At 40.4% G+C, this 121,896-nt stretch overlaps 1 pseudogene; it reads left to right on the forward strand.

The window, feature by feature from the left end:
• Window positions 1-50,245: 50,245 nt before the first annotated feature.
• On the forward strand, window positions 50,246-112,048 carry LOC126093266 (aldehyde dehydrogenase 1A1-like; annotated as a pseudogene).
• The last annotated feature ends 9,848 nt before the right edge of the window (window positions 112,049-121,896 follow it).

The raw sequence follows: 121,896 nt of genomic DNA on the forward strand, positions 1-121,896 counted from the left end.
GTCTTGTGATCACTTAAAATAGATGAAAATATAAAAATCGATGAAAGATACATAAATTCAAAAAAATGTATAAACTGTCAAGAAACTGAAGATTTAAATTATTTTTATAAAAATCCTTAAGCTAAATACAACTATTCACCTAAATGTAAAAATGTATTCTAGACTGTATCAAAAATAAAAACATCATTCTATATAAATTCGTGTTTTTAAGGAAGAGTTAGAAAATTTTAACATACAAAATATTTTAAAAGGTATTTCAAGAGTTATCTGATGCACAAAAATGCTAATTATCATTTACACATTATATATTTAAAAATTTGATAACAATGTTTTTCAATTTTATGAGTTTAAAACAAGATTACGATGTAAGGCAATAAAGCTTTGCAATCAAAGAACATATGATATTCTTTTAAAGGAAAACATAAATATATTAAATGTGTATTTTTTAAAGTGCAAAACATATAGAAAATATATTAATTTTTAAAAATGATAAAATTTATTAGATTTTTAATAATGAAAAAATTTACAATTTGTTAAGAAATGAAAAATCAAAATTTCTTAGATTTAAGAAAATGAAAAAATTAAAAAATAATTATTTCATTTAAGGGATTTTTAATTCGTCAATCATTTTCATGTTCGGTTGGAATTTATAAGTTTCCTGATTATTTATTTCATGACATTTAGTTAGATTTTAAATAATTATTTGAGTTGAATGGCCCAATTTTTTGACCCAAAAGGTTTTCATAGTAATATATGGAAACTGCTGACTGCCCTAAAATTTGGGGCTGTGTTGGCAATTTCTGTCTACTGTAGGAATTAAAGTTCTGGGAGAAGACGTAAAAACTTTGAGATTTTGTGATGATATTGTAATTCTGTCAGAAACAGCAAAGGACTTGAAAGAGCAGTTGAAGAGAATGGACAGCACCTTGAGAGGAGGATATAACATTTATATCAACAATAGCAAAATGAAGATAATGGAATGTGGTCGATTTAAATCTGGTGACGCTACTACTAAAAGTAGTATAATAGGTCTGCTATTTGGGGAGCAAGACAACTGATGGTGGCCAAAGTAGAGCAGATACAAAATGTAGACTGACAATGGCAAAAAAAGTGTTTCTGGAGAAGAGAAATTTGTTAACATCGAATATAGACTTAAGTGTTGGGAAGTCTTGTCTGTTGGTATTTGTCTGTAGTTTAGCCGTGTTTGGAAGTGAAATATGGATGATACACACTTCAGACAAGAAGAGAATAAATGTTATTGAAATGTGGTGTTGCAGAAGAATTCTGAAGGTTAGGTGAATAAATCGTGTAACTGAAAATGAAATGAAATGATCATATGGCATTGTTGGCTGGAAGGCCCCACGCGAGGAAGTTCGGCCGCCATATTGCAAGTCCTTTTTAGTTGACGCCACTTCGGCGACTTGCGAGTCAATGATGATGGAATGATGATGAAAATCACACAACACCCAGTCATCACGAGACAGAGAAAATTCCTGACCCCGCCAGGAATCGAACCCGAGACCCCATGCGCTGGAAGCGAGAATGCTACTGCAAGACCACGAACTGGAGTGACAAGAAATATGTGGCACAATTCGACCAAAAGAAAGGATCGGTTGATAGAACAGATTCTGAGACATCAAATTATCTCCAGTTTAGTAATGGAGGTTAGTGAGGGGTAGAGGGAGGGGGGGGGGAGAAATCGTAGAGGGAATGGTTCGAGAACGCTGTATGTGGAAGTAGTTATTCAGGGATGAAGAGGATTTCATAGGATAGGTCAGCATGTAGAGCTGCATGAAACCAGTCTCCGGGCTGAAGACCATAATAACAACAACAACAATTGTGAAACAGTACTCATTTCCTTATGCATGTGTATTAGCACAGTTACAAGGCACTCATTATCACATATGTGTAATAATCAGAAATGATAACATGTAATATGAAGTTCTTTGGTAATGAGCAGCGACAGTGCAGTGATACAGTCACAATCAACACGACGAAATGGATACCGCAGTTCATGGTTCTCGACCCCAACAGCAGGCTTCCTGTACGTTGGCTTCCAGGGGCGAAAAAATTTTATTTTGCATATTTGATACAATTACTGACCTAATTTAAGGATTTAAAATGCTGTCATTACCTAATCTTTAAGAGATATAATCTAGTTTTAACACTGTAAGGTAGGTATTGAAGTCAGAATCTATGTACATGTCCTGAGGCAGTGTAGCTCATAGCACGCAAGTTACCCAGACTATATTCATCCAGCATTGAGAATGAAACCACTTATGTGACATCCAACAGGCACACCACACAATTTAGACCTTCACGAAATTTTTTTCCCGCTGACTTTCCCTACAAATAAATGAAAGGGAAAAAAGTTTGTGTCTTATTACACTTCACCAATTACAAGATTAACAAAAACGTTAATTTATGTGTGTGGTTGTTACGTTACAACTTAACAGATTACGTGGGGTCCTTCATAACAGAACAATGACCGCTCACCCATCAGCTGCAGGCGAATTTTACCCACACGTGCCATGGTTTCCTTTAGATAATTTTACTTCTGCCCTAAGTAGCACAACCACTATTCATATATCTTTCTGGCCCTCTTTTTCTTGATATAATAGCTCCATATACAACCACTCGCTCGAAGAAAGATCCCTACCTAAGGAATGGAAAGTTGCAGAGGTCACACCAATACACAAGAAAGGAAATAGGAGTAATCCTCTGAATTACAGATACATATCAGAGACGCAGTTTGCGGTAGGACTTACTGACGCATTTACGATTTATTGGCGCATTGCACGGATTCAGAAAATGTCTTTGTTATGAAATACAACTGGCTGTTTATTCAGACGAAGTAATGATTGCTATCGTCAAAGGGTTTACAAGTGATTTGAAATTTCTACATTCCCAGAAGGCTTTTGACAATGTTTCACACAAGAAGCTTTTAATCAAATTGCTTGCCTATGGAGTATCGTCTCACTTGTGCGACTGAATTTCTGATTTCCTTTCAGAAAGATCACAGTTTATAGTAGCTGAAGGAAAGTCATTGAGTAAACCAAAAGTGATATCTGGCATTCCCCAAGGAAGCGTGATGGGTTCCTTGCTGTTTCTAAGCTACAAAACCGATTTAAGAGACAATATGTTCAAATGTGTGTGAAATCTTATGGGACTTAACTGCTAAGGTCATCAGTCCCTAAGCTTACAAAGTGACAATTATCTCCAAACAATAAAAAGTGTGAGGTCAACCACATGAGTGCTACAAGAAATCTGTTATATTTTGGTTACACGAGAAATCATAAAGATATAAATGCTATCAATTCAACTAAAAAGCTAGGGAGTATGTTACAAAAACTTAACCTGGAACGGTCACTTCGGAAATGTTGTGGGGAAAGTGAATGAAAGACAGCGCTTTTTTGATAAAACAGTTAGCAAATGCAACATATCTACTAAAGAGGCTGCCTACATTACGCTTGTCCGTTCTCATCTGGATTATTACACCGCGCTGTGGGATCGTTACCAGATGGGATTGAAGGAGTACATCGAAAAATTTGAAAGGAGACCGGTTCGTTCTGTATTATCGCAAGAAAGGGAAGAGAGCGTCACAAACATGATACAAGAAATGCAGTGAGAATAGTTGAAACAAGGACATTTCTAGTTACAGTGAGATCTTTTCATGAAATTTTGTCATCAACTTTCTCCTCCGAATGTGAATATATTTTGCTGACTCCCAGCGCATGTGAAGAAATTACCATCGTAATAAGATAAAAGATATCAGACAACGCACTGAAACATTTATTGTTCGCTTTTCCGACGTGGTATTCGAGAATGGAATGCTAGAGAAATGGTCTGAAGGAGGTTCAATGAATTCTCCACCAAGCATTTAAGTGTGAATTGCAGAGTTATCACGTAGATGTGTGTTAATTATTGAACCTCAACTGGTATAGGATGAAACTGATTCTGCGTGTTGGCAACATTATTAAAAATATTCGTGTGTTAACAACTATCTAGAAACGAAATATGTGACTTTGCTGCTCTCGATTGGCGAGCAACTAGTAGTTACGGGCATTTAGGTTAATCTATATTATAGTTTGGTCACTGTCAGATCTTGAAAGTACCAGTAATCACAGTAGTAGTAGTTTCCTCACTTCACGTGCCATGAGCCTGAAGAAACGTATTATGCAGTTGGGATATCAATGTTATTATTGTTTCTCCATGCGCTAAAACAATATTACGTTCTTTATGACGGCAATATATATATATATATATATATATATATATATATATATATATATATATATATATATATATATATATATATATAGTACGAGTATTGTACAAATCTTGAAGGTGTATGTGGCACGTCTTGTACGAAAATATGTACATTTTCTGCGGAAGACGTGATTTTGGCCAACATTTTAGAACCAAGAGGTGAAAGATGGAATTTTAATTCACTGAGAGAGTTAAAATAGTACAAAAATGTATGTAGCGGAAATGTAGACGTGTTTGTATCATTACCCACACCTCCTTTTTTATTTATATTCCAATGAATTATTTATTTTCCAATGAATACTCTTGGCGAATCCTAGTAGTATATTACTAAAAGCTGTTAAACAAAAATCTCAAATGTCAAACAGACTCTACAGTGTGACAACATAAAACTAAACCACAGTTATGAAAAGATAAGACTAACAGCATGCGTTTGGAAATTATGTGCTTTTGTACTTTCAGTGACGGTTTGACGAGGAGGAACAACAGAGTTAGACAAGTGAGAAACATAATACAAATATTTCTGCTCGGGAAATAAAGCAGTAAAGAGTTGGACTTACGTATGAAATAAATCCGCGACAGAGGAGCCGAACTCATTTCACTGACTTTTATCAGGTGTTCATTATGTGTTGTCGTGAAATTACGCGCTGAAGTTTATTGACCCTCACAATCGAATTGATAATATGTAATAATGAACCATGCAATCCTGACACTGATTCAAAAACTGACACTCGATTATTTTAAGGAAAGATTCTATTCTGAGCAGGTGGTAACAGAGATGATACCGCATTGAGGAGAGATTTCGTCTGTAGATTTTACGATTGCTTACTCTTTGACGTTGGTAATAATTAAAACTACTCGTATTGGACTTAAACTGAAGCTTCACTCTTGCATTACAAAGGAATATATCGGAGCTAAATCACTTATACGGTGGTGTGGAACTATTAGCTGAATAGTTTCAATATTATCCGATGATAGCATTGTCTAAAAATAAATACATTCACGACACTGTTTGATGCAAAAGCTGTTATAATTTGTCAGTTAGAACGACAGTAGCGCTCCAAGCGATGAGAAAGCGGATAGTCATATAATTCGTGAGAATAATGTTTTTTTTTTTTTTAAATTATTTTCTACTTCACTAACGGGATAGTTTTTATATTTTTGCGTTCCATGTGTTAGTAAGTTACCAAGAGACGTGAATGTTCGTGAAATAGACGCAAAAACAGCTGAATCACACTGATTCGATGACATAAGTTACAATTCATTCATGAAAAAATGCTTTCGAATATATCTATATTTACAGTTTATTCCGTTGAAAGCTTCACACATGTGAAGCATATTTTTCTGTTTTCTGTTGTCATACGCCCTTTGCTTGATGGTTAAAAAATTTATTATGGAGTCCAGTGATTCGCCCTTTATTACATTTCACTCGACTTTCTAACACACGATTATGTTTGTAAATGTAATTACTTTTGCTTCAAAAGCGAATATGTTGAAGATTCTTGCAGTTTGTGGCACAGACTTATCAACAGTTGTGGGAGTGGTTCCTCAAGTGTTCAGAAAACGTTTTATTGCTTTTGACGAATTACGATCACGTCTGTGTGGTTTCCCCTTAAGCTACAGTCGCGGTGGCTTATTTGATATGTTAAATTGTGTAGGTATTACGTTCCATATAGGTTTCCTAAGTTCCACATTCACTGATTTGGCTGAAAGTGTAATGAATAAAACTCTGCTTTGCTGAATAGTTGCAAGACGTCTTTCCATAAAGGTCAGATCTTCTGTTGTTTACTAGCAATTTTTTGTTATTAAGGGAAAACGACGTTACTCTGTAAACATCTGTACGTTACTAGAGAATGGTAAATAAATTGTCCTGTAACGCACCGTTTCGCATCTCTCAGTGTTCTTAGAACACTACATAATCACTAATGTTGTGTAATTCTTTAGTTATTGTCGATCTTTATGCGCTACATATAATACCTAATACAATAATTATGTTACAAATGAATACAAACGTTAATATTCGCACTCATCCGATATCGTATCCAGAAGTGTCGCTTGCTGGCCGCTTGGGGCGCTGCTATCACTGTTAGACTATGATGGTAGTTAAGAACGATCCGTATTGCTTCGAGGTGCCAATTTGAGACACATCAACTCTGCCATATAAAAATCAGGAAAGAGAGAGACTTATTTGAGTATCTTAGGAAACAGTGTCGCACTACCCACTTCAGATTCAGTTCCATACCGTAGAAACAGTTATACCATTAACCAGATTTTCCTCAGGCAAACATTATTTTATAAATTAATGACTGATCTGACTCTATTAAAGTGTCAATCCATGTGAAAGTGAATGTAAAGAAACTCCACTGATTACCATAGCTAATATAACACATTTCGATACATCTCTTTGTTCTTGTGCTTAATAAGCGCATTGCATTCAACCATTGTTATAATTTATGTTTAGTGTACAAAACTTGGGTGTAAAGTCTGATTCAGAGAGGGCAATAAATACACACATCAAAAAAAGTTTTGCATCACCTCGGTTCCGCGAGTTCCGGAACGTGTACAGAAAATTGGAATAGAGATCAACATAAACATCATTTCCGCCCTTTTTATTGCTCATGAAAACCATACACTGCACGTTGTGCAAACATACAGAGAGACATCAGAGGTGGTGGTCCAGATTGCTGTACACACCAGTACCTCAAATGCCCAGTAGCACGTCCTCTTGCGTTGATGCGTGCCTGTATTCGTCATGGCATACTATCTACAAGTTCAACAAGGCACTGTTGGTCCAGATTGTCCCACTCGTCAACGACGATTCGACGTGTATCCCTCAGAGTGTTTGGTGGGTCACGTCGTCCATAAACAGCCCTTTGCAATCTGTGCAAGGCATGTTCGAGAGGGTTCATGTCTGGAGAATATGCTGGCCACTCTAGTCGAGCGATGTCGTTATCCTGCAGGAAGTCACTCACAAGATGCGCACGATGGTGGTGCGAACTGTCGTCAATGAAGACGAATGCCTCGCCAATATGCTGTCGATATGGTTGCACTAACGGTCGGAGGTTGGAATTCACTTATCGTACAGCCGTTACGGCGCCTTCCATGACCACCAGTGGCGTATATCGGCCCCACATTATGCCACCCCAAAACAGCAGGGAACCTCCACCTTGCTGCACTCGCTGGACAGTGTGTCTATGGCATTCGGTCTGACCGGGTTGCCTCCAAACACATCTCCGACGATTGTCTGGTTGTAGGCATAGCCACACTCATCGGTGAAGAAAACGTGATTCCAATCCTGAGCGGTCCATTCGGCATGTTGTTGGGCACATCTGTATCGCGCTGCATGGTGTCGTGGTTTCAAAGATGGACCTCGCCATGGATGTTGGGAGTGAAGTTGCGCATCATGGAGCCTATTGCGCACAGTTTGAGTCGTAAGACGACGTCCTGCGGCTGCACGAAAAGCATTATTCAACATGGTGGCGTTGCTTTCAGGGTTCCTCCGAGCCGTAATCTGTAGGTAGCGGTCATCCACTGCAGTAGTGACCTTTGGGCAGCCTGAGCGAGGCATGTCATCGACAGTTCCTTTCTCTCTGTCTCTCCTCCATGTCCGAACAACATCGATTTGGTTCACTCCGAGACGCCTGGACACTACCCTTGTTGAGAGCCCTTCCTGGCACAAAGTTATAATGCGGACGCGATCGAACCACAGTATTGACCGTCTAGGCACGGTTGAACTACAGACAACACGAGCCGTGTATCCACAGTCAACCTCTATCTTCAGGAGTTCTGGGAACCAGGGTGATGCAAAACTTTTTTTGGTGTGTGTAGTTAAATATAAATTATCTATGATCTATGTGTGCACTAGGCCTAACAGGCAGTAACTGTAACACGTTATGTGGACTGCTACCGATGGAATATTCTAGCCGACCATTGATGTGTCCCTGATACTCCTCCTATATGACAACACAATTCAAAGTAGTGGCATGTACACTGAAGAGCAAAATAAATTGGTACATCTGCCCAATATCGTGTAGGGCCCCCACGAGCACGCAGAAGTGCCTCAACACAATGTGGCATGGACTCGACTAATGTCAGAAGTAGTACAGGAAGGAACTGACACCATGAATTCTGCAGAGCTGTCCATGAATCTGTAAGATTACGAGGGTGTGGATATCTCTTCTGAAGAGCACGTTGCAAGGCATCCCAGATATGTTCAATAATGTTCATGTCTGGAGAGTTTGGTGGCCAGCGAAGTGTTTAAACTCAGAAGACTGTACCTGGAGTCACTCTGTAGCAATTCTGGACGTATGCAGTGTTGCATTGTCCTGTTGGAATTGCCCGAGTCCGTCGGAATGCACAATGGACATGAATGTCTGCAGGTGATCAGACAGGATGCTTACATATGTGTCACCTGTCAGAATCGTATCAGACATGCAGGGCCAATGGTTTCATGAAGTTGTCTTCATACCCGTACACGTCCATCCGCTCAATACAATTTGAAACGAAACTCGTCCAACCAGACAACATGTTTCCAGTCATCAAGAGTCCAATGTCGATGTTGACGGGCCCAGGCGAGACGTGAAGCTTTGTGTCAGGCAGTCATCAAGGGTACACGAGTGGTCCTTCAGCTCCGAAAGCCCATATCGGTGATGTTTCGTTGTATGGATCGCACGCTGACACTTGTTGATGACCCAGCACTGAAATCTGCAGCAATTTCCGGAAGGGTTGCACTTCTGTCACGTTGAACGATTCTTTCCAGTTGTCGTTGGTCCCGTTCTTGCAGGATCTTTTTCCAGCCGCTGCGGTGTCGGAGATTCGATGTTTTACGGGATACCTGATATTCACGGTACACTCGAGAAATAGTCGTACGGGAAAATCCCCACTTCACCGCTACCTCGCAGATGCTGTGTCCCATCGCTCGTACGCCGACTATAACACCATGTTGAAACTCACTTGAATCTTGATAACGTGCCATTGTAGCAGCAGTAACAGATCCAACAACTGCGCCATATACTTGTTGTCTTATTATATACCGGCGTTGCCGACCGCAGCGCCGTATTCTGTCTGTATTTGAAATCACATGCCTATACCAGTTCCTTTGGCGCTTCAGTGTATAACGCAAATAGGGGCTAAATATTCGTCGTAACGGTGAAACTAATTATACGCTGTCTAACATAAGCGTGTAAAATTATAGTTTTATCTGAGCATTCATATATTGTACAACATCTGAGCACACAGCGGAGAAAGAGAAATCAGAAAGAGGTGTTAGGCAAGTCATGGAATGTCGCCAATGCTAACTATTATTTATACTAATCAGTTTTTTCGGAAGTTGCAAACAACACACGACAGGAAATAAAAGAGACGACGAGCGGCGCGGGCGCAAGTATTTTGTGGCAGAGGCGCTAGCAGTGTTCTGAAAGAGGGATGCAGGCATTTCCACCGTCCGCTTCTAAGTCTGCGTAATGTGCTCAGCACGCCTCCGTACAGCACTTGGCGGCGAAGGATAAATTATACAAATACTAAGCACTGTCTATTCTATTATGTAAGGTATGGAAAAAAGGAAACATGAATGTCTATACGAATCCTAATCTGCCTCAAGCGGGCCATACATTAGCAAGAAATATTGATAAGGAAATGTGAGGAGGATTGCGCGAGCTGCTGGAAACTTGAAAGGTCTTCAAAAGGCGGCTTAAGACTTGTCACGACTCGTCATTACAGATACCCTCTCTAGTCAGTTTTCCTCGAATCGCCCATTCAATTGCAGTGTGCAGCTACAGCGCCCGACAACCATTGTTTCCACATCAGCTGACCACTCATTTGTTTCCACATCTACATTTATGCGTGGGCTGTCTACCTCTTCTTGGTTTGGGCCCCACATCACAAATATTTAACATAAAAAATTGTTTTTGTTTTAATATTGTGGTGTGGGGCGAACTGTAAAAGACGTAGATGTAATCATTTTGAACGGAATTATTCGGCTCAATTTTTCGGCAATTAGCTGTGACAACGAGGGATCATAGAAAAGTATGATGACCTTTTAAGCAATCAAGGCGATTGGTTGTCATATCTGTGGGCTGCCGTTGGACAGAGAAGTGGAAACTCCTCGCAGAGATGACTTTCATCTAACGGCGGAAGATCCGTGACACAGCTCACAGAGACAGAGCACGCAACTTGAAACAAACTGCCACGACAAATACCCATCTTCTTTCACCATTTGAGCGGTTATGATGCTCATTTCCTTTGTGAGCATGTAGGCGTTTTCGAGTTGAAAGATGGTAAGGCTAGTGTCATTCCTGATACTAGTGAAAAGTACATTTCATTTTCTAAGTTAATCACGCCAAAAATAACGCTCTTTTCCTGGATTTGCTACTCTTCATGCATATGTCTCTTTAGAAACTTGCTGAGATGGAGCACCAGTAGAATTTGCAATGCCAACAGAGTTGCATATCCTGATGATGCGAAGTTTCAGCTTGTGGTGAAGAAGGGGGGGGGGGGGGGACTTTCCATATGAATACCTGGATTCGATGGAGGGACTCCACGAAGGCAGTTAGACATAAGCACATCATCCACTAAATTAACATGCACTGCTGAAACGGGTGTGGAGTATGAACACGCGGTCAGTGTTTGACAGGACTTTGGCGTCTCCGATTTAGGCGAATGCACTAAATTATACATTAACGCTGATGTATACATGCTTTTCTTGGGAAATCCTGGAGTGTTTGATTGTGCACATACTCTCCAAATCCTGCGTTCTATTACACCATTCCAGGACTTTCGTGGAATGCAGTGTTTAAAAGGAGCACGTGCCAGCATCGAACTGTTGACCAATGTTGACACGCCGGTTGGTTGGTTGGTTGGTTGGTTGGTTTGGGGGAAGAGACCAAACAGCGAGGTCATCGGTCTCATCGGGTTAGGGAAGGACGGAGAAGGAAGTCGGCCGTGCCCTTTCAAAGGAACCATCCCGGCATTTGCCTGGAGTGATTTAGGGAAATCACGGAAAACCTAAATCAGGATGGCCGGACGCGGGATTGAACCGTCGTCCTCCCGAATGCGAGTCCAGTGTGCTAGCCACTGCGCCACCTCGCTCGGGGTGACATGTCGGTCTTCTTCGAATGCAGGATTCGCAGTGGACTTTGTCAGTGAGTGACAGATATGCCAAAGCGAATAAACCACGAACGAGAGAGGAGGAATACAGGCCAACTGACGACTTAAGTTACTATAAATTATTTTTAATAATACACTGACGGAAAAAAGTCGCAACAAAAGGTAATTAATACAGAGTAATGAAATGTCGGGAATACATTTGTCTAGGTAACATATTTAAGTGATTAACATAGCAAGATCACAGTTTAATGTAAGTGCAACCCAAGCATTTGCAAATGTGAAATGCTAGTACATCAATAACCGGCGAAACCGCCAGAATGTTGAATGCAAGCCTTGCAAACGCGCCTGAATTGTGTTGCACAAGCGCCGGATGTCTGTTTGTGGGATGGAGTTCAATGCCAGTTGCACTTCCGTCATTTAATACAGGGACAGGTATTGCTGGCTATGGATGACGCTGGAGCTGTCATCCGATGATGTCCGATATGCGCTCGGTTGGAGACAGATCTGTTGATCCAGCAGGCCATGGCAACATTGCTCTGTAAAGTATGTTGGGTTACAACAGCTGTATGTAAGCGAGCATTATCCTGATGGAGAACACCTACTTGAATGATCGCGAATGGCAGCACAGTAAGTCGAATCACCAGACTGACGTACAAATTTCCAGTCAGGGTTCGTGGGGTAACCACGAGAATGCCCCTGCTGTGAGATGAAATCGCACCCCGGACTTTAACTCCATCTGCTGAACACGACTGTGTTCCCTCCCTGTAGTGACAAGTGGCCGTCTGGAGTCCAGTCTTTCTCTTGACTACCGCTGGCAGCAGTCGTGTACAGTGACTACAGTCCTGCCAATTCTTTCTGCAGTATCGCAGAAGGAACATCGGGCCTCTCGTAGCCCTGTTACACGCCTTGTTCAAACTCAGTGAAATATTGATAATGACATCTTTGTCGCCTTAAGGGCATTCTCGACTAACATCAACTCATCACGTCCATCCTAAAAGGTAAATACAGCATGTATTTAAATGGTTCAAATGGCTCTAAGCACTATGGGACTTAGCATCTGAGGTCATCAGTCCCCTAGACTTAGAACTACTTAAACCTAACTAATCTAAGGACATCACATACATCCATGCCCGAGGCAGAGTTCGAACCTGCGACAGTAGCAGCAGCTCGGTTCCGGACTGAAGCGCCTAGAACCACTCGGCCACAACGGCCGGCATATATTTAAAGCAGAGCTAATTTGCATCCCCATAGTGGCACTACTGGCGCCATTTTTATCCGACTGGCGTGAAATTTGAATAGACATCGTCTTTCAGATATAAAAACGCGCCTGCCAACTATCGTTTATGTCGGACAACTCCTTCTTGATGGTGCCATTTTTTTCCGTCAGTGTGATTTGTTTATAAGAAACCTCGAATGATGATACTGTAACGCCGGAAATGCATATCCTCCTATTACCATCTATTGTACTATAATTTTTTTTCCTTGCTTTGTTACCTCAAGATATGACATTTCTGTCTCTTTATATATTGTAATTGTTTTACTGTTTGTATATATATATTTATGCATTTATGTTTGTTTGTTTTGTGAATATTATTTGTATTTATACGCAGGGTCTGGCCTAGGGAAAACTATGCTATCGAACGGATACATCGATAGGTCGTGTGGAGAACCAAAGTGTTGAGGATCTTTGGCAGTGTTAACTCTGTCACGTGGAGCGCGGGCAGAGGGAGAGTCTGGCTGGGGTGGTGCAGTGGAGCAGGGGTGTTGTGTGAAGCTCCCGCGAGTTGCCGCGCTTTCGGGGTTTGGCAGCATGTAATTGCGCTCGACTTGCGATGATGGTGTCGCGGACGGGAAGCATTAGCTGGCGCACATCAAGAGCCCGTTTCGTCTGGTGACCGTGTCGAGAAGAAGGCGCGCCAACATCCAGCTTCTACAACAGCGACGGCGGACAATGAGTGACTGTCGCCACCTCCTCGATCGACGGCTTCAAACCTTCAATCAACCAACAAGGAAGACTGGAAGCACGTAAAGTTTTAGAACTGTATGGCAGACCTCAGCTTTTCAAACTTTTAAAATTGTTGCATCACAAAATTACAGCAACTTAGCATGAACGTTTGTTGCTCATTGTCCCAATTGCATTACCAAGCAGGGTCCCTTCCTTTTCCGGAATGAACCCGAGTGTCGTTGAAATTAAAACGCCAGCATCATTCTATTTCACTGCCTTAATTTCAAAGTTCAGTTAAGGTATTCATAGCTGGCTACAATATTTAGATTACACAAGCACAAACTAAGAGTGCGTGTTTGGTTACCGTATTTTAGCTTACCTGTGACTGCAGCTCAGCTTGGTACGTACTAAATTTTACTATTGTTAATTGTTCAGAATCATTTAATTCAAGTTCAAAGTTAAATCTCTTATTTTTAAATTGCGTAGATTCAAGTAGCTTTTGAAATGATTGTTGAGGTAGTCCAAGACTAACCTATTTTACTGAATTTCGATGTGCTTCAGAAAGAAAGCTCACTATTAACTTCAACCACTAAATTAACTTTCGATTATCCGGTTCTATTTATTCTTTTGCTAAATTAAGTCAAGAGTGAAGCGAAATTTATTACTTCTGACAAACTTTCAGTTTTCACACTACACGTGTCAACCTTCAGTTGCCACGCTTCCAGTGCTAATTATATGTGTAATAACCTTTCTTTTTCAGTTACTATAGTAATTGTCCTTAGGACTGGCGACCGTAATTTTCCCCAAATCTCAAATATCTAACTACCGCTAGTTAATTGTTAACGTAACGGCCGCACATTTACTTTCTTTATTAACTTTACCCCTTTTTAAAATTAATTTCCACCAGTTTCATTTGCATTTTTCCTTTCATTTAGATGTAACCCTTTCCTCCCTCTTTACCGACAGATTAACTTCGGTGACGATTGCTTTTCCCAAATTTCCATTAGGTACACGTGGTTTAATTTTTTCACTGTCATTAAGGTCGATAAGTGAGGGGGAGGTTACAATACCTATGTAGCTGAACTGGTTATAAATCGTCATAATGGACAAGGGAAGCTCGAGTCATTGACCCACACAGAAGGGAAGAGGTTTCCCCATTTTAATATGCTCCCATTAGTCGAGGGTTTCCGCTGCCAATTTTGAGACCATGTGATCGGTATTTAGTTGTTCAAGATCAAGGATATACCTCTTCCCACTGCTTAAGGTTCGTGGGGAGGACACGTGAACCTCTGCGTGACCCTGAACAGTTGCCTTGGGGAGAGGGTAGTGGGGATGACTTCGAATATAACTAGTACAAATGAGTCATTTGACACTGGAAGTCTTTATCATTTACCTTGATTTAACGTCCATTCTGTCTAGAATAGGCACGTTGATAACTACTTACGATGAATTATAATGATTTTAGCAAAGCATACCACAATTCTGTGATGTCCAATAGACTGAAGCGTGCTGTAGAGATACGAAAACTCCCTTCACAGGCCCTGGCGGGCCCATCGGTACCGACCGACCGACATGTCGTCCTCTACCAACACCGTCATCGGATGCTGTATGGAGGTGTGTGGGGTCACCACACTACCCTCCCGGTCAGTGTCCGTTTTCTTGACCTTGGCACCATTCATAATCATCCAAGTAACTCCTCAGTTGGTCTCGTGGGGCTGAGTGCACCCTGTTCAGAGAAAACCCATAGCAGTAACTGGAAATGAAAACTAGACATCCACATAGCTGTGAAACATGCTGACCACTGAGCTACAGAAGTGAACGTGAAATTAAACGTTATTTCAAAGTAAGACAGCCTGCACTGGACAATAACTTCCCTCCAGAAATTCATAATTTTGGTTAGTGTCAGTTGTGTACATCAGAAGCAAGCATACATTCAGGGGCAAACATGGTGTTATGCTAATTGATTTATGACCCCCTGGAGTTGATTTTTGACCCCCTGTAGTTGATTTAGGGCCACCTGAGGATAATCCATCCTTCTGAGAAAATGCCCCAACCCTCCCTCCTTCCTCCTTCTCCCCAACCTTCTGGGAAATTGCCAACCCCTCTCCCCTTCCCCAATACAATCATGCTCTTCATATCAAACTAATTGACTAATTCAATGGTTCAACTAATTATGCCCCACTGAGAAATCCCCCAGGCCTCACCTCCCCTCCCCCACATCCCCCCTCCCCACCTGGAAACTGGCGGGAAAATCGCTAAGTCTGTGCTGAGCTATTGGTGTGAAAGGACGTAATCTTTCTTTTTGGCAATTATTGGTGTTATCCTGTTGGAAAATTTTCCCGAAATTGGCGGGAAGAAACTCTGTGTGTGCTTGCCCTGATATGCAGAGACCAACTGTACTAGTGCACAATGCACCACCAGAGGTCGTCTCTCCCCCCACCCTTCGTCCCCTCACCTTCTCCCTCTCAACCCTTCCTAGAAAAAAATTGGCAGGAAAAGACGCTGAGCAGATGGAGTGGAAGGATCCCACAACTGGAAATTAAGTTACATTGAAGAGGGCATAATAAGAAATGATAACGATATATTGTTTATTTATAATATGCAATTTTCAGGGTTGGATCTCTCTTTTATTTGGTAGGAAAAGTTCATCATTATCTTCTGTTTATTTAATTTTGGGAGATGCTGGTCTTGTAAAATACACTCCTGGAAATGGAAAAAAGAACACATTGACACCGGTGTGTCAGACCCACCATACTTGCTCCGGACACTGCGAGAGGGCTGTACAAGCAATGATCACACGCACGCACAGCGGACACACCAGGAACCGCGGTGTTGGCCGTCGAATGGCGCTAGCTGCGCAGCATTTGTGCACCGCCGCCGTCAGTGTCAGCCAGTTTGCCGTGGCATACGGAGCTCCATCGCAGTCTTTAACACTGGTAGCATGCCGCGACAGCGTGGACGTGAACCGTATGTGCAGTTGACGGACTTTGAGCGAGGGCGTATAGTGGGCATGCGGGAGGCCGGGTGGACGTACCGCCGAATTGCTCAACACGTGGGGCGTGAGGTCTCCACAGTACATCGATGTTGTCGCCAGTGGTCGGCGGAAGGTGCACGTGCCCGTCGACCTGGGACCGGACCGCAGCGACGCACGGATGCACGCCAAGACCGTAGGATCCTACGCAGTGCCGTAGGGGACCGCACCGCCACTTCCCAGCAAATTAGGGACACTGTTGCTCCTGGGGTATCGGCGAGGACCATTTGCAACCGTCTCCATGAAGCTGGGCTACGGTCCCGCACACCGTTAGGCCGTCTTCCGCTCACGCCCCAGCATCGTGCAGCCCGCCTCCAGTGGTGTCGCGACAGGCGTGAATGGAGGGACGAATGGAGACGTGTCGTCTTCAGCGATGAGAGTCGCTTCTGCCTTGGTGCCAATGATGGTCGTATGCGTGTTTGGCGCCGTGCAGGTGAGCGCCACAATCAGGACTGCATACGACCGAGGCACACAGGGCCAACACCCGGCATCATGGTGTGGGGAGCGATCTCCTACACTGGCCGTACACCACTAGTGATCGTCGAGGGGACACTGAATAGTGCACGGTACATCCAAACCGTCATCGAACCCATCGTTCTACCATTCCTAGACCGGCAAGGGAACTTGCTGTTCCAACAGGACAATGCACGTCCGCATGTATCCCGTGCCACCCAACGTGCTCTAGAAGGTGTAAGTCAACTACCCTGGCCAGCAAGATCTCCGGATCTGTCCCCCATTGAGCATGTTTGGGACTGGACGAAGCGTCGTCTCACGCGGTCTGCACGTCCAGCACGAACGCTGGTCCAACTGAGGCGCCAGGTGGAAATGGCATGGCAAACCGTTCCACAGGACTACATCCAGCATCTCTACGATCGTCTCCATGGGAGAATAGCAGCCTGCATTGCTGCGAAAGGTGGATATACACTGTACTAGTGCCGACATTGTGCATGCTCTGTTGCCTGTGTCTATGTGCCTGTGGTTCTGTCAGTGTGATCATGTGATGTATCTGACCCCAGGAATGTGTCAATAAAGTTTCCCCTTCCTGGGACAATGAATTCACGGTGTTCTTATTTCAATTTCCAGGAGTGTACATACATAAAGCACTCGCCGCCCATATTTACACTGATACAGATCGTGTTAAACATATCTGCCGAAAAAACAACTTCTAAATTGCATACACTTGCTTCTTCATGCATGTCATCCAGAGACTCACTTCTTGTTTTACTCGCAAACACTCACCTTCCATACCAGTGGAAACTGCAACTCTTATGTGCTCGCCCTACTGTGCAGATACTGACTGAGGTAGTTCACATACGACCGGCAGGAGACGTGGGTACAAGCAAACTCCACACCCTTCCTCCCTTCCGTATTCTCGCTTCCTCCCCATAAGCCCTCCATTTACTTCCTGATCGACACAGCATCAGGTGTCAGCAACTCTTTGATATTGATACCTAAGAAATTCTTGTCAAAACACATGCTCTCTCTAACTCTCTCTCTCTCTCTCAAGTGGCAACTTGCTGCCCAGAGAGTGTCTGCTGTGTACCGAATAAACGCCTCTTTTGTCCTGAACAAAGTAGTGGATACCTGGTAAATCCCCAGCTGTGGATGTCTTGCAAATAGCCCATCGCGGGTGGGATAGTTTCTCCTTGCTTCCTATGGTTAATACTAGAGCTGGTATATATCGCAGCAAATTCCGGGATTCGATCCCACAAGAGCTCAGTTTCCGAAAGCCTAATGGATTTTCCTTGCGTACTGTTGATGTAGACTGGTACAGGTAGCTCTTTTATCAGGAAATCTATTACACCGGAGGCAGCTGAAAATTTCAAATTTAAGCTCAATTGGATGCCTTGTCCTTAAAGAATTTGCAGAAGACAGGACATGGGGATGGACTAGCGTGTGTGGTCACAATACCACTATTAGAAACATTAAATTTATAAGTCGCGAAGTTGAAGTTAGGATTGGTTTTTTAAAGCCCTATATAATCCCTAAGTTGGTTCTGTCAGCTACACCAGGACTAAGAACGAGGAGAAGGAGGAGGAAGGGTTAGCCACGTGATAGGATAGTAACAACAACCACTCCCACCTTTCTGCTGCAATACAGTGTTTACTGGGCTGTACTGAGAAGCAGTAAAAATCGCACACTTGAACCATGTTCCATTCCATTATAGTAGTAGTCACAGTTAGATGTCACAGATTGGTGCATCCCGTGCACTCATGCCTCATCGTCCACGCGTGCAGTGTTAGTGGCCATCGTGATCGCGAGTTTCACCAATCGCGCCAGGTTGGCAGCCACACTCAGCGCACCGGAGAGGACCTCACCCCCCCCCCCCCCCCCAGTTGTGGAGGGTGTCCAGCATGGCCAAAGTGGTACGAATTCGGATGTTATCAATGGGTGCAGTGCCAACACTTGTCAGTGATCTACAGGGTTATTACAAGTGATTGAAGCGATTTCGCAGCTCTACAATAACTTTATTATTTGAGATATTTTCACAATGCTTTGCACACACATACAAAAACTCAAAAAGTTTTTTTAGGCATTCACAAATGTTCGATATGTGCCCCTTTAGTGATTCGGCAGACATCAAGCCGATAATCAAGTTCCTCCCACACTCGGCGCAGCATGTCCCCATCAATGAGTTCGAAAGCATCGTTGATGCGAGCTCGCAGTTCTGGCACGTTTCTTGGTAGAGGAGGTTTAAACACTGAATCTTTCACATAACCCCACAGAAAGAAATCGCATGGGGTTAAGTCGGGAGAGCGTGGAGGCCATGACATGAATTGCTGATCGTGATCTCCACCACGACCGATCCATCGGTTTTCCAATCTCCTGTTTAAGAAATGCCGAACATCATGATGGAAGTGCGGTGGAGCACCATCCTGTTGAAAGATGAAGTCGGCGCTGTCGGTCTCCAGTTGTGGCATGAGCCAATTTTCCAGCATGTCCAGATAAACGTGTCCTGTAACGTTTTTTTCGCAGAAGAAAAAGGGGGCGTAAACTTTAAACCGTGAGATTGCACAAAACACGTCAACTTTTGGTGAATTGCGAATTTACTGCACGAATGCGTGAGGATTCTCTACCGCCCAGATTCGCATATTGTGTCTCTTCACTTCACCATTAAGAAAAAATGTTGCTTCATCACTGAAAACAAGTTTCGCACTGAACGCATCCTCTTCCATGAGCTGTTGCAACCGCGCCGAAAATTCAAAGCGTTTGACTTTGTCATCGGGTGTCAGGGCTTGTAGCAATTGTAAACGGTAAGGCGTCTGCTTTAGCCTTTTCCGTAAGATTTTCCAAACCGTCGGCTGTGGTACGTTTAGCTCCCTGCTTGCTTTATTCGTCGACTTCCGCGGGCTACGCGTGAAACTTGCCCGCACGCGTTCAACTGTTTCTTCGCTCACTGCAGGCCGACCCGTTGATTTCCCCTTATAGAGGCATGCAGAAGCTTTAAACTGCGCATACCATCGCCGAATGGAGTTAGCAGTTGGTGGATCTTTGTTGAACTTCGTCCTGAAGTGTCGTTGCACTGTTATGACTGACTGATGTGAGTGCATTTCAAGTACGACATACACTTTGTCGGCTCCTGTCGCCAATTTGTCTCACTGCGCTCTCGAGCGCTCTGGCGGCAGAAACCTGAAGTGCGGCTTCAGCCGAACAAAACCTTATGAGTTTTTCTACGTATCTGTAGTGTGTCGTGACCATATGTCAATGAATGGAGCTACAGTGAATTTATGAAATCGCTTCAATCATTTGTAATAGCCCTGTATATTGAGTCTTCTCAAATATCCAAATATCGATGTAAAAATCGGAGAATACTCACAGTACACACAATCATGGACGCTGCCCAGCACATATTGAGTCTTAGTTTGGTATTCGCGTGCCCAGAGGACTACACGGTGAGGTTAACTACATTCCTACAATCTGCATAACCAGTGCAGGAGACTCAGCATTGGCTCGCACCTCGAACCGGAAATGTCCATTCGTTAAGGCTACCGGCTATCTCCACCATGCACACGCACATCGTGTAGAGCCATCCTGGCAAGCCAGCCACATACTTATCAGTAAAATTATAATTAAATATTACGATAATGGGACCAATTTGCCGGCATTCGATAATGAGTGAAGCGTCGGAAATACCTCCTCCAGAAGAATGTGGCTCTGAAAATATCAATTTCAACGTAAATCTACAACCTTCTTATTTTCCACGTAAAATCTTTCACCCCCCCCCCTTCCCCCCGCCCCCTCTTATGGCTATCGATGCTTCGAAATCGCACTTTTCCTTGCCAAATCTATACCTCCCTTTTTCTTTGCACATGCCAGAACACTGATCACAGTAACGTTACGTTCCAACAGCATAACATTCCTGACAAATAGCGTGATTATCATTTATAGGTGAACAGCGTCCAAAAAATTATGATATGTCCACACTCACACCAGATGGGTGCAGTTTCACCTGCCAACCATAGCTTCCCAGTAGCAAAACATTCGTGACACATCGTCCTTATCATATATTTGTCGAAGAATAAAAGGTGTAATTACAATTAAAAAGCTGTCGTGTATTTTATTTGTGTTATGTATGTTCCTGCGTGATCGCCGAAATTTGCTATAGCAGGAAGAAATGATACCCCCAGCCAGGTCACAGCTCCTTGCTAATTCTCTCAAAACCCCATCACGTTCTGACAACACTGTTCTATAGTTACAAGGCTGTCTAGTCCTCCCTCTGTCACTGCCTGGGTAGAGAGCTATCACAACGACAAAAATAACACACTAGCGTACAGGAGGAAATTCACAACCATGCAGAGTATAAGTGGACTGCACAAAGAAATTCAGCAGATAACACCTGCAATTCATTGATATCAAATTACGGTCTATAAATATTACCCTCTACATGTCCTCATTTCTTTTATCATATTCATATGATTACTATGCTATAAATACAACAGTGTAATAGCGAGTCTTCGTTGACAGCACAGTCTCTCTCTCCCTCCCTTGTTCTCTCTCTCCTCATTTTTATAACGTATAAGAGAGTAAAACTACGCTAACGTCACCTGGAACAGAACTCAATAAGATATTGCAGCGTCTCTCTCTTCTGATATATCGAAAACAAATACCGTTCGCATATTGACATCGAGCATATGTGGTGATTCTACTAAATATACACGTGTGGTCCATTGAAGTAGGTGATCGAAGTTGCATCCAAAAACCTATGTAAAGTTTTGTCGCCTGTACTTTAGGGGGACCATACCCCACAAACTATCATTCACAAAGAGGGTTCCTTTGTTGTTCTTTCATAACCAGTTTGATACATTGTGTCTTGCTGTAAAACACCGAAGCAGTTTATGATTAGATTAGATTAGATTAATACTTGTTCCATAGATCATGAATACGACACTTCGTAATGATGTGGAACGTGTCAGGTTAATAAAAGATGTCTGTACAAGATTTACATTACACAAAATATTGCATGACACTAATGTTTAAGTTGGTTTTTCCCCCCTCCCTTAATTTATATCTAAAAATCCAGCCAATGAGTAGAAGGAGTTGTCATCTAGAAATTCTTTTAATTTATTTTTAAATGTTGGTTGGCTATCTGTCAGGCTTTTGATGCTGTTTGGTAGGTGACCAAAGACTTTTGTGGCAGCATAATTTACCCCTCTCTGTGCCAAAGTCAGATTTAACCCTGCATAGTGAAGATCATCCTTTCTCCTGGTGTTATAGCTATGCACACTGCTATTACTTTTGAACTGGGTTGGTTTATTAACAACAAATATCATAAGTGAATATATATACTGTGAGGTTACTGTGAGGATCCCTAGATCCTTAAATAGATGACTACAGCTGTGTACACATCTATTCAGTTTGTTTTTCTACAATGACTTTGGCATCTGTGTCAGCTATTAAAACAACATTAACACGTTTCTGTCCATTGACGCTCAGAAAATCTGCACATTGCATAGTGGAAGTTATGCTGCTCCTACAAGACATAGGATGGTTCAAATAAAAAGGAGAGCCGATGTTTCTTATTGACAAAAATGTGGAAGACATCTCTATATATGGAAACTCGAAGAGTGTGTGGCATTATGGAGCATTTCCAAAAGGCTATGCCAAGGTGATGACCTCTGAATTTATCTTGTCTTTGCCAGTCATGGAGTAGCAGATGCCTAGGTGTTCTGTTTCCAAAGAGACCCAGAGCACTGATTTCTCATATTGGTGGTGCATATTGCACCCAGATAAATGATTGCTGTTTCGCTGTCCTACGTGGTAGTCATCCTGAACCCAAATCTTTGAACCATGCATCTTTCATTTTTATGCCTTACAACGCATAACCACGTGTGGAATATGGGGGCATTCTGCAGAACTTAAACCCATAGAGAATGGACAGTATGCACCATCAGTTGTCAATACCACTGGTAGAGCAAAAGAATGATTTTCATGAACCTAGGTGAGAATGTAAGTACTCCTACCCCTCTACATTTTTTGTCATTTTTCATAAATTTTACGTATTTTCCATCAGTTTTCGTAATTTGACCATATTTTCCGTAATTTCAACTCATTTTGCTCAATTACTCGAGATCAAAGCCACAACTCTCAACGAATTGTCACGTCAACAAAATCTCTCATGCATTGATCTCATGATGCTATCAGCCAATGACATTGCAGCATGGTTCTCAATTTCTGTATCATTGCTAAAGCACTGCCCACATTACTTTGTGGGGATCATATACATGGGGACATATTGCAAACTTTGTTACACTGCGCTACATCACATGACACAAATACTGTTTCTTAGTGTAGCAAATAGCCATCAGCAGAGAGGAGATGCAAAAATTATGTTCCATAGCCAGAACTTTTTATAAATTGGGTAACATTTTGTTACAACTTACAACCTTCTCCTATGTGAATAGGAGCAACAAAGTATTGTCACATTCATAGCATAAAATCGGAGATTCATAGATCTAGCGCTCTGGCATCTATTTCGAAACGAGCTACCCTTTCATTGAACCTATCGGGTAAGGACCCAGAGCAAACCTCTAGATCACCTCTTTCTATGCATCTCGTAACTCTTCCTCTGTCTTTAGGCAACCCTCCCTGCAGCATCGTCTCCGATTTAATTTGGTGCTGACCAGAAGTAGGAGCGTACTATCCCCGCTACATTCAACGTCTTGTGAAGGAGCAGAACGAACTGAGTTCCACATAATCAATACACTTCCATATTTTGCTTTAGCAAAGAGTATAACATGTTTTCCAAACTTGTACTGAGCGACGCTAGTGATATAGACTGGTATTATCGTCCCAGTATTGTAACTGAATTCTGTGAAGACTGTTCTGCACCAGTTTCACTCACGTCACATGTCTAGTTACACGTGATCTCTTCATATGCTTGATTAGATTTACTTTCATTCCAATTGATCCGTAGTGAGGAGGTCCTCCAGGATGTGGAACATGTCAGAAAAACAACAATACATGACAAATATTTACAACTAAAACAAATAAGCTAATGTACCATTCCACAGGTCCCAAGTGGAATGATCGTCATTTTTTAATGAACACTAAGAGTCATTTTACAAATACTAATGCACTGAATTTAAAATAAAAAAGTTTTTATTTATTTATAAGGTAATAAACATGTAATACAACTACTGTAATACTTATTTACAATGAACACATTACTGCACTGAAATGGTGCAGAAGTTAGATTATACTTACACACTTACACACACACACACACACACACACACACACACACACACATTTTCAGTGAACACATTACTGCACTGAAATTGTGCAGAAGTTATGTTGTACTTATATACAAATCAGTTGGTTTTACTAAGAAATTCATCAATGGAGTAGAAGGAGTTGGCCACCAATAAATCCTTTAGGCTTCTCTTAAACTGAATTTCATTGGTTGTTAAGCTTTTTATGGCTGCTGGCAAATTATTGAAAATGTGTGTTCCTGAATAATGCACACCTTTTTGTACAAGACTAAGTGACTTTAAATCCTTGTGAAGATTATTCTTATTTCTAGTATTTATTCCATGAATTGAGCTGTTGGTTTGAAAAAGTGATATATTTTTAATGACAAATTTCATTAAGGAATAAATATATTGGGAAGCAGTAGTTAGTATCCCTAATTCCCTAAACAGGCTTCTGCAGGATGTTCTTGAGTTCACACCACATATAATTCTTACTGCACGTTTTTGTGCCCGGAAAACTTTAGCTTGGCTTGATGAATTACCCCAAAAAATAATCCCATATGACATTATGGAATGAAAGTAAGCATAGTATGCCAGCTTTTTCATTTTTATATCCCCTATGTCTGACAAAATTCGCATTGCAAACAGAGATTTGTTAAGACGCTTCAGCAGTTCTGTGGTGTGCTCCTCCCAGTTGAATTTATTGTCAAGCTGTAATCCCAAGAATCTCTCAAACCCATGTTGCTAACTTAGCATCACGGTAGTTATGAAAGTGAAGACTCAATTTGTGTCCAAGATGTGGCAGGGGAGTGGGTTACTTTGCATACATCTTCGTTCTTCTAGAGGAGGGTGCCGAAATAGGTCTTCCATCAGCTTGGGAGACATGATGCATCACACATGTGTTGGAAGTCCTCTGCTGACTGCGTTACGGAGAGGATTGCTGTTAATGATCGCAGATAGATAGCGCTCTGTCACACACAGAAAATGCAGTTGTGTACGAGTCGAACACAGGTTATTCCATACAAATTATACGCTTTGAGAGAACAACGAAAAAAAATGCGAGATAAATGGCCTGCCACAACATCTCCCTCTGTCTAGAATGCATCATCAGTCTACTATTAAATAATACCTCGTTAGAATCTCTCTCAACCAATTACTCTGTCTACTTTCTGCTAGCCTTTAATGCAGATTCATGTCAATTTAGAGGCAGATGGTCCTCTTTTCCAGGAAAGCATCAATGACAGCAGTCAGCTTGTATGTATCCCTGTTACCTCAACAGACATACAGCAAAATGTTGTTAAAAACCAAGCAGCAACTGTTTTGTAAAGTATTTGTTAGCTGACACTTCACGGTTTTGATTGGTAGACAGTACAGGGAAGCACATTGTAAATAATGATTCTTAGAGTTTAAAACACATAAACAGTTTTGCACAAGGTTAAACATGCGATCCATTCTGTAGTTGAATATTGCAGCTGCCAAGCTCTTTAGCTAAGGACCCTTTGTAAGAAACTATAAGGTGTTTACCAATAACCTTGGGGTCACACCTGGGTTTGTGATCCAACATTTATAAATTTATTAATCAACATTTCATGGTCATCAACGTTAAACTATCTATTCCAGCCATGTTATTACTGCCCACAGTTCCCGCTGTTTCCATATCAGCTTTTTCTCATATTCCTTTGCTGTCACATACTCGTCCGCATGTGCAAGAATTTTCCTGCACCAAGCAGACATGTAAGTACTCGCTCGTTCTCGCTCAGTTTCTCCCTCAATTTATACATATTTTCTGTAATTTTCGTGATTTTACCGATTTTATGTCACTTCTTCTCATGTGATCATGACATCACATCAGGGATAAGAGTAGAGAGTGGATCCACCAAGCGTTACGTTTGGGATGGGGTTCGAAGGTGGATCTACCATGCATTATGACCAGGGACAGGGTTTAGAGGTGGATCCACCACGCATTAGGGCAGGATCAGTGTTCGAAAGTGAATCGTCTCCCTATATGTCTGGGACAGTCTCTGAAGATGAATTCACCAGTGGTAGGTTCAAAGTATACTATGTGGGCCGCTCAGCAAGGGTCTGTGACTTGGCTGGGGGTATCAGTTCTTCCTACAATGCTGACTGTTGTGTAAGAAAGTACATAACATAAACAGAAGACGGGAAGGACTTTTAATTGTAATTATGCCCTTTATTCCTCAACAAATATGTGATGACAACGATGTGGTGGGAAGTTTCTGCTACTGGGAAGCTATGGTAGGCTGTGTGAAACGACACCCAGCTGGTGTGAGTGTGGACATACCATAATTTGTTGGACACCTATAAATGATAACCACGCTACCTCCAGCACAATGGATTTCCTGCTGACGACCTAGCTGTGCCAGTGTCCTCCAAAAGGATGCAAGAAAAGTCCAGAAGGGGGAAAGAATAAGATTTGGAAACCATACAGTTGCAGGATCGAATCCCAGAATATCCTGCCACATATACCAGTCCTAGTATCCACCAATGGGAAGCAAGGAAAAACTATCCCATACAGAGAGTATTTATTTAATTAATTAGTCAGTCAATTTGATAGAGTGAGTGGGGGTAGCGCGAATGGACTATTTTCAAGACATCCACAGCTGGAGATTTGCCAGGTACCCAGTACTTTGTTCAGGACAAAAGAGGGGTTAATGTGATACACAACAGATACTTGCAGGACACGAAGCAGCCACATGAAAGAGAGAGAGAGAGAGAGAGAGAGAGAGAGAGAGAGAGAGAGAGAGAGATGGAGGGTGAAGGAGAGAGTATATATGTTTCAACAGGAATTTCTCAGGTATCAATATCAAAGAGTTGCTGCCAGCTGAAGCTTTGTTTGACAAGAAGTAACCAGAGGACGAGGGGGATGGGGGGAAAGGATTCGAGGGAGGAGGTGACGTTGCTTCTCTCAGTGTCCTCTGCTGGTGGTATTGTGGACTAGTGCAGTCAGTATCCACACAGTAGGGCGAGCATATAGAGCTGCTGCTTCCACTGACCTGATACGGAAGGTGTGTGTTTGGGAACAAAACAAGACATGAGTCTGGTATCAAAGGGGCACTGGCACCTGATACTTTGCTCAGTTTTTAAGTAGCAAAGCAACCAGGGACTGCTACCGGTGGTGGTCTGGCACTCCTGCAGTCACTGCCTGCTGTTAACATGCATGCAGTCGCGACCCCATCATTGCCCGGCAGTCTGCGGACAGCAAGCATGAAGAAGCAAGTGTATGCAATTTGAATGTTGTTTTTTCGACAGATATGTTTAGTGAGATCTGTAATAGTGTAATTACATGTGGTGAGTATTGTGTGTTGATAGTATTCCTTGTGCAATTGGAAAAAAGCGATCTATTTACCTATTTAATTCTTTTTTCTCGATATATTTTACGAGACCTACATCTTCTAAAATTAAATAAATGGCAGAGAATGACGATGTTTTCCCGCCAAATAAAAGAGAGACCCAAACCCAGCAAACTGAATTTTATGAATAAACCATGTAACAATGTATTTTTATTATTTGTTAGTATTCCTCTTCAATACATTTTAATTTCCTGTTGTGGGATCCTCCCATTCCACCAGCTCAGCGATTTTTCCCCCTTTTTTCTGGAAAGGATTGGGAGGGAGGGGGAGGGGACAAGATGGGGGAGTGACATTCTCTGGTGGTGACATTGTGCACTAGCTCAGTCAGTCCCTGCATATCAAGGCGAACACACAAAGAGCTTTCCCCATCAATTTCCACAAAGTGTTTCAACAGGATAGCATCCATAATTTCCAAAAGTAAATGTTATGTCCCTCTACACCAACAGCTCAGCACAGATCGAGGGATTTTATCGCCAGTTTCCAGATGGGGAGGGGGGAGTGGAGGAAGGGAGGTGAGGGCTGGGGGATTTCTCAGAGGGGGTTATTAACTGATAGATTTAATAAGTCAGTTAATTGGATATGAAGAGTATGTTTATATCAGCAAAGGATAAAGGGGTTGGGGATTTGCCAGAGGGGTGGGGAGGAGGAAGTAGAGAGGAGGGACGGAAGGTTTTCTCAGAAGGACCGATTGTCTCCAGGGGATCACAAATAAATCCCACGGGCTAATAAGTCAATTAGCATAACAATAGGTTGCCCATGAATTTATGCTTGCCTATAATGTATGCAACCCGCACTAACAAAATGTGGCAGAATGACTTTACCCTACTACTCCCATACATGTAAAAGACTATGGACCACTAATTTGCTGCTGCTGATGATGATGAATGTCAGCAAATAACAAACAAAAAAATAATTATATTCACAAATGATGAAAGGATCAGTTTCATGAGGCAGGTTACAAACTACATCTGCATCCACACTCCATAGGCTACCTTTTAATGTTTGGTGGAGGGTGCTTGGGCATTAACTAACATCACTGATTATTTGAGCTCTAATTTCTCTATCTTTCTCGTTATGCTCATGTCGGTAGTTACATGCAGGAGGAAGAAGTAAGACGTGTGTGAGAGAAGTAAGGAGACTGGCCACGCTGCGAGTGATCTGGCAACACTGTGTTGTTCTACTTATTTAGACCGGTGTGTTCATCCCTTCCAGTTGTTCAGTCCGAGTTTTAGCTCTGTACAGCCATCACTTGATTTTTGAGAGCGCTATCAGTGAAGAGGTGTTTTTATTGTGTGTTACGAATGTGAAACAGTGGAATTTAGAGCTATGTTACACCATCAAGTTTTGTGTTAGACCTGGGGAATGCATGACTGTGACCTCTTAAAAGCTGAAACTGGCCTATGGGAACATTCCATACCCAGAGCAAAAGTTTTTTCTGGCACATGTCATTTTTGGAAGCTCGAGAACACGTTGAAGATGAACCTCACTCAGGGAGATCTTTAACTTTAAAAACCGACGAAAACGTCGAACGTGTGCATGCTCTTGTGAGATCAACGCAACGTTTAGCAATAAAGATGATGGATCACTTCTGAAACACTTTCACCTGACATCAAAGTTTGACTGATGTTCTGCACATGTGAAAGGTTTGTGCTGACATGGTGCTGAAAAACCTCATAACTTAGCCGCAGAACAATCAATGAAACATCTATCGAGGATTGCCAATGATGACGAATGGTTCCATTTGTTTGATCACAGGTGATGAATCCTGAGTTTTTGAGTACAATGCTGAGACGAAATGGCGAAGTGGCACACTAAGTCATCTCCTCGGCAGAAAAAATCTCTAATGAACAAATTGAAGATGAAAACAATGTTCATTCATTTTTTTTACAGCAGCGGTGTCGTGCATAAAGAATTTGTTCCTCCAGGACAAAATTTCAACCAAGTGTTTTTTTACGAAGATGTCCTTGAAAAGCTAAGGAAAAGGGTGAATTGAATGAGACGGGACATTGCAGACAAGTGGATGCTCCATCATGTCAACACGCCACGTCACGTGGCCACTTGCATCACGGAATTTTTTAGCTCAAACAGCATTCTGTTGTTCCACAGCCCCACTATTGACGTGATCTGAGTCCTTCTGACCTTATTCTTTTCCCGAATTGAAAAAAGCCCCAAAGGACCCCATTTTGGGATTCTGGAGAACATTCAAAAGAACGTGACTGACATGTTAAAGGTCCTACCAGTACAAGCCTTTCAGCGCTGCCACTCAGACTGGGAACGACTACAGCAATGTATTTCTGCTGAAGGGAACTACCCTGAAGGGGACGATATTGTTGTTTGAAAAAAAAAAAAAAAAAACTTTGGTAGATAAAAAATCGGTCTCATTACTTTTCTCACACACCTCGTACGTTGCTTGTTTCTTCTTGGAACATACGGTCTTGGAATTCAAGTGTTAATGCCCTCGGTGACTCTCGAGGCCCCTGTCTTGCTGCGTCTGACAGAGAAGATTAATGAGTATCGCTGCAGCGCGATAGCTCTCACTAAACAAAGCATTGACGAAGACTGCCGCTATCGCAACAGTGACACACCAAATACTCGAATGCTTCACAGGAAATATTTTAACCGTATATCATTCAAGAACAAATCTGATGCATTTTCAGGCAACACAGAACAAACTGAAAGTCCTTTAAGTGGACGTTAATGGGCAGAAAATCAGTGAAACATTCCTATGCATCTGAATGGAATATCATTTAAGATGGAATGGGCATATTGATCATCCAATCAAGAAACGTAGCGCAGCATATTTTGCACTATGAAGTGTTTCCCAGCAGGTTGTTGGGTCATGGTACAGCTGTCACTCATAGCACATCTCTACTCTCTTCTCTCCAACAGTATAATATTCTGAGGGAATTCTGGAATAGTCGAAAATGTTCTTAAGTTACACTGGTCAACAATGAAAAATTTTCAAAAATGGAAAAGGAGGCTTCATTTGTATTTTGACCACCCCCCCCCCCCCCCCCAAGCACGAATATGTTATTTGTTATTTCGTAGCACCCGCAGTCTTAAAATACTTCATTACATACGAATAGTTACAAAAAGCAAATAGGTAGATTTCTTTAAACATGCAATCTATTTAAGACCGCTCTCATCACTAAACTCCGATTAATCCTGTACAATATGGCAACAATGAGCGCGACTCGTTGTCTGTAGCTCCTGAACACCAGTCGTGATGAAATGGCTACCTTTGTTTGCCAATGCATTCACGAGTGTGAGTAGTGCGATCTAAATGTAGCTTGTGCTGAGTGCTTCGTTTTGTTTTAGTGGACCATTTGTGTTAGTGTTTGTACTATGTCATGGAGTGTACGTTTGCACCTCCCAAATAACTTATGCAAACCTGTGGGGAGTACACTAATAAATCAGGCAGACGATATGCGACACACGTAGTGAAGAAATTGTATGTTCTTTATTTCGGGTGCAAGTTAGGTGATCAGGATCGAAAATGGGCACCATTTGTTGTTTGTGTGAACTGCTCGTCTCATCTTAATGGTCGGGTGAAGAGAAACGGTAAAGTTGCAATGCCTTTTGCTATTCCAGTGACATGGAGGGAACCGACTAATCACGTAGATGATTGCTATTTCTGCATGGTTAAAATAGCAGGGATGAAGGGCAACGACAGAAAGACGATCAAGTATCCCTCCATCAAATCAGCTATTCGACCCGTACTGCACAGTTATTCCGTATCTGTCCCCATTCCTCCAGACATTTGGTCATTGGAGGTTGAAACCTAAGTCGAATCTAGAACAGTCGCGGAGAATGCAAGCTCTGATTTCGATTGCGAACTTAAATGAAACGAAGAAATGTCACTAAGTCTCCTGACACAAAGTGATTTGAATGACCTTGTTAGGGTCCTGAATCTTTCTACGGCACAAGCTGAACTTTTGGGTCCGCGTCTCAAAAAGTGCAATTTACTAGACAACAATTCTATGGTTTCATCCTCCGTATATCGTCAGGCTGCCCCCGTACCAGTTTTTGACATGGAAGACTCACTCCGTTGCAGCAGTGACGTGAATCTTCTGTTTAATGCTATGGGTATGAAACATCATCATCATCAGTTATCTGCTATATTAGCAGGTCCTTTGCCTCTCCATTTTCTGCGATCCATTGCTTCCTTCTTAAGGCTGCTGTATGTTGTACCGTCCATCATGTCATCCAGTATCTGGAATCTCTTCCTTCCTCGCTTCCTTTTCCCTTCTACATAACCTTCTAAAACTGCTACATAACCTTCTAAAACTGTTTTTATCAGTCCGTCATTCTTTCTTAATATATGCCCAATCCAATTTCTTTTTCTTCTCTTTATTACATCTAGTAACTGTCTTTTCTCTCCCACTCTTCTCAGTACCTCTTCATTTTTTACTCTGTCCATCCAGCTTATTCTTTCCATCTTCTGCCATGTCCAGATCTCACAAGCCTCCAGCCTTTCTCTGTCTTTTTTCCTCATATTCCATGTTTCAGCGCCATATAGAAGAACACTCCATACAAGACATTTTATGAGTCTCTTTCTGAGTTCTCTGTCCAGACCGCTGCAGAAGATTCTCCTTTTCTTATAAAACGCCTCTTTTGCCATTGCTATCCTTGTTTTAATTTCTGTGGTGCACTTCCAGTCGGTGTCTATCCTGCTTCCAAGATACTTAAAATTTTGCACCTGATCTAGTGTTTCTCCATTCAGCACAATTTTTATTTCCTTATTTCCTCCTACTGCCAATACTTTTGTTTTATTTGTGTTAATTTTCATTCCATATTTTTTCCGTTAGTTGCAATGGTGTCCACCAAATCCTGTAATTCTTTTTCCCCTGTGGCTAGAACGACCATGTCATCAGCACATCTCAAGCACCCTACTCTTCTTCCTCCAATTTCTACTCCTTTGTCATCTAATGAGCATTGGTCAATCATATTTTCCAAGTACAGGTTGAAAAGAGTAGGTGATAAACAGCATCCTTGTCTTACTCCTTTCCCTAGTCTGATCCAGTTTGTACTTGCTCCTCTCACTTTAACTGAAACTTTTTGATTAAGGTATAATGAGTTCATAAGTCTTTTGGTTTTCCAGTCCGCTCTCTTTTCCCTCATAATAGTCGCCAGCTTGTCCCAAACCACATTGTCAAATGCCTTTTCTAAATCGATGAAGCACATATGAAACATACAGGGTGACAATTATTGAACTAAAAATGTAAATCAGTTGCAAACTGCAGTGTGCACACACATTATTCAACATGTAAATGTCACTACAGATATTCGGATTTAGGTTATGACATGTTCGATATGCCTGCCGTCAAATGGCGATGATGTGTCACAGACGAATGGCGAAATTCTCTACGACCCACTGAAGTGCCAGAACACCAATGCTGTCGATGACCTCTTGAATGGCTGTTTTCAGTTCAACAATGGTTTTGGGGTTATTGCTATACACCTCGTCTTTAATATAGCCCCGCAAAAAGGGGCATGTGTTCAGATCCGGAGAATATGGTGGCCAATCGAGGCCCATGCAGTGGCCTCTGGGTACCCCAGAGCCAGAATGCGGTCTCCAAAGTGTTCCTCCAGGACATCAAACTCTCTCCTGCTTCGATGGGGTTGAGATTCGTCTTGAATGAACCACTTATTGTCGAAATCAGGATCACTTCGGATAATAGGGATGAAACCGCTTCCCAAAACCTTCACGTACCGTTCGGAATATCGCACCGATTATTCCGTGACTGGACATTGCACATCACACAGTCACCTGTCGAGGGTGAAGAGACTTCTCGATGGCGAAATACGGATTCTCAGTCCCCCAAATGCGCCAGTTTTGGTTATTGACGAGCCCATTCAAATGAAAGTGGGCTTCGTCGCTAAAACAAATCATCATGGGCATACTAATTCCCATCATGTCCCGCGGTCAACCGTGCAGTTTGAACGTTTGAACAGATGCAGAATCAACTCCAGTACCAGCCACCTCACACTACAGCACACCATATTGCCTCCCATCACGACTCACACTGCACCCCTGTACATGATATCCAGGCAGCGGCCAAGGATGAGGACCGACACCCTCGCTCCTCTACGATGTCGACCTCACACCACGCCCTCCAGAGCTCCGCACGCTGGGAATGGGGTGGACTTGAAGCAGCCACACGGGGGAGTATAATACTTGTGCTTCAGACTGGCAGTTTATGCTGAGTTATGAGATGCAATGGACGATTTTGTATTGCGCAGTCTTTCATACATGTTTGCAGCCAAAATGTCTATCTTTGCGTATTACTAGTTACAGTACACTCACTTCCACTACACAAAATAAACTACCTACATGTCTAACCACTGTGTCTGATTTGTGATGTATGATATTCGATTATTAACATGTTCGAATTCCTTAACTGAGCCACTTATTGATGTATGAATGTCGAATCAGGTTCCAAATCAAGATGTAGACTGCAGCCTCCATTCATTATTGTCCTGTCTCCTATTTTCTCTGATCCCATTCCTTGCCATCTTACACTACTGGCCATTAACCCTTTCACTGCTCCAGACGTAAATATACTATTTGCTATAAAAAATGCTTGCAGCGGTTCCCTGCTACAGTCGTATAGTTACATATAACGCCGACAATCTGGCCAGCGAGTCGGAGGTAATTGTTGCGCAAGTATGCAGTTTAATTGTTGTAACACTAGGAAATTCCTGAATGACTATTGAATGCTGAATTCTCTTCCTGCTGAGTTCATTCGTGTCGCTATATTACCTAGTTTGTGTGTGGCCGTTTCCGCGTTAACGAATAAAATGACGCGACGTTACCGTCCGTTTACAGACGATGAGCTGCTGAGTATTCTATACCAAAGTGACGACGAGGACATCATCATGCCCAAACCAGCTGATTATGGGTGGGCAGATAATGACGACGACGAGCGTTTTGATAAATGTGTCCCAACAAATATAAAAAAACATTTGTGAACCAGTAAATGCAGATCCAGATTTTGATGTTATCGTCGATTCTTTCTCCGATTCCGAAGAAGAGTCTGAGCGTATGCCTGAAAATTCTCCTAAGAGACACAAAACAGTTGATTTTAGATGGAAAGGGTCTGATTTGGACTCTGAAGTGTATAATTTCAATAACAGTGGTTCCGGTTGCAAAATCATCAATTTAGATGATTTATGTACTGTATAGACTGCTACCAAGTTTTTTTAGCCAAGAAATTGTGAGCTACATTGCTGAGCAATGCAATTTATATTATGAACACATTTGCAATGATGCCAGTGAAAAATCAAGACTGCGACGTTGGAAAAGCACAAACAGTGACGAAGTTTACTGTTTCCTTGCTGTAAATTTTCTGGTGGCTCGAGTGAGAAAAAATGACCAATGATCAGTTAATGTCTACTCCAGTGTTTGCGCAAATCATGCCGAGATATACACTCCTGGAAATGGAAAAAAGAACACATTGACACCGGTGTGTCAGACCCACCATACTTGCTCCGGACACTGCGAGAGGGCTGTACAAGCAATGATCACACGCACGGCACAGCGGACACACCAGGAACCGCGGTGTTGGCCGTCGAATGGTGCTAGCTGCGCAGCATTTGTGCACCGCCGCCGTCAGTGTCAGCCAGTTTGCCGTGGCATACGGAGCTCCATCGCAGTCTTTAACACTGGTAGCATGCCGCGACAGCGTGGACGTGAACCGTATGTGCAGTTGACGGACTTTGAGCGAGGGCGTATAGTGGGCATGCGGGAGGCCGGGTGGACGTACCGCCGAATTGCTCAACACGTGGGGCGTGAGGTCTCTACAGTACATCGATGTTGTCGCCAGTGGTCGGCGGAAGGAGCACGTGCCCGTCGACCTGGGACCGGACCGCAGCGACGCACGGATGCACGCCAAGACCGTAGGATCCTACGCAGTGCCGTAGGGGACCGCACCGCCACTTCCCAGCAAATTAGGGACACTGTTGCTCCTGGGGTATCGGCGAGGACCATTCGCAACCGTCTCCATGAAGCTGGGCTACGGTCCCGCACACCGTTAGGCCGTCTTCCGCTCACGCCCCAACATCGTGCAGCCCGCCTCCAGTGGTGTCGCGACAGGCGTGAATGGAGGGACGAATGGAGACGTGTCGTCTTCAGCGATGAGAGTCGCTTCTGCCTTGGTGCCAATGATGGTCGTATGCGTGTTTGGCGCCGTGCAGGTGAGCGCCACAATCAGGACTGCATACGACCGAGGCACACAGGGCCAACACCCGGCATCATGGTGTGGGGAGCGATCTCCTACACTGGCCGTACACCACTGGTGATCGTCGAGGGGACACTGAATAGTGCACGGTACATCCAAACCGTCATCGAACCCATCGTTCTACCATTCCTAGACCGGCAAGGGAATTTGCTGTTCCAACAGGACAATGCACGTCCGCATGTATCCCGTGCCACCCAACGTGCTCTAGAAGGTGTAAGTCAACTACCCTGGCCAGCAAGATCTCCGGATCTGTCCCCCATTGAGCATGTTTGGGACTGGATGAAGCGTCGTCTCACGCGGTCTGCACGTCCAGCACGAACGCTGGTCCAACTGAGGCACCAGGTGGAAATGGCATGGCAAGCCGTTCCACAGGACTACATCCAGCATCTCTACGATCGTCTCCATGGGAGAATAGCAGCCTGCATTGCTGCGAAAGGTGGATATACACTGTACTAGTGCCGACATTGTACATGCTCTGTTGCCTGTGTCTATGTGCCTGTGGTTCTGTCAGTGTGATCATGTGATGTATCTGACCCCAGGAATGTGTCAATAAAGTTTCCCCTTCCTGGGACAATGAATTCACGGTGTTCTTATTTCAATTTCCAGGAGTGTAGATATCTTCTGTTACTTAGAATGTTACATTTTGCTGATAACAGTAAGGACCCTGGAGATAACAAAATCTGGAAATTACGTCGAATTGTGGATCACTTAAGAAAAGTATTTCCAGGTGCTTTCTATCCTTGTAAAAGCTTTTGCATTGACGAAAGTTTACTTCTCTTCAAAGGTCGTGTCTTCTTCAGGCAGTACATTCCTTCCAAACGCCGAAGATTTGGTGTAAAATTTTTTGTGTTATGTGAATGTGAAACTGGTTATATTCTTGACGTAAAAAAAGAAACTGCCTTTAGTGTAAATGTTGGAATACCTGGAAGCATTGTTCTCACTTTATTTGAACGTTACCTTGGTAAAGGTCACACATTATATGTTGACAATTGGCACACTAGCCCAACATTATTTTCTTATTTGCATGACAGAGTGACTAATGCCTGTGGAACTGTGAGAACAAACAGCAAAGGCATGCCTGCTTTATCAAAAAAACTTAGAAAAGGCGAGATAGAGTTTATGTCAACAGATAAACTTATTGCTCTGAAGTGGCAGGACAAGCGGGAAGTGAGGATGCTTTCAACTTTTCATACAAACGAAATTACAGCGACTGACAAAATTGACAGAACCACGAATGAACCAAAAACAAAACCAGCTTGCATCGTAAGCTACAATGAAAATATGGGGGCCGTCGACAGGAGCGACATGATGCTTAAGTTCAGTAGAATGTGTACGAAAAACTGTAAAATGAAATAAAAAAGTTTTTTTTCGTTTGGTGGATATGTCTCTGCTCAATGCGAAGTGCATTATATAAAACTCAGTATCTGATTTTCAACAGAAACATATCAAGGAGATCCTAGAGATTCACCACCAACCGCAAACAAGAGGGACGTCGTGGAAGGAGATCGGCTGATGGTGACAATCCCTTACGCCTAACCGAGCGCCAATTTATCTCGCCAAGCCAAGGAGCTTCAAAGAAGAAGGCCGCCCGGAGAAGGTGTATTGTGTATGCAAAACATGATAAACGAATTGACACAAGATACATTTGTGTAAAATGTAATGTGCCTTTATGTTTGAATTTTTGTTTCGAGAGATAGCACACTTTGAAGTATTACAAATGTAATATGTTTTGTACATTTTTCTCCTAATAACAAAATAAGACTTTCTAAACAAAGATTTAAAACAAGGAAACGATTTACACCGACAATACTGGCTTTCGTGTCTCATTTTTATCTCAGTAATAACGGTAGACTGCTACAGTCGTAAATATACGCACCGGGTGAAAATAACGCGCACAGGGCGAGAGCCGCTGAGAGTAAAAGCGAAGTGAAAGGGTTAAAATTGCTGCACCATGAAGATAACGTGCTAGAGACGCGAAATTTAACCGACAGGAAGAAGATGCTGTGATATGCAAATGATTAGCTTTACAGAGCATTCACATAAGGTTGGCGCCGGTAGCAACACCTTCAACGTCCTGACATAAGGAAAGTGTCCAACCGATTTCACATATACAAACAGCAGTTGACCGGCGTTGCCTGGTGAAACGTTGTTGTGATGCCTCGTGTAAGGAGGAGAAATGCGTACCATCACGTTCCCGACTTTGATAAAGGTCGTATTGCAGCCTATCGCGAATGCAATTTATCGTATCGCGACATTGCTGCTCGCGTTGGTCGAGATCCAATGACTCTTAGCAGAATACGGAATCGGTGGGTTCAGGAGATTAATACAGAACGCCGTGCTGGATCCCAACGGCCTCGTATCACTAGCAGTCGAGATGACAGACATCTTATCCTCATGGCTGTAACGGATCGTGCAGCCACGTCTCGATCCCTGAGTCAACAGATGGGGACGTTTGCAAGACAACAAGCATCTGTACGAACAGTTCGACGACGTTTGCAGCAGCATGGATTATCAGCTCGGAGACCATGGCTGCGGTTACCCTTGACGCTGCATCGCAGACAGGAGCGCCTGCGATGGTGTACTCGACGACGAACCTGGGTGCACGAATGGCAAAACGTCATTTTTTCGGATGAATCCAGGTTCTGTTTACAGCATCATGATGGTCGCATCCGTGTTTGGCGACATCGCGGTGAACGCACATTGGAAGCGTGTATTCGTCATCGCCATACTGGCGTATCACCCGGCGTGATGGTATGGGGTGCCACTGGTTACACGTCTCGGTCACCTCTTGTTCGCATTGATGGCACTTTGAACAGTGTACGTTACATTGGTTGTTCTGGTTACTGATTTCTCAGGATGTATGCACCCAAATTGCGTGAAAACGTAATCACATGTCAGTTGTAGTATAATATATTTGTCCAATGAATACCCATTTATGATCTGCATTTCTTCTTGGTGTAGCAATTTTAATGGCCAGTAGTGTATTTTTTGGATACTTACCAGTTGTACCCTGTATTTTCTTAATTCCTTTTCTAGTATTTGCGTATTTCCAGGATGGAATAGGCTTCTGATATTCCAAGCACTAAAAGAGAAATCCTTGTAGCTTTTCCAACTTTTGTTCCAGTAAATTCTGTCTTGTTTCTGAAGCAAGTGTCGAGTATCCCAATCAGTCAGCATTTACGTAACTGGATTGGTAGCCTTCTGCACAACTCCCAATCTGGAAGGGCAGGAGTATCGATTTTGGTATTCTCTAACCCTAAAGAAATAAGCTCTATTGCTGGTAACGCAGCTTGTGGAAAAACAGACAAGAACTGCTTGGCGACAATAACGTGGGGCAATGTCAACGCTAAAACAGCATTACTGGTCAGTATTATTGACCAGAGAAAAATCAATGCATTGAAAATTTAGTGCATGAAATATTCGCACATTATCACCTAACTTACAGGAGTAAGACTGAACGACCAGTCGACAACAACGTCATTTCGACGACGTACAACTTCGGATTGGAGATCGTCGGGGAAGGCAGCAGGCCTTGTTCTTTTTGAAAGGAACCACTGCATTTCCCTTAAGAAATTTAGGGAAACTACAGAAAATGTAAATCTGTAATAATACGCGAACTCGAGTCCTCTCTTGAAAAATTGCGTCACACCAGTCAGTACACCTGCAGTATTCCAGTTTCTAGTCCCAGTACAGCACAGAGTTTTAATATACTAGTAAGTTTCAGAGCAGTGTGTACACCGCAACAGACTGAGAGCTTCATTCTGGAAAGTTTCACATTTATTGTCTTCCTATGAAGACGAGTAGGAAGCTTGCCCAAACGTTGCTTCAGGGCTACGATTTTTACTCGGCTCGAAAAATGAGAGGATTTCATCAGTGAGCAAGACTACATTGTCATCTGACAGGAGGCGGGAAGTAGAGAGTACTATCTGTGGCTTCGAGAGGATTAGGCGAGTCACTCATCAGTTAATTACGGACAACGGGGGGGGGGGGGGGGGAGGGGGGGGGGTGGCACCAGAATGTCGATGAGTCTCAAAGCGTTGCGTTACTATCGGAAAGATTATCAGTTGAGCACTCGCTGTCCGATAAAGGTAGTGTGATGTCATCTTCAGCAGAATAGACATTTCAATAAGCATGATTCGCCAGTTGTCCCACAAACAGTGCAGACTGTCAGCTCGATGCAAATTAAACTCGGCGTTTTTCCCATAATTTTGATACTCATAAAAATTTTCTCACAAGCTTAGTTAATAATAATAAAAAAAAGTTGTAGGAGAAGATGACGTAAAGTGCCCAGGATTAGTGGGTTGCAGGGGAGAGGGCGGTAGTGGCCATTGCACATCTTTTTTTTCCTGAACAGTGCTGCTGCCTGCCGAGAAGTTGTCAAACTACACTCCTGGAAATGGAAAAAAGAACACATTGACACCGGTGTGTCAGACCCACCATACTTGCTCCGGACACTGCGAGAGGGCTGTACAAGCAATGATCACAGGCACGGCACAGCGGACACACCAGGAACCGCGGTGTTGGCCGTCGAATAGCGCTAGCTGCGCAGCATTTGTGCACCGCCGCCGTCAGTGTCAGCCAGTTTGCCGTGGCATACGGAGCTCCATCGCAGTCTTTAACACTGGTAGCATGCCGCGACAGCGTGGACGTGAACCGTATGTGCAGTTGACGGACTTTGAGCGAGGGCGTATAGTGGGCATGCGGGGGGCCGGGTGGACGTACCGCCGAATTGCTCAACACGTGGGGCGTGAGGTCTCCACAGTACATCGATGTTGTCGCCAGTGGTCGGCGGAAGGTGCACGTGCCCGTCGACCTGGGACCGGACCGCAGCGACGCACGGATGCACGCCAAGACCGTAGGATCCTACGCAGTGCCGTAGGGGACCGCACCGCCACTTCCCAGCAAATTAGGAACACTGTTGCTCCTGGGGTATCGGCGAGGACCATTCGAAACCGTCTCCATGAAGCTGGGCTACGGTCCCGCACACCGTTAGGCCGTCTTCCGCTCACGCCCCAACATCGTGCAGCCCGCCTCCAGTGGTGTCGCGACAGGCGTGAATGGAGGGACGAATGGAGACGTGTCGTCTTCAGCGATGAGAGTCGCTTCTGCTTTGGTGCCAATGATGGTCGTATGCGTGTTTGGCGCCGTGCATACGACCGAGGCACACAGGGCCAACACCCGGCATCATGGTGTGGGGAGCGATCTCCTACACTGGCCGTGATCGTCGAGGGGACACTGAATAGTGCACGGTACATCCAAACCGTCATCGAACCCATCGTTCTACCATTCCTAGACCGGCAAGGGAACTTGCTGTTCCAACAGGACAATGCACGTCCGCATGTATCCCGTGCCACCCAACGTGCTCTAGAAGGTGTAAGTCAACTACCCTGGCCAGCAAGATCTCCGGATCTGTCCCCCATTGAGCATGTTTGGGACTGGATGAAGCGTCGTCTCACGCGGTCTGCACGTCCAGCACGAACGCTGGTCCAACTGAGGCGCCAGGTGGAAATGGCATGGCAAGCCGTTCCACAGGACTACATCCAGCATCTCTACGATCGTCTCCATGGGAGAATAGCAGCCTGCATTGCTGCGAAAGGTGGATATACACTGTACTAGTGCCGACATTGTGCATGCTCTGTTGCCTGTGTCTATGTGCCTGTGGTTCTGTCAGTGTGATCATGTGATGTATCTGACCCCAGGAATGTGTCAATAAAGTTTCCCCTTCCTGGGACAATGAATTCACGGTGTTCTTATTTCAATTTCCAGGAGTGTATATCCAACATACACCATCATTGGTGTCAGTGGGTTTGACAGAGGAAGCTTGTTTCGTTATTTTTTAGCAAAAAGTTTCCTTATTTTCAGTTGTCCTGCGTAAGATAAATAATTTGTAGTATTCTTGTTACCTCACTTAGGCGAACAGTTGCATTTTGTTGCAATATGAACGTTTAAACAAAGTCTTTTGGCCTAGAAATGTAATTCTTTTTTGTTTCTTTCCGTTTGCTGGTTTCATCTGCAAACCACTAATGCTGACACGGAGTCCAATCTGGAAAGGTGACCACACTATAGTCAGTAAAAATGACCATGATGTTTACCCCCAACTATAGTTTTTGGCTCAAATGGTTCAAATGGCTCTGAGCACTATGGGACTTAACATCTATGGTCATTAGTCCCCTAGAACTTAGAACTACTTAAACCTAACTAACCTAAGGACAGCACACAACACCCAGCCATCACGAGGCAGAGAAAATCCCTGACCCCGCCGGGAATCGAACCCGGGAACCCGGGCGTGGGAAGCGAGAACGCTACCGCACGACCACGAGATGCGGGCTATAGTTTTTGCTTTCATATATCACGCATAATATTACCAATTGACTTCTGAAGTCATTTATATACAAAGCTGTCATCCGTCATCCCACCACTTTGTGGCGATTTTAAATTAATTAATTAATTTTATGTAGAACCAAATGTCTTGTTATATTTGGTCAAATAATAATAATGTCGTGTGACTAGGGCCTCCCGTCGGGTCGACCGTTCGCCGGGTGCAAGTCTTTCAATTTGACGCCAGTTCGGCGACTTGCGCGTCCATGATGATGATTGGGACAACACAACACCCAGTCCCTGAGCGGAGAAAATCTCCGACCCAGCCCGGAATCGAACCCGTGCCCTTAGGATTGACATTCTGTCGCGCTCACCACTTTTTTTTTTTTTTGTTGATCTCATTTTGTTCTAGATTGTCCGTTGAATTTGTTCGTGGCGGACGTCCGATGACGCCTGCTCAGGTTGATCGTTGATTGGTTCACTCAGTTTTTTTGTTACAGAGGGTAGCTAAACCTTCTGACCGAACACGCTGATCACTCAGCTACCGGAGGCGGACATTTGATCTAATACAAAAGTATGATGAGAACTGTCTGCTGCAGCAGCTTGTTGTTGTTTTAGATACTAGGGCATCAATGTCTAGAAAATACGTCCAGATATCAGAACAACTAACATGGAACCCTATTGCGATGGCACGGCCACTTTTTACCCCCTTAGGTAGGAAAAGGTGGTCACTATGCAAGCCTTAACAAAAATTGATATAGTTCCTGTAGTTTTTCCCTTTTCCACTTGTGATATCTTATAATATGTAGATAAAAAATGTGTAAACAGCGAACTTCTATGGCGGCAGCAGTGGAAATATATTCACTCATGGATCACCTCTAATGGCGGTGAACTTGTCCTGTTACTACAGTTTAAAAACGTAAAAAGCATAATTCATATATACAGACATTTTCGTACTTACAGGTCTAGTCTGATAAGAGTGAGAGGGGCACTCGGAACCATTCTAGCATTTACCTGAAATAATTTAGGGAAATCACAAGACTAACGTCCAATATCCTCACCATCCATTTGTTGTAGATTCTTAGAACATATTCTGAGCTCAAATTACATTCTGCAAGCCGAAGATCGAGGCGTCAAGTAGATACAGTATTTCTTGATTTCCGAAAAACACTTGCCCAACGCTTATTATCAAAAGTTCCATCGTATGCCGTATCAAGTGAAATTTCTCATTGGATTGAGGATTCTTTTGGTAGGGAGGACGCAGCATATTATCTTGGGTGGAGAATCTTCGACAGATGTAGGAATAACTTAAGTTCTGCCCCAGGGCAGCATTTAGGTTCAAAAATGGCTCTGAGCACTATGGGACTCAACTTCTGAGGTCATTAGTCCCCTAGAACTTAGAACTACTTAAACCTAACTAACCTAAGGACATAACAAACATCCATGCCCGAGGCAGGATTCGAACCTGCGACCGTAGCGGTCTTGCGGTTCCAGACTGCAGCGCCTTTAACCGCAAGGCCACTTCGGCCGGCCATCATTTAAGGGGCCCTTGCTGTTCATTGTGTGTATTAATAGTTTTGCAGACAATTTTTTCTTTTTATTATTGAGTTGTGCCTGTGTGGACTCCGTGGTAACAACCGATTTCATTGTAGTGTCTACGCCTTGTTCTTGTTCCAGCTTTGACTTCCTGCCAGTATCTTCTGAGCCCACCAAGAAGTACGTGTTTATGGTCTTATGCTCTTCGGACAAAGGTCTCTCCGTCTTTTGGACGTTGATGCCATTTTAAAACCTTGGTAGTTGTTCACCAATCTTCTAAATTTGTTCCTGTCAGGAATTTCTCTCTCTAAGATGCCAATCTGCCTAAGATCTTTTTCACATTCTTCGAACAATCTCGGCCTTGTTTTCTTAGATTGGATGAAAGTCCATCTGTTTTTGTTGGTCGGTCACCGCCCATCCTCATGAGATGACCGTAAAATAACAATCGTCTCTTCTTAATGGATACTGTGATAGGTTCTGTCTGGCTGTACAAGTCCTCATTTGCTCTCATTTGCCATTGTCCATCAACCCATCTATTACCTAGGATTTTCCTTAATATCCTACGCTCTCGCTTTTCCAGCCACTCCGCTTGACCTTGTCTATTCATGGTCAAAGTTTCGGACGCATATAAGCCCTCGGATTTTGCAACTGTGTTATAACGTCGGAACTTGGCCCCTATACTCATAGACTTTTTGTTGTAGGTATTCTTTGCCAGTTGGTATGCCTGGTCTAACTTCCTCATCCTGACATTAATTGCTTCTTCTTCTAATCCATTCTCCTCGATGACTTCACCGATACACCTGAAATTCTTAGCTCGTCTGATTTTTCCCAGATTGGTGATCATCCATTCAGGTCCGGCACAGATATTCGTCATATACACTCCTGGAAATTGAAATAAGAACACCGTGAATTCATTGTCCCAGGAAGGGGAAACTTTATTGACACATTCCTGGGGTCAGATACATCACATGATCACACTGACAGAACCACAGGCACATAGACACAGGCAATAGAGCATGCACAATGTCGGCACTAGTACAGTGTATATCCACCTTTCGCAGCAATGCAGGCTGCTATTCTCCCATGGAGACGGTCGTAGAGATGCTGGATGTAGTCCTGTGGAACGGCTTGCCATGCCATTTCCACCTGGCGCCTCAGTTGGACCAGCGTTCGTGCTGGACGTGCAGACCGCGTGAGACGACGCTTCATCCAGTCCCAAACATGCTCAATGGGGGACAGATCCGGAGATCTTGCTGGTCAGGGTAGTTGACTTACACCTTCTAGAGCACGTTGGGTGGCACGGGATACATGCGGACGTGCATTGTCCTGTTGGAACAGCAAGTTCCCTTGCCGGTCTAGGAATGGTAGAACGAAGGGTTCGATGACGGTTTGGATGTACCGTGCACTATTCAGTGTCCCCTCGACGATCACCAGTGGTGTACGGCCAGTGTAGGAGATCGCTCCCCACACCATGATGCCGGGTGTTGGCCCTGTGTGCCTCGGTCGTATGCAGTCCTGATTGTGGCGCTCACCTGCACGGCGCCAAACACGCATACGACCATCATTGGCACCAAGGCAGAAGTGACTCTCATCGCTGAAGACGACACGTCTCCATTCGTCCCTCCATTCACGCCTGTCGCGACACCACTGGAGGCGGGCTGCACGATGTTGGGGCGTGAGCGGAAGACGGCCTAACGGTGTACGGGACCGTAGCCCAGCTTCATGGAGACGGTTGCGAATGGTCCTCGCCGATACCCCAGGAGCAACAGTGTCCCTAATTTGCTGGGAAGTGGCGGTGCGGTCCACTACGGCACTGCGTAGGATCCTACGGTCTTGGCGTGCATCCGTGCGTCGCTGCGGTCCGGTCCCAGGTCGACGGGCACGTGCACCTTCCGCCGACCACTGTCGACAACATCGATGTACTGTGGAGACCTCACGCCCCACGTGTTGAGCAATTCGGCGGTACGTCCACCCGGCCTCCTGCATGCCCACTATACGCCCTCGCTCAAAGTCCGTCAACTGCACATACGGTTCACGTCCACGCTGTCGCGGCATGCTACCAGTGTTAAAGACTGCGATGGAGCTCCGTATGCCACGGCAAACTGGCTGACACTGACGGTAGCGGTGCACAAATGCTGCGCAGCTAGCGCCATTCGACGGCCAACACCGCGGTTCCTGGTGTGTCCGCTGTGCCGTGCGTGTGATCATTGCTTGTACAGTCCTCTCGCAGTGTCCGGAGCAAGTATGGTGGGTCTGACACACCGGTGTCAATGTGTTCTTTTTTCCATTTCTAGGAGTGTATTTTGTCTTTTGAATAGAGATCTGGAGTCCAACTTTTTCAGAAATTTCTGACAGCCTATTGATCTTGTTGACTGGTGACTCTATGTTGTTAGCAAAAATGACTAGGTCATCCGCAAAGGCGAAGCAGTCAATGTACACCCCTTTGTTCTTAGGACCAAGTCTGAACCGCTCTTCATTTGTTTCTTCTTGGGCTAACAACTTTCTACTCTCTCGAATGACCTTTTCCAAGACGCAGTTGAAAAGAAGTGGGGATAGTCCATCTCCTTGTCTTACGCCCGTTCTGCAGACAATATTAATAGTAACCTCAGACTTTCGTTGGTGATGCGGTTATGTATAACGAACCAATGAAATCTGTATGTAATGGAACGATGAAATAGGCTTAGCTGTAGGTAAAGCAGGTAGCAGACATAGGTTTATTGGTAGAATACTACGGAAATGGCTTACGAAAAACTCGGGCCAACCTAGAATTTTGCTTAAATGTATGAAATCTGTTGGCAGGAGATACGGAACGTATACAGAAAAGGGCAGCACGAGTGGTCGGTTTTCAATTGTATCATTTTTTCCAATGACAGTTTAACCTGACTGTTAATACCGCTGAAAATGATTGGTTTCTGAAATAACCGCTTTTGGTTTTTTATTTCTATTATTTCCTGTGATAAACGTAGAACTGAACAAAGATAGAAAAATTTTTACTCTCCCAGTTTCAAGATACATAGGCTCCAAATATTAAATTAAATAGACAAATAAAAGAAACGTTACTCTGTCCACCGTTGCTTGGTTTTCCCGATAGGTCTCTTTTACAGGTGAACCACACCTACCCAAAATTCTCCCAAAAGCTGAAGTCGAGCCTTCCCTATTACCAACCTGACGTGCTCGTCCCATTTCATATCGCTTGCCAACGTTACGCCCAAATATTTAAACAACGTGAGTGTGTCAAGCAGGACACTACTATCGCTATATTCAAGCACTATGCGTTTGTTTTTCTTACTGATCAGTATTAAGGGGCTCCGGAACGCCCTATACTTGCAATGTTAAAATAACGCTTATAAATTACATCTTTCCTCACAAAGTATTTGAGATAGGAAGTTGAACTTTTTACAGATTATTTATTGGAATATGGGCTACAACTTAACACAGGGATTTTACAAAATTTTAGTTCAGTTATTAAAGATGATTTTTTTCAATTGTAATGAAAATTCACAACATTTTTTTGCAATTTTTTATTTACATATTCAAAAATATACAGTTTTTTGGAAGAAGGCTGTGTTAAATTATGCAGAAGGTGCTGTGTAACATTTACTGAAAGTTTGAAACAAATATGTTTGGAAGATCCTTAGAAAACATGTAATTAGTATGAGAAAATTAAAGTTTTGGGAATCAAGTGACAAAGATTGGATTAACTTTTTAGTGCATTCCAGGTCCATAGGATGGATTATCTTCATCCTCTGCAAACTCCTCCTCCAGCTTCCTCTTGTTCCTCCTCCTGTTTACTCTTGCTTGTATTTCTAGACTCTTTACAGCCCTGTCTGCAGCCCGAAGGCGTTCCTTGTCTAAAGCAAGCATCGCTCGTACCATGTTATAACCTATCTTCATTCCCATATTTCTACATACTTTGCACCTTACAATGTTGCCATCATTGAAAGTCGCAACAGCATCATACACACCAAAGTGAAGTGTTTCTATTCCAACAAATACAGTCTTGGGGATTCTCGACCGTATAACACTATTTACACTTTCATTGGGGTTTTGAGTTTTTCCGTGAATACACTTTTTCAACAGTTCAGGTGCTGCTAAGTCTCTGAAAATAGGTTTAGCCACAACACATACTTTATCTCACATCACTAAAATGTACCTGATGAACACGGACGTTAATAATAACACCATTTGACAGCAGTTTAACAGCGCCACAGTGGGTCACGCCCATGTAGAACACATTTCAAAAAAAATTTAAAAATAGTTGTAGTCTTCGGAATTGAATAAATTATATATCTATTAATGGAAAACAGATTCAGAAAACGCAAAAAAGTAAAAATTGAACTTTTCATGATTTTGAGCCTTTCCGGAGCCCCTTAAATTACATTTTTCTACATTTATCGCACCTACTAGAATATTTGTCTATTTGTAACTCATCCTGTATCCTCCTACAGTCACTCAACGACGACACTTTCCACTACGCCACAACATCGTCAGCAAATATCCTTAGATTGCTGCTCGCCCTGTGCGTTAGATCATTTACACAGATACAGCAGATGGTTTACACATTTGACATTACAGCAGATAGTTTACGCATTTGCCATTATGGCCGTTTTAGCTGAATTTGGTCACGAATTGAACCTGAAACACCAAATGGACTTTTTACTTTCACTACAAGCAATCTACAAATGAAATAAAATACACATAGTTTTAATGAACTAAATAAGATGTAGGGCCTACTTATTATTTTGACGCAATGAACTGTCCCTCGCTTGCACAGCATAAAAACAGTTATGTACTTTATTTCGGAAATTAGAGTTAACCAAGCATTTTAAAAGCTACAGTAGTTGTTTTGAACTCATTTACAATTTTATTGCCGATCTGAATAATTTCTGCACACTACTATGTTCCTGGCTGGGTGAGATTAAGATATGTGAACACAAAATAAGCAGTCTTGCATATGCGGATGACTTAGTTGTGATGGCAGATTCGATTGAAAGTTTGCAAAGTAATATTTCAGAGCTAGATCAGAAATGTAAGGACTAAGGTATGAAGATTAGCATCTCCAAAACGAAAGTAATGTCAGTGGGAAAGAAATATAAACGGATTGAGTGCCAAATAGGAGGAACAAAGTTAGAACAGGTGGACGGTTTCAAGTACTTAGGATGCATATTCTCACAGGATGGCAACTTAGTGAAAGAACTGGAAGCGAGGTGTAGCAAAGCTAATGCAGTGAGCGCTCAGCTACGATCTACTCTCTTCTGCAAGAAGGAAGTCAGTACCAAGACTAAGTTATCTGTGCACCGTTCAATCTTTCGACCAACTTTGTTGTATGGGAGCGAAAGCTGGGTGGATTCAGGTTACCTTATCAACAAGGTTGAGGTTACGGATATGAAAGTAGCTAGGATGATTGCAGGTACTAGTAGATGGGAACAATGGCAAGAGGGTGTGCACAATGAGGAAATCAAAGAAAAACTGGGAATGAACTCTATAGATGTAGCAGTCAGGGCGAACAGGCTTAGATGGTGGGGTCATGTTACACACATGGGAGAAGCAAGGTTACCCAAGAGATTCATGGATTCAGCAGTAGAGGGTAGGAGGAGTCGGGGCAGACCGAGGAGAAGGTACCTGGATTCGGTTAAGAATGATTTTGAAGTAATAGGTTTAACATCAGAAGAGGCACCAATGTTAGCACTGAATAGGGGATCATGGAGGAACTGTATAAGGGGGGCTATGCTCCAGACTGAACGCTGAAAGGCATAATCAGTCTTAAATGATGATGATGGTGATGATACTATGTTCCTGTGTAAGCAACAAAGCAAATAGAGAGTTTGAGTAACTGTCCAAGAAAGGCTTATTAATTAAGGCAAGGCCAAACTTGCTCTAGGAAATTGTATCCCAGAATTACATCAACTATGTTCGTCGCTAGAAGTTTCTGTATAATAAAACTGTTTTCACTCAGTATCACAGTATTTTGAAAACTGAATTTGTAAATATACTGCACTTCTGTTACCAAGAAGCTCTCTCCGGGAAAATATGTATATACAAGTATTAGACAAAATGAGAATGAAAAAGTGCCAAATTGCTATAAGTGTACTGTATTGCATTGTGTTATATGTTATAAACATATCCCACTTAGCAAGAAAATACATAAAATGCCCATGTAAAGAATTTTTCTGTTATAAAATAGTACAAACATCATAAAAATTACCCAAGTAAATAATATTCGCTGTAACAATGTTTGAATTAAGGGAATTTTGTCCAACATCTTGGGTATAATATATGTACCTCAAAGATTTTAGAACAAATATCAATAATAAATATATAATCCTCGGAGGTAGTGAGTGCCTTAGCTATTCTGGAGATTTGTGGTGCAGTAGGGGCCTACCTCTGCAGGGGGAGCTCCGTATTTCATCGGATCAAAATTTTTTGGCATGAGGAATTCTTCCATTAGCTGACCTGTGAATATAAAATTTCCAGCCATCTGAGCCACCAACCCATTGCTACAGTATACGTATCATAGACACAATAAACCTGTAATGAACATTCCAAGTGTTGGATGGTCAGACAGGAAGATATCTCGTTGAATAAGAACTGATTTTTGTTGCTGTTTCATTGCTCTATCAGTCCGAGATTTGTTATTCTACTTCATATCTTATCTTAAGTGTTTCGTGTGAGCTTTACAGATGTATATCTCAGTTATAAGATACGAGAGCAAGTTGACAAGTACCACTGTTTGTAATCAGCTACAGTGTTGCTGACCTCAAGATCACTAAACATGGCTGAAAACCGCGTTACGCCGAAGTACACCCAGGTAGACTGAAACATTTTTGTATGTATTTCTATTCTGAAGCCAAATTACGGTACAGTTTCATCCCTTCCCATTTCATCCATCGGTATTACGCATGGAGGAAAATGGTCCATATCCCTCTGAATGAGTGCGAATTTCTGTAATTTTAGTGACATGTTCACTCGCTCGTCCTGAAAAGTTGGTTCTCGCAATTTTATGTGTATGGCTCTCCGAGATGCAAATCGACTATTTTTTTTAAAGAAATTTCCGCCAACTGACTGTACATTACTGTTCATTCATTTCACACAATCATGACTTCGGCTTTATACCCATTCTCAAGTGCACGCTGAAATGTTGCAATATGTCTGACCTGTCTACATGACACGTCGTCATAGAAAAAACGTATTTCTGGACTTGTAAACCAGTGGTCGTATTACAGGATATTGTATTGTGTTTGTATATCTTAATTCATCCAGCAAATCGTGATTATGTACATAGTTTGTACAAACAATAAAGAATAACTCAGGTTTGATATAGTACATACAAGTTTATACATACTATGATTTAGAAAACAACAGTCGATACATGCCGAACACTGGTAACTTAATTATAAAAACAACAAGGTGATTGAAAGAATAGTATGGAGAAGAATAACGATGTAATCAATTGCACTATATTTTCTTGGCGCCCCAAATCTCAGAAGCAGAATAGAAGCAGTGGTCAAGCAAGTACTCTTTTAGTTTCAATTTAAATTTAGGTAAATTTTGTATCTGTCTTCAGAAACGATGGCAGGCTGTTATATAACATAATGCCACAATGATACACTCATATCCTACATATGTTTTTACTCACTGAATTGAGATGCAGATGATGCTTCTGCCTAGTATCATGAGAGTGGAAATCACAATTATGTCTGAAGATTATTTTCTTCTTTTAATATGCTTACTTTGATGATGATTAGTACTTTGTAGATATATAAATAAGGGAGGGGCAGTATAATGAGACTTTTAAATATTGGTCTACATGAGTCTGTGTATTTAGCATGATTTATTAGTCTCATAATATTTTTTGTAGCCTAAGTGTATCTCTGCTACATATGGAGTTCCCCCAAATGATAATTCCATACATCAGTGGTGAATGGGTACTGCTGTAGTACATTTTGAACACTGATGCACAACTTGTATTTTGTGAGAGGATTCTTAGAACTGTAATTGTATTTAACTTTTTATTTACATTTCAGGTGTATCTCACATGTCAGGTTATCTTGGATATATATACCTAAAAAATTTGTAACATTCACAGATCAGACAGTTTATCCATCAATGTTCAAAATTGATGTTGCTGGATGGAGTTTCTGTGAAATGTGGAAATTGACTGACACATTTTTTCAGAATTTATTATTAGCTTATTTGTTCTGAACCATTGTGTTATGTCTTGTATTATGTCTGCAGTTGTTTTTTGGAGGCTGTCTTCATCATATGACTTAAGTAGGGTATTTATGTCATCTGCAAAAAGTACTGTTGTCTCTTTGGTTAATAGTTCAGATAGATCACTAACATAAAAAATAAAAAGATTGGTGGCAAGGACTAATCCATGAGGCTCTCTATAACTGATTTTTTGTGGATTACTATAAAAATTAGAAATTTTGTGCATTTTTATATCTTAATATTTTGTTTGAATGATCTATTGGCAATCACACAAGTAAGAGTGGATACACCTGTTCGGTATGCCTTGTCTTCCATAATTTCTTAGTTTATGCAACAGGATGTCATGATCAATTACACTGAAAGCTTTACTAAGGTCAAAGAATATGCCAGAAACGTGTTGCTTATATACTGCAGTTAGAATTTCATCTAGGAAGGCAAATATAGCTGACTATGTTGAACTGCCAGTTCTGAATCCATGTTGTGAATCATTGGTTATCATTTCTGTACTTAGGAAGGGTACCAGTCTCCCATGAAACAATTATTTAAAAATTTTACCAAAGCCTGATAATACTGATACAGGCCTAAAGTCGGCAACCTCACATTTGTCTCTTATCTCGTACTTTTGTCAGTTTCAGATTTTGCAGTAATATACCACTCATGAAGGATGAGTTGAAAATATCTTTTAATGGTTCTATGATAAATATGGCACTTGCTTTGGTGATAATATCTGGTATTTCATAAACACCTGCTGATGTATATTGAGTAATCTTTTTATAATCACAAATAATTCCTCTGATATTATAGGAGACATTAATAGACTTCTTGTATAAATATCTGAATCTGAATGTAGTGGATTGCTGCCTGTTTGTGAGCTGTAATGTTTAGTAATCAAGTGTTGTGTTATATTTGAAAAGTAGTTGTTAAATTTAGTAGCAACTTCTGTGGGGTCAGTTGCTGTTGTTGTGGTCTTCAGTCCTGAGACTGGTTTGACGCAGCTCTCCATGCTACTCTATCCTGTGCAAGCTTCTTCATCTCCCAGTACTTACAGCAACCTACATCCTTTTGAATCTGCTTCGTTTATTCATCACTTGGTCTCCCTCTACGACTTTTACCCTCCACACTGCCCTCCAATGCTAAATTTGTGATCCCCTGATGCCTCAGAACATGTCCCACCAACAGGTCCCTCCTCCTTGTCAAGTTGTGCTACAAACTCCTCTCCAATTCTATTCAATACCTCCTCATTAGTTATGTGATCTACCCATCTAATCTTCAGCATTCTTCTGTAGCACCACATTTCGAAAGCTTCTATTCTCTTCTTGTCCAAACTATTTATCTTCCATGTTTCACTTCCATACATGGCTACACTCCATACAAATTCTTTCAGAAACGACTTCCTGACACTTAAATCCATACTCGATGTTAACAAATTTTTCTTCTTCAGAAACGCTTTCCTTGCCATTGCCAGTCTACATTTTATATCCTCTCTACTTCTACCATCATCAGTTATTTTGCTCCCCAAATAGCAAAACTCCTTTACTACTTTAAGTGTCTCATTTCCTAATCTAATTCCCTCAGCATCACCCGACTTAATTCGACTACATTCCAGCATCCTCGCTTTGCTTTTGTTGATGTTCATCTTATATCCTCCTTTCAAGACACTGTCCATTCCGTTCAACTACTCTTACAAGTGCTTTGCTGTCTCTGGCAGAATTACAATGTCATCGGTGAACCTCAAAGTTTTAATTTTTTCTCCATGGATTTTAATGCCTACTCCAAATATTTCTTTTGTTTTCTTTATTGCTTGCCTCAATATACAGACTGAATAACATCGGGGAGAGGCTACAACCCTGTCTCACTACCTTCCCAACTACTGCTTCCCTTTCGTGCCCGTCGACTCTTATAACTGCCATCTGGTTTCTGTACAAATTGTAAATAGCCTTTCGCTCCCTGTATTTTACCCCTGCCACCTTTAGATTTTGAAAGAGAGTATCCCAGTCAACATTGTCAAAAGCTTTCTCTAAGTCTACAAATGCTAGAAATGTAGGTTGCCTTTCCTTAATCTTTCTTCTAAGATAAGTCGTAAGGTCAGTATTGCCTCACGTGTTCCAACATTTCTACGGAATCCAAACTGACCTTCCCCGTGGTCGGCTTCTACCAGTTTTTCCATTCGTCTGTAAAGAATTCGTGTTAGTATTTTGCAGCTGTGACTTATTAAACTGATAGTTTGGTAATTTTCACGTTTGTCAACACCTGCTTTCTTTGGGGTTGGAATTATTATATTCTTCTTGAAGTCTGAGATAAATTCTCATACATCTTGCTCATCAGATGGTAGAGTTTTGTCAGGACTGGGTGTCCCAAGGCTGTCAGCAGTTCTAATGGAATGTTGTCTACTCCTGGGGCCTTGTTCGACTCAGGTCTTTCAGTGCTCTGTCAAACTCTTCACGCAATATCATATCTCCCATTTCATCTTCTTCTACATTCTTCCACTTCCATAATATTGTCCTCAAGAACATCGCCCCTGTATAGACCCTCTATATACTCCTTCCACCTTTCTGTTTTCCCTTCTTTGCTTAGAACTGGGTTTCGACATGAGCTCTTGATATTCATACAAGCGGCTCTCTTTCGTCCAAAGGTCTCTTAAAATTTTCCTGTAGGCAGTATCTATCTTATCCTAGTGAGATAAGCCTCTACATCCTTACATTTGTCCTCTAGCCATCCCTGCTTAGCCATTTTGCACTTCCTGTCGATCTCATTTTTGAGACATTTGTATTCCTCTTTGCCTGCTTCATTTACTGCATTTTTATATTTTCTCCTTTCATCAATTAAAGTAAATATTTCTTCTGTTACTCAAGGGTTTCTACCAGCCTTCGTCTTTTTACCTAATACTCTGCTGCCTTCACTACTTCATCCCTCAGAGCTACCCATTCTTCTTCTACTGTATTTCTTTCCCCCATTCCTGTCAACTGTTCCCTCATGCTCTCCCTGAAACTCTTTACAACCTCAGGTTTAGTCAATTTATCCAGGTCCCACCTCCTTAAATTCTCACCTTTTTGCAGTTTCTTCAGTTTTAATATACAATTCATAACCAATAGATTGTGGTCAGAGTCCACATCTGCCCCTGGAAATGTCTTACAACTTAAAACCTGGTTTCTAAATCTCTGTCTTACCATTATATAATCTATCTGATACCTTCTAGTATCTCCAGGATTCTTCCATGTATACAACCTTCTTTCATGGTTCTTGAACCAAGTGTTAACTATGATTAAGTTATGCTCTGTGCAAAATTCTTCCAGAGGGCATCCTCTTTCATTTCTTACCCCAATTCATATTCACCTACTATGTTCCCTTCTCTCCCTTTTCCTACTCTCGAATTCCAGTCACCCATGACTATTAAATTTTCGTCTCCCTTCACTACCTGAATAATTTCAGTTATTCTGTTGTTATTTTCATGAAGTCATGTTGTTGTGGGCTAATGATGTAGTACCTGTTACTTTTTTGATTTTTTTGATGATATTCCTAGTTACTTTAGTCTTCTTTCTGAAATTTTCTATATGTTTGTTATTTTTCATCTTTTTTGATTTACATGCAACTTGTCTAAGAATTCGCTTATATTGTTTAAAATGGTTAATAGAAACAGGATTTGTGGTTTGCTTTGAGTATTCATACAATTTTCTTTTATTCTGTCATGATATTTTTTTTCCTGCTATGATCCATTTATTTGGACTGTTCATGCCATTTATTACTGATGTCTGTTTAGGAAATACTATTTCAAAAAAGTGTTTGTATGTGGCCATAAATGTATCAAATTTGTTAACTGTGTTTGAGCTGTAAGCATCATTCCAGTTTACTCTTCTCAAGAGAGAACGAAACTAATCTAGAATTTCATCATTGAACTTCCTGACATAAGCTCTAATTTTTGGGGGGTTTATGTCTCCTGGAATAGCTATCGTTAATATTTAGACATGTTGACGACTAAAACCAGTGTTTGCTGTTTGTGTGTTGCAGGTATATTCGTAAGTAATTACAAAAACCTGATCAGTAGTTGTTGCAGAAGTACTAGTTATATGAGTTGGGTTAGTTACAGTTGGTTTTAAGTTAAATGACTTAAGTAGATCCTTGATTTCATCTTTAATCTATTGGGTTTGTAGAATTCAACACTGAAGTTTCCACGTATGAAACTATTTTTCTTCAGGGTGTTGAAATTCTCTAATTGCGCCTCCATATTACTATAAAAAAAATTTGTGTCACCATCAGGTGACCTGTATACGCAGATGATTACTATATTTTGATTTAACAGTTCTACTATTGACAGTTCTATGTCTCTTTCTCTGGATAAGCTATCAAATTTTGTCGTATTACTGAATTCTTTATTTTCTCAGATCTATATGCAGCTACGATCATGCCTGAGTATTTTTCTACAAAATATGCCTGCTAATTTGAACTGAGATAGATGTGTCAGTTCTAATATTTCTGTATTCAACCAGTGCTCAACAAAACATAAAACAGAAATACAGTCTGGTGAAACAATTTAGAGTTCGAACTAGGGATTTTACTGCACCTACCTTGACCATTACTTCTCTTTTTTGATCTAGCATTGTTAGCTGTAAAAGATCCTCCTCATTTTGCGAGATGTCAGCTGGATCCATGGAATCTGGGTCCTGCCTTTCTTGTGATGTAGTTTTTCTAATTATAATCCATTTGTAGAGATGCATTTGTTTCATTTTTGTCACTTGTATCTCATTGGCTTTCAAACTGTATTTATTTTGTTGAAACTCTGATGTCTTCAAGCAGACTTGTTGTTTCAAAGACGAATGCGCCCGTGTTACACAACTGCTACTTTTAATTACTGAAGAAAGCCTATTGCATACTTGCTGCTTCCCCTGTCTGGTCAAGTGAAAACTGTGATGCTTTTGAATTTATCACGTGAGTCTTTCCGTTTCAAGGTTCACGGGTATTCTGCTTTTGTTGCACGATTTCGATCAGTTCACTGTTTGCACTAAATGACGATTAACCTAGATAATTTTGATATGAATACGTATCGAAAATGCATAATATGACTGACATTGTTCACAGTTGATAACCGTTAATACACAGTGTTGCGTATGCATACTCTGTTCATCATACGAATAAATCTGATATAAACAAACACAAACGCGATGGTTGGTGAGACGACGTAGCACACGTACACTGGTGGTGTTACGCTCTTGGAAGTAGGTCCTACTTACGTATTAGATATTTTGTTACTTAATTACGTTAAATGAAACTTTAAGTTATTCTAGAGTATTAACAGCCACCAACGTTTGACTTAATTACGCTTTAGCCATGTACTTTTTATTGCAAAAATCGTGTGCAGTCACTGTCTCTGTACTGTTGTGCACTGATCGTCGCGCTGTTGATACGCAGTATGAAAGTGGCTTCCTGCTCCATAGTGAAACACGTGTGTGGAACCAAAGACCTTGTAAAAAATAACTAGACTCACTGATGGCGCTGCAGTCGCGGGATAATTTGAACCTTCGGCTGGACGCTATTACAGTGGTTGTAGTGTGATGTGTTGTGTAGTACTGTTGTTTATGAAGACCCTGATTCAACATTGTATATTTGTTGGGGTGTACATACAGTATTTGTTACTCGTAATTCTACTGTCTGTACATTCCAATCAAAAGAAGTACAATGGTGAAGAGTTGTGCAGCGATTAATTGTACAAATAAATTCGAGAAAGGAACGAATATTACATTTCACAGGTATGTGAATATTTTAAGTTGTTTTGTATGTCAGTGAGCTTGCTTAATAAATGTTTTTGTAACACGGTATTAGCGTAATGTCTGTGCATCTATTTGCAGGTTTCCTTTCTCAAAACCACAGCGGTTACAAAAATGGTTACACGCTGTCAGGAAGCAAGATTTCCGACCGACAGAATACCATTTTACATGTTCTGATCATTTTGAAGAAAGTTGGCTTATCGGTAGTGTTTTCATGGTCTAGGTTAGGTTGAAACTTGATAATTTGGTCGTGAGTTGACAAAGCACTACGCCATATATACTTCTCGTCATAAAATCTAAAGCAAGGTAGAGTCAGAAAATATCTATTAATGTAGTTGGCAAATCTTCGAGTATTTTGATGCATTTTGCGTACATCTATCGTAAAGGAACTACAAAAATGCTAGGGATCCAGTACACAACTTTTAGCTACGGCAGATTCCATGTAGTATGTAAAATAAATTCATAAACAGTGACTAGTTGCTGTTTGTTCATAAATTAAAAAGTATATTGTAGTAACGTATTTAAATGAGGCATTATGTTTGCGACCTAACTCAAGGGAAGGCATTTTATAACCAAAAGCGATGTATAAACATTCGAACTCCTCGCATCAGTTTACCACTCTAATGGCCGCCGCCCAGCTATTCAATTTGTCCGCTCTTCACAGTCGACCACTCGTGCGGTTGTTGGGGCCTGGTGGAACACGGCTAAAAATGCCGAGAAATTGTTGTTTTTAACGTTTTTCAGAAATTTACAGAAAAATCGACTTTGAAGTTCTTCTTGGGATTGTATTTGATACAGTTGAGACACACAAGCGTAGTGGGTATTTAGCGGAATCGGTAGTATATTAATAATCTGGTGAAGTTCATGGATTGCTGTTTCAAGCCTCGGCTAGGTCAATGTTTTTTCGTGCTATTTGTAATACCTACATCTCGTAGTTGTAAAATTCATCACAATTTTTTATGAATAATGCACGTCTTCTTATTTCTAATTACATATTGGATGTGAAATTTCTGTTTCATTTCAAATATAAATTCTTAGTTATTGAGCTTTTATGAAACATTGTTAATAAAGGTTGCTTAAGGGGAGTTGGAACGCACTATCCACACATTGTTAAAATTAGTGACTTGGCTCCCCTGTACTTCAGGAACCACTGTAGCCATTAATATGAAACTTTTACAGGACATTAAACTGTGTGTTCTGAGTCTACTGAAATACAATAATTGCACTTCAGCCATTGCTTTCGGAAATACAAATTTTTCATTACACAGTTAAAATTTTGTGTATCTTTTTGTACATTATCCTAATTAATTTTAATTATACATAAAATTGTGTTCTTCTTTTAGTTCAGCAGACTCAGGATATGTATGTTAATACTCCCTGAATATTTAAATACTCTACTCGAAGTGGTTTCTGAGATTTAGGGAAAAATGCAACAGAAATTGTAAATTTTCAGGAACAGCTTCTAAAGTTTCAGAAGACTGTAACTCACTTAATATGGGCTTAATTTTTATCGCTCAGAAGCACCCTGCACCATACTCTTTATTATACTCTTGATCTTTTTCCAAGATTTTTTTCTTCTTTCTGGACTCCTTAGTGGCCAACTGTGCTGCATACTCTGCTTTATCAATGTGCACCTTGTCCATCTGTTCAAGTTCTCTGATGCAGTTTGCTCCAGGATTTATTCCCATATGCTGCAGCACTTTCACCCTACCAACGTTGCCATCATTAAAAGCAATAACAGCATCACTGATCCCCCCTCCCCTCTTTAGTGTCTTCATTCCAACAAATACATTTTTTGGTAAGTGAGTCCTTATAAGATTATTGAACGACACATTGGGATTATGAGTCTGACCATGCAGACACTTTTTTGGTAATTCAGGATTTGCCAGGTCTCTGTAAATAGGTTTTATGATATCCATGACTGCTGCTAGGATGGAATGTTTGTGGTTGAATGAACTGTTTGAGTACTGGGCATTGCAATAATTGCACCATGAATCAAGTCCAGGAGGGCAAAGGTGGAGTACTGGCTTTTCATTAGTTGACGTTCTGTGGAAGAAGGTAACCCATGCTGCCTGGTTCATTTTCAACAAATTCTCAGTATTAATTCTAACGGCCATCCCAGAATACTGCTGTAGTTCATCAATCATTTTGTCCATCATCCTGCCTCTTATGGTTTTATCGTCACTTCGACAAACAACGCATGTTTGTACTATGTAACTATACAATACTGTTGATGACAGTGCTACCAATACAAACACATAATTTAACCTTTATAACACCGCAATCCATAGCCTTCTATATAAAAAATTACCGATTTTATTAGATCTTGACGTAATGCACGTAAAAATTTTAACAGTTTCAACCGGTGTAGATTATATTTAAGAAATAAAATAAAATACTTCCCAAGTGAGTTGATTCGGTAAATTGCAAATTTTATTATGAGAAAAAATCCGAAATGTGAAAAAAATTTCCGTTCTAAGTCCCCAAAAAATAAAAAAAACATAAGTTAATTTTTTAGGACAAAAATGAAAAACCAAATATTATTTATTTGGACTATGTCCATTGTTTATTCTACAAATGTAGGCCACACGAACCAATGTGGTAAGTGTCGTAGACACACGAAAAACTATCTTCTTCACAGCATCTTGCACATCATACAAGCTGGCCAGTGTGGTCGAGCGGTTCTAGGCGCTTCAATCTGGAACTGAGCGACCGGTACGGATGCATGTTCGGATCCTGTCTTGGGTATGGATGTGTGTGATGTCCTTAGGTTAGTTAGGTTCTAAGTTCTAGGGGACTGATGACCACAGATGTTAAGTCCTACAATGCTCAGAGCCATTTTTGAACGCCACACAAATGCTGCATTTTTACATTTTCCACTGTAACATTATAATATGAACCCAACAAAAGTATCTGGGCCAAGGAAAGGGATTTGTTGAGAGAAATAACAAGAGTGTTAAACTGCTAAAACTAAAGCCTAGTTTACACGACGACACTAGGTTCCAGGCAACTGCGCTACCGGCCACTGCGCATGCGCGCCGCTTGTTTGCGCAACTCGTTGGTGAAACTAAACACTTTCAGCGTGTTCCAGCTTTGGCGACACTACTTGCATTAGTTTTGAGGTTATGTGTGTTAGTAGAGTGTAGACAAACTGAAATATGAAGTGGGGAACAGAGAATAATGTTCGCTTTTTGGATGTCTATGCTTTGCATAGGTGTTTGTGGGATTTCAGTGATGCTGATTACAAAAATAAGCAACATATTGCTGCCGCTGAGACCATCATCTGCGATTGTAATACAAATGTTTCGACAATATCTGAGCTGCAAAGCAAAATTTATTGAGTTAGGTGCACATATACAACTGAATTAATAAAAATACAAGCAAGTGTAATTCTAGGTAACGGCCTTGCTGCAGTGGATACACCGGTTCCCACGAGATCACCGAAGTTAAGCGCTGTCGGATGTGGCTGGCACTTGGATGGGTGACCATCCAGGCCTTCATGCACTGTTGCCGTTTTTCTGGGTGCACTTAACCTCGTGATGCCAATTGAGGAGCTACTGGACCGAATAGTGGCGGCTCCAGTCAAAGAAAACCATCATAACGACCAGGAGAGCGGTATGCTGACCACTTGCCCCTCCTATCCGCATCCTCAACTGAGGATGACACGGCGGTCGGATGGTCCCGATGGGCCACTTGTGGCCTGAAGACGGAGTGCAAGTGTAATTCTAGCTGTGGCAATGCTCTCGTCTACGAGACTAAAATCCCATCGTTGGAGTTGGCCAACTCTTTGTTAAGGAATATTGTTGACAGGGGGGAAGGTTATACAGATTCAAGAAGCTGCCTTCTTTATTTAACATTCATCTTTTTAAAACGTCGCTGCAGTGTTCCCCGTTCACATATGTTAGAATTTTGAAATATTGCCACTGTAAAGATCTCTCTTCAAGAGAGTAGTTTGCAAACCATTATCTTCTTAATGCGGCCTGCTTCGAGTAATTATTGTTGCTAATGTTGATAATTATTACTGTTAATGTTAATAATTATTGGTGTTAATGAAAAAGCGTCATCACCAACTAAAACCGCATCTTATAGCATGCCGAGTGCACTTGATTGTATTGCATACAATGTGATATGTAATTTCAGTTCTGGCGTCAGTGCTTCATGCAATACAATATATTTATTCCTTATCGCATAATTAACTCTATTTAGAAGAAACGTTAACAGTTCTCGTGACATTCTACGATAATTAAAAGAACTTCTTGGGTGTTCGATTACAAATTATTTCAGCAAGGATGCTGAGCAACCGAACTGACGTCTTTTCTTCATCCAGTCACGAATCGAAACACGTTTCTTATGCAACGATTCCACGCAACAAGCTTTAACTCACAACTCGTGCGACGTGCAGCTGCCAAAACTTTCATTTCAGACACGACTCAGGAACTCACAAAACGACGAAACTGAAGTATATGCTGGTTTCGCCGTGTCTACAGTCAAATATCAAACCATTTGAGTGCAACTCATTCCAAGCAACGAGTGGCGCAGCCCAATGTCATTCTGTAAACTAGGCTTAAGGCACGTTGCTTTTTCACATGTCACCGCCGAACGCTGGCGTGATATAGAACGGCACGTCATACAAGAAGAGGAGGAAATGCGGCGCCTGCGTGACTTCGTGGATTCTGTTGTTCACAGACTCGTTATCAACGTAGCAGATTACAGTTCCAGAACGGAAATGTATTTCTCGGATTCGAATAAGGAAAGAGCGAAGAGATTACCAGACTCTGACGCAATTAATACATTCAGGATTCAACAATACGGTGAAATCCCTGCAGTAAGCATTTGCATCACACGTCGCTCAATCAGAAGAATTGTCCCGTCTTGTTAGGAATTTTCATCACTCTTGTTTGTAATTAGAATACTATGTTGGGTGAGACCGAGAGTATTTTATCCTTATGCTTTCCGTCTGGTCACCTAAGAAGCGCGCGGCAGTTTTGCCGAAAGTTATTTCATTCTCTCTAAAAATTAAATGACATTCGTAGCTGCATTGTTTCTCTGCCTGTCTCTTTTTACTGCTCTGAACTGCAAAGCTCCCATCATTGCAAGTTAGTTGGACCAGCTGGATTGTCAGCGCTGTCCAAGTCAAATGCGTCGTTAAAGCTGTTGTCCCGCATTATCGCTCAGTCTATGTGCGTATAATACAGGATAAAACGTATCCCCATGACCGTACTTGACTGTACTGGACACGGCTTGGCTTTCGCTAAACGTGAAACGAAATCCAACGACATTCTAGCAAACGAGGAAGAATACGTGGTGTAATGTTTACATCAGGTTTATTCTTATGATGAACAGAGTATAGGAACCAATGCACCGCAGTGGCCTGCGTTTAACAGATCCATCCATCAACTGACGATAACATTTGTCAAGACAGATATACGGAATTGCAACATTTTAATATGCACTTGAGAATGGCTATAAAACAGAAATCACGGCTGTTTGAAACAAATGAACAGTAATTTACAGTCAAGTGGTGAAAATTTCTTTAGAAAAGTTCTGCTTGACTATGGTTGTACACGAAGGGAAAAAAATGGTTCAAATGTCTCTAAGCACTATGGGACTTTAACATCTGTGGTCATCAGTCCCCTAGACTTACAAGGGAACCTCCCCATCGCACCCCCTTCAGATTTAGTTATAAGTTGGCACAGTGGATAGGCCTTGAAAAACTGAACACATATCAATCGAGAAAACAGGAAGAAGTTGTAGGGAACTATGAAAAAAATTAATAAAATATACAAACTGAGTAGTCCATGGGCAACATAGGCAACATTCAGGAAACCGTGAGCTCAGCAGCGTCGTGGTCCCGTGGTTAGCGTGAGTAGCTGCGGAGCGAGAGGTCCTTGGTTCAAGTCTTCCGCCGACTGAACATTTTACTTTATTTATTTACGCAAAGTTATGATCTGTCCGTTCGTTCATTGACGTCTCTGTTCACTGTAATAAGTTTAGTGTCTGTGTTTTCCGACCGCACCGCAAAACCGTGCGATTAGTAGACGAAAGGACGTGCCTCTCCAATGGGAACCGAAAACATTTGATCGCAAGGTCATAGGTCAACCGATTCCTCCACAGGAAAACACGTCTGATATATTCTATACGACACTGGTGACGGCATGTGCGTCACATAACAGGAATATGTAGTCGGCCCACCTAACTTGTACACTTAGCGAATGGGTAAAAAGATTCTTCTACCTTGCCCGAGTTAGGTTTTCTTGTGGATGTGATAATCACTCCCAAAAAAGTGATGAAAACATAAGAGTTTGTCACATAAACTGAAAATAAAAAATTAAACTTTTCACTCGAGGGAAGACTTGAACCTAGGACCTCTCGTTCCGTAGCTGCTCTCACCAACCACGGGACCACGGCGCTCCTTGACTCCCAGTGTCCTTGATGTTGCATATCTTGAAATGGACTACTTAGTTTGTATATTTTACTAATTTTTTTCATAGTTCCACACAACTTCTTCCTGTTTTCTCGATTGATATGTGTTCAGTTTTTCAAGGCCTATTCACTGTGCCAACTTATAACTAAATCTGAGGGGGGTGCGATGGGGAGGTTCCCTTGTTAGAACTACTTAAACCTAACTAACCTAAGGATATCACACACATCCATGCCCAGGCAGGATTCGAACCCGCGACCGTAGCAGCAGCGCGGTTCCGCACTGAAGCGCCTAGAACCGCTCGGCCATGGCGGCCGGCCACGAAGGGAAAATAATCGTTTATTTTGCAGTGCATCCAATTACAGTTCGTTGGGCAATCCTGCGCATATCACGCTGACCAAATGAACCCCCTGACGAATCGCGCACTTCTTCCTTGAATCGTTTCTATCTTGTCGTTAATCCAACTTGGGAAGGATCCTCTACCGATGAACACTACTCACGAATTGTGTATTGCAGTATCATTTATTACCAGTTCTGCATCATTCACCAACCTTGGCTGGATACACTGCATCAGATTTACAATATTACTAAATTATAGCCTCGCGGTTTGAGGCGTTGTGTCACGGACTGCGTGGCCCCTCCCGCCGGAGGTTCGAGTCCTCCCTCGGTCATGGGTGTGTGTGTTGTTCTTAGCATAAGTTAGTGTAAGTAGTGTGTAAGTCTAGGGACCGATGACCTAAGCAGTTTGGTTCCTTAGGAATTCACACATTTGAACATACTACATTACAATACAGCTAATATACAGGGTGGTCCATTGATCGTGACCGGGCGAAATATCTCACGAAATAAGCGTCAAACGAAAAAACTGCAAAGAACGAAACTTGTCTAGCTTGAAGGGGGAAACCAGATGGCGCTATGGTTGGCCCGCTAGATGGCGCTGCCATAGGTTAAACGGTAATCAACTGCGTTCCTTTAAATAGGAACCCCCATTTTCATTACATATTCGTGAAGTACGTAAAGAAATACGAATGTTTTAGTTGGACCACTTGTTTCGCTTTGTGACAGATGGCGCTGTTATAGTCACAAACATATGGCTCACAATTTTAGACGAACCGTTGGTAACAGGTAGGTTTTTTAAATTAAAATACAAAACGTAGGTACGTTTGAACATCTTATTTCGGTTGTTCCAATGTGATACATGTACCTTTCTGAACTTATCATTTCTGAGAACGCATGCTGTTACAGCGTGATTACCTGTAAATACCACATTAATGCAATAAATGCTCAAAATGATGTCTGTCAACCTCAATGCATTTGGCAATAAGTGTAACCACATTCCTTTCAACAGCGAGTAGTTCGCCTTCCGTAATGTTTGCACATGCATTGACAATGCGCTGACGCACGTTGTCAGGCGTTGTCGGTAGATCACGATAGCAAATATCCTTCAACTTTCCCCACAGAAAGAAATTCGGGGACGTCAAATACGGTGAACGTGCGGGCCACAGTATGATGCTTCGACGACCAATCCACCTGTCATGAAATATGCTATTCAATACCGCTTCAACCGCACGCGAGCTATGTGTCGGACATCCATCATGTTGGAAGTACATCGCCATTCTGTCTTGCAGTGAAACATCTTGTAGGAACATCGGTAGAACATTACGTAGGAAATCAGCATACATTGCACCATTTAGATTGCCATCGATAAAATGGGGGTCAATTATCCTTCCTCCCATAATGCCGCACCATACATTAACCCGCCAAGGTCGCTGGTGTTCCACTTTGTCGCAGTCATCGTGGATTTTCCGTTGCCCAATAGTGCATATTATGCCGGTTTACGTTACCGCTGTTGGTAAATGACGCTTCGTCGCTAAATAGAACGTGTGCAAAAATCTGTCATCGTCCCGTTATTTCTCTTGTGCCCAGAGGCAGAACTGTACACGACGTTCACAGTCGTCGCCATGCAATTCCTGGTGCATAGAAATATGGTTTTATGTTTTTGAGATTCCCGATTCTCTCGCAATTTGTCTGCTACTGATGTGCGGATTAGCCGTGACAGCAGCTAAAACACCTGCTTGGGCATCATCATTTGTTGCAGGTCGTGGTTGACGTTCCACATGTGGCTGAACACTTCCAGTTTCCTTAAATAACGTAACTATCCAGCGAACGGTCCGGACACTTGGATGATGTCGTCCAGGATACCGAGCGGCATACATAGAACACGCCCGTTGGGCATTTTGATCACAATAGCCCTACATCAACACGATATCGACCTTTTCCGTAATTGGTAAACGGTCCATTTTAACACGGGTAATGTATCACGAAGCAAATACAGGGTGTTTCAAAAATGACCGGTATATTTGAAACGGCAATAGAAACTAAACGAGCAGCGATAGAAATACACCGTTTGCTGCAATATGCTTGGGACAACAGTACATTTTCAGGCGGACAAACTTTCGAAATGACATTAGTTACAATTTTCAACAACAGATGGCGCTGCAAGTGATGTGAAAGATATAGAAGACAACGCAGTCTGTGGGTGCGCCATTCTGTACGTCGTCTTTGTGCTGTAAGCGTGTGCTGTTCACAACGTGCAAGTGTGCTATGGACAACATGGTTTATTCCTTAGAACAGAGGATTTTTCTGGTGTTGGAATTCCACCGCCTAGAACACAGTGTTGTTGCAACAAGACGAAGTTTTCAACGGAGGTTTAATGTAACCAAAGGACCGAAAATCGATACAATAAAGGATCTGTTTGAAAAATTTCAACGGACTGGGAACGTGACGGATGAACGTGCTGGAAAGGTAGGGCGACCGCGTACGGCAACCACAGAGGGCTACGCGCAGCTAGTGCAGCAGGTGATCCAACAGCGGCCTCGGGTTTCCGTTCGCCGTGTTGCAGCTATGGTCCAAATGACGCCAACGTCCACGTATCGTCTCATGCGCCAGAGTTTACACCTCTATCCATACAAAATTCAAACGCGGCAACCCCTCAGCGCCGCTACCATTGCTGTACGAGAGACATTCACTAACGATATAGTGCACAGGATTTATGACGGCGATATGCATGTGGGCAGCATTTGGTTTACTGACGAAGCTTATTTTTACCTGGACGGCTTCGTCAATAAACAGAACTGGCGCATATGGGGAACCGAAAAGCCCCATGTTGCAGTCCCATCGTCCCTGCATCCTCAAAAAGTACTTGTCTGGGCCGCCATTTCTTCCAAAGGAATCATTGGCCCATTTTTAAGATCCGAAACGATTACTGCATCACGCTACCTGGACATTCTTCGTGAATTTGTGGCGGTACAAACTGCCTTAGACGACACTGCGAACACCTCGTGGTTTATGCAAGATGGGCCCGGCCACATCGCACGGCCGACGTCTTTAATTTCTTGAATTAATATTTCGATGATCGTGTGATTGCTTTGGGCTATCCGAAACATACAGGAGGCGGCGTGGATTGGCCTCCCTATTCGCCAGACATGAACCCCTGTGACTTCTTTCTGTGGGGACACTTGAAAGACCAGGTGTACCGCCAGAATCCAGAAACAATTGAACAGCTGAAGCAGTACATCTCATCTGTATGTGAAGCCATTCCGCCAGACACGTTGTCAAAGGTTTCGGGTAATTTCATTCAGAGACTACGCCATATTATTGCTACGCATGGTGGATATGTGGAAAATATCGTACTATAGATTTTCCCAGACCGCAGCGCCATCTGTTGTTGACAATTGTAACTACTGTAATTTCGAAAGTTTGTCTGCCTGAAAATGTACTGTTGTCCCAAGCATATTGCAACAAACGGTGTATTTCTATCGCTGCTCGTTTAGTTTTTATTACCGTTTCAAATATACCGGTCATTTTTGAAACACCCTGCACCATCCGCACTGGCGGAATGTTACGTGATACCACGTACTTATATTTTTTGACTATTATAGCGCCATCTATCACAAAGCGAAAAAAGTGGTCCAGCTGAAACATTCATATTTCTTTACGTACTACACGAATATGTAAAAAAAAAAATGGGGGTTCCTATTAAAAAAAAAAAAAAAAAACGCAGTTGATATCCGTTTGACATGGCAGCGACATCTAGCGGGCCAACCAAAGCGCCATCTGGTTTCCTCCTCCAAGCTAGACGAGTTTTTCGTTCTTTGTAGTTTTTTCGTTTGATGCTTATTTCGTGAGATATTTGGCCCGGTCACTATCAATGGACCACCCTGTATATAACAATTGATTTAAACAAATCAAACATTTTACTGTAGAATAAATTTTTGATCAACATATTGTTCATCAATAAATCTACGAAGTTTGGAGAAAGTTCAGTAGATCCATTCACTGCTATCAGAGTAACTTAGCATTGAGCATAGCAGATGCAGTTTTAGGTCGCATGTAGATATTTTTTCATAAGCTTCTCTAGTGGTACAATTTGCACTTCCAAGGGTAATGATTCTAACCAATGGCACCTTTGTCAGGATATGCGCATGCAAACAGTGGTAGGCGCCTAATCGTACATCACTGCCAGTGGCGGTATCAAGTGCAGTGTTCACGCCAGGAAAATAATTATTTAGTGACGATTTGTACAAATCCCAGTTGATGTGGATAACTCCGACTTGTTGCGTTAAACCTTTAACGTAAGATTATATCTCTTAATGAGTAGATTATGCCAGCATTTTAAATTCTTCCAGTAATTATATTAAACACTGAAAAATAAATTCTAGTTGCCTCTGGAAGCTGCTAGACAGACAACCTGCAACTACGAACCAGGTGATTAGTAATAAACACACGTAATTTGCCAGGCAGTTTATATACACCGCAGCATGCATCTGCGCCAACAAAATTTAGAAGGTTCGTCAAAGATATTTTCTGAACATTATGGTACAAGACAAGTGTGGTCCTCAGCGGCTCGTTACAGAAAAATTGAGTATCGTTTGATTGCTTACCCCCCATTTATCTTTGTATCCACGATGGACGCTACACTGAAAACATCTGCACTGCAGTGCAGATGTCGAAGGTATGCACTGTAGATCTTGTTCTACTCACTCACGATACCTGCGGTTGACTACAACGGTTCACTTCACTTACTGTATACTTCGCAAGCCACCTTGCGGTGCGCGACGGAGGGTACTTTGTGTACCAATGCCGCGTCCCCTTATTCTTGTTCCAGTCGCGAATGGTTCGCGGGAACATTGATTGCTGCTAAATCTCTGTGTGGGATCGAGGAATTTTAACTGTAGACCTGATGCAGAAAGCCTCTCATGCAGCGTCTGCTACTGGTGTTCGCTGAGAACCTCCGTGAACCTGTCGCGCTTACTAAATGAAACTGTAACGAAATGTGCTGCTCTTCTTTGGATCTTTTCTGTTTCCTCTGTTAATCCTTCCCTGTTTCCCTGTGGAGTGCAGTGTGTTGACAGTTGTAGTACCAGTGGTAATAGGAATTGCAAAACAGTGAAGTGCAGTGAAAATCAGAACTTCCTATTTAATACAAAAAAATAATTTTAGCATTTTCAGCCATATTAACAACGATATTCAGTTAAATGCATATAGTTAAGTCGTTTGGAGTATCCCAGTGTACTGCAGTTCCCCTTACACTTGGTATCAGAGTTGGGCATCCTACAGCGAAACCTGTGCACATATCCTACGTCTGGGGCATTAGACAGAATTCTTTTGAGAATAAATAACTTGGCAACAGAGTTTAAACCATTATGTGACCTCCTTCAGCAGGTGTTCAATTCAATTCAATCTCTTTATTCATCCGTTAACAATACACATTTTATGGATGTAGTCGACAAGAAATGATTCATTCTACATACAGCATTTACAAATGAACTTTTTAGAAGCACACAGACGTGCATACTTTGATACAACCCTCCCCTCCCCAAAGTGCTTTGTTCACACTCGATACACATAAAAGGATGCCGGCCGTTGTGGCCGTGCGGTCCTAAGAGCTTCAGTTTGGAACCGCGTGACCGCTACGGCCGCAGATTCGAATCCTGCCTCGGGCATGGATGTGTGTCATGTCCTTCGGTTAGTTTAGGTTTAAGTAGTTCTAAGTTCTAGGGGACTGATGACCTTAGAAGTTAAGTCCCATAGTGCTCAGAGCCATTTGAACCATTTTGAACCACATAAAAGGATCAAATTACTACAGAGTAATGCAGTGCAAAGTAAGCTGACTGTGACTGAAATACGAAAACTAATCGACAAAGCCTAACAGACTCAAATATGCAATTGTTAAGCGTTTGTTCAAGAATGGTGGTACCGTGAGGTTTTCAACTCCCGGCCAATTCCATTGCTAACAAGTCTTTCTAAAATCCTAGAGAAACTAATGTTCAAGACAATCATGTATTATCTTAATAAACATAACATCCTTAATAAAAATCAGTTTGGATTCCAGAAGAATATTTCAACTGAACACGAATTTTCTCATTTGTAAACCAACTCCTCGAATCTGTAAACAATAAAATGTCACCAGTTGGAATCTTTTGTGAGCTGTCTAATGTTCGACTGTGTAAATCACAAAATTCTGTTTATGAAGGCTGAGAGCTATGGCTTATACTGTAAAGTAGGAAGTGGCTCAAATCAAATCTAGATTAGAGAAGGCAGAAGGTAGTACTGAACAATTCTGAAATGGCACATGCCTCCTCTGATGGTTCAAAGTGAAATGTGGAGCATCACAGGGCTCGGTGCTTAGTCTAGAGAACTGTGTGACCACTATACTCAAAGAAATTCTAGATTGGTTCACTTCTAATGGTCTGTCCCTCAATCTCAACAAGACTGAATTCATTCAGTTTCAAACAGCAAACAAAAATCTGAAAAACATGAAAGAAAATGTCGTGATGATGGAATATTGAGAGCTGAGTCTTCCAGATCTTGGGATTACACATTAACAACACCCTAACCTAGTCAATTCACATCACTAGCCTATAGAAAAGACTATATTCAGGAGCATTTGCCACTCACTCAATTTCATCTGTTTGTGACTTGGAAACAATCAAAACTGCGTACTTTGGATATTTCCATTGACTTACGACATTTGTCATCATGTTTTGGGGAATCCAGTCACAAGGAAATAAAGTCTTTACTGCATAGAAGAGAGTCATCAGAGTTATGGAGAGATATGAATTAGAATGTAAGCCTTGTGGCTTTGCGGACCACACAGCCCAAGAAATTAGTATAAGATTAGGAAAGCCGTTTAGTTCAACTGAATGTCTAATTACTACATCTAGGAAGTATAATGACCAGAATATACAACATTTCCTTACATATCTGTGTAAAGAAACTTGGGAAGACATCTATGAATGTAAAAGTACAAATGATAAGTTCAACAAATTCCTAAATAGTTTTAGCTATTATTTTGAACTTTGCTTTCCACTCCATAAAAAGACAGTCTGAAAATAAAATAGGCCACAACAGGGATACAAATATCTGTGAAGAAAAAGGGATTACTTCATGAAATATCTAGACAGCACACCACATCCCCAGAATTTGATTCCTATTTTAAGAATTACAAAAAGATTTTAACTAAAGTCATAAAAGAAGCAAAAAGAATGGCAAATAGTTCCTTCATAGCAAATGAAAGCCATATGGGGCATTGTAAGGCATGAAACAGGAGTAAAATGGAGAGTATATCATAATATCAAACTGAATGATAACACTTCTGTAATATCTGATCCCTAGCAGATAGCAAATAATTTTAACTCATATTTCTCTGAGGCAGCTGAGATTCTGGTGAAGCAAAACTTTCAATACGCTGTCACTGCAAATCAGATTAAAACTATCCCTAATAACAAGTCTCTCTTCCTATACCCAACAGATGAACAGGATATGCTAAAAACAATAGGGGAGCTAAAGTCAAAATTTTCCTCTGGTACTGACAACATACCACACCATATCATTAAAAAATGTGCACCCTTAGTAGTTAGGCCCATGGTAGACATATGCAATAGTTCACTTTCTCAGGGAATCTTCCCAGAAAGGTTAAAAATCGCTAAAGTGAAGCCATTGTACACAAAGGGTGAAAAAACAGATATAACAAATTATAGGCCAGCCTCTCTACTATCTGTTTTTTCTAATGTAATTGAAAATATCTTTTATAAAAGACTCATAGATTTCATTGAAAAAAATAAACTTTTCTCAGCTACACAGCATGGTTTCCGAAAATGTAAATCCACTGAGACAGCTATTATAGATTTCTTACATGAAGCTTTAAATGCATTAGATAAAAAAGAACACATGGCAGCAATATTCCTAGATCTTTCAAAAGCATTCGACATCATTAACCATGGTCTATTGCTTAGAAATTAGAAAATGTTGGTGTCAGAGTCCCAGCCTATGAGTGGGTAAAGTCATATCTACAAAACAGACACCAAATAGTTGAAGTCTTGTACAAAGAAGGAAAAAATTTTACTTCCTATCAATCAGAAAAACAGTGTGTTAAATATGGTGTGCTGCAGGGTTCCGTATTGGGACCAATCTTGTTCTTGCTGTTTGTAAAGGACCTGGAACCATCCAGCCCTAACTATAAGTACATTAAATATGCCAGTGATACAAATATACTTATCAAAGGAAAGATCCCAGAAGAGCTTCAAAACGAAATAAAAAAGAGCACTTCACATATATCAGAATGGTTCTCAATGAACAACTTAATAATAAACACACATAAAACAAACACTATGCATCTACACACAGTGCAGAATAAACAGCCTTTAACTGCAACCATAGAACTGTTAGGCAAAAGACTTGAAATTCTAAATAGCACTAAATTTTTGAGAGTTTGGATCCAAGATGACCTAAGATGGCAGAAACACACACAATGCCTATGTAGTAAATTAAATACCATTTGTTATAGTATAAAAATTCTTGCTGGATGCACATCAATGCAAGCCATAAAAAATGTGTGCTATGCCCAAGCAGAATCACTACTAAGATATGGTTTAATTTGCTGGGGAAATTCACCACCCAGCAAAAGCTGTTTTATTGCACAAAAAAGAATTATAAGAGCCATGGAAGGCTCAGCACCTCAATCTTCATGCAAACCCTCATTTAAAAAGCTTCATATTCTTCCATTACCATGCCTATATATCCTAGAAACAATAATGTTTATAAGGAAAATCGTAGATGAAAATAGCAAGATTGCTCCAAAAAACCAAAATATCCATTCATACAACACAAGGAATAATCAAAATTCACATATGCAGTTTTCACATACAACACTAAAACAAAAACGACCCTTACAAGCAGGAAAAAAACTGTATAACAAACTACCTAAAAAAAATTAAGGCATGCATAAATTCAAAACTGCAGTGAGTGACTACTTGCTACAAAATTGCTACTATAGTGTTGATGAATTTTTATCTACAATGTAAATATGTGAAAAATTTAAATATTTTATACAATTAAGACCAAAATAAGAAATGTGTACATGTAGATTTATCTGTGTATTATATGTGGTCTATTACATATATGTGTGTGTCTGTATAATCAAGGCCGAAAGTATGAAATGTGGGTGTGTAAAATTTATTTGTGTATTTGTGAAATGTTATTCCCATATGTTAGAGTTATATTGCTATATACTGAAAACCATACAACAGTTTTTCTGTTAAACTTTATTGCAAATTATTTGACTTGTCCTATATCATTATGTACCCCTGTACAGTGTATGGTTCACAGGACCAATAAATATACAATACAATACATATCTGGTAAGGATCCCAGACTGATGAGCAATATCACAAGTGGTCACATTAGCGTTTTGTAAGTTATCTATTTTTTTAATGGAGTACATTTCCTTGTGAATCCCTGATGAATCTGTCTGGCACTTGCCTTACCTGTGATTAATTTTGTGTGGTTTTTCCACTTTAAATTGTTCCATATGCGTATCCCATATTTTAAGGAAGTAAGTCTATGTACTGTATATGTGGTGCATTACACTTCAAAGAACTGGTCACTCAGAGATAGTTGCAAGCAATCTATTGCTCTTTGGGTGTGAAGTCCCCACTTCCACATTACTAAATGGCTAAAACAGTACCTGGTGCTCGGTCCCAGGTACAGGTTGTGTGTCTGATGGCTTCCAGGGCCAACAACAATTTGATTTCAAATATTTCATGTAATTATTGACCAGATTTAAAAATTTAAAATTCTGTCATAATATATTCATTTCCCTCTACATTGATGCGCTAATGATATTTCTTTTCAATAATTAAAATCAGCTTGAATTGAATTGTGATTTACATAATCACAATAAAAGGTAGAAAAATTATGCCCATACAGACTCAAGCTCCTCATGTAGGATTCAGAGTGGGTTTTACATTGTATTGTGACAGTATTACATAAACTTCTATCTGGCATAAAGGAAGGAGTTGAGAATTCCTGTAGATTCAAAAGAAATAGACCTAATTAGTTACCTCTTTTATAAACTACCTTATTACTTAGTTTTGATGGCTGAAGCTTTCTGTTATGTGCATGACAAGAAGCTGTATTCATTCCACCAGGCCTTTGTTCTTATGGTAGATAGTTAACTGTTGTTCTATGATAAATATCAAAGTAATTCTTCATTATGGATATATAAAATATATTACATGAATGAATGAACTGAAAGAACACTGCTGGGGCAAATATATTTTGGAAAATTGGAATACTCACTAGGAAAAACATAAACCACTTACAATCCACTGTTCCTTCTTGTCAATATGTTGTGTAACAGAGTGGTTTTCTCCTACCATAATATATTCTGATGTTGTGCTAATTGTTAAGATTATTTGAGTTGAGAAAATAGCGGCTGTTGACAACAATAAATTTATGAAGTAGTCTTCACAAGATGTTATTAACAAAAAGTCAAAGGCAAGTGTTATAGTTTAATGAGGGATACTTTGTAGTCATTATCCCAAAATTAATGAAACCATTCTAATATGTGTTGTAGCCATCGCTGAGACCATGAATGCTATTTACAAAAGAAACATTCAAAGGTGCCTCATGTAAATTATGAACTATGTTGTTATTGCGAGTATGATAAAATTCAGAAAACTGATGCTTTATCTCATTTCATTTCAGTTATTCATCAATAATGAATTTGTTGACTCAGCATCTGGAAAGAAGTTCCCCGTCATAAACCCTTCTACAGGTGAAAAGATTGCTGATGTTGCAGAAGGTGACAAGGTAAGCATTTAAAAAAATATTTCTGTTCATTGTTAATAATTCCTGGCATGATTGAATTGAATGGTATTTTATTGTATTTCACCCTGTATTTCAGGCCTTGCGAGTTCCGTGTCAGTTCAGTTTATTTCCTACATTATTTCCACTTACTTTTAATTGATGCAAGTTTGTGGATAAGTGCTTTCCAACGAGATATATAGAACAATCCTTCATTTTATACACCATAGCAGTGTGTAGTATTGTGCTTCACTACATAACATCAGTATGCTTAAGGTTCACATGTTAATGTGAGTACTATGCAGTGCAACACTGCACACTGTGAGGCTATGAAGATAGAGACGTTTCTAAGTTGCTAATATCATTTTGGTGTGACCAAATTTTAGTACTAGTGCTGGACAAAGTCAGAACAATTAGGGGAATTAACTGTACTTAGCTTTATGATGTTGAAGTTTTGATGAATACCTCCCAGGCTTCTCCTTCTTTTTCCTGTACAGGCTTGTAAAAATAGGTTCTGGCAGCAGGTTTATGTTTGGCCTTTTTCCTTTAAATAAATAGTCTTGGCCATTATGTCATTTTTTTTACCATACGGTTTAATTCCAGATTCTGATACACTTTCACAGTTGGTTAGTATATTCACATATATTAGTGATAACAATTGTTTACAGAGCGATCCATAACACACATCAGCTTCCTAGAATTCCTGACAACAAGTGAGTTATCTGCACTGATATGTCAAAGACCTCATAAAACCTTCACGTTCAGGCTGGAGTTGTTATTCCAGTGTTAGTTTAATCATTTTTAAGACAGTTTAATACCATTATAAAGCCAGGTTGAGAATACCACTTACAGTCATTTTGGTAATTATTTATGAAAATATGCTGTTCTGCATTGTGTTGACAATGGTATATTTAATTTGATCTGGGCATATTTTTCATTCTGATTGTCAAACAGGTGTTTCACAGTTTTTATTTTTTCTGCAAATAGGTTACATCCGTCTTAAGTTCTGTATCAGGACCTACAAATAATGAAAGTAATTTTGGTGTGAACAGTTTTGTGAATTGACTATGCTTTTAAATTCAAAATTATGATGTAATTTTCATATTTTCAAGTTTGGCTATTTTCTATCTTGGGTAGAACTGACAAAAACTGGGAAGTGTTTCAGTGTCTCTGTCTCCAAAGTTTTCGGATGAGACACAAAGTTCCAAAATGCAATTTAATTAATTATTTAACATATTTGCACTATTTGTAAATATTGTCTTTTGGTTTGTTATTGAAATTAAAATAGCTATTTCTATGATGTAAAAGGCCAGGAGTTTGTTTACAAGCAATATGCATTTTGTATGTTTCAAAATCTAAGTTCTCTCAATAACTGAGTAGTTTCAAATTTCGTTTTAAGACTGCCCTGAAGATAATTTTCGATAAGCTGCAAAATCCATATCACATTTCTTGTATACAGATATTATAGGGAGCCTACAGGTATTATCTGTTGAAGTATTGTGTGAACAGTTTGGACACATTAAGTGGTAAGTCCTGCATCTCCTGAACTTCAAAAGATGAACTAGACAGCTTTAATGAATCTACTGATACCATATCCATAATGTTAATGTTCCTCCCACATTGGTAGGATAGCTCTTTTCCTTTAAGTCAATTCACTAAAGAGGAGGGGAGTATTTTAAAGGAAAAATATAACTGAAGATGACCTGTACGGTCCAAAATGCAATGTACTAAAGTAAAACATGAGTGCCTGTGACTAAAAATGGTGTTCATGGCACTCTCTGCGTACGGTAACGTGATTTTAACTATAAAGTAATATTTTCAAAACACCATTCATATTGGCACTTAAACTTAAAGCTGATCCTGTGACTTGATGTTTGATTTGAACACCATGGCGAGTTAACAGACATGGTTTCAGTGAATTTGGTATGCCCATGTCTTCATCTGATCTTTGAACTGACTTACCCAGGCAGTTATGGGGGGGGGGGGGGGGGGGGGGGGACTGTGGATGTCTTAAGTCAGGTGCAGATCAAGAGGGTGATGGGAAGGAGAAGGCATCAAGACATTTCACTACAAGCGCTCATATTTTTAAATGTATCAATTTAGAAATTTTTTGTCTAATTTTGTGAGAATGTAGTAGCAAGAAAACTAATGAGTTTCAAAAATGGCAACAAATTCTGGAAAACTAAATGCTCTGATTAACACTAATACTTTCCACTTGATTTGTAATAGACTTCCTTCTAGTCTTACAGCTTTTTATCCTGATAGATATTCAGGCATCAGCTTTCTCTTATAGCTACAGGCACAATTCATAAACAAGAGTCACAGAAAGGCTCAAATAAACTGGTATATTAAATAAAAATTCCAGATTGAGACACAAGGTCACATTTTCTTCTTCATAAAGCACAAATTTGCAACAAGTTTCAAGTTGCAATTATTCAAAGAATCAGCAAAAAATCAATTCAGTGATAAAATTAAGTCCCTACATTCAGATGACAGTGAGGAGTAGTATTATGGCCATCCCTTAGAAACTAGGTATACAACAATGTGTGTTACTCACACAAAGTAGGAAAACATTGTCATACAATTAAAGAACCATACCTTCGTGCTGTGGTACATTGAATGTTTCTTGAGGTAGGGAGAGAAATACCACCATTTTAAGCTGAAGCCTTCAACATGCCAAACTATTTCCAGAGTCATGCTGAACCTCATATATTACACACAATAATAAACATTTGGATGAATACCGTTGTGTAAATGTACACCAGTGTTTACCATGTTCAGTGCTAAAGAACCAGTGGCTGATAATCTCACAGTGTTATTCGTGAAGAGTTGTCTTAAGTAACCATGACGAAGTTTTCTATTTCTCAAGAAGGCGACTAATTTAAAACTCCAAATTAAATTTATGGTTTATGGCAAATATTTATGAAAGCTGTTAAGAGATTATCAGAATCCCTTAAAACTGATATAATAAAGAGGGTTTAAGGTATGTGTTTCTCACACTAATCTTTTCATTCTAGTGCCCAAACTCTTTGCCTTTGAATATATCTGCTTGTGTCTGTATATGTGTGGATGGATATGTGTGTGTGTGTGTGCGAGTGTATACCCGTCCTTTTTCCCCCCTAAGGTAAGTCTTTCCGCTCCCAGGGTTGTAATGACTTCTTACCCTCTCCCTTAAAACCCACATCCTTTCGTCTTTCCCTCTCCTTCCCTCTTTCCTGACGAAGCAGCCATTGGTTGCGAAAGCTAGAATTTTGTGTGTATGTTTGTGTTTGTTAGTGTGTCTATCGACTATATATATATATATACAAAGATGTATATCTAAAAACAAAGATGATGTGACTTACCAAATGAAAGTGCTGGCAGGTCGACAGACACAAACGAACACAAACATACACACAAAATTCAAGCTTTCGCAACAAACTGTTGCCTCATCAGGAAAGAGGGAAGGAGAGGGAAAGATGAAGGGATGTGGGTTTTAAGGTAGAGGGTAAGGAGTCATTCCAGTCCTGGGAGCGGAAAGACTTACCTTAGGGGGAAAAAAGGACGGGTACACACTCGCACACACACACATATCCATCCACACATATACAGACACAAGCAGACATATGTGTCTGTATATGTGTGGATGGATATGTGTGTGTGTGCGAGTGTGTACCCGTCCTTTTTTCCCCCTAAGGTAAGTCTTTCCGCTCCCGGGACTGGAATGACTCCTTACCCTCTCCCTTAAAACCCACATCCTTTTGTCTTTCCCTCTCCTTCCCTCTTTCCTGATGAGGCAACAGTTTGTTGCGAAAGCTTGAATTTTGTGTGTATGTTTGTGTTCGTTTGTGTGTCTGTCGACCTGCCAGCACTTTCATTTGGTAAGTCACATCATCTTTGTTTTTAGATATATTTTTCCTTCATGGAATGTTTCCTTCTATTATAACCATATATATATATATATATATATATATATATATATATATATATATATATATATATATATATATATCAGGATTGTTTAACTCAGCTTGTAAGAAGAAATTTTTTTGCAGATTGATATAGACAGAGCAGTTGCTGCAGCAAAAGCTGCTTTTAACAGAAAATCTGAATGGAGACAAATGGATGCCTCAGCACGAGCAAAGCTCATGAATAAGGTAACTATACACAAGACATTTTTGGTTTTCATGGACTTCTATCGTCTGTAGTATAATACAACTACAAAATATATCTGTCCACTTTGATTCAAAGGATAAAATGCTACTCACCTTACAGAGGAGACGCTGAGTCAAAGAGAGGTACAATGAACAGACTACTATACATTGTGGCTTTCAGCCAAAGGGCCTTCTTCTGAAATAAAACACACACACACACACACACACACACACACACACACACACATATATATATATATATATATATATATATATATATATATATATATATATGCACAACTCAACTCACATAGGACTACTGTCCCTGGTCACTGAGTCTGGCCACAGTGGCCAAAGTGCCTGTCTGTGACTCAACATCTCTATATGGTCAGTAGCAATCTATCCATTTCATATAATGTTGAAATTCCATTCTGGATTTTCATGCACAAGCTGCAACATGCTCACACATAGAATAGTGAGCCAAAAAATATAGAATAAACATCTTTCATTCAAGAGCTGCAACATACTCACACATAGAATAGTGAGCCAGAAAAGGTAGAATAAATGTCTTTTATTTCTGTCTATGATGACAAAATTGATAGGTCCTTAGACTACAGGTTTCAGTCAGTGATGATCAACTTCAAATCTACAGCAAAACATGGGAAAAAAAACAGATACAACTAGTGGACTGTGTACATAGTAAACAATAAAATTGGCCATAATGAAAAGTATGATTGAAGTACATGTGTAAAACACGCACTTCAAATGTAACAGGGAGTGCTTGTTTTAAAATGTGTAACAAAGGAAATTGGTAAACTGTTAATTTATAGTAAATATTGTGGTGTTGTATTTATTGGCATTATTCTTAAAAAAAGTGTAAAAAGAATTTCTGTAAATCACTATACATTTTATTTTTGCAATATTAGCTACAGACTTTTATTGTTCAAGTGTCAGACTGTCTTCCACGAATGCTTCAATGGTGTAGTAACATTTCTCTATTATAATATTTTGGAGTAAACTTTTCAGCGAACCAAGTTTCATTGTTAATATGTTTCTTCCTTTTAATTTGTTATATATTTTTAGCCCCATGTACAGTGGTGTCTGAGCATAAAGCTTTAAGTGATGCAAAGGAAATTTGAAGTTTTCCTTGTGACGAGTACCATAGCTAGGCTTAAAATGGAACTTTTCAAGATTATGTTGATTATTATATACAAAAATCAAAATTTCAAAAATGTACAATGAAGTAATTGTTAGTATTTTTAATTTCTTGAACGATGGGCAACATAACTCATTTTTGTGGGCAGCACATGTTTCTACTGATTTTCCTCTGAAGAATTAGTAGCCTTGTACTACTTCTAGAGTTTCCCCAGAAAATTATCCCATACCAAATAACAGATTCAGAATAACTGTGGTAGACTGTCTTTCTTGTGTCCATGTGAGTATCACCACATAAAATAAACATTGCAAAAGCTAGGGAATTTAATTTATTTGCCAGGAAGTCTATTTGTCTTCCAGATTAAACTTTTATCAAGGTTTAGGCCCAAGAATTTCACATAGCTCACTTCTGTCATCATTTGATTATTATGGGCTATTTGTACAGAACATATTACTGACAATTTAGAGGCAAATTGCATTATCTGGGTCTTAGCTTTAGTCTTGAGCTTTAGTCCATTTTTATGGATCCAGGATTCCAGTTTCCACAGAACATTTTCTATACTATCTGGAATCTTTCCTATTGTATCATTTTCTATCAGGACTGATTTATCATCTGCATACAAGACTGAATAAGCATCAATACTTAATGATAAATCATTTGTATACAACAAGAACAGGTACTGACCCAGTATTGAACCCTGTGGAACTCCTTGGGAAATTGTTTTCCATTCGGAGTGGTAGTTAACTGAATTTGATGTTAAAATAACTCTTTGTTTCCTTTTTGTCAGATAAGAGTTGAACCACTGTAATGCAGTATCTTCAATCCCATAGTTCTTCAGTTTGTGAAGTAATAATGAGTGGTTCACCGAGTCAAAGGCTTTTGTTAGGATATTCCTGAGACTTTTGTACCCTGGTCTAGTGATGTGCTTATTCTTCCTGTAAATTCTCTGATGGCATTTATGGTGCCTTTTCCTCTTTGAAAATCAAACTGATTTTTACATAATAATATCATTTACTGTAAGGAAATTTTCTAGTTATTTTGTTACAAGTTTTTAAAAATATTTTAGAAAAAACAGGAAGGAGAGAGATAGACTCAAAAGTTCATAACGGGTGGCAGGGACAAAGAATCCAGTGAAATTTTTTTAAGTGCTTTATCTGAAAACTACCTTGAGCAGTTAAACAGAGGACCGACTCGTGGCGATTAACATATTAGACCTTCTGGTGACAAACAGACCCGAACTATTTGAAACAGTTAACACAGAACAGGGAATCAGCGATCATAAATCCAAAGCCTTGCAGACAAACAAAAATTATGCGAAGCGAAATGTAGTGTGAGGAGGGCTATGCGAGAGGCGTTCAATGAATTCGAAAGTAAAGTTCTATGTACTGACTTAGCAGAAAATCCTAAGAAATTTGGGTCTTATGTCAAAGCGGTAGGTGGATCAAAACAAAATGTCCAGACACTCTGTGACCAAAATGGTACTGAAACAGAGGATGACAGACTAAAGGCCGAAATACTAAATGTCTTTTTCCAAAGCTGTTTTACAGAGGAAGACTGCACTGTAGTTCCTTCTCTAGATTGTCACACAGATGACAAAATCGTAGACATCGAAATAGGCGACAGAGGGATAGAGAAACAATTAAAATCGCTCAAAAGAGGAAAGGCTGCTGGACCTGATGGGATACCAGTTCAATTTTACACAGAGTACGCGAAGGAACTTGCCCCCCTTCTTGCAGCGGTCTACCGTAGGTCTCTAGAAGAACGTAGCATTCCAAAGGAATGTAGAATTTTGGAACAAGTATTATGTTCGAGAATAATGACTTTTCTGGAGATTAGAAATCTACTCTGTAGGAATCAGCATGGGTTTCGAAAAAGAAGGTCGTGTGAAACCCAGCTCGCACTATTCGTCCACGAGACTCAGAGGGCCATAGACACGGGTTCACAGGTATATGCCGTGTTTCTTGACTTCCGCAAGGTGTTCTCTACAGTTCCCCACAGTCGTTTAATGAACAAAGTAAGGGCATATGGACTATCAGACCAATTGTGTGATTGGATTGAAGAGTTCCTAGATAACAGAACGCAGCATGTCATTCTCAATGGAGAGAAGTCTTCCGAAGTAAGAGTGATTTCAGGTGTGCCACAGGGCAGTGTCATAGAACCGTTGCTATTCACAATATTCATAAATGACCTTGTGGATGACATTGGAAGTTCACTGAGGCTTTTTGCAGATGATGCTGTGGTGTATCGAGAGGTTGTAACAATGGAAAATTGTACTGAAATGCAGGAGGATCTGCAGCGAATTGACGCATGGTGCAGGGAATGGCAATTCAATCTCAAAGTAGACAAATGTAAAGTGCTGCGAATAGATAGAAAGATAGATCCCTTATCATTTAGCTACAAAATAGCAGGTCAGCAACTGGAAGCACTTAATTCCATAAATTATCTGGGAGTACGCATTAGGAGTGATTTAAAATGGAATGATCATATAAAATTGATCCTCGGTAAAGCAGATGCCAGGCTGAGATTCATTGGAAGAATCCTAAGGAAATGCAATCCGAAAACAAAGGAAGTAGGTTACAGTACGCTTGTTCGCCCACTGCTTGAATACTGCTCAGCAGTGTGGGATCCGTACCAGATAGGGTTGATAGAAGAGATAGAGAAGATCCAACAGAGAGCAGCGCGCGCTTCGTTACAGGTTCATTTAGCAATCGCGAAAGCGTTACGGAGATGATAGATAAACTCCAGTGGAAGATTCTGCAGGAGAGATGCTCAGGAGCTCGGTACGGGCTTTTGTTAATGTTTCGAGAACATACCTTCACCAAAGAGTCAAGCAGTATATTGCTCCCTCCTACGTGTATCTCGCGAAGAGACCATGAGGATAAAATCAGAGAGATTAGAGCCCACACAGAAGTATACCAACAATCCTTTCCATGGACAATACGAGACTGGAATAGAAGGGAGAACCGATAGAGGTACTCAGGGTACCCTCCGCCACACACCGTCAGGTGGCTCGCGGAGTATGGATGTAGATGTAGATGATATGTGTACATGATGCAACAGCATACAGCAAACTGCTAATGTCAAAGGTACTCTCACCGCAGGAGGGTCAACCTCTGGCAAAGAATCTTATTATCTTGCACTTGCATCGTCAATGGTGAGGTCCCCACTGGAGCCCCATCTCCACACCTCCAGGAGAGCGGAACACTCGGGAGGATGTTGTTAGTAGTCGCAGCTGCTGGCATCACCTTTGTGAAGGTGCTAATGACCAACAGCGCTGAGGTTGACTGTTATGCAGAGCACGATTGTGTTGTTTCTTGACAAGAGAGACGAGAAAGACTGTGATGCTCTTATCTTCACTCCATCTCGATACAAGTGATATTGGCAGAGGTAGGGGTGGCTGTATTGGGATTGTTGGCCTGTGTCAGGATTGCAAAGCTTTGGCAGTGGAATGCTGGACTGTGGAGCTGACAGGGTAGTGGATGCAAAGACATCAGGCTCTCCTTACATGCTTAGAGGCAGTTGTTGTGTCTTAGGAGCTGTCATGATGAGGAACCCATCGGTCAATGATCCTAATGTAATCATGGCTAGTTCAGTGTCAGTGGGATAGCTTTTATGCACAGTTTCATGTCAAATACCTCTGTCTTTAACTGGCTCACACAAATCCTGAGGGGCAGGGGCAGTCACACACATGGAGGAAGCATGTGCACTGCCAGAAAACTTCATCATACTGATTCGTGTCTGTGGTGGAACAGGCAGTGCATACTGTTTCGGCAATATGTCTACGCCCATTGCCGACACTGCTGTCTCGTTCACGTGGGTCAAGCAGCAAGATGTGCATGGACTACTGTTCAGCCAATGCAGCTGTATATAAAGTGGTAAACTCTGCAACTACTTTGCATATGGATTGCTGATGCCAAATCTGGAGAGAGATGAGAGTGACAGAAAAATTAGAACCCAGTATCAGTGACCAGAAAGGGCCATGGAAATTTTTCATACTGGCCAAGGTCTATGATGCATGGGACAGTTCTGCAAACTTAAATAGGAGATTCACTTGTGATGCACAGCTGTAGGCCAGGTAGTAAGCTCAGCAGGAGGGTACTCCTTGGAGCTGACGCTCTCTTCGGAGCTGTTGTTAGTCAGAAAGAATTGACTTGTTGAGTTATTCAGCAGCACATAGAATCTACTATTGTCTTACTGTCACTTATAGCTAGGGAAAAACTAGTTTGGTCCACATGCGCCTGAACTGCGGCTGCATTTTTGTGTGCTGCAATATGGATTGCATGTTGCATTCGGGTGGTTGCATGGTGTGGAGCAGATTTGTATCCAGTCACCAGAGCGAGCATGGAATTGTTACAGTCACAATCACTTTGGCCCACTTGTGTCCAGGATATTATTGTTTGGTGTGGGTGCAATTGTCATGGCTTGCCAAAGGTCAGCAGCCTCATGGTGCGAGTTAGTGGCGTCACTATCATGAGTGTATGGAACTTCTCTGATCACGTCAGCTGCTAGTGGCTGTTGGCAGAATATTGCGCTAGGAATATACTGGTGGTGGTCACTGTTGTCTGGAACGTTCAGTGGCAGCTGCTGCCTAAGAGCACAATAGCACTTGAACATCCTAACTTCCAACACCTTGCGGATTTATTGGTTATTTTTCTTTGAATGCTATTAAAGGTAACATAGTAACATAGATGCTGTAATCTGAAACATATGGCACTCAAATCTAATGCACTACTGCTCCTCTAGACTCTGAAATTTGTCATCAGGGTCACAAGCACACCTTCGTTGTGCACTTTTTAAGTAGCTTTTGCGCTGCGCAACTCATGTGATGTAGTTGCCTTACAGGCCAAATACATACAAATTTGATAAATAACATGCACAGGTCATGATGTACACAGCTAGCACTTACCACTCAACTAGAAATTTACGTGAGTGCCACCAGGTGCTAGCACACTGTGGCAGACTTTTATTCCCGTTCGCTTGGCATAAATCCTGCTGGATGATAGTACACTCCTCAGATATTCTAATTCACTCACTATATACTGTATTAAAATTACATAAGACATCAGTATATCTCAGAGTTGTACTGACAGTAAAACTATTGTGGGTTTCTGAATGAGTCGTAATATGTTAAGTAATCCAATTGAGGCGCTGAGAATCGTAACGGCTTAAAGCACATCACCATCGATTGTGAGATTGTTGCATGTATTCATGCTTCTGAAATCTGTTGATCTTAAGGTGAGTCAAGTTTATCTGTACTGCAGGCCCACATTGTATATAAAAAAATTCATGAAAAGCTGTATCACTGGTTTCTCTGATGTTCACTTAAATTTGGGATTGACTGTAGTGTGCTTTAAACCCTTAATGTTCCCAGCACCTCATTTGTATTCTAGTCAAATGACCATGTTCATTGACATTACTACTTGAGTTTAATCATTTCCACAAATGGCACGTAGTATTTGGAGTTGGTTGTTTATTATGCAAGAATCAGCTTTCATGTGCAGTGTAACATGAACTTGTTGAATCTATTTTATATGCTAACAGAAAAATAAAGCTGTGAGGATGGGTTGTGAGGCATGCTTGGGTAGCTCGGTCAGTAGAGCACTTGCCCATGAAAGGCAAAGGTCCCCAGTTCGAGTCTCGGTCCGGCACACAGCTTTAATCCCCCAAGAAGTTTCATATCAGCACACACTCCGCTGCAGAGTAAAAATCTCATTCTGGGATAAGAAAAATAAATTACCAGGAAAAGTTAGCCACAAAGAAAGTAGAGCCTCCAAGAACAGATCCTTTGACTGAGAGAGTGACAAATTAAAATAAGTGTGACAACAAGCAAACATTTAAAAGGGGAAGTGTACAGACGGCACAAGTTGAGTGGATGCAGCATAAGAATATCTGATTTTCTGCCTGGAGTAAATTTGTTAGGGATCTTGTACATTTGTCCAAAACAAAAATGGAAAAGCACAAAAACACCCACTTGTACAAAAATGCAAAATGGAGAGTTGTGAAAGCTTACACATTATTTCATTATTGCCCTAAACTGTACTTAATTACATGCCTCTTGAAAATTTTTGGGTACAGACTCAGAATGAATATCCCAATTTAGTAAGGAGGGTGGCGGACATGTTATTAGGCTTCAATCAACTTATTTGTGTGGTCAATATTTCCCACAAAGCCATTAGTCAAGATGAAACATTGGTCTCAACTGCAGTAGGAAGAGGATCTGTGAGTTGCTGTTTAAAATACCCAATAAAGACTGGAAAACATGACACTAAATTTGAAAATGTCAGAAAACTTAGAATTTTGAACCATGTGCATTTTTACTCTTGTTTATTTCCTTTATGGAGGACTAGTTCCATTAAAACATTTTTAAATTGGCATTTAAATGTTGACTGTTGTCCTGTTGTCATTTGTATGTTATGATATTTCAAATATTAAAATGTTCTAAATGAATCAAAAGCAATATAGATGGAAACAGTGAAGCTTTAACTAACTAATTTGAAAAAAAAAAGAAAAAAAAAAGAACCACATTTGTGTGCCCTGTAATTAATCTTCTCTTGTTTTCCAATATGGCAGCATAATTATTTTAAGATATTACCTGAAGCTGACTCATCCTACATTACAATAAACACTCTGTGTATATAAAAAATAATCAAATGGGATGAAATACAAATTAATCAATTGTGCAATATGGAATAGTGATGTTCACAACTGTAAGAACTTCATCACTGTTTGTATTCTGTTGCAGTTAGCTGACCTAATAGAAAGAGATGCACAGCAGCTTGGGAATTTACTAACAGCAGAGGGAGGTAAACTTTATTATGGTGCCTGCTACGAGGCTGTTCATACTGCAAACACACTGCGCTACTTCTCTGGATGATGTGACAAAATCACTGGGAAAACAATTCCTGCTGGTAAGTTTGTCATATTAATTTAAATAATGCTTTATTAAATAATGGAGAATCCAGGATGAAATGTAGCAAGCCAGTGCAATCTGGAATCTTCACACCAACACCAGCTTTTCTGAATTGTGCAGGTGGGAACTCTCCCTGCAATATATCCTACATTCCCGTAATCCTACTGCGTCAACCTTTGTTAAGTCATTGTCCTTACCCATCTAGCCCCTTCCCTCTCCCCATTCCAGCATTACACAGCTCTCTATTCCACCAATGCATTCCACAGACTTTTTACTTCTCTCCTATTCTGCTTACCCCCCCCCCCTCCCCCTCCCCGTTCCTCCGACACTGCACCTAACCTCCTGATTGATTGCACCTAGCTGCATAACGTGTCTCCACCTCTCCCCCTCTATTCTTCCGCAAGCAGCTCTTTATACCATCCCCCACCCACTACACTGCTATCCCTCCCCATCCAAGTCTGCTCCTTACCCCTATCCAGTTGCGTCTCCCACCATGCACCACTACTTGCAATCTGGCCTCAACAGCCAGAGACCATGGTCATGCATGTGTGAGCTGTGTTTGCATGAATGTGTGTGTGTGTGTGTGTGTGTGTGTGTGTGTGTGTGTGCTGTCTACTTCCGACAGAAGTCTTGTTGACCAAAAGCTCACTTTCCGAGAGTCTTTTTATTGTGCCTATCGGCAGTTCAGCATCCCTGCTAATTGTTAAATAATGCTTTAAGAATAAAGAGTGAAATTGTGATTTACCCCAAAAGTGAAATTGTGATTTACCCCAAAGTGGAAATAGTAGCTTCATGATGCTCCTCACAATTACAGGTAGTCATTTTCATGAAAACAGAAGAGAAAAACAGAGCCTATCTGGGAAACATATTGACACAATATATCCAATAATTTGGAACATAAATTAACTATCAAAAATAGTTCTTACTGTAACATAACAAAAGAAATGAAAGTTCTGAGTGATCACTCTTAATCTAATGTTACATCATAGTTAGTGGAACAAAAATAGATAATTGTGAGTTACTGCAGCTGTACATCTGTTTTAACAGTGCTGTGATGGATTATGGATTTATTCCAGAATAAGATTTTCACTCTGCAGCGGAGTGTGCGCTGATATGAAACTTCCTGGCAGATTAAAACTGTGTGTCGGACCGAGACTCAAACTCGGGACCTTTGCCTTTCGCGGGCAAGTGCTCTACCAACTGAGCTACCCAAGCACGACTTACGCCCCATCCTCACAGCTTTACCTCTGCCAGAACCTCGTCTCCTACCTTCCAAACTTTACAGAAGCTCTCCTGCGAATCTTGCAGAACTAGCACTCCTGAAAGAAAGGATATTGTGGAGACATGGATTAGCCACAGCCTAGGGGATGTTTCCAGAATGAGATTTTCACTCTGCAGCGGAGTGTGCGCTGATATGAAACTTCCTGGCAGATTAAAACTGTGTGCCGGACCGAGACTCGAACTCGGGACCTTTGCCTTTCGTGGACAAGTGCTCTGCGGATTTATTACTTAAAATATATTATGAAGGGTGTGTTGAAAATCCAAGTATATAAAAAAGAGATACCTCCCTTAAATACTGAGGAGTGTACTATGATACTGCCCTGGAATCAGATTAAACAGCAAATACTCACCCAGTTGTCACAGTGTCTGTGGAGGTATCTTGTGGAATACCAAGATAAGTGTGCTTTTGTAACTGGGGCAAGTATGACATGACCCAAAAATCTTGTGTATTATGAATGAGTTTGAGTTGTTTGTATTTTACTTTCAAGCCATACATTGGCTAAGTGGTTGTTAGCTGCCAAAGAAAAATTAAATAAATAAAAGCAGCATACACATGGTATGATTCAGGAGCACAAATGACTAAGGAGATAGTGACTGGCAAAAATTAGAACAGTAGCACACGTAATATGAGTGCTTTATGTAAGTTAAAAAGTAAGCACATTTATTTGTGTATGTGAATGTTATTTCCATATTTTGTTTACATGTTTCAAGATGGTGCCATCTTGAAAGTCTTAAGTTATGATTTATATCTCTAAGTTTACGGTTGATTGCAGATGGTCCATTCTTTACATATACACGAAAGGAACCAATTGGTGTAGTGGGGCAAATTGTCCCATGGAACTTTCCACTGACACTGACAGCACTGAAATGGGGCCCTGCACTTGCCACTGGATGTACAATTGTATTAAAGCCTGCAGAGCAGACTCCTCTCTGCATACTGTATTTGGCTGCTCTTACAAAAGAGGTAATTCATTTATTATATGGGTCACACTACAACTAAAGTTGACTGTAAAATTATGCTTTAAATAAAGGATGTGTTTCTAGGCTGGATTTCCTAATGGTGTTATTAATGTCGTACCTGGTTATGGACCCACTGCTGGAGCAGCTGTTTCTTCTCATCCAGACATCGCTAAAGTTGCTTTCACAGGTTCTACACAGGTAAGAACATCAATAAATTCAGATCCACAATGACTTTGAGTGTTTAAATGCATTAATACATTGGGGTGGCAAATCATGGGGTGGCAACATGCACATATACAGATGGCCGTAGTATCACATATGCAAGGTATAAAAGGGCAGTGCATTGGTAGAGCTATCATTTGTACTCAGCTGCTTCATGTGAAAAGGTGTCCTTTGTGATTATGGCCGCAGAACTGGAATTAACAGATTTGCTTGCAGAATAGTAGTTGCAGCTAGACACATGGGTCAGCCCATTTCGGAAATAATTAGGAAATTCAATTTTCTGAGATTAGCAGTGTCAAAAGTATGCCAAGAATATCAACTTTCTGGCGTTTACCTCTCACCACAGACAATGCTGTGGCCGATGGCCTTCACTTAACAACTGAGAGCAGTGGCATTTGCATAGAGTTGTCAGTGCTAAAAGATAAGTAACATCATGTAAAATAACTGCAGAAGTCAATGTGAAATGTATGATGAACGTGTCCATTGGGACAGTGCAGTGAAATTTGGCATTAATGGGCTATGGCAGCAGGTGACTGATGTGAGTGCCTTTGCTAAAAGCATGACATCGCCTGAAGCGCCTCGAGCTCTTAACTGAATCGATTGGACTCTAGATGACTGGAAAACCGTGGCCTGGTCAGATGAGTCCTCATTTCAGTTGGTAAGAGCTGATGGCAGGGTTTGAGTGTGGCACAGACCCAATGAAGCCATGAACTCATGTTGTCAACAAGGTACTGGGCAAGCTGTTGGTAGCTCTATAATGAAGTGGGCTATGTTTAAATGGAATGGACTGGCTCCTCTGGTCCAACTGAATTGATCATTGACTGGAAATAGTTATGTTTGCCTACTTAGAGAATAATTGGCAGCCATTCATGAACTTCATGTTCTTAAACAATGATGAAATTTTTATGAAAGTCAGTGTGCCATATCACCAGGCCACAACTGTTCACGAAAGGTTTAAAGAACTTTCTGGACAATTCAAGCAAATCATTTGACAACCCTGATTGCCTGACATGGGGCAGTTGGTGTGCAAAATCCTGCACCAGCAAAACTTCTTTAATTATGCATGGCTATAGAAGCAGCATGGCTCAAAATTACTGCAGGGGACTTCCAATGACTTGTGGAGTCCATGCCACATTGAGCTGCTGCACTGCGTTGGGCAAAAGGACCTCAGAAAAGATCAGGGAGGCTACTCAAACTTGAAAAAGAAATTCCCTGAGAATTCCAGGTGGGGAACACAGTGTTATCACAAGGATTTCCTGAGAAATTAACAATGAACGAAGAAGGGGGGGGGGGGGGGGAGAGGAGCATCTTGCAATAACTTTTTAACTGTTCTTTTCTCTCAGCTGAGATATGCTAGCTGTAAGCAGTAGTTTGGCCACAGTTATTAAGCACTGATAATTTATATGGAATAATTTTCATATAAATAACACTCCAAAACATCAAGTATTTTAAACTTTTTGATTTATAGAACTCAATAATATTAAATTACAACACTTTGTTAAAAACAATTTCCAGAGATTTTATGACATTCCTAAAATTCCCTGAGATTTCCCTAATTTTTCCAGGTAAAATTTAATTCCCTGAGAATTCTAGGTTTCCATGTTTTCCAGAAGAATATCTGAAGATATTAGAAGGTATCCTATTACTTTTGTCACCTCAGTGTAAATTTAGTTTGACAGTGGACACTACTGTGACTAACACAAAAACTGATATAAGAAAGGCCACCAATCAGGTATACAGGGAAAATGATGAGTTTTAGGCACATCTGGAGCTGAACATATTTGCTAACCCTTTCAATCATGTGTTCTTGAGAACAAAGGATTTCAGGAATTGTAACAGTCAAAAAATGAGAGAGGACAGTCAACTACTCAACTAAAAGAGGAGTGAGGAATTGGCACACTCAAAAAGATTACTAAATCACACAAACTCTAGGACTGGGTGCCTAGAAATTCCACAGACAGAGTTTATTGCAGTGTGTGCAAACTGAACTGGACCTATGGTAACTGTGCCTGATTTTCATTGGTGGATAATTTCATAAGGAGTTTCTGAAATGATTAAGACTTGACTTAAGCTGTTTGCTGCAAATAATTTTGTAAGCCTGTTTCACAATTTTCCTAACTTCGTCTTATATTTGACCACTTTATTAGTAGACTTTATCATCAACAAACATCATAGTTTCAAAGAGTCCTACATTGATCTTTGTATAAATCATTTATGCACGTTAAGTCCATGAGTGGGTCAACTAGTGAACCTTATGGTACCCAACATTTAGTGTTTCCTCGTCCCAAATTTTGCTTTGGCCAAGGGGCATTATTTGTTAACTTGATCCTCACTTTTGTATTATTGAAAGAAGACTCCACATAGGGAAAGGAGATGCCTTTAAAACCATATTTATTTATTTATTTGTAGTAGAATTTTATGATCTACATAGAAAATGCTAAAAGAGTTATTGTACAAAATTTGAAATTTTGGCATCATATTGTAACTGTTTTCCCTTTAGAGAATAATTTTTGGAATTCAAATTGAACAGCTGTTGAAAGGTTATTGTCAGATAAGTGGTTCAGTACTCTGGTTTAAGCTTAATTTGAGAGGAGGGACATGGGTCTATAATTACAGGTCATTTGCTTAGCTCAACTTCAATAAATTAGAGTTGCTTCTGCATACTTCAATCTCTTAGGAAATTCGTCTAAACACACTGAACAATTACAAAACTAATTCAAAGGAGGAAGGGAATGGATACACTATCAAGGGTTAGAAATACAAAATCAAATAGGAGCAGGTTTAATAATGAATAAGAAAGTAGGAAAATAACCTACTATTAACAGAATAGTGAAAGCATTATTGTACCCAAGATAGACACAAAGCCCACACCCTCCACAGTAACCTGTGCCTCTCCTTCCTTATAGTCTATAGTCACTGTGCGCAATGGTTCCTGATGGAATCAAAGCTGATTCATGTACTGCCTCCCATTGACTGCATTCTTCATTGGGCCAAACAGATGGAAGTCAGAAGGTGCGAGACCGAGGCTGTGGGCTGGAGTACTCCAACTGGTGGATGAGTGTGTCAGCACTACCAACAGAGATGGCCAGTCATGCAGCAAGGTGTTTGACTGTAATCCACTGACCGTCTCAAATGAGAGTGTCTGCACAGTCCAACATTGCAGGAGTCACAGCTGTGAGCAGCCGGCTGGCATGCAGGAGATCAAACGTATTTGCAGATCAAACATGTATGTGCGGTCTTGTTGCGATGATGATACGTGCTTCTCCCAATGATTCACCATGCTTTTGTGTTATATCCTGGCCAGTGGTGCCAGCCGAGCCCGCTGCCAAAAGGTTGGCAGCATCAAAGTCCGGACGCCGTCCGCATAAGCAGCGCCAGCGATACAGGAAATCGCCGCAAGTCTGCGCGCGCCACCGCTGGCTTCTGGCTTCTTAAGCGCTGGAGTCGCGAGCGCTAGGACAGTTCTGTGTTCGCTGCTCAGTGGTATGCTCACCACCGTTTTGTGTACTTACTAGTCCGTTGTGTGTTCATCGCAGCAGAGTTGATGTTATCGTCAGCCGACGCTGACCTAGCCGCTCCGACTCGATCTAGACAGATTTCTGTAGACACGGAGTTCACTACTGTGTTTCTGTATCTTCGTTAATAAAGATAAGTACCGACTGTTATTTAATCATAGTGTTTGGGTTTTTATCTTTCTGTTCACTGTTCCAGCGGACCGGTCGGCCCGCTATTAAAAGTGTGGCGGTGACTTCGTAAGCCGTTTCTACAGCGAAGTGTTTGTCGCGGCATCACCGCCATAAAACTTTTGTTCACTGCCATATCTCCAAAGAAATTCTGCAAGCACCTATGAATATCTGCAGTACTCTGGTTTTCCACCAAAAGAAACTCAATGGCAGCTCTCTGCTTGGAATGCACTAACATTGCAGATACTAGTTTGAAGGCTACATACAGCACTGTCATAAACAGAAACTTCATGAAACTATAGGGGCTGAAACAGAAATATTCCACAATGTCTCACAACAAATTCCACATTTTTTAACTGAAATTGGCATTGGCTGAGGAAAAAAAATATGTTGCATCACCTATTGAAAGCCCCTTCTATTATGCCTACACTACTATAGTGCTTCCTTGTATCCTTTGTGTGTATCTACTCACTTTCTGTGACTTCCAGATGAAGATGTTTTATGCACAACATATTCATAAAAGTGTAACTCACTCATGATGTAGATTCCTTACAATACTCTGTTTGTATTAATTATTGAGTGATATTCAGCAGTCTAGGACCTTAAACAAGTTGAGCTGAAGAAGAGATAGAGAAATTTTAATGAAAAACAGCACACTTAGTTGTGGGTTTGTTTTGTCAGTACAAAAAAATTGCAGAAATCTTCAACAACTGCAATGGGAGAAGCCATCAGAAAGGTACTGTTTATTATGAAGAGACTTCCTCTAAAAAATTCAAGGTATCAGAATCAATGAGGAGGAGAGGGGGGGGGGGGGTTCAGTAGATCTATAAAGAAGATAAATCTTTTGTTGTGAAAACATTACAACATACTGGTCATTTCATAACCACATTTATAATCTTAATCATTTGGTTATAAAACTTTTATTATCTGCCATCACCTGTTAATTCACAGACAGATGATCAAATATTTTTATAGCTGCATAGCTTGCTCCTTTCTGTGCTAGAGTAAGGTTAAGTTGTGGATCATAGGGGCTATTTTTGTTCCTAGTGTTATAATTATTAATGCCACTATTAGTTTCAAATTGTGCCTGATTCTCCACAACAAAAGTTATAAAAGAAGAAATGTATTGTGATGTTGTTCTTAGTATGCCGAACGGCTTAAACAGTTGCCAAACTTCTTAAACAGTTGGCTACACGAAGTTTGAGGATAGAAAACAAATATTATTCTCAGTGCACATTTCTCTGGAAACAATACTTTGTGTCTAAGTGTGAAATTGCCATAGAAAATTATTCTGCATGACATAACATTTTATTAAATCTCTCATTAAACAAAAATGTAATATTTTTGCATTGTAGGTTGGGAAAATAATTATGGAAACTGCCGCAAAATCTAATTTGAAAAAAGTCTCGCTTGAGCTTGGAGGGAAGAGCCCACTTATTGTTCTTGATGATGCTGATGGTAAGTAAAAAATCTTGGTGCTTATTTGACATTATAATGTAATTGGATAGTTAAAGAATATACTCACCAAGCATGAGGACACACATATAAAAAGAAGATTGCAAGCTTTTGGAGACAGTGGCTTCTTCTTCTGGCAGAAGGGTTGAAGGGGAAGAAAGAGGACTGAAGAAAAAGGACTGGAGAGGTTTAGGAAAAGGGGCAGATTTCAGAAAAGTCACCCAGAAACCCGGGTCAGGGGAGACTTATCAGGCTGAATGAGAAGGAAACACTGATTGGTGGGCTCTGCACTGGGCAAGATTTGAAAACCTGAGAGCTTAAAGGTGGAAGATGGGATGATATGCAAGACAAGGATTACTGCTAAAGCATCACGCACAAGTAACAGAGTTGTGAGGAGGACGGTGAAAAATAGACAGTTCAGCCACACAGCCTTGGGATTCAAGGCAAACGTATTTGTTTGGATGTAGAATCTTTACAGCAATACACCACACACTGCTGTGCAGGACATTTGACTCAGCTACAGTGATTTTCTCTGAATCAAGTAACCCATCATGCACTCATGTCACACTGAAAGTCCAGTGCCTACATGACCTTGGTAAAGGATTGTCTCATGTTTTGGACATTCAACTCCTAATGATTGTCAGATGCTCTGGTATCATGGGTCTCTTTCATATTGCACTGTCATGCTGACAGCCAGCAGTTCTAGTGTTATCCCATGTATGTGACTTGCTGAACTGGTAGATTTGCTGTGATGACAGCACTCTCTCTTCAGCCAATACACAGGGTACCCACGGAGGAATGTTCAGTATTCGGGGAAATGATAGGAAAGATCATTTGAAGCAAAAAATTCCAGTAAACATGGGCTCTAAAATATATACCTTAAGGACTATGAGCACTTGTTCAGTAGAAGAGATGTTTTTTTAGTGGCAAAGATGACCAAGTGCTCATAGCTCTTCAGGTATACACTTCATAGCCCATGTTTGATAGACTCTTTTTCTTGTTTTGGTCCATATTACCACCTCTCAAAATACGGAAAGCAAAGATCTTACAGTAGAAGACATTTGTTTCATAGTATCAGAGATGAAGTGCTCATATAATTCTTCAGGCATGCATTTTAGAGGTCTTATTTACTAGACTTCTTTGCTTTGAATGATCTTTTCTTTCATATCCTAGAATATTGACTATTCCTCACCCATTTATCTCAAATTAAATTGCTCATGGCTTAATGTTCCATACACATTAATGAGCCAAAACATGACTGCTGCACACCACAAAACTGAATGTGTCTTACCACAGAAAGTGGAGATTGGAGGTTGCCTGCTCTGTAAAGCAGGATAAGAGGTGATCTGTGGTAAATCTGATAACAGAATACAGTGCCGGAACAGGCACATGTGTTTCAGAGCACACTGAACATTGCACACTATTGAACATCACACTGAGTCAACGACATCATCAGTTATGATTGCACTGGCCACAGGATCACTGAGATTGAACAGTGGATCAATGGAAAAGTTTCAGTTGGTGAGGTGAATCACATTTCTTGTCACATCAGGTCGATGGTCTTTTCTGGGAACATCGTCATCCAGTTGAATAGATGTTCAAAACATGTGTCACGCTATGGAGTGCAGTATTATGCCTTGGGAACATTCACCTGGTCTTCCATAGGACCTGTGTACGTAATTAAAGGCACCATGGAAGCTGTGGATTGCATGAATATTATTGCAGACCACCTGCATCCCATCATGCTTGATGTCTTCTACAATGGCAATGGGATCTTCCCACAGGATAATCGTCTGTGTCACAAGACCAGAATCATGCTACATTGTTTTGAGGAGCTCGATAATGAACTCAAGTTGATATCTTGGTCACCAGTGTTGCCTAATCTGAACCCAATAGAACACATCTGGGACACATCAGGTGCCAGCACTGTGCCCCCAAACCTTCAGCCTTTAGAATGATATTTTCATTTGGTAGCGGAGTGTGCACTGATATGAAACTTCCTGGCAGATTAAATCTGTGTTCCGGACTGAGACTCGAACTTGGGACCTTTGCTTTACATGAGTAAGTGCCCTACTGGCTGAGCTAGCCAAGCATGATTCAAGACCTGACCTCACAGCAGGTACTGGTGGAAGTGAAGTTGTGAGTATGGGTCACAAGACATGCTTGGGTAGCTCAGTCAGCAGAGCACTTACCTATGTAAGGCAAAAGTCCTGAGCTGAAGCCTCTGTCTGGCACACAGTTTTATTCTGCCAGTTTCAGTTCAGCCCTCAATATACAGGAACTTGTGCCACATACCTCTGGAAAACTACCAACTATTTGTCAAATCCATGCCATACAGAATTGCTGCTGTATTGCATTCTGAAGCTGGACCGACACACTATCAAGGAGCGGGTCAGAAAATTTTGACTGACTGTTGTGTTAAAATAGTTTGGTTTGTGGGGCGCTCAACTGCTTGGTTATCAGCGATGTGTTAAAATAATAAGTAACATGAGACATGAAAAATCTCAGACAACTACATTATTCATTATTAATTAGTAGTCACAGTTCCACCTTCTTTTAAATTTAAAACAAAGTCCTGTAGCTTACAATGACCTCAATGACACCCTAGGAACTTCTGTTTCTGAAATTACTTCTTTCACAAGAAAAATATTTTGGAAAATGTAGTTAATGTACATCAAATTTTGTTACAGTTGATGAAGCTGTGCAGATAGCTCATGATGGAATATTCATGCATCAAGGGCAGATTTGCTGTGCTGGTTCAAGAACTTATGTTCATGAAAAGTTGTATGATGAATTTGTACAAAAATCAAAAATTAAAGCAGAGGCTAGAAAAATTGGTGATCCATTTGATAATAGTGTGCAGCATGGACCACAGGTAAACTATAATATTATAATAAAATATCAATTAAGCATTTGTAATTTGTCATAGATACAGTAAAACTTCCAGCTGTTTCAGTGTGGTGATTTAAATCATACAGCTAATCCTTTCCTATATTCAGGGTGTCTCAAAACTTCAGGGGCAAAACTATAGCAGTGATTGAGGATTGTAAACTGAGTACTACATGAGAAGTAAAGACGGGAAACAAATGTTTAGCTTTTATTGACATAAACAGCGTACACCTTATGACAAAAACTTAAACTCATAGCAGCTAGCCAGGTTGATGACTGCCAGTCTGAATGCATGACACGCAAAATTTGTCCCTTTCTCTCAAATGACTCTGCTGTCCATTGTCCAATAAAGCAGGTAGCTAGGACAACAACAACCGTTGTCAATACATTTTCTACAGGGGTTTCATTCACAAACGATTTTGTATATCAGAATAGGGGGAAAAATTGTAGGAGTGATCCAGTGATCTTGCTGGCTATGGAACACAACTTCCCCTTTCAAGTCAATAATGACAGTATCATAATAATATGTTCCAACATGTTGATACTACGTCCTTCCATAAAAAACAAGACATACTGTCTTCAAAAACTTTGCAAGAATATATCAGATAATCACTGATCTGTGGGTTGTTTTGGGATCTTTCCATAGCGATTGACCTTATAAATCATAATCAACTGCTGTTAAAATTGTATAATTATGGTGTCCGTGGTATTTCCTACAAGTGGTTCAAGTCATATTTAACTGATAGGAAACAAAGAGTACAAATCTCTCACGATGGAAATGTGTACCATTCTGAATATAAAAAAGTTAATTATGGCATGCCCCAGGGCTCGGTATTGGGACCATTGTTATTCTTGATTTTTATTAATAACCTACCTCAACAGTTATCAACAGCTGATACCATACTATTTGCTGATGATACCAGCTTCTTTATAAAAGGGAAGAATGATTATGAGATGCTCCAAAAATCAACAAAACAGCAGAAGTGGCAGAAAAATGGTTTAAAGGTAACTGTCTAACTGTCAATGACAAGAAAAGTGTATGGATGAACTTCAACCATTAAAGATTGCTGCACAACTGAAACAGTGTTAAGTGCTTATTACGCACACGTGCACAGTCTACTGAAGTATGAAATAGTGTTCTGGGGAAATACCTCTTTTGCAAAGCATTCTCTTAAGCTCCAAAAGAAAGCTTTAAGATTAACAAGTCATGTTGCTTACACAGCACCAGGTATCTTTAAGGAATTAAAAATTATGACTTTACTATCTATATTTATATTTGAAGGCATATGCTTCATTAAAAACCATCAAGTTTCAGATTTGAATAGTGAGATCCACAATTATCAAATAAGGAACAGGGATGACTATCATGGGGATGTGCACAGAAAATCAATATATCAGGACAGTGCTGTTTACAAACAAAAAATTCTGTACAGTGCATTGCCAGATATCATAAAAAAAATATCAAACAGTAACACATTCAAAAAAGAACTAAAATATCCACCAATAAACAACAGCTTCTACAGCATTAACGAATACCTGGAATTTTGCTCAAATCTGTAGTCTACTTCACAACTCTCTGAACAAAAATTCATAATTATTAACCATACCTACATAAAACCAAACTTATTTCATCCATGTATGTATGTAATTATGCACCTAACTTTTGTTCTGTATGTTACTATACCTAGTTAACTAAAGTACTGGTATTTAATTGTTTTAGTAAATTCAACCAAGGGGTTTCACAAGTTTTTGTTCTTTCTGTATGTACCTAAGTAGAATAATTTTTTGTTATAAAGATGTGTTGATACCAATGATAAGATTTTGTACATGATGTAAATATGTAATATTTTATCCAGTTCTGTACTTTGACAACTGCAGTATTATGAATGTGATAATACAGGTGATAAATAAATAAATAACTATACTCTATCCAAAGAGGGTGGCAGCAAATAAGATGATATCACCTGATCTTGTACAGTTCCAGACCACAGTATGATAGCAAAGTATCTCTGCCAATATTTGCAATGTGTCCTTTGGTGTTATAATACTTGGAGTTTGATGTTCTAGACAAAAGGATTCCAGTTAAGCCCCACTTAGATATCATGAGGCTTCCCTAAGGCCACAGTTGTTGTACAGGTGCATATTTCAAGTGTCATGCCTCACTCTGGAAGGTGGGTCCTGTTTAAAGACTGACTGACTGACGGCTGAGGGGCACCACTGAGTTCTGAGAACCTAATACACTTGAGCAGGAGGCCTATAAACCATACCATTACAAACAAACAAACCTTTTGTTAATTTGCAACCTTCTTAGTGGCTCAGGAATACAGGAGGCAATCTCAGTGGTTTCCTCCAAGAAAATCCAGCTTCTAAACCATTAGGGAACTGGCCGCAAACAGTGGTGCAGCTGCAACAGGAGATGGCAAGAGAACATCACTTGAATTCCCTTGTTGTATGTCAGCTACTGTCCAGGGACTTTTCAGGAAGTTTGGTATCCTGTAAGAAAGACTAGTTGGTGTGACGGCCCAGTATCAATTGTTCATTGCATGACACTGCAAACTAAGCCATCCGTGACACAATGATATAACAGGGAAGTAAAAATCCTGAAGGGCCGAGCAGGTATAAGAAGAAGAAAGCTGGCAAGCAGAAGCATTATAAGTGATTGTGAGTTCACATTCAAAGCCATTTTAACAATTCAGAAGACATATGCATATCATTCAGAGAGCAGATTAGTATTGATAAATCTTCTCCCATACAATTTTCTCTCGTTCTACTGTGTAAACAATTTTTTTAGTAACTTAAGGCAGCCCTCTATTTTTAACAAGCCAGTTTCTCATAAGTTTCTACCTACTGTGATGAAATTCTTCCAATTAATATTATATCTGTCATTTCTGAGCACTGTATCCTACAGCACCATGCAGTACCTCAATGTCTACAAGTTCTTTCAGTAAATAATGCTCCATATTTGGCAGCTGATCATGGTCTGTAAACAATGTTAAGCAATATCACCAATACATCACAGATGAGTGTATTAGTTTTCAAGGTAGCACCACCAGTATGATGTGGTAGAAAGTTTTTTGTTATGAAATATACACAGTTTAAAAATACATGCCGCACACATATTGCTCAAACAAGATCTTATTCCATTTGAAATTTCATTTCTGACTTTAGTACCTCAACTAAAATATACTCATTTTAGGACCTCCACCACTTACATAATTTTGGACCTACAGGTTTGAGACACCCTGTAGAATATATATTAAAACTGAAATATATTAAAATACAACATATTTTATTTCTTTTCAGATTGACGAGGACAGTTTCAAAAAAGTTATGGATTATATAAAATCTGGGAAGGAGCAAGGAGCTCACCTTGAGTGTGGTGGTGATCGTTTTGGTGACAAGGGCTACTTTGTAAAACCTACTGTTTTTTCAAATGTTACTGATGATATGAAAATTGCACGTGAAGAGGTGATTAATATGCATTCATTACTTTACTTTAATGGGATTTTCCCAATTTTTTAATTTATTTGTTTGTTGGAAATTTATTCGACAGTCATACAGCAATTCACAGCTTATCGCACTTACATTAAGTATGTAAATTATTCCCATATTCATAATCTGGAATTCATTTTTGCTATTTATGTCTGAAAATGTGGATGCTGGTTGACTAAGAGAGAACATGTCATGCCTTTTGAAATGACAGTACTGACAATGCTAAGCTATAATTGTTATATGAATAACCATTCTACTCCTCATAGCTAAAACATACACAGTTGACAATACAGAAAGGACTCTATGTATTGTGGGGAAGGCATTCCACACTAACCTTGCAGACATAACCTACCTATGGGGCATATTGGTATGAGTGGGATAAAAAACATACAGGACACAGAAAGTGCTTTTTTCGGATTTTGGGTTCCTTTATTGGAACAGAACACAATTAAATAAAAAATTAACAGGAGAACAACAACACACTAAAATTACATAGCAATAAAAATGGACACAGGGGAAATAATTCCTATAGAACATGGTAGCCCCAATGAACTGAAGGTTGCAATGATTGGAAAGTAATGAATTATAAATGTCAAAATTACATACAACAATTCTGTGCCTAAGCAAATACAAGGAATAAAATGTGAAGGGTTCACAAGTATACCTTGAATGGAGTTGTTTAATCTAAGTGTGCATCATGTCACTATAGGTGAGGTGCTGGTTATAAGCCACAATGGCAACACCATATGGATGAGGTGCACATACCGTTAATACCCATATGATCATGACAACAATGCAGAAGGCAACAAAAAATAGAAACTAAATTTGCAGACACAAATGTGGTAGTCTACGGCAGTGAGGCAATACATGGGACACGCTCAGCGATATTGTTACTAAGAATTCCGTGATGCAGTAGCAGCCTATTGATCCCATGAAACTGTTGGCGGCAGTGTCAAAACATCAGTATCAAATTAGTTTGTATGAAAAAAAAATGTAATGCTCTGCCACTAGCAGTCACTAGGGTTTTGCAGATGCCAGCAATCATTGTTCATCAAATCATGTGGAACAGACTCACTGGTATCATTTTCTCTGCACAAATACGTGTCCAGAATACTGTTACTGCACCTCGTGATAAGTGTTCTCTTCAAGTGGCACAGCACAATCGACACTCACTTTAAAACACTATCTCACTGGGCAAGTGTAATGAAAGGTGACATTCATAACTGCAAAGCACAAATCAGATGTGGTTCTAACTGAGCTGAAAGACAATTCTATAACGCATTTCCAAATAATATAAAGCATCTCTGTGGGAATCTGTTTAAGAGCAAGTTGAATTAATTGTTAACTAAAAATGTTTATACTTACTTAATGATTTCTGAACTCCACCATCAGTAGTAATACTTTTGTATATTGTAGTATATTAATGGTGGAAAATATTCATGTACTAGTATCTAATGTGCTATTTGTTATGGATATTTATTATATGTGTGGTATGATATCACTTCTACAAATTTACAAAAATGACAATGTCCATGACTGTAAAGTTTTAATGGACAAATAAAGATTATTATTATATGAGAATGCAGGCTTTCTCGGCGAATCTTGATGATAAAATCTTCTCGGGCTGACAGCCGAATCAATGCATTGTTCTCCGGCAATGTTTCAGCAAGTTTCTTACTTGCCACCTTCAGGCAAAGTGTCGGGTTCATGCCTAATCTGGATCTTTATAGCTGCTAGACCACAGGCTTCTCTGCATCATCGGCACGGGTCGGGCCAATCAGGCACAATCGGAATTGACATGGCTCTACGCAATCTCTTGGTTTCTTCAAATTTAAACATGTGTTCTTCATTGAGCCTGTGCTCTGCTACTGCAGATTATTCCTTTTGTCCAAGGTGAATGCTTCTCACATGTTCAGAGATGCACTGTGTGATACAATGCTGTGTCTGTCCAATATATTGTTTTCCACACTCACAGGAAATGCTGTAGACACCCGGTGTTCTTAAACCCACGTTGTCCATTACTGAACCCAGCATATTCCTGATCTTTTTCTGGAGGACAGAAGATGGTTTTTATCTTGTTCTTCTCCAGTATCCTGGCAATCTTGGCCATAGGCGGCCCTGTGTGCGGGAGGAATGCCAGAGCTTTGTTGTTCTCTTCTTCCTGAAGGTCCTCCTTCTTCTTCTTGCTCATCTTGAGAGTGCATCTAATCTGTGTTTCGGTGTAGCCATTCTTCTGGAAGGTTTTCTTCAGGTGCTGAATTTCAGTAGATAAACTGTCCTTTTCACAAATGTCATGAGCTCTGTGGACATGGGTAGTGAGCCCGGATTTCCATTGTGCTGGAAGATATCAGCTGGTGGCATTGAGGCACAGGTCTGTGTGTGTTTTCTTTCAGTAGACCGAGTGTCCCAGTGCGCCATCTGTTTTCTTCTTTATTAGGATATCGAGGAAAGGTAGGCACCCATTTTCTTCCAATTCCATTATGAACTTTATGTTCTCCTGTATGCTGTTCAGAAGGTTGTTGTTGTTGTGGTCTTCAATCCTGAGACTGGTTTGATGCAGCTCTCCATGCTACTCTATCCTGTGCAAGCTTCTTCATCTCCCAGTACCTACTGCAACCTACATCCTTCTGAATCTGCTTAGTGTATTCATCTCTTGGTATCCCCCTACGATTTTTACCCCGATTTATGATTTTTACAGAAGGTTGAGAAATTCCATTAGTGTCCTCGCCATGCGGCCAGACCGCAAAAGTATCATCCACGTACTGATAAAAGACCTTGGGTTTCAGGCGTGCTGTTTCCAAGGCGATATCCTCAAAGTATTGCATGTACAGATTGGTGATACATGGTGCCAGTGCAGATCCCATAGTGACTCCATCCACCTGCTGGTAAAACTTGCTCCCACACTGTAAATACATGGTCATGAGTGCATGGTGGAATAATTCCACTGTGTCTTCGTAGAAATAATTCTCCAGGAGTTTCGAGGAGTCCTCTAGCGGTACCCTCGTGAAGAGGGATGTAACGTCAAAGCTGACCTCATTTTTGTCAAGACTTCACTCCTTGAGTGTCTTAACAAACTCCATGGAATTCTTGATGTGGTGGGGACATTTACCCATGAGAGGCTGAAGTAGTCTTGCCAAGTGTTTGGCTATACCACAGTTAGGAGAATTGGTCATGTCTACTATTGGGCGTAGTCAGGCTCTTGTGTATCTTAGGGAGGCCATAAAACTGTGGTGGAACCGGAGCTCTGGAGTACAGCCTTTTTACCAGGTCCTGGTCCAGACCTGAGTTGCTGAGAAGACTGATGGTCTTTCTAGTCACAGCTGTTGAGGGTCCTTCTCCACTTGTTTGTAGGCCTGGTCCTGCAGCGGCGAATCAATTGCCAGTGCTGAGGATGCAGAGAAGCCTGTGGTCCAGCAGCTATAAAGATTTGGATGAGACGTGAACCCAACACTTCGCCTGAAGATGGCACATAAGAAATTTGCTGAAGTGCTGCCGGAGACTCGGCTGTCAACCCAAGAAGATTTTATCATCACGATCATTATTATTGTTATCATTTCCTTCCTTTCTCAGATGTTATGTCTGGTTAAAAATGGAAAGTGACGTGGACCTTGATCAAGCGTGACTTCCTTTTAACTGTGCGGTATGTTTTACATTGCATTTAGGAACTTTCGGGTAATTGAACATATATCAATAATTACAGATTTCTGGAGTTGTATGTATATGTTTGGATGTAGCTGTATTGCGTTGATGTACTGGTGGATATTGTGTGGTATGACTCCTGTAGTTGATAGTATAATTGGTACAATGTTAACTTTATCCTGATGCCACATGTCCTTGACTTCCTCAGCCAATTGGATGTATTTTTCAATTTTTTCTCCTGTTTTCTTCTGTATATTTGTCGTGTTGGGTATGGATATTTCGATTAGTTGTGTTATTTTCTTCTTTTTATTGGTGAGTATGATGTCAGGTTTGTTATGTGGTGTTGTTTTATCTGTTATAATGGTTCTGTTCCAGTATAATTTGTATTCATCATTCTCTAATACATTTCGTGGTGCATACTTGTATGTGGGAACATGTTGTTTTATTAGTTTATGTTGTATGGCAAGTTGTTGATGTATTATTTTTGCTACATTGTCGTGTCTTCTGGGGTATTCTGTATTTGCTAGTATTGTTCATCTGCTTGTGATGTGATCTACTGTTTCTATTTGTTGTTTGCAAAGTCTGCATTTATCTGTTGTGGTATTGGGATCTTTAATAATATGCTTGCTGTAATATCTGATGTTTATTGTTTGATCCTGTATTGCAATCATGGATCCTTCCGTCTCACTGTATACATTGCCTTTTCTTAGTCATGTGTTGAATGCATCTTGATCAATGTGTGGCTGTGTTAGATGATATGGCTGCTTGCCATGTAATGTTTTCTTTTTCCAATTTACTTTCTTTGTATCTGTTGACGTTATGTGATCTAAAGGGTTGTAGAAGCGGTTATGAAATTGCAGTGGTGTAGCCGATGTATTTATATGAGTGATTCCTTTGTGTATTTTGCTAGTTTCTGCTCGTTCTATAAAAAATTTTCTTAAATTATCTAACTATCCATAATGTAGGGTTCAAATTAATGATATGAATATAATAGAGGGAAACATTCCACGTGGGAAAAATATATTTAAAAAGAAAGATGATGAGACTTACCAAACAAAAGCGCTGGCAGGTCGATAGACACACAAACAAACACAAACATACACACAAAAATCTAGCTTTCACAACCAACGGTTGTCTCGTCAGGAAAGAGGGAAGGAGAAGGAAAGACAAAAGGATGGATATGTGTGTGTGTGCGAGTGTATACCTGTCCTTTTTTCCCCCTAAGGTAAGTCTTTCCGCTCCCGGGATTGGAATGACTCCTTACCCTCTCCCTTAAAACCCATATCCTTTTGTCTTTCCTTCTCCTTCCCTCTTTCCTGACGAGGCAACCGTTGGTTGTGAAAGCTAGATTTTTGTGTGTATGTTTGTGTTTGTTTGTGTGTCTATCGACCTGCCAGCGCTTTTGTTTGGTAAGTCTCATCATCTTTCTTTTTAAATATATCCATAATGTAGGTTTTTTATGTCAATAAATCCCCTTCCTCCTTCCTTTCTGCTTAATGTGATTCTTTCTGTTGCTGAATGTATGTGATGTATTCTATATTTGTGCCATTGTGATCGTGTAAGGGTATTGAGTGCTTCTAGGTTTGTGTTACTCCATTTCACTACTCCAAATGAGTAGGTCAATATTGGTATAGCATAAGTATTTATAGCTTTTGTCTTGTTTCTTGCTGTCAATTCTGTTCTCAGTATTTTTGTTAGTCTTTGTATATATTTTTCTATTAGTTCTTCTTTAATATTTATGTTATCTATTCCTATTTTTTGTCTGTATCCTAGATATTTATAGGCATCTGTTTTTTCCATCGCTTCTATGCAGTCGCTGTGGTTATCCAATATGTAATCTTCCTGTTTAGTGTGATTTCCCTTGACTATGCTATTTTTCTTACATTTGTCTGTTCCAAAAGCCATATTTATATCACTGCTGAATACTTCTGTTATCTTTAGTAATTGGTTGAGTTGTTGATTTGTTGCTGCCAGTAGTTTTAGATCATTCATGTATAGCAAATGTGTGATTTTGTGTGGGTATGTTCCAGTAATATTGAATCCATAATTTGTATTATTTAGCATGTAGGATAGTGGGTTCAGAGCAAGGCAGAACCTGAAAGGACTTAATGAGTCTCCTTGGTATATTCCACGCTTAATCTGTATTGGCTGTGATGTGATATTATTTGAATTTGTTTGGATATGAAGTGTGGTTTTCCAATTTTTCATTACTGTATTTGGGAACTGTATCAATTTAGGATGTACTTTGTATATTCCCAATATTTGTATGTAACCATGAGTGGGGTACACTATCAAAAGCTTTTCGTTAATCAATGTATGCGTAGTGAAGCGACCTTTGTTTAGTTTTAGCTTGATATGTCACCTCTGCATCTATTATCAGTTGCTCTTTACATCCTCGTGCTCCTCTGCAACAGCCTTTTTGTTCTTCATTTATAATTTTGTTCTGTGTTGTACGTGTCATTAATTTTTGTGTAATGACTGAAGTTAATATTTTGTATATTGTTGGTAGGCATGTTATGGGGCGATATTTAGCTGGGTTTGCTGTGTCTGCTTGATCTTTAGGTTTCAGATAAGTTATTCCATGTGTAAGTGTATCAGGGAATGTGTATGGGTCTGCAATGTAACTGTTAAATAATTTAGTTAGATGTGAATGTGTTGAGGTGAACATCTTTAGCCAGAAATTTGCTATTTTACCATTTCCAGGGGCTTTCCAATTGTGCGTAGAATTAATTGCTCGGGTGACTTCATGTTGCAAAATTATCACTTCAGGCATTTGTGGTATCATCTTGTATGTGTCTGTTTCTGCTTGTATCCACCGTGCATGCCTGTTATGTTGTACCGGGTTTGACCATATGTTGCTCCAGAAGTTTTCCACGTCTGTTATGTTTGCTGGATTGTCTATTTTAATGTGTGTGTTATCTAATGTCTGGAAAAATTTCTTTTTGTTTGTGTTGAATGTTTGGTTTTGTTTCCTTCTATTTTCACTTTTTTTGTATCTTCTAAGTCATTTGGTCAATGCTTGTAATTTCTGCTTCTTTTCATCTAATTGCTCTATCACTTCTTGTTGTGAGATGTTACCTAACTTTTTTCGTTTTTTGCCCAATATTTCATTTCTTATAAATTGTGTTAGCTGTCCGATGTCTTTTCTCAGTTTTTCTATTCTGATCTGTAGCCTGTGTTGCCATGCTGGTTTTGTGGGTTTCTTCTGTGTGTTGGTTGGTTCTGATCTCTGTCTAGTGTGTATATTTAGTGTAGTGAGTGCTCCTATATATACCAGTAGTTGTAACTCTTCCATAGTTGTATTTTCATTTATTTTGTTGTGTATGATTGTGTTGATAGTTGTTATTGTTGTTTCGACTTGTGGGTTATTTGGTGGTCTATGCAAGAATGGTCTAATGTCTGTATTTGTGTGTTTGTATTCTATATATGTCAGCTGAAATTTTTCTTCTATATCTAACATGTGTGTCACTTCATGTTCTATTTGTGCTTGTTCTGGTGGCTGTCTTAAGATTTCGTTTTCCTCTGATTGTTTAATTGATGCGTGTTGTTCTTTGTTTGTTTGCTCTGGGATGTTTGAGTCCATTACTGTATTTTCTTCTTCTTCTGTTTGCACATTATTTTGTCCCAGTATTTGTTGTACTTGTTGTTTGATGTTTTCTAATTCTGACTGGGGTATCCTGTTATTTTTCATTATTACACAGATCTGATCGGCTAGTCGTTGTTCTATTAAAAATTTTAATTCTCGGTATCTGGTAATAAATGTTGTGTATACTTGTGATCTGTATCCAGTTGTGTTGGTTCCTAAGTTTGTTGCTTGGTAATAACAGAACATGAGGTGTTGGTTAATTTCATCTGACCATCTCATCCTCTGTCTTTGTTTTCCTTCTAGGGTGGTTGCAGGAAGCATATCCTGCAAAACACCTCTATTTGGATTTAAATCATTTTCCAGTTGGCTAGCAGTGCCATTACCATTGTGGGCTGGCATAGGGTTCAAGCGTCGTCCCCGGCCATGACAGCGCTTGTCCGAGGCTTCAATAGTTCTGTCCTGAACCAACTAATCACACTAAAAGGGGGGTTAGCCCTATTAGTGGTTTGTTCTTTTCATCGCCTTTTACGACTGGCAGAACATACCGGAGGCCTATTCTTTTCCCGGGCCTCCATGGGAATCATTATTATTATTATTATTATTATTATTATTATTATTATTATTATTATTATCAATGTCTTTGAAGTGCATTATGTTTGGTGTGTGGCAAGCAGAAAAAAATATTCTTTTCTTATCAATATGACTGATAATGTTACAGATATTTGGGCCTGTGCAAAGTATAATAAAGTTCAAAACTATAGAGGAGGTCATCGAGAGAGCCAATGATACACTTTATGGTCTTGCTGCTGGAGTTATCACAAAGGATATTAACAAGGCTCTTACAATTGCCAATGCACTTGAAGCAGGTTCTGTGTGGTAATTATCAATATTGTTTGATAAAAATGATAAGAATAAATCTTTTCACTGAATATATTCAAAACAGTTGTAACTGATAAGCAAAGCTCTTTTTAAATAAAATAGTTCCAAGCTTTGAAATTATTGGTTCTATTTTTCAGAGAAGAAGGGAAGAATAGCTATTCACTTCTTAAAGGCAGACTGTGATCTGCCACTTTTATGTCAGTTGAGTTACCATCATGGTTTATATTGTTTGGTAGATGATGTATTCTTCATTCTACATACAATGTGAACCTTCATTACTCCACTTTACATGGCCCAGTCACATTAATGTGACCACTGCTCAAAAGCCTGAATAACCACATTCTGCAGCATGGACATGCAGAAAGAGAGTCCGTGCAGTTGTAGAAGGTACCGATAGCGAGGTGGAGCCTTGCTGACTCCAGTGCCGTGGCCAGCTATGCTAGGATCCAACATGCAAACAGCTGATTGAGGTGGTCCCACAGATTCTTGACTGGGTTTAAATCTGGGGAGTTTCATGTCCGAGGGAGTACAGTAAACGCATGCTGGTGCTCTTTGAATTGTGTGCATCCACTGCAATCTATATGATGCATTGTATTATCCTGCTGGTACATTCCATTGTGCCGAGGAAAAACAAACTGCTTGTAGGGGTGGACATGGTCCCCAAGAATAGATGTATACTTTTGCTGATCCACTGTGCGAAGATCATCCAGGGAATGCCAGGAAATCATTCCTCAGACAATAACGCTCCCTCCCCTGGCCTGGACTCTTCCAAAAATTCCCACTGGGCTGTATACACCAACAGCTGTCAATCCAATGGAGGATAACACATGATTCATCTGCCATCTGTCCTCACTCAGTGGATGTGCAAGTGTGGTATTGGCATGCAAATTCCAGCCTTTGTCACTGACGAACAGCAGTCAGCATGGGTGTATGAACCATGCACCTGCTGCAGAGGCCCATATGCTGCAACATTCACTGAATGGCCATTGAGGAGACATTGTTAGTAGCCACTTGGTTCTGGTCTTGGTTCTTGTCCTTGGCAGTCAGTCGTTCAACAATTGCATATCTATTTTCCTGTACACATTTCTGCAGCTGTTATTCACCCTTGTGGTGCACCACAATCGCCTTGGTGCTGATAGTGCCATTTTTGCCATGCATGTTGTATTTTAACTATGCCAGTATGTGAAAAGCTTACAGACATAGCTATTTTGGAAATGCTTCCACATCAGGGCCAAAAGCAAATGATTCAGCCCTTTTTGGACACCAGATAAATCGCTCTATTTCCGCATTACGACAATGACTGCACTGATTTCAGCATCTGCCCTCCTCAACCCCCCCCCCCCCCCCCCACACACACACACATTCATGCTTTATATACCCTTCCCTCTTAGTGCTGCCATCTGCCATCTGCAAGTGGTTACTGCATATTGATCTCAAACATAAATGGTGGTCACAATAATGTGACTGGACTGTGCAGTTCGTGTGGCCAGCTAATACTGATGTATATATCCATTTTGGGTGTCGATAGAAGGAACTGAGTACAAACACCTGTGCTTCACCATTATACATTATAGCATTCTGTAGTGCTGTCCTCATTTACTGTACTTCTTACTGATGAACAGTTTCCTTGTTCCCTTCTTTCTTCAAAAACATTATCGTTTAGCCTGGAAGGTCACAATTAACAGTGTTTTTCATAATTTATCTGTCACTGTTTTTACAGTCCTCTCACAGACAAGATATATTCAGATTGTAAAAATGGAATCAACTTTAACATTGCATTAATTTTGCAACAGATAAATTAAAGAAAAAATAGATTAAAGACTTTGTAAAAATTGAGAAATCATGGCAGTTAATAGTTGTCTTTAACCTCCTGAAGTGAATTTTACCTATTTAAATGTTTTCACCATTTTTGTTCTGATTTTATATGTTGTCATCCACAATGAAACTCTGTTCTACTACATACATTTAATGTATTCATCATAAACATGAACTTAAAAAGAAAACTTTTTCAAGGGTGAACTGCTTCTTTGCACTTGGGCCTCAGTCCCCATTTGGTGGATACAAGCTCTCAGGACTAGGAAGGGAATGGTAAGTGGGGAAGTCATTAAGCATTTAAGCTATAATTCCAAATCTTCATGAAGTCTCATAATAAAACTATGTTACTTTATCATTTGCAGTGGAGAAGAGTCATTGGATGAATACCTGGAAGTGAAAACAGTTGCAGTAAAGTTGCCTGTGAAATTATGAGGTGTTAAAAGCTGCTGTCTTCTTTTTTATTCTATGTTCTTCTAAAATACGATGTTACTTCCATGTTCAGTGTCCAAGGTTATACACATATATAGTGTTAACTGCACCCAGAAAACATCTATTTAGTGTTACACAATATTTCAGTCCACAGTTCAGCTGATCAGATGACAGAACAAATGGCAGTTTGTTCTTATGCTATTCATCATTGACACAACTAAAATAAAATTATTGCTTGAATCTCTGCCCATGTCCGTTAAAATTATAAGTTTTAGAGGCATTTCTGAATAAGCAGCTGCTTGAAATATCTTTTAAAAGTTTCTCCAGTCAGCATTTCCAGTTTATTTGGTAGTTAATTATGACGCTTAATATTTGCCAAAGTGTCATTTGCTGTCAGGGTTAGAGCTCTGCTGATTATGTGAAAATATGTTTTTGCTTGATATTACAGTTATCAATCTAGATGCTCCTACTAGCTATTTCAGTGTTTTTTCTTTTCATTAATATAATTTTTTCCATACATTATTAGACTATTAAAGTTAATAAACAGATTTTTACATTGCATGTCTGATTTCATCTTGTTATAACCCTAATGCATCTCTTCTGTAATATAAGAACCATTCATTAGTTTGAAAAGGTGCTGCCCCACATTACTACTCTTGTGATAAAATAGGATAATCGAAATGAACAACCCTTAGGACTTGACTATCTTTTCTGAATATGTATAGAACAAATGGTTCTAAGCATCATATAGACTATTTATTATAACAACAGCTTCATATTCTACTGATGAACTAAACAAAATAACAATTCTTGTCACAGGCAAAATACCCTTCACAAAAGTTCTTGGTGAGTGTCGTGGATGAATGATCAAGAAGTGCCAGCTTCCAAAATTTGTAATAATAATAATAGTAATTTTATTGTCATTCAACCATTACAGCAATAGACAACATCAAGCATATAATACAATATAACTGTTAATTCAAAGAAAGTAAGAGGCATGTCATTAATACTACCAAATTATATTACATTACTGTTAACTTACTTTGACAGTCTGTGTTATGTAGTATAAATGCATTTGCTCCTTCTCGTGTTGTAGAAATGTATATTTTCTCTACATTTTGCTTCCAGTAACTTCTTTTTTGTATGGAGTAAAACATAGTAAATATACTGCTTTATTACAGTCATGATTTTTTGTTGACAGAACAATGGTGTGCACTGTGATTTATATGGAGAACCAGTAATGATCCTGATGGTTTTCTTTTGTAGTATTAGGATGTCACACACTGAACTCGAGTTCCATCATAAAATGTTAGGATGATTTGGAAAAATGCAAAATACACCATTCTAACATAATTTTGAGGTACACAGTCCATAAGTTGCCATAGCAAATTCATTACTCTAGACAATTTACCACTAATATATTGTACATGTCGACCCCAGGATAATTTTTCATCTATACATACCGCTAAAAACATAACGCAACTAGGATCATCTGATGGAGGCTTGTCTTTTAGACTAAAAACCATCTGCTGCATTTTGTTATCATTCAGTAGGAAGCCATTTGCTTTAAACCAATAGGATGCTTGAGTCATTGTCTCTGCAACACATGCTTTGAGGCTACTGAAATCATTACTACAATGAAGGAAAGTTGTATCATCTGTGTATAGTACTGTCATGGATTGGATGAATGATGGCAGATGATTAATTATTATTAGGAACATAAAAGGCCCCAGTACAGATCCCTGTGGTACACCTATTTCAACTAATTCAATACTGGACTTTTCTTTACCTACACAAACAACTTGCTTGCAATCCTGTAGATATGATTTTAATAGTTTAAGGCTGTTTCCTCCGGTGCAGTAGTATTCCATTTTTTCTAGGAATATTTTATGCTCTACATAGTCTTACTTAGATCACAAAAGGTGACTTGAGCAAATCCTTTATCCTCAAACACTTGATGTATGTGTCTGACTACTACGTCGATAGCATCAACAGTTGACAAGTTTTTCCTAAAACCATACTGTGATTCACTAATTATTCCTGCATTTTCAAAGTACACAGATAAATGTTGCTATATTACACATTCAAACACTTTAGAGAGAGCTGGGATTATGCAGATTGGTCTGTAACTTGAAGATGAGTCAATATCTCCTTTTTTATATATTGGGACTACCCTAAACACTTTTAGCTCATCAGGTAAATATCCCTCAGATATACAGGGTGTTACAAAAATGTACGGCCAAACTTTCAGGAAACATTCTTCACACACAAATAAAGAAAAGATGTTATGTGGACATGTGTCCGGAAATGCTTAATTTCCATGTTAGAGCTCATTTTAGTTTTGTCAGTATGTACTGTATGTCCTTGATTCACCGCCAGTTGGGCCAATTGAAGGAAGGTAATGTTGACTTCGGTGCTTGTGTTGACATGTGACTCAATGCTCTACAGTATTAGCATCAAGCACATCAGTACGTAGCATCAACAGGTTAGTGTTCATCACGAACATGGTTTTGCAGTCAGTGCAATGTTTACAAATGCGGAGTTGGCAGATGCCCATTTGATGTATGGATTAGCACGGGGCAATAGCCGTGGCACGGTACGTTTGTCTCGAGACAGAGTTCCAGAACGAAGGTGTCCCAACAGGAAGACATTTGAAGCAATTGATCAGCGTCTTAGGAAGCACGGAACATTCCAGCCTATGACTCGCAACTGGGGAAAACCTATAACGATGAGGATACCTGCAATGGACGAGGCAATTCTTCGTGCAGTTGATGATAACCCTAATGTCAGCGTCAGAGAAGTTGCCGCTGTACAAGGTAACATTGACCATGTGACTGTATGGAGAGTGCTATGGGAGAACCAATTGTTTCCGTACCATGTACAGCATGTGCAGGCACTATCAGCAGCTGATTGGCCTCCACGGGTACACTTCTGCGACTGGTTCATCCAACAATGTGTCAATCCTCATTTCAGTGCAAATGTTCTCTTTACATATGAGGCTTCATTCCAACGTGATCAAATTGTAAATTTTCACAATCAACATGTGTGGGCTGACAAGAATCCGCACAGAATTGTGCAATCACGTCATCAACACAGATTTTCTGTGAACGTTTGGGCAGGCATTGTTGGTGATGTCTTGATTGGGTCCCATGTTCTTCCACCTACACTCAATGGAGTACGTTATCATGATTTCATACAGGATACTCTACCTGTGCTGCTAGAACATGTGCCTTTACAAGTACGACACAACATGTAGCTCATGCACGATGGAACTCCTGCACATTTCAATCGAAGTGTTCGTACGCTTCTCAACAACAGATTTGGTGACCGATGGATTGGTAGAGGCGGAGCAATTCCATGGCCTCCACGCTCTCCTGACCACAACCCTCTTGACTTTCATTTACGGGGGTATTTGAAAGCTCTTGTCTACGCAACCCTGGTACCAAATGTAGAGACTCTTCGTGCTCGTATTGTGGACGGCTGTGATACAATACGCCATTCTCCAGGGCTGCATCAGCGCATCAGGGATTCCATGCGACGAAGGGTGGATGCATGTATCCTTGCTAACGGAGGACATTTTGAACATTTCCTGTAACAAAGTGTTTGAAGTCACGCTGGTACGTTCTGTTGCTGTGTGTTACCATTCCATGATTAATGTGATTTGTAGAGAAGTAATAAAATGAGCTCTAACATGGAAAGTAAGCGTTTCCCGACACATGTCCACATAACGTATTTTCTTTCTTTGTGTGTGAGGAATGTTTCCTGAAAGTTTGGCCATACCTTTTTGTAACACCTTGTATACTTATTTATGCAGTATGTTAAAGGGTACGCAAAACAATCTATTACTTTTTTTAGAATGTTACAAGAAATGTCATATATGTCTACACTCTCAGATGGTTTCAGATTTTTAACTATTTTTAGGACGAGACTAGGTGGGACCTCAGAGAAGGTAAACATACTTGTCTTTACTAGTGGTTTACAGACATTTTTTAAAAGAATCTCCGATGAGCTAATGACAGGTTTGGGTGATAGCATTTCCTACTTCTTGTACTGATTTAATAAAGAAATCATTAAATTTCTGAGGGCATATACTGATTTTTTTCTTTCTTTTATCTTTAGTAACACTATTTATTAGTTTCCATACAGCTTTGCTTTTATTCATGGAATTCTCAATACTGCTGAAGTTGTGTGCTCTTTTGGCTTCCATAATGCCTTTTTGTACTTATTCCTACATTGAAAATAGGCTGATCTGGCATTGTCGGTCTTCAGATTTTTATGTAAACTGTGCAACAACATAACTTGGTTTTTCAGATTTGTTAGCTGTGCAGTATACCATGGATTTCGTTTGTTTATACCCTTGCCTTTGGAGACTTTGTCGATTATTTTGCATTCCTTTATTGAAATGCAGCCATTAAATTGTGCCAAAATGCTTCGAAAAACCTTTCAAATATTTGTTTTACTGACAGATCTGTACGTAGACTCTAATTTGTATCACTAGACCATTGGCCACAGCAGTCTCTGTTAGTAAGGGACTTACAAAACCTGTCAATTTTATCATTTGTGATCGATCTAGTGATTACCATTTTTGGGACAGACTTATCAATGTTACTCTTATCAGCACAGAACCTACTTATGTAATTTAACGATACAGAATCATGATCCGAGAATGGGAATACTGTCACATCACATGATTCTTCTGTAGTATTGAAACTGTACAGCAAGTCAGTAGGTATGGTGAGACACTGTTGACAGATGTTTTCTTTTAGCTTTCCTAATGAGGTCAGAGTATTGCAGTAGACTTGTGACTTCAGATAACCCTGCAACCAATAATCATGAGGGTTGAGGTCTGAGGACTTGGAAGGCCAAGCATGATGGAAGTGATGGCTCAGCATGCAATTCTCACCAAACTATGTGCACAAGAGATCTTTCACACATGCAGCAATATGGGGTGGAGAGCCATATTGCATAAAAGTAATTCCTTCCAGCCACAGGTTAGGTGTGATGTGATTCTGTTAGATATTAACGTACCTCACACGCACCTCACAGTCATGTGGCAACACTGACATGTTGCTGTCTATGGGCATTTGTTGGCCAGTTTTTGCACTCATCTTTTCGTTTAAATGAAGCCCAATGTCATTTTGGGCATGATTATCAATTTTTACCTCCCTATCTACATTATTCTGTGAAGTATTGAATTTTCAAATGTTAACAGACTTTTGGGTCATGCTGTGCAAAAACTAATCTGCAATATTCAGCTGCTCTGCCCTGTTATTTGTCTCAATGGCATGAAAATCATTGAACCCCCCCTTCAAATGCCCCCCTCCTCCATGTGTGTGTGTGTGTGTGTGTGTGTGTGTGTGTGTGTGTGTGTGTGTGTGTGTTTTCAATGCATGTTATTTTACAGTATGTATAACTAATTATTTGCTTGATAGCCTGCCATTATACACCCAAAAGCTTACATATGAAGCATGTTGTTAGGTCTGTGCTTATTATTAACACAGAAGGCATTATTAGAAATACCAAAAAAGAAATCAAACAGTGGAAAGTACAGGTAGGAATATCAACAATATTGCTGCATGGGTTCAATGCGAAACCACTGCCAGAGTGGCCAGAGATAGTGGTCAAATGTGTATGAGGCATGCTTGTCTGTGTGAATGTGTGTGTTTTTTCTTTTGTGAAGAAATCTGTGGCCAAAAGCAAAGTGTGTAACAGTCCTATCATTGTGTCTGTCTGCTACTCGACATGTCATGTTTATGGTGAGTAGCAATCTGCCTTTTTCATAATATTGTTGAAAAAGAAACCAAGTTAAAATTAAATTTCTTCTGTGGGTGTGACAGACAACAATGAAGAATCTTACATTTAACTAGCAACCTTGCCCAGCTGTGAACAAGTACCACTAATAATTTACAGATGGATGACTTGTCTAGCTTAGTCGTAATTGTGTTTACAAGCCACTGTATGGAGTTATGATTACAATTCAGAGAACAGTGTTAGGTAACAGAACATCATCACTTTCATGTAATTTAATTGAATTAAGAAGCACATTTCATGAAAGTTGTGAGCTGGCACAAATATTATCCATTCCACATCCATTCCACTTTTAAACCAAGTGAGGTGGTGTAGTGGTTAGCACACTGGACTTGCATTCAGGAGGATGACGGTTTAAACCTGCGACAGGACATCCCGATTTAAGTTTTTCATGATTTCCCGGAAACGCTTTGGGCAATTGCTTGGATGGTTCCTTTGGAAGTGCACAGCTGATTCCCTTCCCCACTCTTCTCTCATCAGATGGGACCGATGACCTCGCTGCTTGGTCCCCTCCCCCAAATCAATCAACCAATCCACTTTTAATTGGTATTTGGGATAACATACTGTGGCAATGACAGGAACTGTTAGCTACCGTGCCAACCTGACTGTAGCGCCAGTTCAGCACAGGCTATGGTCACTCGTTGGCAGACCAAGAAAATGGCCCAGTAGTTAGCACACTGGACTAGCATTTGGGAGGATGAAGGTTTCAAATCCATGTCCAGCCATTCAGATATAGGTTTTCTGCAATTTCCCTAAATTGTTCAAAGCAAATATGAGGATGGTTGCTGTCAAAGGAAACTGCCAGTTTCCTTCTCCATCCTTGAAAACAATCCAAGCTTGTGCTCCACCTTTAGTCACCTCAATGTCAATGGAACATTAAGCCCTAATCTTCCATGCTTTTCTCAGTGGTGGTCCAGCAAGAACTCCATTTTCTGTGTAATCTTTTCCAGGACTTCCCTTCACACCCATCAAATATGAACTCTATACCAAAAAATCTGTTCTTATCAGCTCAATATCCAATATGTCCTGCATCTCAGGTTGTTTAAGAAGACTGCAGTAGCTTGCACCAGCCTCCAGATCGTGGCAGAATGCACTGGCATGGCACTGCAGTCACACTGCTAGACAGCAATGGCATAATTTTCACAGTGGAGGGGAACTTTGAATCACCACGATTCAGTCAACTTACACAAAACTTCTTTCTGTATCAGGCTATCTATTAGTGAAAACCACATCAAAAGCCCTATAGTATTACCAGAGATCAGCCCAATACGCAGAGACACAAACCACAGTGGGAGACTTTATATATAGATAGAAGAAATATAGATAGAAGAAATAGAAGTGGAGCTACACAAGGCAATAACCTATGACTAAGAATGGGTTTTTGTTTGTTCAAATATAATGGTCTGTTTACACCTTACAAAGTATGATAAACCTCACTGTCAGCTTAAACAATGAGTCAAAATATTGTTATGTAATATCACCAAAAATATCTACATATCTCAATCACCACCTTGGTACAGCCCTGGCAACAATTTACCATAGGAGTTGGTATGCTGCTTGCTAGTTGTGAATCAGTAGCAGGTGGACTGCTTCAGCCTGTAGTCATTTATTTTTGACTGCAACCAACATTAGCTACCTGACAGCTGTGTGACGTAGCTATTATTACCTGCTGTGTTACATTTTCATACTTCACTATATTTTGCTCTGTTTCCTCTCCTTACAGTAAATGCACATAATTAGATCTGAGTTTCTCCCCACATATAGAGTGTTAAAATAACTTACTTGAATGCAGCCAAGTGGTGTTATCGAGAGCTGTCAGTATTTTGGCAGGAGCACACCATGCTATTTTCAAGGCAAAACTGCAGCAAGTAAACACTGTGAAAGGGAATTTAAAACCTTGGTTTTCTGAGAAAATCTAAGAAGATAAATCACAAACATACTATAAACACTAGCACCACTACATACCAAAGCTAACCGAGAACAGAAGTTATTGATAGTGAAATTAATTATTAATGGGTGATGTAGCATAAACTCTGTCCCTCTGTTTAGATTTAATCAGATAATGTTATTTTACCTGCAGACCAGGGCAGTTACCATTGTTTTGGACAAGCAGGATTATGCTCAACAGATGCCATGTTTACCGTCTGATTTAGTGTATCACAGGATCAGTGCTGACCACACAAAAAGAGTTGAGAGAAAGACTAACAGCAAACTTAATTGTTAGTGTGCTGTTCGCACTAGGTTATTAGGCCTCCATGAGATCCACAGGGGAAAGGTTCCTCTTTGTCTGATTGTGAGTAACATTGGTGCTTTGACCAATCGTGTAGCAAAACACCTTGGTACTCTGTTCAGCCATATAGTAAGTCAGTGATTTTTCATGTAGTCTCTCACTTCACTCATTTTCTTTTGTCTAGTTCGTTATACTTGACTGAGGTTAGGTTTGCTGCTGAATTAATGAACATATTTCAACATGTGCTGAATTCCACCTCCTTTTCATTCAATGATCAGAACTATGGGCAGACAGATGGAGTTTAGATGGGAAACCCATTGTCACCTATTATTGCCAATTTGTTTACGGAAGATTTCAAGGAACATGCCTTGGAGTCCACTGGTTTGAAACCTGCAGGTTTTTTTCAGGTGTTGATGATACTTTTGCTGTTTGGTCTCATGGCAGTGAGAATTTAATGAACTTTTTAGAACACCTGAATTCAATCCTCCCGACTGAATATTTGTTTCATGATGGAGGTGTAAAAGGATGGCTGTCTTCCATTCCTTGATCAAGTTGGCTGGGAGGAAGGTGGACGATACATTGGGACATGCCATTTACTGGAAGTCCACCCACACTGACTTGCATCTGCAGGCTGATAGTTGTCACTATCTGGTTCAACATGGAGGGGCACTTTGTATCTTGGTCCACAGGGCCCTTGTCATCTCAGACCCTGAGAGTTTGTCAGCTGAGTTAGTTCACCTCAGAGACATCTCTCATCAGAATGGTTATAGCAAAAGACATGTCAGACATATGTTGGGCTATTGATTAACTGTGCACCAGGTGAGTAATGATAATATTGAGGTGGCACAACAGTCTAAGGCCTTTTTGCCTTATTTTTTGACCAACATCCAAGATCGAGGTTCTTTAAGGTTCCATAGGGATGATCTTGGTTTGCATAAGGCAGGTATCTACCATATTTCTTCCAGCTGTGGGTAGACTATCAGGACTGAGAAGGGCTCTTGTACTGAGCATGCCTACAACAGCTGAACATATCTGTCATTGCAAAACATTGTTTTGCCACTGTTCATCCTATGGAATATAACAATGTGGAAATTCTGGCATGCGCTTCAAGTTATTGGGATGGTATTATTAAGAAAGCTGTTGAAATTAAATTAGCATGTAATCTTATAAATAGAGATGCTGGTTTTTGTTTAAATTCTGCATGGAATCCTGCTCTCTCTCCTTGTCAAAAAACAAGGGGACAAAGTTTATGCTACCTCACCTGTTGATTATTAATTTCACTATAAATAACTTCTGACACAGACATCTTTGGTCTGTGTTGGCAATAGTGTTTATACCATGTGTGAGTGTTATCTTTCTGGAGTTTCTCTGGAAACCAAAGTTTTAAATTCCCTTGCACAGCACTTAATTGCTGCAGTTTTGCCTTGAAATTGGCAGCATATGCTCCTGCTGAAATATCAGCAGTTCTTGAGTCAATGAGATTACCAGGCTGCATTCCTATAAGTTATTTGAATGTACATAATGTCTGCAGTTGGGACATGTCAATATGTGAGACAATTTTAGTTTCATTTATGAACAACATTTAACTGATGTTTTACTTCCATGAGTGACTTCTGCTTTCGTGGGAGCATTAAGCAAAGTTTATGGTACCAGCACCCCGTGGTGGTTTATGTGGGAGGCTAGGTTTGCTTCCTCTGAAATCTGCAATCTTACTACTAACACATTGTGCTGATGTATGGAATCATCTTTCAGGAGAGATCTATAATTACCAGAAAAACATTTAGATGATAGAAACAGACTGTCAGAATAATAACACAAGCTAAATCAAGAGGCTCCTGAAGACCAGTTTTAAAATGGCAGCTATTGCCCTTGTCTTATTTATATCACTAATCTTCACAAAAGGAAACGCCTTAAAAGAAGAAAATATCAACTGTGATTTTTACTCTTATGATACTAGGCAGAAGCATAACCTACATGTCGATATAGTAAGGACTAACAGTTGTGTGTTTGATTTTATTTTATTTTTTATTTGGTCCTGTTGCTTACATATTCTACAAAGGGTGTACTAGTAATATAGGACAAGTCAAATGAAATAGTACAAAATTATGTGAGCATCTTATACATCATAGAAATACCAATTTTCTACAAATGATTGATTGTGGACAATATTACAACCTGCATTTTACTGGTATAAGTTTAAGTGAATGATTATAATAGCAGAATGAATGGAAGTACACATTTTTATTCCAGTGCAACAAATAAATAATGAATTTTACATTCTGTCATTA

This window comes from Schistocerca cancellata, chromosome 1 (genome assembly GCF_023864275.1).
Source record: "Schistocerca cancellata isolate TAMUIC-IGC-003103 chromosome 1, iqSchCanc2.1, whole genome shotgun sequence".
Classification (NCBI taxonomy): domain Eukaryota; kingdom Metazoa; phylum Arthropoda; class Insecta; order Orthoptera; family Acrididae; genus Schistocerca; species Schistocerca cancellata.